The following is a 101,385-nucleotide window of genomic DNA, read 5'->3' as shown; positions in this document are numbered from 1 at the left end:
ATTATGACACGTATCGTTTTATTTCGTTTTTCGAGTACACTAAAAAAATCGTCGTGATTGATGTGAGCAACTGTGTCTTGTGGTTTGTACGTGGCAACCAACATCACCTGTTCAACGTTGATGCACCAACGCAACAACCCTCCACGTCTTCCAAAACCATCGAAGCGTTTTCGACGTCTTCTCTTCTCCTCTTCCTCCCACCTTCTGCAATGTCGTGGGTGTTGGGAATTAGGAAGTTCGAATACGTGTTGCCATCGTGATGCATGTTGATAACCTAGAAGGTTTTCTTTTACGGAATTTTTGTTGTTATTATTGTTGATTTTCGGTCCAATTACTAAATAAAAAGGCATTCCAAGTTCCAACCTAACTGTCCATTATACAATGAATTTAAGAGTATTCTTATTATTTTTAAGTGAAAATTTTAGGTTTGATTCATGTAAAGCATTTAATATTTGTGTTGAACTTAATATTTAACTGTGTCATTTTAATGATAAAGTATGATTAAATTGGTACTGCTACGATGAGTTTTTCATTGTCTAAAAGTCATTCGAACTAAAATTTAATATTTTTTCTCAATTAAAATTTAAACTTTCAATTTGACTATGAGCTTTTAGTTTTTTAGAACCTTAGGCCTCGATTGGTAAGGCCCCTCAAAACCAAAAGATGCAAATCAAAATGAAAGCTTTAAATTTAAACCATATTATTGCTAGTTTATTATGAAGTTTAAGCCCACTCTTTCTCTTTAATGTAGATAATATTATTTATTCAAAAAAAAATACAGAAAACTTAGTCTCACAATAAAATAATAATAATAATAATAATAATAAGATTTAATTTATTTTTTACGATAATCGAACTTTAGGCCTCTCATATATAAATGAAAATAAATTCCATTAAATCAGATAACTAAGTGACATCAAATAAGAACGTTGAGTTTCAATATCCAAATTTTGTAATTACGAGCAGCGAAGAAATAAAAAAGAAAAAGAAAAAAGGGAAAGGAGAGGAGACGACCCTTGGTGTTGGACCTAACCAGTAACCAAGATGGGTCAAGTGAACCGTGGTCAGAGGAGGATGTTGAGGTTGAGTCACTCAAGGACAGTGACTGACCCTTTATAACCATTGACGTGGCAATTCATCCAACTTGTGGGTCACGACATGTGGGGAACCGGAAACTCGTTGCTTGACAGCCCATACCCCTTACGTGGCAGGTAGTCACCGGTTGTTCCTACGTTATTACGTTTGGGCCACTATGCTGTCCTCGCCTTTTTTATACGGCCGAAAAACAAAATAATGTTTTACTAAGACTATTTCTAATGGTTGGACTAAAAGTCAAATATTTTAACTCGAAAAATTTAGCTTTTAACCCATAAACAGCTTTTCTGCTTCAACCGTTCTAGCCTAAAATTTTAGCCCGGAATTATTAAAGAATAAACTTAGGTTATTTTTTTTGTTAAATTAAAATTTTTTTTAAAAAATAAATATATAGATTATCGTAAATTAATTTTATGAACATTTTAATCTAAAAAAATTTAAATTCCTATAAATATTGGATGGAGTCTACTCTGATTTCTGGGCTAAATTTTGGAGGGAATTTGGCCCTGGTTTAGCATTTAGCCCCAATTTTCCCCTTGGGTTGGAGTGGGTTTGGAGGGGAAATTTTGGGGGGTAATTTAGTTTTTAGCCCACCATTGGAGTTGGTCTAAAGTGTAGAAACTCATTCTTAAAATTATTTAAGTTTAAATTATCGAGTTTTGTGTTTATAATTATAATAATTTATATTATAGATTTTGCTCTAAATATTATTTTTGTAAAAAATAAAGAATTAAAACTACATTCTTTTAATCAATTATTGTAGCTAATACATAGACGGTTCGTAATGTTTTTACTAATTTCATTCATTTGTTTGTGTACACTTCCATGACTAAACGAATTTAGTTTTAGTTGATTTTTTACAGAGACGATCTTTATAGCGAGACTTATAATATGAACAGTTTTAGTCATAAACACAAAGTTATATGAAGCAATAACGAACAATTTTGAATAAGAACTACGCCAATTATTATTAGAGAAAAATGACAAATCAACATTCAGTATGAAATAGAAACCAAACAATACAACTACGCCTAAATAGCTTAACAAATCTTGTAAAAAATTGCCAAATCTAGTTACAATAATGTGTTTTTCTTCTGCACCCATACATCGAATTATCATTTTTTGTGGTGTGAAATTAATATATTAAATTGAATACAAAAATCTCTTCCTAATTGGGAAAGTCCACAACAAAATGCTTTTATTAATTTTGTTCATTTGTTTGTGTACAGTTTGATGACTAAATGAAGTAAGTTTTAGTTATTTTTTACAGAGATAATCTTTATAGCAAGACTTATAATATTAACAGTTTTAGTCATAAACACAAAATTATATGAAGCAGTAACGAATAATTTTGAGTAGCAACTTCTGTCAAATATTATTAGAGAAAAATGATAAATCAACATTCAGTATGAAATAGAAGACAAACAATACAACTACGTCTAAACAGCTTAACAAGTCATGCAAAAAAATTTCAAATCCAATAACAATAATGTGTTTTTCCTCTTCACCCAAACACCGAATTATCTTTTTTGTGGTATGAAATTAATATATTAAATCGAATACAAAAATCTCTTCCCAATTGGGAAAGTCCACAACAAAAAAACTTTAGCTATTGGTGTTACTCGCATGTGGGAAAGAAAACCAATCTGGTATATCCACGATGACGCCACGTGGTGGTATATGGAGGCAGCGATTAAAATAAAATTTAGAAAAATATTTTAAAAAAGAGAGAGGGGTCGGTCGTGGACCACATGCGTGTCGAAGACAGGACACCGCCTATACCTAACGTGTTAACCCAAAAGGAGGCCACGTATACGTGTCGAGAAGGACGAAGCACGTGTTCAAAATCGAGGTATGGTGGAGATGAGATGGACGGCGGAGATGAGAGCGCTCTATTCAGTAGTTCGACGTCATACCAACTGGACAGTGTCGGATCCTGCCCGAGATGGTGACGGGCAAGCTGCCCGCGATTAGGCGCGGTGGCCCCCAGGTGAAATTGTTGCGGGTGATGAGGTGGCGCTCTCCTCCTTCGTTTAGAAAAAGCTCCATCCAAACCCGTTGTATTGAAATCCATTTTCTCTTCGTTATATACAGAGAACTCCAAGCATCCTCTAACGAGCAAGAGAAGAGTTTGTTAAATTTTTTTGTTGGCGTTGTTTGTTGATCGATTTTGGTATTGGTCTAATTGATTTGATTTGCGATGGCTGGAATGTGCTGCGGTGTTGTTGGAGAAAGCGAGGCGTCGGCGGCGACGACGACGACGACGACGACGATGGACTCGAGCTCCAGGACCTCGCGGCGGAGGAGATTGGACCTCTTGCCGCTTAAGTACATAGCTGAACTGGCCGTCCAGCCGACGGCGGAGAACGGGCGGAAGCGGCAGAAGATCGATATGTACCGGTCCTTATCGTCCGTACCACAAAACGCAGCCGAGAGCTCGAAAGAGGGACTCGAAGAGTCGAAGCCTAGTGCTACGGTGCGTGTTGTGGAAGATGATGCTGGTGTAAAGGATAGACGTGGTGATGAGGTGTCCGAGTCTGTTCGCGTGGAAAACAAAGCGGTTCAGGCGCCGGTCCAGGACAGTCCCCGGTTCGGTATGACTTCGGTGTGTGGGAGAAGACGAGACATGGAAGACGCCGTTTCGATTCACCCGTCTTTTTTGCAAAAGGAGAATCCGGAATCTAACCGAACTCACTTCTACGGCGTTTTCGACGGCCATGGCTGTTCTCATGTAAGCACACTAATCCTATTCAATTAGCCTAATTAATCTTCGTTGTTTACTTAGCCGCTTCGCTTTCGATTTTTCGTTTTTCGTTCGGAATTTAATTTTGTTCTTAATTCGATTTTCTTCTTCAGGTGGCCTTGAAGTGTAAGGACCGATTGCACGAGATCGTAAAGCAAGAGCTCGAAACCGAAGGCGAGACCGTACAGTGGAAGGACGCCATGGAGCGAAGCTTCTTGAAGATGGACGAGGAGGTCCAGGAAGGGAACCTCAAGGCACAGAGCTCGAACTGCCGGTGCGAACTCCAGACTCCGCAGTGCGACGCCGTCGGTTCTACGGCGGTTGTGGCCATCGTCACCCCGGAGAAGATTGTCGTCTCCAATTGCGGCGATTCCCGCGCTGTGCTTTGCCGAAGCGGCGCTGCGGTTCCTCTTTCCTCCGATCATAAGGTGTGCCTTTAGCTCCCTCGCTTTTTTTCCCGAGAAACAAACACAAATAGTGGATTAAAATTAAATAATCGGTACTTTTTGGATCTGATAAAGTCAAGACTACAAATTCATTGAACCGAATCTGTCGCTTTGGCGCGTGAACTAATTAGCACTTTGATTGCGCGTACACAACACGTTAGCTAACGTGCGATTACATTGATTGTGTTTGTGCAGCCGGATCGACCCGACGAGCTCGTTCGGATCGAAGCAGCGGGCGGGCGCGTGATCTACTGGGACGGCGCGCGAGTCCTCGGAGTTCTTGCCATGTCGAGGGCCATCGGCGACAACTACCTGAAGCCGTACGTGATATCGGAGCCGGATGTGACGGTCACGGATCGGACGGCGGAGGACGAGTGTCTCATCCTTGCCAGCGACGGCCTTTGGGACGTGGTATCCAACGACACCGCCTGCGGCGTCGTGCGCATGTGCCTGCGCGCGCAGACGGCGGCTTTGCAGTCGGGGTTGTGCTGTGATGCGGCGGCGAGCTCCGACAAGGCGTGCTCGGACGCATCCATTTTGTTGACGAAGTTGGCCTTGGCTAGGCAGAGCAGCGACAACGTCAGCGTCGTCGTCGTGGATTTGAGAAGACCGGGGAGGTCCTAAATCCGGTGTCGTTTGGTTACGCGATGATGATATAATTACCGATCTAGCCTCAGAGAAAGGGAAATTACAAGAGAGTAGCTTTCGATTTGTTAATTTTTAGTTGTGGGCTGCTCGTAATTTTCTTTTAATTTACAAGTTGAAGGAAAGAAAATTTAGATTTCTTTCTCTGAGTCGTTTGGTTTATTTTTTTTCTCTCTTAATTTTTAGTTTTTCTTTTTATTTTACAATATCCGCTTTGACTGCAGAACGTTGCAGAAATGTGCTATTATACGAACTAAATTGTTTTTTTCTTTTACTTTTGGATGTTTTGTTGCTTCTCAAAATCAATGAGTTTGCTTAAAGTGTTGTTATTGAATTTCAAATGTGATGAACTTGTTTTTATGTAAATTTTGTAAGGTAAGATTATGCGAGATTAGCTCTTGATCAATGTTGCAAGATAATAACCCTCTTTTGAAAAAGGAAGGACCGTCCCACCTAGAAAATCCTCCGCTACTAGATTTTATTAATAATACGATGAAAAGGGAAAAAGTAAAACAATGAGGGGACCAGGCCAGTATACCATAAACAGTTAAACGAAATTGATATGTTTGTTAACAATATGAAGAAAAAGGAAAAGTAAAACAATGAGGGGACCAGGCCAGCATACCATAAACAGTTAACGAAATTGATATGTTCTGGTTTAGACCATCTCCAATGGTTGGGCTAAAAGCCAAATTTTTTAGCCCGGAAAATTTAGCTTTTAGCCCAGAAACAACTTTTCTGCTCCAACCGTTCTGGCCTAAAATTTTAGCCCGGGATTATTAAAGAATGAACTTATGCTATTTTTTTTTGTTAAATTAATTTTTTTTAAAAAAATAAATATGTAGACTATCGTAAATTAATTTTATGAACATTTTAATCTAAAAACATTTAAATTCCGATAAATATTGAAAAATCACTAAATTTCCCACAAAGCAAGCCGTCAACTTTTACCAATCTTTCAACCCTGGGCTAACTTTCAATTCACCAAACTTTGAACACCAAATTTTCAATTCACCAACCGTTGAACACCACACTTTCAACTTTCACCAACTATATAAACACCAAACTTTCAACTTTCACCAACTATATAAACACCAAACTTTCAACCAACCATTCACCACCAAACTTTCAGAAATCATCCTCTATATAAACATATGTCCAATATTTGTTGATCACACAACCTTTCAACCTTCAATCATCCTTTATATTCACCCATTTTCAACTTTCAAAGAGTTTTTGTTTCCTAAAAATCCTCAATATCTCATCAATGGGTGATAGAAGAAGGCGTAGTATGGCAATGCAGATGGCACAATACCAAGCAAGGATGGAGATTGAGGATGCAGAATTGTTCAATGCTGAAGTTGAACTATTCAACTCGTTTATGCAATCTGAGCACAATGGCGAATCTAGCCATCGTGGTTCTGTCACGGGACGTTCATATGTGCAGCGTGATAGAGAAGAGTGTCATGATCGAATGATGAAAGATTATTTCATCGAGCGTCCGAGATTTCATGCTCATGATTTTCGGAGGCGGTTTCGGATGAGGAGAGAGCTTTTTGAAAGCATCTTGAATGCAGTTGTCAATCATGACCAATACTTTGAACGGAGGGTAGATGCCACCGGCCGACAAGGTCTATCACCTCATCAGAAGCTCACATCTGCTTTTCGCATGCTAGCTAATGGATGCTCTGCAGACTCAACTGACGAGTATTGCCGCCTTGCAGAAAGTACTGCTATTGAGAACCTGAAGCGCTTCTGTAAGGCAATTGAAGGCATATATGGAGCCACATACCTCCGCAACCCAAATCGTGCAGACTTGAAGAGGCTTCTACGCAAGGCAGAAAAAAGAGGCTTCCCTGGCATGATAGGAAGTCTCGATTGTATGCATTGGGAGTGGAAGAATTGTCCTACTGGTTGGGCTGGCCAATTCAAGGGCCGTCATGACAAGCCAACCATCGTGCTCGAGGCTGTGGCGTCTTACGACACATGGATTTGGCATGCTTTCTTCGGTGCTCCTGGATCAAACAACGATATCAACGTTCTTTGGTCTTCTCCTTTATTCGATAATGTTGTCAATGGATGGGCACCAGAATTTCGGTACAAGGTAAATGGTAATAGGTATGAGCTAGGTTACTACCTAACTGATGGTATTTATCCTAGTTGGTCTACTTTTGTCAAAAGTTTTTCTCATCCTGATAGTGCAAAGAAGAAATTATATTCGCAGAGGCAAGAGTCTTACAGGAAGGATGTGGAGAGAGCGTTTGGGATTCTACAAGCTCGATGGGCCATTGTTAGAGGGCCTGCACGATTTTGGCAGTCCGAAGACCTCCATTCAATCATGATGACGTGCATAATTTTGCACAATATGATTGTGGAAGATGAGTACATTGAAATTGAAGAAGATTCAGACGAAGATGTGGATGATGACCAACCAACACATGCAAGAGCTATTGCAAGAGATGTTGAATATCTCGCTCCAACCACATATGAGACCCGACAGGATAGGGTCACCTTGAGTGAGTATATGAGACGTTTAAATAGAATTCAAGCTCCTCAATGTCATGACACACTCCGTAAAGATTTGGTTGAGCATGTATGGCGCCGAGAGGATTTGTTTGAACAAATACATAGGTATTTATAGAGTTTTTGGGTGAATTTTGAGTTAAATATTTTTTTTTAATTATTTTAACCGTTAGATTTAAATTTGGGCCGTTAGATCTTTTTTTTTACCGTTAGATTTGATTATATTTGATCTCAGCCGTTGGATTCAATGTATTTTAAAATAACATATTTTAAAAAATCAAATTTGAATTTGGACCGTTGGATCAACCAACGGTCCTTGAAACACATCCGTTGGATTGCAAAAATAGCCGTTGGACTTCAGCTGGGTGGCCGACAACCCGCTGACAGCGGGGCCCACCCTGTCGGGCAACGTTTGCAAGCGCACCGCGTGGGGCGCGTACGCGAGTGAACGGGCCGAGACTGGCCTTTGGGCCAGCGAGTCCAGTCGCGCGGGGGGGGAATTTTGGGGGGAATTTGGCCCAACTTTAACATTTGGCATTTAGCCCAATGTTTTAGCATGGGTTGGAGATGGTTTGGGGGGGAAATTTGGGGGGAAATTTGGCATTTAGCCCATTGTTGGAGATGGTCTTAAGAATTCTTTAGCTTTTGTCATTTGAAATCGGGTTTTCATAATTTTGTTGCTCACGATTCACTGTCAATGTCCACGTCCTCAACATCAAATTGCTCCCCGTGACCTTGAACGGAAGAGTGAAAGCCCAACGCAATCTCTTTTTATCTAATGAGTTTTAACGAAAAGCTTATTCATTTTAACGAAAAATTATATTTTTACACTAAAAAGTCAATCATGATACTATTCACTTTACCCTTTATTTTGTCCTTATCATTAAAACTCAAAGTTTTCAAGCATTTTTTATTAGTTTTCTTTTTTATTAAACATCTCAGAAAAATTAGATATCAAGTAAAACAACTATTTATTGCACTAAAATTAGCAAAAGCATCCGTCAAACAATTTCTTTCCTTGAGAATATGCGAAAAACACAAGCACAAGCGCCCAAGAACTTTGAAAAACCATGAAACATCCATGGAGCGACTTGATAAAAGGTGGATGACATGCATAGAACATCAAACGTTCTGTCTCAATGCATGAAAAAATCTAAAATTTTCTCAATTTTACGGTGAGGGCAAACATGTCCCAAATACGTTACTTATTTAAATGTACGATTAACATTGAGATTATCTAGATATTGATCCTAACTATGAGCTCGATTGTATGTGCTTTTAAAATAACTGAAAACGTTTTTAGAGAAAATGTTTTGAGTTTCAAAAGCGTTTTAAATGTTTTTTTACATAAAGCATCGGTTTTTTGTTTCTTTCAATAAGTACTTTAAGTGTTTTTATAGGATTTACTAATATTTTTAGTAAGGATTGTTTCTAAAAATATTTCTACCAAAAACGCTTTCAATCATCTTAAAAGCACATCTAAACGAGTTCTATGTCAAATGAATAATTGAAGAACAAGTCAAGTATATTCTATAAAAATAGGGAAGCGACAGATTTCGAATGTGTTTAGTTCATGTAGACCTGGCATATAGGTCGTTCACGTGAATCGTTTGGGACCCCTTCTATCTCCGCCACCGCTGTCGCCGTGTGCAGATAACTGTGAGCTCTCTCTCAGTCTCAGCCACCCGAGTGGCTGGCCAAAGCTGGATAGATATAGTCCTACCGATCGGCAATTGAGGTGGGCTGAGTGGGCAGATTTCGGGGGCTCCACACCCGATTTTTATTCCTCAACAACAATGTTAGGGGAACACACACATTGTCCCGCTCAATGAGATCCCGACACGTAGCGTTTCGTATGTGTTGCTGGCCTTGCGGCATCAGCATCTCTTAACTGGCTTTGATTTGTTTAGATTCTGATGGTGATGGGCATGGACCCAAATGTTACCCTCAAAATTAAGGAAGAGGAGGAAGAGCTTTTTCTGCCACTTTAATAACGCCAACCCTTTTTCAAAAGGGTAAGAAATGAGGTGGTGGTATGATATGTTGGTGCATCCTTCCTCGATTGAGATGAGTAGGAGAACAAAAAATAACGTTGAATGATCGGCCGTTTTACATGCTTTGGGATAAATGTGCATAGAACCGGAAATATATGTTTGGGTAGTACTCGTTACGTGACAGTGTTGTGTGTAAAATTACGCACGTGAATATATTTCTTGGCGGCCGTCAAGACTTTTCCTTTTTTTCTTGGGTATGATATTTCTTGGATTAATGCTATATTTATTACATATTTGTACCACTTCTCTAATAGAGGTAGGGTCCACAAACACATGTGGATCACATCTTTATTGAAAAATGGTATAAATATATGATAAAAGTAATATTTTTGTATTTCTTGTGATACAAATTTAATTTTTCTTGAGTGCCTACATTCATTTAGTTTCAGCACGCATATATGATCGTCGAATTTAATTCAACAGATTTTTGTCAATTAGCTTAAGTTAAATATGTTTTAACATTAAATATATGTAAATTCGAGAAAAACCGATGCAACTAACAAATGCTCTTCTATGATCGGTTAATCCAATCAGATTTTGTCTCAAACTTTGTTGCAAAAAGTAATCGTGAATTCAAATATCATGCATGATAATTGTTGAATAACTAATCAAGTGATTGAAGCGTCAAATAATAAGTAAAAGTAGTACAAAAACGAATCACGTGATCACTAAAATTTTGATAGGTGACCAAATCTCGCACACGTGTATCATTATCAATTCTAAATTCTGATATTATATGATTCTAACTGCTCGTTGTTGTCAACTGCAAAATTATAAAAATTCCAGTTTCAATTGGTTGGTGTGATGAAAATTGAAATAGTACTCAAATTTTATGATACTATGTTCCTTCTGGCTTCCTTGCGAGTCGTCTGATCCAATTTTCTTTTTTGTTTGGATTTAGTTGTGTCCCACTCCTCAATCCTCTAACCCAATTGCACTCTTTTGAAGAGAGGGTGACAAACTTCATCGGATCCACTCTACAACATAAGACTTACATAAAATCAATGTTTGAGATTTTTTTTTTTATACGGTCAATATTTCCATGAAAATATATAAGAAATCAAATAAACACATGGAATGGGCGTTCGGAAAAACTCTTAAATTTCAGTTAAAATCAACAGATTTTGTCGATATTTTCGACACATTAATTAAATATCAGAGAAACTCTTATATTTTATTCAAACGACATTCTCTAAAGTGTCATTTTAAATTTTATTATTTTCATTTAAAAAAAACAACTGGTATCAATATATCTATCGATGATTCCACGATTTTGCATATCGATATTTTTGTTGATACCAATATTGTAAACGATGCATAAAACAAATTCACCATTACATAGTTTCTCAACTTATTACAATGACGGTGAACATATCCCGTGTAAATGGTTTTTTACAAGGAATCCGGATTCTCTCCGGATCCTCTTTGTGAATCTCGGGGATTTGCAAATTGTGTTTGTTCATCGTATATCGTACGGTTAGTTTTTACCAGATACTGTTTGTATTTAATTTTAAATAATAAAATTTAAATAATTTCTAACCGCACAATATACGATAAACAAATACAATAAACGAATTCTCATAATTCTTATAAAAATGACTCGAGGAGTGTCCTTTTTCTTTTACAGGCACGCACAAACGTTTACGCTTTTTTGTCAATCGTCTTTTTATCGGGTCAATTTTATTAGCTTGCCGTACATATATAATCACGTGGCACCCTTACTAGAAGAGAGGACACAAAATAATCCAACTATGTTATTATATTATATAATACCATGTGAGGTGGACCAATCAAATAATGAAAACGCATTACACAATGAAATAATTAAAAGAGAAGAAATAAAAAAAGAGATCACCCACCCACCCACACCTTAGGGATTTGACTTAATAAAACAATATCGAATTTAATACCATTTAATATCGAATTTAAGACCACGTCACTACTTGGGAAGCAATCAAAGTCAGAAGATCGATGATTCGTACACTTGGAAACTTCTATTCGGCCTGGTATTGCAAAACCATGTACGGTTTACTATATGATTATCATATCTTTACACCTAGTTCGTTTCTAGTCCCGTAAATTCTCATATTAGTTTCTTAGTCCTCGATAATCATGGAAAATTTAAGAACCATCCGTCATTTTCGCTAACACCATCTATTTATCCGTTAAATTAGGGGTACTTTAGGAATTTCATCTCTCAACACTAAAAGTTAATTTCTTTTTGTGTAAGAAAATTGAATACGTTGAATTTTTTTCCGTGGTTCATTATGTGATTTGTTAGTTGTTGAAGTTTAGCCACGGTTTGATTTCCTACCAACTTTGAAATCGCATTGTCTTAATTTACTAGTTGCTAAAGTTCAACCTCTTTCATTTGTATTTTTATAGTTCATATTTCATTTTGTTATAAGTTTTAGATTTTAATTTATACTTTTCATTTGTTTTTTAGCTTCTTTTATATTTTCTGAAAAGTTTTAAGTTGAAGTTCCTAATATACGCTTAAATTTAATGGAAAAAAAAAAGACGGCATTAGGGACAAATTCGAGAATTAAAGAACTAATATAATAGTTCAAAGACTAAAATTAAATTAGAAGTAAAGTTTAAGAATTATGGTTACGATTAAACCTTTTATACAAAAATATTATTCTTTATTTATTTATTATTTTTTTGTATAATATAATTCAATCTGGATCATTATGCATGGGGGATGTAAATTTGTAGACAGCGGTGCAGTGCGGTGGGGTTCGGTCGTGACTCAAATGTCTTCACATCACATGCTATGTTTGAAACTTCGAGCACCTGCAGATCTTTTTTTTTTTTTTTTTTCCTAGTTGCTGAGAGTAAAGGAACCCTTTTCGTTGTGTTCGCCGTTCGGATTAGGTTAGATTAAGAGTTCGATTGTTTTCTTTACAACCCGAGAAAACGCATTACCATCTTCCAACGTATAATTAAGCACATTCTTTGGTTTATCTTAGATGATTTAAAATTTGAGAAAAAGATTTAGGTTTGATTACAGAATTAGTAGACTAAGCATATGTTCTGGTAATTTTCTAATACAGTAGAAAAGATCATTTACATTAAATGTTAAGTTGGGTGTAGAGAGATGGAAGCAGGGTTCGGATAAAATTTTCCTCGTTCTAATCTATGTATGAATGATTTTGCAAGGATCGGATTAGAAACAAGGTTTCTGATTTTCATTTCAAAGGTTTTGGATCGAATCATAATTTTTAATTTACAAATGAAATCGAAGTTATCTCAAATTTTTTTTTAATATAATTTGGAATCTATATTGTTAATGCTGAAACTAGTAAGGTTAACAAAGGACATTGACGGTCAAATACAGGTGCAAGGGGTGAGATGAATCATAGTATAAACACGAGAAAATATAGTGGGTTACCCATAAACATAGCTAAATTCACTGTAATTTGTATATATATATGTGTGTGTGTGTGTGTGTGTGTGTAAGGTTCAAATATTACATCGAGGGGCTCAAGAGCCTTTACATGGTATGGTGAAGGAGAACAATCGGGCTTTGCGAGTCAAGTTGCCCCCTTTCCTATGTGAGAATGACTTATATGACACAGGTACACCGCGACAATGACATTCTGTACTAATGAAATAAAGATAGTGGTTTTACATAGCGGTGTACCAATGCTATGTAAGTTGTTCACGTCCTATGTAAATGGCTTGGTTTAGTTGGTTTGGTTTGGGTTCACCACCAAAAATCTCATCTTGCCAATCAAAGTTCAAAAATATCATCTCATCTCATATTGCACTCCGTTCGGATCTTCACACTTAGTTTGAGTATAGAACGAGATTTTTGAAGTGCTAATAATATTTTTCTATTTTATTTTATTGATCAAAAGATTATGTTGGACCAAAGATTCAGTCAGATTTAGGTTTAGGTTTTGGGTTTAGGGTTTAGATTTAGGGTTTATCAGTCATTCTCTCCTGCAAAAATGAATGTGCATAAGGGAATATTGAGGGTTTGGTTTAGAGTATGACTGAAAAGATGTCAATTTCTTTAGCAACCATTTTCAAAAATAAAATTTGGACTCAAGAAATGACTTTTGCGCACCTATTTTTTTCTTTTTGCACTTCCATATATATATATATATATATATGTGTGTGTGTGTGTATCAATTTTCATGTGATATAAATAAAAGTGTGTATAGAGAGAAGATGTGTGTGAAAATCACTTTTGACGGGCTTCGTCTACTTCCTTTCACTCTTTTATCAAAGCAATGAGCTCCATCTCCGTTGAATTGAGTTTCTTTGATCTCTGTAAAGGCGTCAATTAGAAATGAATTTTGCAAATCATGAGAAATTTATACCAAATAAACTGATAGCCTTCAATAAGAACGCAGCCTCAAATTTTTTGAGAAATCAAAAAATGGATATCGATATGACCAATATGTACATCGTACGCCTAAAAAATTCTTGAATAAATAAATCATGAAGAATTCTATCAATCTCTCTGAGTACCGGTCCATGGCACCGTCAAGCGATGGTGTTTGACAATCTGGTTTGCTCATTTTCCCTTTTAGAAGATTAGTAAGATACAATCTGGTCATCATGTCCCAATGCTTCAACCATGCAAGAGGCGTTTTTCGGCAATAAAGAGTCTATAACTTGCATGAGGCCCCTCAGATGTGTCTCTTATACTGACGCGCCAACCCATGGCATTTCCGATCGCCTGAAGTTCATCCATGATAGAAAGAGAGTCGCGGATGTATACACGACCACCAGGTCTTAGCATCCGGTCCATCTCAAGCATGATTGTAGAGATATCGCATCTGTTATAATGTTATGAATCAAATCAGGCTTTACAGAAAGAAAACAAAAACAAATGTGTAAAACCGCCACTTCACTCCCAATGCATCTCACTCCCACCCCAGGAACAAATCCAGATAATCCAAACGTCAAATTATGGAATGAAAACTTCAAATCAAACAGTCAAGCATCGACATGGTTATAAACCTCAACCTCAGCCAACGAACAAAAGAGAGAAGGCATGCAGGATGATCCCCACAAACCAAATATAATTCTGCATTGCTTTCCTTTTCCAGTCATGATTAACTACTACTCAACAAGAAAAAGCCTTTCCATTTTCCCAACCCTTAAATTAACAACTTATCAGAAGTTCCAACGCTGTTCTAAAGTAGCTCTGTTTCAAATTAATCATAACTACTAATATTTTGGTATTAGTTCTCAGTAAGTTGCTACTCCCCTCATAAGCAAAAATTCTTGTGCGGTATCATCTAAAGCACACAATGACAAGATAGTGATGCGAAATAAATAAAACTAAAAAAATAATGAAAATGTTTAGATTGGAGAGAGAGAGAGAGAGAGCACCTTTTTCTCTCAATAGAAAAAAGACCGCCTGCATGCAATAAATCGTAGGTTCGTGGGTATGTATCAAATGGTTCACACCTGATACATTTAATGCAAATGAGTAACTTTTAATCAACTTAACTTATTATAAGCAGCAATCATGCTATACAAAGAAAACCAGTAGGTAATGTACCAGTCATGCATTACTCCAATGAGTCCACGGTCATATATAACAGGTAAGGTGTTGGGGCCACTAACAGGAACCACATTCATAACCCAGCAATTCAAATCATGTTCAATTAGTGCCGCTGCAAATCTGCCAACCAATTAAGAGACCAGAAGTAATGAGAAAATTTTAGCAAAAAAAATAGAAATGGAAGACCAGTAGAGCACAAGATAAATACAATACCCTCCAAAGCCAGCTCTCATGTCCATTACGTTTCTTAATTTAAACTTCTTCCATTTTAAACCACGAACATAACCTCCAATTAACTCATCGTTATATCTGGATTCTGCTTTGAAGAGCTCCTTTCTGGATATATAGGCATCAAGTTGTATGCTCTGAAGCCGATCAGGGGGAGTTTGCAAACGCGCAGGCCATGCTGTGACATTTGCTCCATAACCATTTTCAGGGAGTCTTGTAATGCATGACTTCAGATCAACATACCTGAATCATCATACAAAGAATACCATTAACCTTCAGAGAACAAGAGGCAAGTGCTCTACATGCACATGGAAGCTCTTTTGGATCTGCAGAAATAAACTTTTAAACTCAAACTAGACCTCAAAAAAAAGGTCAATTCAGAACCAAAAACAAAAGATAAAAGGGAGCCCAACATTTTCAAAGAGTTCCTTGCAGGTTTATTCCAAATTATCTCCAATAAAAAATATGTATGGCTTTAATGCAAAGGAAAGTGGTAGGACGGAAAACAGTTGGTATGCTTTTAATTGATATCTGAATTTGATGAATAACCTATCTTCCTTTAAAAAATTATCAACTCATTATTAAGAGAGGAATCGCGGATGTACCAAACTTTGTCTGGGTCATCACTTGGATCACATAATGGAGGTTTGGTTCCTTCATCCCGATTCAGATAACAGCTGTTGTTAACCGGCTTTTTCCATATTGCAACGTAGCCTTGCTTCGACACCAATTCCCAGCAAAGCCGCTTGGTGAGGTTAAGCATCTCTGGAAAAGGAAAAATGAAAAACAGATTTTATTGTTTCCCAGGCCCAGACATGATTAGCAAAGCAGTGATGTCATCAAACAAGAAGTTAGTACACAATGTTTAGTTGTTTCCCAGGTCCAGATATGATTACTAAACCCTTGCAACCGCTTCTCTTCTCTTCTCGATCCTTCACATTCTCAAAACTAAAAACAGAGTCATACATGATGCCTAAAGGAAAGCTAGATTAGAAAGTTTCGTGTGCAACAAACAAAGTTGTTTTGCTGGCTTGTTGGTTAGTATAGGTCTTCAAGAAACAATTGAAATTGAATATTTGTGATTCACAGTCAAACAGAAATTATAGTTTGTGGGATGAAGTGATTAACTGGAGGCACAAAATGTTATTTTGCTCTCGATTCATCTGGGCCAGGAAACAAAAACTGCAGAACTTTCAAACACTAACTAGCAATCAATACACTATTAAAAATTTTCACCAAAGAAATTTTTCGTGGTAATACCTTGCCACTGCTCCTCTAGAACGTCTTTGTGCTTATAAACTGGCTGTGCTGCCCAAGCAAAGTATCCTCCTGCCCTGAGCATCCTATTAACCTCAAGCAGCAATATGCCATCTTCATAACAAAGAAGCGAAAGAGGTAAAGAAAACACAATCAGAAGACATCCACCGCGTGACCATCATGTAACTAAGGCAGTTCAGAGGAAATTAAAAAGTTTAATATAAGTTTTGCATACCATCACGAGTCCAGTTAATCCTACAACGTGAGCAATGTATCAAGTCAAATGCCTGACTCGGGTACAACAAACGGTGAGTTGCAAATGCTGCTACCATGGCAGGCACACCACGTTCAAGAGCAAATTGAATCTGGTTCTCATGGACATCTTTAGGTGCAACTGACATGGTAAGGACATCTCGCGACAGCAGATACGCACCAAAACTCGCAACGCCACATCCAACATCCAAAACAACTCGTATATGCCGTCCAAAGGTGATTTCAGGGACCGCCTGCACGATTAATACTTTGACCATCAGATGATCAGAAGAACAATAATCCAATGCTCAAATTACACATTTCCCAATTCCGTCGAATTTAAACAGTATTAACCTTAGAGATATCAGTCAAGTAACCATTTGCTCCATGTATAAACTGTGTACCGCCTCCCGGAAACTTAAACTTGTTCTTATGTCTGGTAATCCAGTTCTGACCCCCTTTATCTTCCACTAATTTTGTATGAGGTACGTTGAAGTACCAAACCTGCAATGAAGTGACAATTTCGGAAGTTTGAAAAGATTAATGCTTTAATCTTAAAAACAAATACTTACATACAGAAAGCTAAAAACTTTAAAGTCTCAGAAAATACCTCGTCCCGGCTTTTAGGCCATGGAATTGGGGTCTTGTAACTCTTGGGCGGAGGAACCAAGCAATTCAAACCCCGACCAGCCTCCGGGCAATGCCGCTCGAACCGCTCGCCTTTTGCCGTCGATTTCAGCCTCTTAATCGCCTCCACATTATCCAAACACGGTATGTACTCGCTCATACTCTTCGGGCAGAGCTCGAACCTCTTCACACTAACCCGACCCGACCTACTCGGTTCGCTCTCGGGCACAGTCCCGTTCTCGCTGCCCCAATTCTCCACCACCTCATCGGGATCAAAATCCCCCACCTCGAACTCGTTGGACATGGTGCCATTCTCGTCGACGATCCCGAACCTCCGGACCACATCGGGCGGCGGCGGAGGCGGCAAAGAAGGAGGAGGTGGAGGAGGCGGAGACGGAGGAGGCCGAGGCGGCGGAGACGGAGGAGGCGGAGGCGGAAGCAGTGGAGGTGGAGCTAGGGTTTCGTTTATGAGTGCGGAGAGATTGAAAGGCTTGTCTAGATTGGGCGAGACGGAGACGGCGGAGGGTGCTCGGCGCGTGGTGGTGAAGAAGAGGAGCTGCTGGGACCCATCGGACCAGTGCTTCCCAAGGTAAAAGCAGGTGACTGCTATCATCACAAATCCCCAAACTTTCAGGATCAATGGGATTCGCAGCCAATCGCCATTGCCCAAAATCGCCATGCTTTTGACTTTTCAGGCAATTAATTCAATTCAATTGGGTGGAATCCGAAAACGACGAACGCATCGAAACGAAACGAAACGCAACGCAACGCTGTGTTTTGGTGGGTTGAATCGGAACCGGGGTGGCCAAAGAGTGAGAGCAGTGAGGATCTGAAGGTTGAGTGTGGTTGTGGTGTGGCCGAAGAAGAAGACAGACGGTCACCGACGGAGGTGTGAAATTATTTTGTGGAGGGAGTGAGAGATGGTGACACGTGTGCAACTGGCAGAGGTGAATTAATCCGCAGTTGGCAGGGGTGAATGTTGCGCGTAAAATATCCAAATAAACTGTAAAAACTGATCACTTTGCAGTGTCAGACATATAAACGGATTTAGCGTTTTGAACAAATAAATAATCATCTAAATTTTCATACGTTAAATTATTTCAAATGTAAATTTTTTTTAGAGAATAGTTATTGAAAAAATGATGTTGTTTACATGTGAATGGCGTTCATTCTTTATTGTCGATAACATGTCAATACGTTTTGTTCGTTATAATGATATATTGTTTATATTGACAGTTTATTCTATGACTCAATAATAAGTGTATGCATATACTCATTATAAATTATAAACACGGTAATGTTCATGTTCATGGGATCTGTTGGAACCAATTACACAACTATAGTTTTAGAGAATGAGTGGTGTGACATCGTGAACCATACCTGACAAAAGAGCCTTAGGTTAGGCGTGTAAGAGATGAGTTCATGTAGAGAATTGTGTGTTTTATTATTCCTAAATTAGTGTGTTTATAGAAACCTTGAATCATTGTAAGGAAAGTAATCTTTATTTAATCGGAAAAGTATCTAGGAAGTAATCCAGAATAAGATATCAAATCTTTCTAAAATTATGATTACATTGCTTAATTCTCAAGAAATCCTAATTTGACATGAATTAAGATTTCCTTGTTTAGGAGCCAAGAAATATTTATATTCTATAACGAACTTAAAAGTTAAAAACTAATGGATCTGTGCCTAACTATCTTTGACAGAGATAATGTTGAGGGTTTCTCGATTATTTTGACGACCCAAAGTACCATGTGTCATGGGCCAAAATTTACGGTACCACATATTCTAAACCAAACATTTTTTCTAGCAAAATGAAAGCCGTCAACTGTAATCAATTTATATTGTTTTAATGGGAGTCGTAATAGTCATCAATGTATGCGATAGTAAGTAAAACCAGCCCATTCGCCCATGGTGTTGATGGTGTTCATGTATGACATACCCAAGTTTGATGTGCGATGCTCTTATTTTTCATTGTGTTAATAAACGCAAAATAGGTTTGTAATTTGATTGCATATCCATTTCTAGTAAATATGCTCTAAATTAGGTCATATAGAAATGATAACGATATTATCTCAAAAATGAGATTCTTTATAGATGTTCTGCCATTTAATGTTTTTAACATAATTTTTTATCATGTTGGCACGAAAAATGACTTTAAATTATAGAAAGACAGAGAGTCCATAGAAAAATATAAATTTTTCAGTGTGGGAGAACACAGTCAGTACACCAAGTGTTATAATGCCAGTAATTGAAAATTTATTTTTCAAATATTCAATCACTTGGTATATCGAATCGAGTTTCTGACCCACTGAAAAATCTCTTCATAGAAAATCCTACTTTGAAAGAGTCACGTTAACATTTCAAATTCCAAATCATAATAATTGATATGTTTTAATGAATGGACTTGGGCCTAAGTTTGCTAATTAACCAAATTAATAGTTAATTTACTTCCAAGTCCTAAAACTTAATAAAATAATCCTTTTAGACCAAATTTTCTCAAGTCCATCCGGACACGTCACCCGAACCGAAAAGAACTATAAATTCGAATCGAGCCCCAACCCATCTGGCCCGTCAGGAAGCAAAAACGACCCGCTTAACCCCAAAAAACCTCTTCCGTCTTCTCGAATCTTCATCTCTTCTCCGGCGACGCATCGTTTCTCCTCCCCAATTCGCCACCCAAAACCCAAAATTAGGTTTTTATTTTCCCAATTTGCGCAATTTACATGCCATGCCAAGGCCGCGCCTTGACCTCTTGGCTTTCTAGGGTTTCAGCCCGGACCCGACCGTCCGATGCCGCCGATTCGGAAACATTTCAGAGGGGCGAAATCGGGTGAATCCATGGGGAATTCGAAGCCTGGGTCTGACCATGAATCGTGCTCGAGATCGATCAGCGAGACTGTGAATGGCTCCCACCGGTTCACGATAAAGGGGTATTCGCTGGCCAAAGGTATGGGAGCTGGGAAGTACCTGACGAGCGATACGTTCACGGTGGGCGGATACGATTGGGCAATTTACTTTTACCCCGACGGTAAAAACCCCGAGGATAGCAACGCGTACGTCTCGGTTTTCATTGCTTTGGTTAGTGAGGGTACGGATGTGAGGGCTCTGTTCGAGCTGACGTTGGTGGATCAGACGGACAGTGGGAAGGACAAGGTGCACAGTCACTTTGATCGCGCTCTCGAGGGCGGGCCGTACACGCTGAAGTACAGAGGCAGCATGTGGTATGTGTTTAAATGGGTTAATTGGCGGATTTTCGTGCCTTAAAGTTTCAATTTTTATGATAAAAGCGAGTACATTCCCGGTGAATTGTGGGTTACGGATAGGTTTTAATATGTTTTATGTGAAATAATGGTGATTTAGCAGCTTGGTAATCAATTGGGTAATTGGGATTTGAATGTGATTGGTATGGGTGTTCTTTCAGTGGGTATGTATGTGATTATGCTAGATTGGCATTCTAGTTGTTATATTTGGGGCTTATAGCTTAAGTGGTTGAGCTCTCTGTGACATCGGTCTACCTATCTCCAGGCCTTAGGCTTTGCTTTCCAAAAAAAAAAACGAGAGAGAAAAAAATGCATAAAACCGTACCAAACTTCAAATGGATACTAATTTTTAAGATATATCATTGTTTAGTCTGATGTACTAATGTGTATGTTCATCCAAATCTTGAAATGAACCATTCCTCTTCTGTTTTCTTTTTCACATTGTTGTTAGGAAAACCTAGTTTGAATTGTACTTTTATTTAATAAATCACTTGGAAAATCAACACAACTAAAGAAAGAAAAGATGATTTTGGTTAGGATTTTTTTTTCTCCATAGCAAATGTAAAACAGACCCAGAAGTGATGGTGATAATAATATTAAAGGTCTGAATGAGTTATTTATGATATGCTTAGTTCAGACCCGAGATACATCTACTTTAGAAATGTTATATATAAAGAAATTATTTTGTCCGGTGAATATTAATCATATTAAAGATTATATTTTGGAAAATCCTAACGTTTCATTATCAATATCTACAATCTATACTATTGTTAAACAGAAGTCTACCTGTCAACTGTTTTTGCAAAGTTCTAATTTGAGAAGTTCATCGTTTATTGTTGATCAGACTGTTTATAGATTTCTTTCAGTTTATGTAACCTATTTTTCAATTTTGGTTAAGCTTACTGATTTCCGAATATTGGGAATTTATGTTCAGGTGGGAACTTTCTGCATGTTTCCGTAATGAGATTTACTTTTGTAATTTCAGGGGTTACAAGAAATTCTTCAGAAGATCAATCCTAGAAACTTCTGAGTTCCTTAAGGATGATTGCCTTGTATTGAACTGCACTGTTGGAGTTGTCAGAACTCGCCTTGAGCAACCAAAACAATTTACAATCACTGTTCCATCATCAGACATGGGACGAGACCTAAGGGACTTTCTAGATTCTGAAGCTGGTTGTGACATAGTTTTTCAGGTTGGCGATGAACAGTTTAAAGCTCACAAGTTGATACTTGCTGCTCGGTCTTGTGTATTTAGAGCGCAGTTTTATGGACTTGTTGGGGATTGTAATGTGGATAAAGTAGTTGTGAAGGATGTTGAGCCCTTCATCTTCAAGGTAATGCTTCATGATCTTGTTGCTTCCACTTGTTACCATATGAATAATAGAGTGCGTTAACATTTGTGCACTTCTGTGTCTCTCCATAATTGACATTCACCTTTTACACTTTTATTAGTAGTCAAAAGGTTCTTTTTGAGTTCAGTTATCAACTGAACAAATAAGAAATCTTAGGTTGATCAAAGTCAAATGCTAGTATTATTTTGTTAGATTAGGAGCTTTCAAGACAAAGTAATGATGATAATAATTACAAGTTATCATATAATGCATTGAGTTGTTAAATTCACTTAAATATAAAAACTTATCTACAGGTTAAAGATTATCTGGGAAAGTGATATTTGTTTCTTCTTATGTTCACATTAGCAAACTACAGTGCTTGTTGGGGTCTGCTTGGTTGGTGGTATAATTATTGCAGGAATCCCCTAATATGAATTAGAGAGAGTCATCTTAAGGTTTGAGTTTTTATACTGTTGTTGTTCGATTGTTTACAGATATAATCAAATGTGATAAATCAAAATTAGCTGATGGCATGTCTGGATTCAGATTCAACATGTAATTAAGGGTACATGTGGGAGTTGATTGCTTAGAACTGGCCTCTAATAAGTGAAAAGTTGAACCAGTTTGAGCTTGTTTCAGTAACATGTAACTGTGAATATTACGCTGGTCCATTTGTCTTTGTTTCATTAGTTGAGATTTAGACTAGAAGTTCGCTCTTTGCCTTGTGGCCAATATTCACAGTGATACCGACCTTTCCTTATAAGTTATATCCATATGGTTTTATTTATGTATGCTCTTATTTTGAACACGTTTAATGAATTTAATAGAGATCTTGGCCCTTTTTTCCAGGCAATGCTTCTCTTTATTTACACGGACAAACTTCCTGATACACACGAAGTTATGGGCTCACCACCTTTGTGCACATTCACTGTCATGGTGCAGCATCTGTTGGCAGCTGCAGACCTGTATAATCTAGATCGACTGAAATTGTTGTGTGAATCAAAGTTATGTGAAGAAATCACTACTGAGACAGTGGCGACTACACTTGCGCTAGCTGAACAGCATCAATGCCGACAGCTTAAGGATGTCTGTCTTAAATTTACAGCAAATCCGTCGAACTTGGGAGGTGGGTGTTACCCATAGATTCTGATGGTGCAAGCTTTCAGGTTATATCAGTTTTGAATTTTCTCTGTTTCTTAGTGTCTCAAGTATCCTTGATGTAGTATCATGCATGCCTGCGTCATCATGCATGTTGCAGATGTCCTTATCAATGTCTATGGTTTCAGGATGTCAATAAGGACGTTCCCTTAAAATTTATGATATTTCCATTTGGGACGGTGGGACCTCTGGTCAACCTTTCCGTCTGGGTCCTCTAGTCAGCCTATGGTGACACCTTGATATCTGGCTGATCGAGGGGCAGCATTCTGGGAATGGTATAGTAGGATTTCTATATTGGCTGATTGTATATAGGTTCTTCCCCTATACATTCTTTTTCCATTAAGTTATAGAAAGGAAAGAATTACGACGAATTTCACTGTTTCTCTCTCCAATGGTAGAAGAGTGATTCAAAAAGTTGGACCCTGCATGAAATTGTTACAATTTGCCATATTTTAGACCCTGGAAACTGGTTTAAACCAGAAGTGCTGTTAATTGGTCTTAACAAGGCACTGACCTCTTCACCCAACCACCGTTTGCTGTATTTAAACTCGAATACAGTTATCAGTTTGTTCCAAGTTTTTAGGGATTAACCGATGAATTCCATATTGGTTGGTTAATAATTGAATGACCATTTTGAATGGTCTGGAACATCTCAAGAGTTCCTATAATTCCATTAGCGTGCATTGATTTAACCGTAGTTCCTTATCCTCACCTGGTTGAATGTCATGGTTATTCTGCTGAAAATATTGGTTGACCTTATCATTGTGATGCATTTGATATGAATCTGGACGGTTTCCTGTTGCAACATGAATTTATGTTACTACCCGTGAACATAAATTTTCATGTGTTCTTTCTCAAAGCTTGTATTTTCCACATCCGTCCTCCTGCAACAATCACTTTCAACCTTTCATAGAGGAATTATTTTTTATTTTCTTTGCATGTAACTCCATTCATTTGGTAGTGTATGTTGTAAAACTGAATATAGGACTCATGAATGCTCGTGATTTTTGCAGCCGTAATGCAATCAGAAGGGTACAAGCATCTAGAAGAGAGCTGCCCATCAATGTTGGTAGAGCTGCTGGAGACATTTGCAGCGGTGGATGACAATTCTAGTCTTCTGTCAAGTCGGAAGAGGAGTGGCAGCAGCATATATGGACTAGATTTGCCAGCAGATGGGGGTGGGACTGTAGCAGAATCAGCAAATCCCAATGGTAGGCGCGTGAGGCGGCGGTTTTAGCATATGTAGGTTCCTGGAGGCCACAAGCCTGAAAGGAGTGGTAGTCATGCATGGCGGGCGTGTATTTGTCACTTATCGTCTTGCGTTATGTCAGGCACTCCTTGTATAAAGGTTCTGTGGGGGTCACTGTTGTTGGATGTAAAACTGAGAATTGTATGGTTACATTGTGTGTTATGTAGGAATTGTAGGTAGTCTCTCCTTTCCAATGGAATCTGAAATTTTTACTGAAAAGCATAGAGTTTTTAGGTGTTGAAATATACTTATTCAGTTTTAGCTTAATGTTTGCTCAAGTAACAAGCAACTCCGAGGCAATTTCGGACTCGCGGTCTAAGATCTTCGGGGTTTTTTAATAACATTTGATATGAAATGTTAAAGTTCTTTAATGTTGTACACCGTTTTGATGAAGAAGAAGAAGAGAAGGGGGGGGGGGGGGGGGGGGGGAGGGGCGGCGAGGGAGGGGGAGGGGGAGAGGGGAGCTATTATACCAACAGAAAGATGTATATGAACTCTTCTAAAGTTGAAGTTATAGGCTAACGTGCTAAAGAATTCAACAAATTGAATTCGTTTGGGGTTACATTGTTAGTGTAAAGGTATAACTCCATCGTTAGTTCAAGAGCTTGTAGGTTGAAGTAGTTAAAAGAGTATTAACCATTATGCTTGAGATTCTTTGTTCGATTTCCCTTAAAAATGGCTCCATGTCAAAGAAAAAACTATAAAATGAAGAATTTAGTTACAATACTTACATTTAATCGTTAAATGATGATTGTGTTAAAAAGATATAAGTATTTTAGTCAATCCCATTAATAAGATGATTGTGCACACTTCTTTTGGACTAGACTGCTAGTACATGGCCACACTCATGGTCATGGGCAGAGCCACTAAGGGACCAGAGTGGTTCTAGGCCTATATTGACAACTGTGTAAGAAATTTCTAATAGCCTCAAGCTTGCAATTGTAGAACCGTGAGACATGAGAAAGAAGATGAATTATCTTCATGAAGAAGTTGAGTTGAACGATGTTGTGTCTTATATTTTTTAGAAACTCATGGATGGGGTTTAAAATCGTTCTTAATATTATTTCTAAAGCAACCTAATCAACTATTATTTGCCTTCTTTTTCTGTCAAATGATTCAAATTAGATTTCTTTGTATTTTCTTCCTATAATTTCAAATTCATACACTTCTTCATCCTTTTGATTAAATTTAATGGGTCTTTCAGTTTTGTGAAGATTACTTCAGTTGCTCATGTTATGATTCGAAATTTTTCTCAATACATATATGAAAGGTCTCCTCACACAAAGAGTTTTAGCTCTACCACTGGCCACACTTTTTGAATATTGCAATGAAAATCATAATATTGTAATAGAAATCAAATTCATTACCAAACTTTAGGAGCATGATAGAAAGAAAAAATTACATAAAATATATTGATAGTCACATATAGTAGATGCTACTGCTGATAGGAAGGTAGCTATTTGAGCTTTTTGTCTCCAAGAGAACTTGAAGCGTCCTGAACTGTGGTATCAGGCCAGAGAAAGGCACCCATTGCAAACTCTCGCTTGTGCGCTAAGTCACCGTGCATGGGCAACCCATATTCGGCAAGAAGGCGGTCGAGCTTCCACTCAGCCATGCCCTCGTAGTCCTTTTTGGTGTATCTCGGGTAGTGAAGCGGCATCTTGAAGAAGCCCACACCGCTGCTTATTTTTCTGCTTTCCATCTGATTTTTCTGCTCTTACTAATCACTATGCTCGATCTAGAAATTCGGTTTTCTGTGTTTTAGTTTGGTGTTGTGAGCTTGATTTATAGAGATTTTATGAGAGTTAATCCTTGAAGGCTCCAGAGGCATGATTAGGGTTCACAAGAATCGGTTGGCATACCTTCTCATAGCATGGTATTTACGTGCATGTGTGCATCTGCATGTCTAGGGAGAGACTCTTAACGAGAACAGCATGACACTAACCCAATAAGAAGGCTAAACCAAGCATTGGTGGAGACAAGGAACACATACAACATGCATCTACACACCCATTATGTTATTACGGTTCGACTCTTTTTCCGGTTATGCTGGATGTATTCCAACTTTAGACCTCTCTTAAATTTTGTCAGCTGTATTAATGAACAAGTCATATTTGTATTGAGTAAGTTTACAAGGATCAATTATACTTGATAAGTGAGGATTGGTCAAGATTCAATACGACACTACTTTTATTTATTTATTTTTGTTTCGAATTGTTATACCATTCATCTTTTCGTTGAAGTAGCCCTTGAGTTAATCAAGCATCAACGCACTACTCTAACCAGACCTAATTTTGTCCGAGCTCTCGACAACTATGTGATGTTTTTGTTGTTCTTAAAACGAAAAGATTCACGAGAACCAAAACCCTAAAAACCCTAGCTGGTATTTGGCCCCTACCACAGAACTTCACCGACACAATCTCAACTCCCAAGTGACCCTATAAAATGATCCCAAACCAAAACTAAATTACAGGGTGCGAATAAGCAACTTGTACGTGTTGCCATATGGTGCCTATAAACCGAATAGTACGAGTCTGTATTCGATAATGTTATCCAAACCACTCAATTCTGTAGGCCGCTGCATGGGATCAGATGAACATCCAATCGTAGCCACACGATCAGTTCTGAGACCGACAGATGATTAAGTGAGACGCATATAATTGGAGGGCCCGGACTTGGTGCATTGGGGGGGGTATCACGTCGTGCGGGTGCATGAGGTTCAGACATGAAACGTATGTGTAATACAGTTAGATATTAGTCTAAATATGTGGTGTGTTTACGGATCCGTACGCATGATCACTTTAAAAATAGCGACCCATGCTCTTGATTGTGGGGACTTTGGGACCCTTAAACTCAATCATCAAACTATATTCCTAGCCTCGTGATTTGCTTCAACTAAATTGTGTGACTAAGTTAACCATACGATTGAGGGTGAGGGTCTACTCGTAATTGTCGGAGACAATGGCGGAGTCAGGATAACAAAGTAGGAGGTTTGATAGTGGATTAACAGGCGAAGTTTGGATTAAATTGAGGTTAAAATAGGTAAATCAATGTACATAATTTTTTATTGGATAACAAAATTTGAGCTGGACTAGAGCCGAATCTAATTGGACAAATGTTTAATCAGACATCGCTTGCTCTAAAGTTATGTGAAAATTTAAGCTTGTGTGCAGTGTAAAGTGCTCTACTAATAAAGACACTCAAATTGATGATGTGATAACTTTATAACGTATTATAAAATCGAGCAAATCTTAATAAATTTCTTGAATCCTAATGTACAATGTGGAAATTTTTAAGGACAATTACGCACGAATGACTAATCTAAGTATTGTTCGGTAATGGTAACATGGTAACTGAAGCAAATTATTTTTTGATGCGGAAATGATTTTCCTTCTTTTTCCCTTTTTTGCTATTCGAATTGAAGGGGGGCCAAATTGAGGGAAATAATGAGGCCAATTTTACCATGTAATAAGAAATTGAAAGATTTCGTTGAAATTGTTCGTTTGGAAATTTCCCGAAAAGCTAATTGTAGGTTCTTCTCTCCATTAGAACAATAGGGCCGTTATGCTCATTACCAAACTTGTTGAAGAGATAAAATATAACAAAGGTATATCTTTTTTATCAAAGGTTGATCCGATAATGAAAAGAAGAATTAGGCCAAAAATTAGGATACATTAATGGAAAATATAACTTGCATCGAAGAAAAGCAAATGAAATATGCATGAGGCCCATATATGGAGGGAATTGTGCCGTACACAAGGCTTAGGGAGTATAAGTGGCTATTCGGATCCGTTCTCAAATCACCACTCATAAGTGGTGCTATCAATACATCCGTTTTTATTTTTCATACATCCTTCTCAATTTTCGATTGTCAAATTAATTGAATTGAAGATGATTAAATAGTAGAAATTATCAGAGAATGTGCGGCAAGTAAAAGGAGTGTGTGGATGTGGATAGCAATACCCTTTGTGGGAATTAGATCATCTCCTAAGCAGAAGATCAGGATCCTCCTGACCCACTAACACGGGCCGTTGGATTTTGATCCAACGGCTACAATTATTATAACTTTAGAGGGACCATCTTTTTGTAACCTTTATATCAAAATCTAATGGTCCGTATTAGTGGATCAGGAGGATCTTGATCTCCTGCTCAAGAGAGGATCCAATTCTCCGTTTGTGGTTTGCAGTCTATCCAACGTTTCTTCAGGTGTTCAGTTCAGTTCAGGCGTTAACTGTTTTGGGTTGGGCCACTTGTGGAAAGCAGAGACCGGTCAATATCCAAGGGAAGGGACCGTACTAGGGCACACTTAATTGGTTTCCAAGTTAGGTTTTGTGGTGGACTCTCTCTCTCTCTCTCTCTCTCTCTCTCTCTCTCTCTCTCTCTCTAACTTGATTGGATTGCATGACGGGGGGACATGGTATTGTTGGCATGAATGAATGTACATATTTAGGAGAATTAGAAGGTTATCCATACACATTTATACCAAAAATGCTCTAGCATTATTAGTGGTGGGGAAATGTAGAGAAAAACAAATGGTCTTTCTCATTCATGCTTCACTTAATTTTAATAATCATTTTTTTTATGATCTTGTTTCGGATTGCAAAAGTTTGATCATAGAGAACTGGAGTTGTTATGTGCAGCATGTTCATAGACAACGTAATTTTGCAGTTGATGAGTTAGCCAAATTGGGTTTAAATAGCGAGATGGAGTTTCAAGAGCTTGTGGAGCCTCCTCCTTGTTTAGTTCAAACTTTTTTCGATGACTGTTCTAGAGTCACTACAGCTAGATTAGTTGTTCCTTAGTTTTTCTTTTTCTTCTTCCATGTTACCGAGAAAAAGAAAAACATATGACTTTAAGCAACATTAAGTATTCCATAGTAAAAAAAAATTAAAAGTAAAATGCACAATAACAATACTTAAAATTGTTGGTCTAAAAATTCGTTGAATGCAACTTGGTATGTCGAGCCACAGACGCACTGCTTATTTGGTTCACGCGTGAAATACTAAAGCTAGATGCAAACAACATCAAATAGCAGTCAATTTGCATGTTTCCAAGCCATTTGGTCTAGATACTCTAATAAATTGATATTTTATTTGGTTATATATGCATATGGAGTTGGTGGTCCTTCTATAACATATAAAAAACTTGTCATTTTATTTGGTTCATGTACAAATATGTTTGTATTGTTTCTAAATAAAGAATTTGTTGAAAATTATAGCTTCCAACTTGTAGCATGATGTGTATGCAAGTTGTCCTCTTTACTAAACAAATAAGGAAAAAGGAGTTAGAGTAATACTCAACCACGATAAGTGGCTCAATAAAAAACATGCATACAACAACTCTTTAAAAGAAAAAATAAAGGAGGTTTTAGTTTTGATACTTAATAAGCTGAGTTCGATACTTTGTAACTGTGGAGAGGTCCTAGCCTTCTTCGGTCCCAAGAGGTTTAGATAACTGCGAGGAGGTCCTAGCCTTCTTCGGCCCCAAAAGTTAAAATGGTAAAGTTTTGGAACTACCATGCCAAGTTGTTAGGATCTTTCTAATAATAGAACAAAATAGAAATTAATAACATATAATTCTAGTAAAATATCATGCCCTTCTTCAACTATTCGACCTGCTCCTCGAAATAAGTAAATTTATTTGGTTCAAAGTAAATAGAATCCACAATACAAAAATATAGCTACTAGCACAACAATCTAACAATATCTTCTTTTTTTTTTTACATAAAAATAAAATGTCTCAAAGTTATTTTATCAAGATGACGAGTGCGATACTTGTGCTATTTGCACAACTGTTTTTATTCTTTGCACATTCTTCTTAATTTTAGACAGTTGAATCAAATAAATTGAAGATCAAAGACATAAAATTAATAAAAGTGTATGAGAGGTACCTTAAAATTGGTTTGTGAAAAACACTATCATACTTAAATATGACTAAATAAAAAATCCTACTACATTTTTTGAGATAAATATAAAAAACAGAAATCATGGAAGGAAAGAATCGAAAAACATTTTCAGAGGTCCTAATCAAATATGCGGACACGTGGTAGCACATAATCATTGGGGGCTCGCATCAGGTTCCACCACGTGGTGTGATGGAGAGACGGCCACGCCAGCCCCGAACAATGCTCTCTGTAGTTAAGGGAGCCCGACCTTCCAGAAACTTCCGGGAACTACTGGCTTGCAGCGGCCGAGGCATCTTGGGGTCAAAAACGAGCCACGTGTCCACACAGCCACGCGGGAATCCAACGTGGCGTCCCCATTTTCCTGTATTTGATACGGCCCCATTTTTAGCAACCCAGCAAAATTAGGGCACTTCCCAAAAACGTACTCAAAAGTCCACCGAAGCTCAAAAAACTTAAAAGAAAATTCCGAAATTTCGGAAAACGAAAAACGAAATCTCGGATTAGGAATCCATTTCCGTTCCCTGTTTTTCGGATTTTATCGAGCGATGAATGCGGAGGGAATTACGGAGGGAGAGAAAGTGAAGATGGAAGAGGGGAAAGAGGAGGTGGTGTTCATGTGGGGATATCTTCCCGGAGCTCTGCCCCAGAGATCGCCGCTTTTGTCGCCGACGATCGTGCGGACGGCCGACGCCGAGTACGCGTGGAAGGATGTATGCGGTGGCGGCTGCGGCTTCGCCATGGCCATATCTGGTGCTTTCTTCGAACTCTGCCTCGGTTTTTTACTTTCTGATTGCAGTTTTACCCGCTGTTTGGACGCCGAGAAAATGTGGGAAAATAAAGCTTGAAATTTTATGCTTTCTGCTATTTTTTTTCCATATAAAAACATACAGCATAGTAAAGTTATACAGAGTTTTTATGTCTGAAAATTGCTGCTGTACTTTATGTATCTTTTTCTATTTTCATTTCCACATTCAAATTGGGGAAGAATTATAATTTTAGTCTACACACACACATACATATATATATATATATATATATGTATATTCTAAATTGCTCTAATCCACGGGGAGGGAATGTCAACTTGGTTGCAACAGGACGGGCACACTGTCTTGGCAAACTGGCTTTAACCCGCATTTGGCTTAATTTGAGGCAGATGATGGACTCTATTATTTTTCTCCCCAATGCTGTTTTACCATATCTTTGTGTATGTTTGTCTTTGATGGTTGTGCTGCAAAGTACGTTTCTGTTTGCTCATGGTTCTTTGTTGGTATGATTTCACCCAGAGCCTGGAAAGCTTATTACATGGGGCTCAACAGATGATCTAGGCCAAAGCTATGTGACATCTGGGATGCACGGGGTACTGAAGCGATACACGACACTTGGTTCGTTCATTGGTTTATTTTGTTAATTTGTTGGTGGAATTAATTGACATTGTTCTCGATTTTGCTTGTTAAGGAAAACCCGGAGCCTTTTCCACTTCCGAATGAAGCTTGTATAGTACAGGCGGCCGCGGGTTGGGCCCATTGTGTTGCAGTCACAGGTAATGCTGATTACTGCATTTTTCTCAAGGAGTAGATTTTTATTCAACGTAGTGAGTAAAGGTTTAGAAACATCTGAACCCTTTTCTGACAAATAATTTCTTCTGAAGATGCCAAGGGGGTTTGGAATTAAGCGCATGAAACTAGACCGACTGAAACAATTAGTTGGTAACTAATTGAATTGTGGAAACAATTTCAGTTTCCATGTTCCATCGTTATTAAGCTATTATGAGTATTGAGGCAGTCAATAAATTTTGGTTTTTAATGCAGATAATGGAGGAGTTTACACATGGGGATGGAAAGAGTGTGTCCCATCTGGGAAGGTCTTTGGGGAGCAATCTATGGGTCCAGACGGTGTAAAGGATGCCTATGAAAGGCAGAATTCTTTTATGACTGAGCAAGGTAATTCATGTTTGGCCTCTTTTCTTGACAATGACAAAAACTTGTTTTTCGTTCATTGCTGACTTATTTATGTTTATAATATAGTTAGCCCTCGCTCTCAAGGCTCACGATCCACTGCTGCAGCAGTTTCTGCTAGCGAAGAAAGTACAAAGCGAAGAAAATTGTCGTCAGCAAAACAAGCGGCTGAAAGTTCATCATCTGGTGATGAACCTCCGTCAGCATTGCCATGTCTTGTGGCATTGAACCCGGGAGTTAGAATAGCCAGTGTTGCCGCTGGAGGGCGCCATAGTCTGGCATTATCAGGTAATTTTACCCTGTTCTGATTTTTACCTGTATGCGATGCATAGTCTCTTTGCATTGTGGTCATGAAATAAGGTGCGGAATGAAGTTTCAGAGTTAGAAATTAGAATATTTATAATATCAAGCAAGACATAAGGTATCCTAATTTCCCAAAACTTCAGATATAGGACAAGTGTGGGGATGGGGCTATGGAGGTGAAGGGCAGCTTGGTCTGGGCTCCCGCATACGTATGGTATCCTCTCCTCATCCTGTACCTTGCATTGAGTCCTCTTATGGAAAAGATAGATCTGCAGCACTGTCTCGAGGAACCATGGGTTCAGACGGATTTGGTGTTAGGGTTCCTGGAAATTATGTGAAGGGGATTGCCTGTGGAGGGCGACATAGTGTAGTAATCACAGGTACAAATTTTAAGTTCTTTCTCCAATTATTTATAAGCATGGGCACCCGAGCTGGATAGTACTGTTACTGCCAACGTCTTTAATTAATCTTAGATACTCAATTGGTATTTCTTGCCGTTAATATGTTATATGTAAGAGATATTTGATTAAATACTGAAGAATCAGTCACTAGATTAGGTGAATGATCAATCATTGGAATCATGGGAGCCATTTTCAAAACTTCATAGTTATAGCTGTTTATAAGTGGGGAATTAGAATTGACTTATCACAGGAATGGCATTACTGTGGTTAGTGTATCATGTGGTACAACTGAGATGTTAAACGATTTTAGCACTTTAGCTTTTATGTTTTATTTTACATGTATGTTTGTGATTTCTTTCTTGCATTTCAGATGCTGGAGCAGTACTTGCTTTTGGTTGGGGGCTGTATGGACAGGTGAGTTTTCTGCAGTATTGCACTCTTTGCCTCACACTTTTGCTTCTTCAAGAAACCATAAGTGCTGTCTGCGTTAATTTTATTTCATCCGTATGCACAACATATTACTTCATAGTGAAAAATCATTGATCATAGTGCTTTTGGCTTGTTGGTGGTAAAACTGCTATTGATGACCAATATGAAAATCCATTATCTATAGTATTACTGGATTAGTACCTAAACAAGATGTTACCGGTGTACCAACCAGGCTGGAATGTCTAATTTTTAATTTTTGTATCCATCCATAACTCCATACAAAACAACTAGCAGGTGTTCCCCAAATCTTAACCATTCTACGGTATCATTATGTAGGTATAGGAATGATGGAGAAAAAGCACTGTAGGTGCTCAAGATGAGGTTCACTCAAATGGATTAATCTATTCTATTCCTTCCCAACATTACCAATAGTGCACTGTTGCTGACCGTTTTGGCTTATTAAAATAAGGCATAAAACTGATTTCCTTGTCATTTTTGTTTTTTCAAGTGTGGGCAAGGAAGCACAGATGACGAGTTAAGCCCGATTTGTGTATCTTCATTACTGGGTATCCGGATAGAGGGTGTTGCGGCAGGACTGTGGCACACTGTCTGCATTTCAGCGGATGGCGATGTTTATACATTTGGTGGGAATCAGTTTGGACAGCTGGGAACCGGAGCTGATCAAGCTGAGGTAAACCATGAAGTTTACCTAAATCTATCCTTTGTTTGGCTATAGAATTTGACATCCTCACTAATTGAGAAGTCATAAAGTTACTAGAATATGATATGATTGCTTTGATTCATAGGTTTGTCATTCAGGCAATGACGCAACGGGATGATAACCCTTAATTTTTCCCTTAACTCGGCCATAAAATGTTAATAGTATATAGGTAGGGTTACTAGGGTAACATAAATTAAATAATCGATAATATTTACGTGGCTACTTTTGCAGTATTTTCAAATCATCATTGCCAATATTCATTGAATGTTGCTTTCAGAGAAACTGTTGAACTGAATTTTCTTGAATTGTGGACCAGACGATACCAAGACTTTTGGATGCTCCAATTCTGGAAAATGAGAATGCAAAGATTGTTTCCTGCGGGGCGCGTCATAGTGCCATAATCACGGGTATGCTACTGTCTACTTTTACAAGCTCCCTAACTCTTTTATGATAAGCGACTTTATCTTTCTTTAAGCTAACTAGTCTTTCCTTTAAGCTAAAGAAGAGATGGTATCCAATCTTAATGTGGTTAAGCAAATATGATTACCTCGATTATATTTGGTTACATGTGGTCGTCTGCATTGGTCCAGAAAACAGGAAGTGATTTATAGAGAAAGAAACACGGAAATTTGGTCAGCTCATAAGAGCCTTCACAAGTCCTTGGAAAATTCCAAATATTGTGTTTAGGCTAGTAAACAAACGAAAAACAGTGAAAGTGTCTGAAGTTGTAGGTAGCATGGATAAAAATATCTATTTAGGTGGAGATATCAGTTGCTTGGGTTTACAGAAATATCGGTTTATGTCATAATTTTAGTTTAGAAGATGTTGAAGTTGAACTTGTGTGGATTAAAACCTAAAGAGATTCTTAATTTATTTGTGTTTCATGTAGATGATGGGAAAGTTTTCGGCTGGGGATGGAACAAGTATGGTCAGGTATTCCAGCTGTCATCAATAGTTCATGTCGATGCTATGAATGTATTTTGCGCTGCAATGCTCCTATTTCTCGTTTTGGCTTGCAAGTCTCATACTGTGGTTTTCTGTTGCAAATTCCAGCTTGGCCTGGGTGATGTGATCGACCGCAACATTCCGGCTCAAGTCACGATCGACGGATGTGTGCCGAAGACTGTGGCATGCGGCTGGTGGCATACCTTACTGCTTGCTGAACCTACTTGAGTTCTCCTAGTCCAAAGGCCACGGTACAATTTTGTTAGATAGCAGTGTTCATTGAAGTTGGTAACTTATTGGTTACATGTACATACACTAGTTTGGAATGTAATTGTATGTACATATACATATGTATTTATGTATGTATAATGTATATGCATGTACCTCATTCTTTCATGGCGGACGTCTTCCATGTCTGATACGGTTAGGATATCGTAATATGTATCAAATTCGACGATGTACAACTAAGGTTGTGTATAATTGGAAGTGGCTGTGATGTAACCAAACGCCTGGAAATGTTATGTAATTGTTATGTAATTGTTCTGTATTGTCTTAGGAAATTGGCAGCTATGTGGGGAATGCTATGGAAATTTCCTTGATTCATCTGTGTAATGCGATGTCTGGTGCAAACTTGCAAATCAAACGTTCTATTTTTTTTTTTTTTTTTATATTCTCGAAGTACATTTTCTAAGAGAGAGACTTACATGCATCTAGAACACTAGTGATGGTGTTCTAAACTATCATGCAATATTATGTGTTTTAACTCGTTCACTTGACATTGCTTTATTAATTCGGAACAGGCCTTCAATGAAACAAGTCACGGACGAGCTTGAGTACATTGCAAGCGTTGCCGCAACAAAGGGTTGTCGATGTCTATTTTTTGTTCGAGTTACCTGTCCTATTTGGATAATGCACGGTTGTGTTTTTGTTTAGCAGATGCATATGTATGTTAAGAGATTATATTCACACCCTAATTTACTTCTACCACACTTTTTTAATTTTTAATATTTTCTATACACCACTAACATTTGATAAAAAATATTAAAAAATTAAAAAGATGTGGGAGAAGTAATTTGGGATGTGTGAATATAATCTTTATTACCAGAGTTTTGCATGTACAGCTTGAGGTGAAGGTTTTGCTTGCTGAAATGTGAGTTTTTTTTTTTTTGTTTTTTGTTTTTTGTTTTTGAGATTAGGGTTAAGGGGCGTGCCTTAAAGAATTTTTTTGGAAGTATTGGATACGCCAATGGGCATACCGAAAAGGAGGAGAAAGTATGTTATTCGCTTACGTCTACAACACTCATGATCCATATGTACACAAAGCACATGATGAGTATTATACCATTGAGATTCTGTTTAGATTTCTGTGTCCAGAGCCTTAATGATTAAGAAATCCAGACTACTCATTCAAATCTTGCGACTCCCTTTAACCCACCTTACACAAATCAAAAGCCCAAACCTTTGTCTCCCTTGAACAGCTCGAATCGCCAAGTCTTTGGACGCCAGACACAGAGATTCTCTAATCCAAAGCATATTCTCTCTAGAAAGAAGCTCAATTATGAGTGGCAGGGGAATTATGTAGTTGGCCTTTTTGGGTGGACTTATAGGCTTGAAGAAAGATTAGCACTAATTATGTAGACGAGCCTTCATGGTCAAAGGGTTTTTGCTTGTTTTCTTTTTTATTCTGAAAGATGGCATTATCAATCATTGGCTTAGTTTCTAATAAGCGATTAGCTCGAGCAGAGCTGTTAATTGGTTGCAATCAACTCTTTCAAATGATTTCTTTGGCTGGTCTTCTGTTTTGAATCTTTTGATTCTTTCTTAAGTAGGTAATGAGTAGAAGTGAGACCTAAAAATAGGCTTTGAACGGACCAACTACCTGGATACTGTAAACACGTTTAGACTGCTTTTAACACACTTTGAGTTGTGCCTGAAACAAAAGGCAATAGAATAATCAGATCTTATAACTAATTTACTCATATTATAATATAGGTGGACGATTATTTTATATTTTAGAGTGTATTATTAATAACACGCGTTAGTGGTGAACTGGTCATGCTATGAGACAGCGTTCTAAGACCACATTATAATTTCTCCATGATAAGAATGCATATTCCATTGTTTTGGTTAAAGAAAGAATATAAGGATTACATTAATTTGTTAATCTTCTTGTTTTACCCTTGAATTTTTTTTGTTCCTGATTATTTCTGGCTTATACTAAAAATGGTAGCTTGATTAAGAAAGTTGGTGACCATATGAAGTAAAGCCTAAAGATTTTGAATAGTCAAATAAGACCAAATTCACAAATTATTTTTGCTTTTTCCAGAAGACAGATGAGTTGGGCTGACTTGTCCTTTACTATTTTAACTGGCATTGCACTTCTTGATTGTATTAAGGGAAGATGACATGCTCCTTAAGGCTTCATTAGTAATGGTGGGTATGAAATATCGAACACTTGATTTCGGGTGCAGTTCGTTAAGTCGTCCTTTACTTTTAAATTTTTAATTACTTAAGTTGCAGTTTGCTCGGAAAAGTTGATGACTTGCCATTTGACTCAAGTCATATCTTTTTTTTTAAAGATATTGTTGGAACCAAAGTTCTGCACCACCATGGATGGTAGGGAGTGTGAGAACATACGACCATAGACAAGAATAAACAACTGTGATTAACGTAAGGTACTGGTGTGGTACCAGGCCAAAGGCTTTTTAATAGTCAAGTTAGTATAAAGATCTTAGAACTCCTTTTATGATTGTGAATACTTGCAGTGCAAAACATTCCATAGATGGTGGGAATATCCAAGAATATAAGCAACCAATACGAACCCTAGTTGGACCAGGTTTCCATGTCTTGTGAAACATGTATGGTCTATCTCAGCAAGGTCTGTAGGGGTAGTAATCCAATGGTAGTAAAAGATGACACTTGTCAAAAGATAGAAAAGGTAGTTAGAGTTAGTTACATTGTGACTTAGGCAGTAAGATTTGTGCAAGGTAGTATATAACCTTGAGGCTGTAAGATTGTATGACATATAGAAAAATACCAGTTGAAGAATATTCATTCTCTCTCTCTCTCTCTCTCTTCTTTGAACAATACTGTGAATTTCTTCATCTTTCTTGGCGTCTGGTTTCTATGCATGCCAACTGTTTGACAAAAGTTCGCAATTACCATTATGCTACAAGTTTTCAGTTTTCTTGCAGCAATGGTTTCTACCTCTCAACTACAAATTGTTCAATCTCCCATTATCTCTCTCATTTCCATTGTTTCAACATCTGTCACAGTCAAGCTTGATGAGACAAACTACTTGGTTTGGCATTTTCAGATGCAGCTTTTGCTCTAAGGGCATGGAATCATGGGGTTTGTGGATGGTTCCACACCTTGTCCTGCTCGATTCACATGAATTACACCTAGTGGATTCGAGGTAGATTCGGACGAAATTGGTTCTTCCATAGAATCTGATGGCTACAAGATTTGGAAGATGCATGATCGAGCCTTGATGCAGCTAATTACTGCAACCCTTTCATCACCTGCAATTTCTTGTGCCATCGGGAGTACTAGTGCTCAAGATCTTTGGACACGGCTCAAGGAGCAATTTTAGATTGTTACAAGAACAAGTATCTTCCAAATGAAATCAGAATTGCAGAATATCAAAATGGTTAATGATTCCATTTCTCTTTACTTACAAATAATCAAGGAGACTAAAGATTATCTTTCTGCGGCTGAGGTTAAATTTGATGATGATGATATTGTAATCCTTACTCTTAGTGGTTTGTTTGGTTTAACAACACTTAAAGGTTAAAGGTTCTATTTCTAACTTGAGGTCGGCCACAAGGCCAATTACTTAGAAGTGGAGCATAACCATATATATGCATGCATGACGTGCTATTTTGTCAAGGGGCTCCAACACCAAAAGATCAACGAATTGTTTAGGTTGTTTGGATGAAGACGGCAATTTGGAACATGCTGACGTTGACCAACATAAGTAAGCCTTAGTTTTGGCGCAAGACAACTACGTTTCCTTAATTGTATGATTCGGGTGCATAAATAAACGCTCGTATTTGCTTCAGTTACAAATCTCTTGTTATGATGTAATCAATGTAAAGCTCCATTATAATTTCTCCATGATAAGAATGTATATTCCATTGTTTTTTGGGTTTTTTTATTTTTTTTATTTTATATATAAATATTTTAATATTTATTTAATTTTTAATTAATTATTTTTAAAATATTCAATTACTTTTTTAATAAAAAGTGGGTCCCGCCTCAAGCCACGTTAGCATTTAATGGAAGAATTGACAGACAGCTGATGAAAGGTATGACATTTTAACAAATTCGAAGATAAGGTATGACATTGAAACTTTTTAAAGACTAGGTATGAAAACGTTAATGACCCAATAGTTGAGGTAGTTTTATGTAATTTACCATTTTAGTTTAGAAGATGTAGAAGTTGAACCTGTGTGGATTAAAACCGAAAGAGATTCTTAATTTCTTTGTGTTTCATGTAAAGGATGGGAAAGTTTTCAGCTAGGGATGGAACAAGTATTGTTTGGGTTAATATTTGAACATTGGACTTAGATGAAGGAAAGCCCAAGGGTGCCAAATTAAAAGAGATTTGCCTGAAGTCCATCATCAAGCCCAAAAGCAAATTGAGGCCTTCTCAGCCAAGATACAAGCCACGTGCTTACCATTGAAGTGACAAGTGATGGAGACTAATCTACTACCAGCCAAAGAACACTTTTCAATGGTATTACAAGTAAAAGTTGATGACTCACTACCCTTCAAATGCTTTCGGGCAAGAACAAAGTTACAGCAGTCGGGCTAATCTGCCTATAAAAGGAGGAAGAGGCCCCAGAGATAAAGACACTCAACCAATCAACACAAACATACAAACTCTGCTCTCAAGCCAAATTTGCATCCAAAAGCTGTAATCAGCTCAGATCTCAGATCTTTTAGTGACAAGCTATCTCTTGTCCAGTTTAAAGCTCTGCTATTTCTCTTAGTGGCGTAGTATCGATTCCCTCGTGTAAACTTGTTTACCATCCATCCTTTTTTAGCATGTAAACCCTGTAATTACAAAGAGAAGTGACTGCAAGAAGTTCAACCTTGCCATACAAGGTGAAATCTTACTTGAAGCTCTTTGTTTGTTTTCCAAAGTTGTAGATCTATTACTTAATGCATTCTCCAGTACATATTCAAGTCATATCCACCTGTTTTCCTATTTTAAGAGTTCCATTTGCATTTGGATCTGGTTAGTTTAATGGATATGTTGTCATTAAAATCAATCAAAAACCAAGTAAATGGCTTAAAGGGCTCTGGACTCCCTTCATTTGAACATACAAGACTATGAACTAAAAGTCCTTGTTTACAAGGCAAGAAAAAGAACTTAATGTGGACTTAACCCATCCACGACAATCCTTTGATAACAAAAAGTCCGAGTAACTTGGGACGCAAGTAATCGACTAAAAACACTCTTATTCTACATATGCTATACTGAGATAGCAGTGGCACGCGTAGCACTCAGTTAGTTTTGATTGTGAGTCTCAAGGCCTACACCTAAGGCCCCACAAATGCATCTTTTAGAACTAACTTTGTCCTCTTCTTATAGCACATCAACAAGCAAGAGCCCGACTACACATCCAAAGTGCCAATCCCTAGGGGAGCTATGCTGAGGTCCGAGGATCCTTCTCCAGAGAAATCTTCGCCCGAACAAGTATGGTCAGGTATTCAGCCGTCATCAATAGTTCATGTCGATGCTATGAATGTAGTTTGCTCTGCAATGTTCCTATTTTTCGTATTGCCTTGCAAGTCTAATACTGTGCTTTTCTGTTGCAAATTCCAGCTTGGCCTGGGTGATGTGATCGACAGCAAGATCGACGGATGTGTGCCGAAAAATGTGGCATGCGGCTGGTGGCATACCTTACTGCTTGCTGAACCTACTTGAGTTCTCCTAGTCCAAAGGCCACGGTACAATTTTGTTAGATAGCAGTGTTCATTGAAGTTGGTTACTTATTGGTTACATGTACATACACTAGTTTGGAATGGAATTGTATATACGTATACATATGTATTTATGTATGTATATGCATGTACCCCATTCTTTCATGGCGGACGTCTTCCATGTCTAATACGGTTAGGATATCGTAATACGTATCAATTCGACGATGTACAACTAAGGTTGTGTATAATTGGAAGTGGCTGTGATGTAACCAAACGCCTGGAAATGTTATGTAATTGTTCTGTATTGTCTTCGGAAACATGCAGCTATGTGGGGAATGCTATGGAAATTTCGTTGATTCATCTGTGTAATGCAATGTCTGGTGCAAAATTGCAAATCAGCGTTCTATGTTTTTTTATACTCTCAAAGTTCATTTTCTAGGAGAGAAACTTACATGCAACTAAAATACTGGTTACGGTATTCTAAACTATCATGCACTTTTATGTGTTTTAACTCGCTCACATGACATTGCTTTATTAATTCGGAACAAACCTTCAATGAAAGAAGTCGCGGAGGAGATTGAGTACATTGCAAGCATTGCCACAGCAAAGGGTTATTGATGTCTAATTTTTGTTCCAGTTACCTGTCCTATTTGGATATTGCACGGTTGTGTTTTTGTTTAGCAGATGCATATGTATGTTATATATTACCAGAGTTCTGCTTGTACAGCTTGAGGTGGAGGTTTTGCTTGCTGAAATATGAGTTTTTATTTATTTATTTATTTATTTTTATTTTTTATGGTTTTTGAGTTCATTGGTTTAGGATTTAGGGTTTAGGGACGTGCCTTAAAGAAATTTTTTGGAAGTATTGGATATGCCAATGGGCATACCCAAAAAGATGAGAAAGTATGTTATTCGTTTGTGTCTACAACACTCGTGATCCATGTGTACACAAAGCACGTGATGATTATTATATCATCGAGATTCTCTCTGAATCTCTGGGTCTGGAGCCTAAAAATTATGAGATCTGGACTACTCATTCAAATTTGGCGACTCCTATTAACACACCTTAAACAAACCAATAGCCCAAACCTTTGTCTTCCTTCAACAGTCTAAATCTCCTGGTCTTTGGGCGCCAAACACAGAGATTCTCTAATCCAAAACATATTCTCTCTAGAAAGAAGCTCCATTATATGGGTGGGCATGCAAATTATGTAGTTGGGCTTTTTGGGTGCACTGGGCTTAAAGAAAGATTAGCACTAATTATGTAGATGGGCCTTCATGGTCAAAGGGTTTTTGCTTGTTTTCATTTTTATTCTGAAAGATGGCATTGATCAATCACTGGTTTAGTTTCTAATGAGCGATTAGCTCGAGCAGAGCTGTTAATTGGTTGCAATCAACTCTTTCAAATGATTTCTTTGGCTGGTCTTCAGTTTTGAATCTTTTGATTCTTTTTGTTAAAGTAGGTAATGAGTAGAAGTGAGACCTAAAAATAGGCTTTGAAACTATCTGGACACGTAAACACATTTAGACTGCTTTTAACACACTTTGAGTTGTGCCTGAAACAAAAGGCAATAAAACAATCAGATCTTATAACTAATTCACTCATATTATAATATAGGTGGACGATTATTTTATATTTTAGCATTTATTATTAATAACATGCGTTAGTGATAAACTGATCGTGCTATGAGGCAGCGTTCTAAGACCACATTATAATTTATCCATGATAAGAATGGTTAAAAAAAGAATATAATGATTAAATTAATTTGTTAATCTTCTTGTTTTACCCTCGAAATTTTTTTGTTCCTGATTATTTCTGGCTTATGCTAAAAAAGGTATCTTGTCGTGTCTATATTTTTTTATTTAATTAAGAAAGTTGGTGACGATATGAAGTAAAGCCTAAAGATTTTGAATAGTCAAATAAGACCAAATTCACACATTATTTTTGATTTTTCCAGAAGACAGACGTGTTGGCTGACTTGTCCTTTTACTATTTTAACTGGCATTGCACTTGATGATTGTATCAAGGAAAGATGACATGCTCCTTAAGGCTTCATTAGTAATGTTGGGTATGAAATATCGAACATATGATGTTGGGTGCAGTTCGCTAAGTTGTCCTTTACCGTTAATCACTTAGGTTGGAGTTTGCTGGTAAAAGTTCATGACTTGCCATTTTGACTCAAGTCATATCTTTTTTTAAAGATATAGTTGGAATCAAAATTCTGCACCATCATGGATGGTAGGGAATGTGAGAACGTACGGCCATAGACAAGAATAAACAACCGTGATTAATGTAAGGTACTGGTGTGGTACCAAGTTAGTATAAAGATCTTAGAACTCCTTTTATGATTGTGAATACTTGCAGCGCAAACCATTCCCTAGATGGTGGGAATATCCAAGAATATAAGCAACCAATATGAACCCCAGTTAGACCAGGTTTCCATGTCTTGCGAAACAAGCATGGTCGATCCTAGCAAGGTCTGTAGACCTTGCTTACCATATCAGAGCTCAACAAGATGTAGGGCATCATTGGTCTATTTAGTCGGCTTAGTTCAATCAGAACCATAATCAGATTTCTAAGGCATTTTTATTCTGATTTGCCTTACTCCGAACCAAAATATATATATATGGTTCCACATATAACAAAAAAAAAAAAGAAGCCAAATTGTTACTTCAATTGGAGACTTCAAATCTCATTCACACATACATACCCCCCTTTTGGTTTGTTTGGTTTAACAACACTAAAGGGTTAAAGGTTCTATTTCTAACTTGAGGTCGGCCACAAGGACAATTGCTTAGCAGTGGAGCATAACCAAATATATATGCATGCATGACTTGCTATTTTGTCAAGGGGATCCAACACCAAAAGGTCAACGAATTGTTTAGGTTGTTTGGATGAAGACGGCAAATTTAGAACATGCTGATATTGACCAACATAAGTAAGCCTTAGTTTTGGCGCAAGACAACTAAGTTTTCTTAATTGTATGATTCGGGTGCATAGATAATGCTTGTATTTGCTTCAATTACAAACCTCTTGTTATGATATAATCAATGTAAAATTCCTAAAAAAACTCGTTTTTATTTTGTTAAAAGTTGGAACCTTGCTTCGTGGTTGAATTTCTCATGGTTGTATTTGTACTTACTAGTATTCGAAGAGTGATGCTATTCATACCACATTTATTGATTACATTGTCGATGACCTCTCAAATATACACAAGTCTCACATATATAGATGAAGTTTTCACCTTGATTAGAAAACTAATAAGGTGATCGGTAAATGTGGTACAAATAACATCATTCGTATCAGAAACAGAGAGATTTTGTTTTGGTGCATATCAATGACAATTTTTTTTAAGAGGCAAGCAAAAGTTTAAAGCTGAAATTAGCTGGAGTTTGTGCTTATAGGCAAAGCGATTTGGGTTTAATTAACCTTTATGTGGATCTTGCATTAGAAGCAAAACCCATCAGGTATGGTGGTATAAGAGGATACGATCTGATACATCAAACATAATAATTATAATACAATTAGTTGAAAATTAAAAAAAAAATCAACTAATTATATTATTACACTTAATGTATCAAATTATGTTATTGACAGATTGAAAAATTGCTCTGATGTAAGCTGCATCTTTATTTGGAATATATTTTTTTCTGCCTTGTTGGCAAATTTGGCTGCAACTTGCAAGTTGATATAAAAATAATAGCGATCGGTGGATCTCAAATTAAATATGTCATATGTCCTCTAGGATCCCTACCCATTTATCTTTGGACTACAAACTTTTTATTTTTCTACAGTTGAGAAATCAAAGTCATGGCACATAGTTTTAGAAGTAGTACTACGATATTAACTCGATAAACTCTTTATTTGGGTTGTGTGAACCCTAATTATTTGCATTGTAAAAAAACATTTATCCATGTAGAATTATCTCTAAGGTGAAAGGGTGTCTCAAACTTTAAATCAAAAAAGTTTACTAAACACGACAAGTGGTTCAGGGGGAATTGTGGTTGAATTTTAGATCAAGTTTATTCTCTGCTCTTGAATTTGAGGTACAAAGTTAGCAAAAACACAAGTAATTCTCTCATTGAAACCTTAAAATCACTATTATAAATCTTTCTTGTGAGCTTACAAACCTTTCAAGAACATACAAATGATTTTAATTTTAATTTTAATTGCTTTTTTTTTTTTTTTTTTTTTGCAGAAGCGATTTTTTAATAAAAATTTTATAATATGAACGATTTTAATCATAAACACAATTTTTTATAACTCACAATGAACACTTTTGAATAAGAATTTCTACTTATTTTAGCAAAGTATTATTCTAAAAGGCAAACAAAAAGAGAAATTTATTTCAACGATGGTTGTGTTTGACTAGGACAGTATCATTATTATCTTCATTCCTCGATGTTGATTGGCCAACTCTGTCAATCGCAACCAAGATTAATGGTATTTCATGAAATAAAAAAAATACCACATATTAGGATTACTATAATTATTCACATCATCTTTTTTAATCTTTTCTATTTGTTAGAACAATTTGATCAAGTCGAGTTCATCTTACTGTAAGTTCTCGGTCTAGTAACACAACATCAAATATTTCCTTAACATTACACATTATGTTATTAAACAAAAGTGTTCCCGTAATTGTAATCAATCCATTTAACACCTCCCCCAATTAGACACCATCTTTTTTGTAATATATAGTAGCAGGGAGCACACACTTTATGTGTGTGAACAATTCTTAATATTACATAATTACTGTTTTTTTGTCATCCTTATGTAGATATTGTGTATCATAAATAAAAATAAATAAAAAAAAAGATAAAATAGGAAAAATAGGGATATGATTGTAATTTTGTCAAAAAAAAAGAGGGTAAAATAGGAAAAATAGGGATATGATTGTCATGTTGTCAAAAGGTACAAAATTACCATTTTACCCTCCTTATGTCAATATTGTATATGGAAAAGTAAGGGTAAAATTGGAAAAAAGAGAAAAAAAAAAGTTGACAAAGGCTCTTCTCTTAATACAATAGATTTTAAAATGAACCTTCTTTCGTAGGGAAAGGTCCTGTCCAGATTCATTTCCACCTAATTCAACTAGTCTGGGATCTAGGCTGTTAAAATTTGATCTAACGGTTACAAACATGGGGCTTCCTTAAAAGTGATAATAATTGTAACCATTTGATCAAATTTCAACGGCCTAGATCCCAAACTAGATGGATTAGGTGGAAAGAGATCTGGAGATGATCATTTTCCCTTTTTTTTAGAATCTATAATTTCACCCAAAACAAAAGAATCATACTTTGATCATTTAGTATTAGAATATAGTGATATTCTTCTTCACTTGTAAGTGAGAAGTCTTAAGTTTGATTATCATCAAATAACAATTTGAATCACATTATAACTGGCATATTTTAAGACGTAACCTACTTTCCAGTGTATATAATATGGTTGTTAAAAAAAAAAAGAAAAAAAAAAAAAAAAAAAAAGAAAAATCATACTTCGATACTTTACCGTACAAATTTATCCACAAACATAAACAGACGAAAGTACGAAACTACCCCGAAATTACGCGTAAACCATTAGCGCCAAGCGGACGTGAAGAAAGTTAGAATTAATATTTTAATTTGAGATCCGCCAGAAAACTAGGTTCGTTAATATCACCCTCCCCTCCGCGCGTATAAATACAAATCCGATGCGGAAGCATTCTCCTCAACCAAACGTCATTGCACAGCTCGGACCCTGACGGATAAACTGTTAGGGTGGAAAGGCAATACCACTAGCGCCAACTCGCTCCCGACGACCCGGTCCCCCCACTCGTCCGAGTCCCAACCCAAGCTGCTGCGGTGGACTCCCTTCGCGTTTTGATCTGTTGAGATCCGAGGTAATTCAGCGCTCTTTGGGCGTCGATTCGATCGGACTTTTTGGCAATGTGTTTCGTGTCGATTGGATTGAATTGTTCAAAAAGTTGATTGATTTGATTGCTTCGATTCGCATGTTTTGGCGAATTTGCTTGGGATTTTGAGCTTTGAATTCGTCGTCGAAGTATGTTTTAGATTAATTTCATGTATAATGACAGATCCGGTGGAGTTTCTGTGATTAATTGCGTTGGTAATGTCAGCACATAGAGTTTCTATGATTTCTGTTGGAATTTTTCCGGTTAAAGTTGCTCGAGCCATGAACTAAGGTGTAAGATTTTCTGACTGTACTAATATACCAGGGAAAGCAGAGGGCATATCAAAATGAAGGCACTTATTCTTGTTGGAGGTTTCGGGACGCGTCTGCGGCCGTTGACACTCAGTTTTCCCAAGCCACTTGTTGAGTTTGCTAACAAACCCATGATCCTGCATCAGGTACAATTGCTCTAGCAATTGAAAAATATTTTTTTTTATCCGTTTGTAGGAGTGGATTTCCTTTTGTTGATCTTGAGCCTAAACATTATTACTTTCTGTATAAGAGGAATTGTCAAAAACCTCAAAATATAGTGCTTACCTCAAATCCTCACAGTGTGTTTTATGTACGCATGCTTTTGTGATCGCATAAATCACGAGTTGATACAATTTTGTTGGTTTTTGCTTTCAGATAGAGGCTCTTAAGGCAATTGGCGTGACAGAAGTGGTTCTGGCTATCAATTACCAACCAGAGGTAAGCAAGGCCATCGTCTTGCGAAAAGTTTGATTTTATACTTGACGAGATTCATGCTACCGAAGGTTCTTTGAATGCTTATGCTCTTTATCATTTCTGCAGGTGATGATGACTTTCTTGAAGGAGTTTGAGGAAAAGGTTGGCATCAAGATCACATGCTCACAAGAGACTGAGCCCCTTGGCACTGCTGGACCTCTGGCTCTTGCTAGGGACAAACTGATTGACGATTCTGGTGAGCCCTTCTTTGTCCTTAACAGTGATGTTATCAGCGAGTACCCGTTTAAGGAAATGATTGAATTCCATAAAGCCCATGGAGGAGAAGCTTCCATAATGGTGACCAAGGTAACATTGAGTTGTAATTCTACCTGATACTTTGCACTCAGCTTCCTTCCAGCCTTGATATCACTGAAAATAACTTCTTTTTATATAGGTGGATGAGCCGTCGAAATATGGAGTGGTGGTTATGGAAGAGTCTACAGGGAAAGTTCAGAAATTTGTGGAGAAACCAAAGTTGTTTGTTGGCAACAAAATCAATGCTGGAATTTACTTGTTGAACCCCTCCGTTCTTGATAAAATTGAACTCAGACCAACCTCAATTGAGAAAGAAGTATTCCCAAAAATCGCAGCAGAGAATAAGCTCTTCGCAATGGTCCTTCCAGGGTTTTGGATGGACATTGGGCAACCAAGGGATTATATTACCGGCCTGAGACTATACCTGGATTCGTTGAGGAAGAACTCTTCATCCAAGTTGGCCAGAGGCGCCCACATTGTGGGAAACGTTCTGGTGGACGAGACAGCCAAAATTGGCGAGGGATGCCTGATTGGACCGGATGTTGCAATCGGTCCAGGCTGCATTATTGAGTCGGGAGTCAGGCTCTCTCGCTGTACAGTAATGCGTGGAGTCCGCATCAAGAACCACGCATGCATTTCCAGCAGTATAATCGGATGGCACTCCACCGTTGGACAATGGGCTCGTGTAGAGAACATGACCATCCTCGGAGAAGATGTGCATGTGAGCGATGAGATTTACAGCAACGGAGGTGTGGTTTTGCCCCACAAAGAAATCAAGTCGAGCATTTTGAAGCCGGAAATTGTAATGTAGGCTGTACGCTGTCGCTTATGTTCAAATTACAAAACAGAATTTGGTGTCAAGAGATGTAGTAAGTTATTTTGTTTGATATGTATTTGCTATTTTTATCCTTCCCGTTTATACAGTGCATAGGCTCTGCTGCTCCTTCATTTGTGATGTTTTTTGAAGTTTTGGGGCCGTTGGTTGTCCTCTGGGACTTGGAATTGTTGTGAATTGTGTATTGTTTTTGGTGTATATAGGAATAAATTTATCAGTCACTCTCTTGCTGTGTAACTTATTAATCAAGCTTGAATTCTTTTCTATTAATATTAATAATATTTTGTTTTTTGCATTTTTTAATTAAGTGGGTACTTTGCTTCCAGTGTTGGTATCTCTACTAGATCTGGGAAGATTCCAAGACCATTGATCGAAGTGTCGGCAGCATAGATTATGTGAATTATGTCAGTTGGTCCGAGTAATATGCAGCGTGCTTGTCTCTTAGTTTGAATTGTTCTTCCGGCTATTAGAGTAGTTTTGTTTTGATACTTGTCAGAATACAAAGACAGAGCATTTCATGGGTGTGTTCCCGACGTTTCTTCGTTAGTTGCAAACAATACTAAGAGAGGGGAAATTTAAACACACGATTTCGAATGCATGGGTCAGTGCTCTCAGTCTCTCGTTCCTTTGCGGATTTGAATATTTTGCATTTTCCGGTCCAAACAAAATTAGAAGGTGAAATCATGGACCCCTTGTCATCCATCCCTCTTTCCTGCCACACAAGGCAAATCCTATGACTCTTAGGCTTCGTCCAAAACAGCGTATTATTCTACTAAGTGAGTGAGACTGAGAGGGACATAAGAAGAAATATTAGCGATTTGTAGAACCAAATAAAAAGGGGTTGGGTGTTGTAATTATTGTCACACATTTTATGTGTGACGTGAGTGAGCACCTCAGCCATCTTTATCTCTCAGAATGACACTTTGACGGACAACAAGGCTTTGATTATGTATCACTAATTAGTGATAATTATGACACTTTGACGGACAAGAAGGTTTTAATTGATGTAATTTAGTATTACGGTTTAATAGTATTTGTCTTCATTTGTAAATGAAAAATTTTAAGTTCGATTATCACCAAAGGCGAATTTGAACCACATTATTGCTAACTCATTGTGAGGCTACGCCAACCCCTCTCTCCTTAGTGTAGATAATATCGTTTGCTCAAAACAAAAAATGCTTCATGCTAAAAACACAAGTTTAAGTGTTTCTTACCATAATCACTTTAAGTGCTTTTCAAAGATTCATTTGCATTTTTACTAAGAACTGGTTTCAAAAATAGTTTTACCAAAAACGCTTTCAGTCATTTTAAAAGTATTTCCAAACGAAACCTAATTGAAAGAAAATGAAATAAACAAGGATTAAATGGGAAATTAAAAAATGAAATGACAAAAGGAAAAGCAACTAATCAAGTGTGGTCTACCATGTGAAATTCCACCAGATAAAATACAGCAAAGCAAGAGAGACAATAGTACAGCAAAATGATTACACTCCAGAGACAGCAGACCTACTTTCATTACAAAAATTAACACACATGATGATTTTCAAGTCATGGACCCCACAACTCTTGTCCCAATCAAAGGTTGGAGCTGCTCAAGAATTGTGATTGACAAGTGGAAATCCATCCAGAAGATCAAAACCTTATGAACCTCCAAGACGGAGAAGGACTTCCATGCAACATGAATGCCATCATAACAGTATCTCAAGCTAACTACACCTCGTGCTGCCACGTGGAAAAGTTAGGATGTATGACACTGCGCGGCTGGCTCGGGATACTGCTCTAGTGGCATCCCCGTAGTTGTAGATTTCTCTCCATATAGGGACGACAGTTCTCAGATGTATTTACAGGGGAAAATTGAAGAATATGTAGAATTTTGTCAAGCTCATACTGCGCCTAACAACCGAAACATGACAATGGACGAAACAGCAAGGAGGAACCATGAGATGAAAGCAAAGGCAACGGCGATTTGGAACCTGCTGCATGGAAGATGCATTGGCGGCCTGCAGTAATTCAAATCCCTCGAGTACAGAACTGTCACCCCCGCTGATGAGCATGCAGCTGCTAATGACAGTGTAGACGTCACCTGCATTTTTCATTTTTGTTAAACATGAATTAGTTTATAACCTCTTCGGTTTTTATACACCGAACCATAGACAGAATCAAAACTCTGAAGTAAACAATCTGTTTAGTAGTGGTAGTGCAATAGCTACAAGAAACGGTTAAAGCACAATGAAACCTTTCATTTGGGAAGGTGATACTTTCTTTCCAGAAAATTTTAGTAAATATCGAAAAGCTTTATTCATTTCTAAGTTAATCAGTATCCTGAAGATCACACAACGGAATTGAAGTTATTTGACTGTCCATGTTTTCTCAAACATTTTTCCGCTACTTAGTTGTCCTGATGATCCAACATTTGTTCCGCGTGATCAGGATAAGTTTCAATTAATAAGTGCATAAATTATCTAAAAACTTCTCCCAACATCTCCAGTCCATCAGAAATCATGCATAACCCTTAAAATTAACGATGCCACACACACTTGTTTCTGAATACTAAATGCAAAAAACAATCCATAAATAAATGAAGAAACTTACCCAATCCCCGACAACAAATAGGCTCACTAAAATGGGATTCTGCAAGCTTCTCTTTGACCTCAAAGCATGTATATCAAGGCAAGCAAGTCCAAAACTCCAAACAACTTGAAGCCCCATTGATGCAATTAAATAGCTGCATCCAAATAAATGCAGGTAAGAATTATACAACTATTCAAACCTAGAAGCATGTAAACTTCAAACCATTTACGGGAAAGGATATAAAGAACAATCTTACTGCATGACAGGGGCAGCAACCAATAAATTAGCAGATTATAAGTCCTAACGCAAGTATGCACCAATGGACACATAGGGGACATACAGGCAAAGACATGCGACTCTATGCACCTTAAAAGTTAGGCTCACAAATAACACTTCCAAGTTCTATGAACACAACTGATCAATAAATTGAGGTGGGAAGGTGTTGCTACTTATCAGAACACATACAAACTAAGGAAAGGCTTTATGAACCGAAAATCAAGTAAACACACGTTAACACATGAAAACTACACGGTCACAATATCTCAAGAAACTTCTTCAAACCTCTCTATAAGTGGGAGAATTGAAATCATTTGTTCGTAGGAGAAGAAAATCATTAGCTACCAAGGAAGCAGAATGGTAGGAGTGACTTCATTGACTTCTGGTTATGTGATAGAGAGAGAGGGAGAGAGAGAGGTCATTGAGATGACTTTTCAGAATGCTGCAAAGAGAATTATAGCTTCAATTCGCCATTGTCACCGTACATAGACATCTTATGATGTTCAGGTTTCTGCAAACAAAATAAGGTGGAATAATGTACGATTTTTTATTCCTATGTGGAAGGTATAGGTTCAATAGGAGGAGATTCTTATCCTTAAAATGTACAGATTTAAGCTCAGAGATCAACAGACGAGGGTAGATGAATTAAACAAAGGCCCAGATCAACCATAGAAAAACTCAAGAACCAAGCATACATTAGTAAGTGATTAGTTTAACATTTTACGACAAACCTTGGTAAGTGAATAAATAAGAGCGAAAACAAGGGTAAGGGCAACAACATGAAATTTGCTTTTACCACTTTCAGAACCATTAACCACATTTCTAAATACTAAGAGACTTAAATTTGTTCTCTTTTACTTCCTCCTCATTAATTTCTATGTAATTGGTAAAGAGAAACGCTAAGAAGACTATCTTAAAAGTGGAACTCTCTGTACTCTCTCTCACCTCATGTTTTTCGCAGTGTTTCATAATTTTTTGGCACGGAAATTACGTTAAACTGTGAGGCGTCAGAGTCCGAGTCTCCTTAGCATTTTTCAATTGGTAAAACATAGCAAGGGAATCCGATCCACACCACTTTCCTTTCTAATTAAACCCCTTTTTTTTTTTCCATTAATGGAGAATCCCAGCTGGGTTAAATTTTGCTACAAATTGAACAAATCCGAAATCGATCGATAAAAACACAACCAGTTCAAAATACCCACCAGGGGAGAACAGAATCGACGAAAGTTTTCTTGTAAAAAATGTAAAAAAAACAGAAAGACATAATAAGAAGGGGAAAACAAAATACCAAAATGCAGTGGCATTGAAGAATCCATGAGCAGAGAGCATCACCCCAATAGCAGCAGCAGCAAAACAGCACTGCCCAATTCTCAGTGCCAGCCCACTCACCTTCCCTGGGCTCCCAAACAGCTTCTTCATCCCTTCCCTTCACTCTCTCTCTCTCTCTCTCTCTCTCTCTCTCTCTCTCTAGATTTTCTCTCTCTAAGCTCGAAGGAACCGTTTTCTGAGTCCTACAAATGAGCCCTAACTTTCATATAATTCCACCATTAACGCAATAAGAGCTAAAGAACTCAACTTTTGGAGGGGAGGCTTAAAATGTGGGATCTTCAGAGATAAAGTTGAGATTTTCGGTTGAAGAAGAAAAAAGATGTTTGACATGGAATGGGATGGCAGCAATGGGGAAAGGATCTTTCCAACCCGGACACACAATCGGACTTTTGAAATTTGATCTAACGGTTTTTAACATGAACTCACTTGAAAAGTTATAATAACATAAGCCGTTAGATCAAATTTCAAAGGTTCAGATTATGTGCCTTGATAGACTTGGTGAAAGGGATCCCATCCGATCATTTCCCGGCAGGAATGGAATGCTTTCATCATCTCTCTTACCGAGAGACTGCTTTATTTCTCTCTCTCTCGCATGGGTCTCTCTCTCATTGGTCCTCCATCAAATATAAAATATAGTTAGATTTGGGCCCTCAATGTGAAGAAAGTAGAAGAAAAGAATTGCATTTTATATGGGCCCTCAATATAAAATATAGTTAGATTTGGGCCCAATAGGTAGATTGCATTTTATATGAGCCCACTCAGTTTTTTTTTTTTTTTTTTGGATTTTGTTATTTGTATCTCTATTTTTACCTCTTACAAATCCTTATTAATTTTTAATCATTGATTTTTTTTCAATTCCTCTGATTTGACTTCCGAAAAATGAAAGAGACGTGTGAGAAGTAAAAATAGGTGTGTATATTGCATTATCTATTTTTTTATTTTTTTGGTGGAGAAGAAGGATTTAAATTTAAAACATCAAATAGCGACTTTACAGGAATATAATCAGAATTCAGAATCAAATTGCGGAATTAGATTCCGAACATGAGATATACTTTCGTTTATTAAACTTGGGAATTCAATTCCTCGTTTTGAAGGAATTGGACTCCATAAAACATTGGTCGCAAAAGTCTATACAATACATGAGACCGCAGAGAACCAACACCCACCTCGCCATAAAGGCCACCGACTTCAACGCATTTCAACCCTAAACCTCTCAAGGAGTCGAGAGAGAGAGAGAGAGAGGGAGAGAGAGTCCTGTTTCTAAAACCCTAGCTAAACCCTCGCCTCGCTTCTCCTCCAAACCAAATGGCTTTCACTTCAATTCTCCGCCGATCGGCCTCCTCCCTGGCCCCACTCGCCAGCCGCCTTGCTCGTGGCCAGCGGTCTTACCACGGCGCTGTTGCCACCACCGTCAACCACTTAAATTTCTCCCGAAAGCACACTCAGCCGACCCCTTTCGTTCCCACCCCTCGATACTACTCGAGCCACAGTTCGGACCAGTCTCTGATCAGGGTCATCGAGTCGGAGATCAAGTGCGCTGAGGAGACCGAGGATCTCGACAAGGTGAGGTTTTTTAGTTAATTTTCTCTTGCATTGTGGACTGTTTGGTTTCTGAGAAAATTTGGGGAAATGGGCAAGAAAATGAGGGTATGGTGGCTCTGTTGTGCTTGGCTTCGTGGATTAGGAAAACCCCATCTCAATTCAATTGAATAATCGTGCTTGGGAACTGCTATTTTGAAGTGAATTGCAGAAATTGAAGGATTCCTTGCGTTAGAGTTCATACTTCCTTAATTTAGTTCAATCATATTTCCCTTATGTTCGTTTCCTTGATTTTGATTTGCCCCTTGAGATGTATATATTTCGAAAAATTGTTTCTTGTAAAAGAACTACATGATCTTCGAATGTTAGTAATAGATGTTTGTGAGTGATGTTGGATAATTTGTTTATGTTGGTATTTGTTCATGGATTGTGTGAGTGTTTTCGCTCGTGGTTCGATTCAGCAGTAGATGTTTGAATGTGTGTGTTAGAGACTTTTAATAAATTATTGTTCAGTTTCTCTTCTGAAGCAGTTGGGAAGTGATGTGTTAGTGATGTTTGAATTATGTGAGATCACCATAATTATCGCTACTCGAGTGCTCAATTTGTAGGTTGAGGAGATTCCATCATCCTTCCCTTTTAAAATTGAAGATACTCCCGGAATCCAGACGGTGACGCTGAAAAGAACATATCAAGGTGAAGACATACAGGTTGAAGTTCACATGCCTGATCTAGTCACAGGTGAAGACGACAACGATGATAACCAAAATGATGACAATGATGAACACGCCAACCAATCCAGCATCCCGTTGGTCGTAACTGTCTCCAAGGGTAACGGACCAGTTCTCGAGTTTAGCATCACTGCTTACCCTGATGAGTTTCAAATTGACAGCTTGGCAGTGAAAAATCCCGAAGATTCCGAGGATCAAATTGCCTACGAGGGGCCTGATTTCCAGTAAGCATAAATGATTAATACTTCTGCAGCATTAATGGAAGATTATTGTATACGTAATTCTCTCGAATTCACGCAAATGTCTGCTGTATTGCAGTGATTTGGACGAGAACCTTCAGAAGGCATTCCACAAGTATTTGGAGGTGAGAGGAATCAAGCCCAGCACAACCAATTTCTTGCATGAGTACATGCTCAACAAGGACAGCAAAGAATATGCAAACTGGTTGCAGCAACTTAAGCGCTTCGTCGAAGCGTAAAACTTTTACCGTAAGATGTTACCTGGTAGAAAAGATGTGGTCTGTTGTTGAGAGGCTTTTATGCAAACAATAGTTGCATTTCATATGAAAATAACCATTTAGGCAATCTCTTGTGCACTCACTATTTCATCAGAAGTATCTCAAAATTTTGTTGTACAATACACCGGTGGATACTGGAAGGTACATTCAAGACGATGAAAAGAGCAAGTAATGAAATGATTTTATTATTTTTCTAAAAGAAAAAAAACAGAAAATTTTTATGAATTTGCTACGCTAATATGAGTGGGGATAAACTACGCATCATATTTTAAAGCAATAATACATGATAATTTATTCTCTGTCCATCTCTCTCACAAGTGACCACCTGGGAAGATGGAAACGGGAGATGGACGGCTGTGATTGATGACAAATTTAGGGCTCAATTGGGAGGTCCTTGTGTGTGTAAGTAATCCCCTTATCACCGTCCACAATCTGCCCATTTCCTCGCAGAATCCTGCACGTCCGATCAAAATAGTAAAAGTCAATATTTTTGTTTTGGACAAAGGGGGGAGTGCCTTCTTCAAGGTGCTTCTGTACTTCCAACCGAAAATGTACTGACATGAACTGAGGTTTCTTACCATCGAGTTGTTAACAATCCTTCTACTCCTACCGGACCCCGAGCGTGAATTCGACTTGTGCTTATCCCAACCTGTTGAGCAAGGGAAGATAGTTAGATACAGGACTCAAAACCTTGGCATATAACTGTCTTCAATAATTACTGCAAGATCATCTTTCTACCTCCGCACCAAGTCCAAATCGAGCACCATCGCAGAATCTTGGGCTTGCATTGTGGAAAATAGCAGCACTGCCAACGTTTATAACAATCAACGTTACTTGCCAACATCACTAAAGGGTGAACAAGTAGGACCTTTTTTTCTGTCCAACCATTTAGTTGGCCTGACTCTATGTAATTGCCTCTGATTACAGAATATTCTGATTGATATGGAAAGCATAGATCCTCTGAAAAAAGACCGGAATCATTCATACCTGTCGACTTGACCTAAAAACGCATCCACAACTTCTTGGTCTTCTGCAATGATGCAATCGGTATGTGCACTGCAAAATGGAGAAAAGATAAATGACAGCTTTATGCAAGTGATTGACATGTAATCCATTTAAAAAAGGAAACTTTGACATGCCTTCCGTGTTCATGTATATGATCAATCGCTGCATGCACATCGTCAACAAACTCAACAGTGCAAGCCATTGAACTGTACTCATGATGGAATGAATGCGCCTCTGGAATCATGAGCAAGGCACTTGCCCTTGGTCCACCATATAAAGTAACACCTGAAAATGATACCCGAGTTTAATTTCTTTAAATCCTTCTGATGGCATGTTTCACTGAAACAATTTTTGTTGGCTTCTCTTTAAAAGTGTGTCCCAAGCTTGGGTGGGGGGTAACAGAATATTGTTCTGTTACATGCCTGTGATTCGAAATTTTCAGTAATTCTCGTTCTCAACAGGTAAAAGGCATATGAACAGTATCAAGTCTCATCCACCTCAACGCCCTTGTTTAAAACAAAAGAAGTTTTATGCATGAAAATTGTACCTGCAATGCGAAGCTCAACAACAAGATCATAAAATGCAGTTGTACTCTTCAAATCGTTATGGACAAGAAGTGTTTCCTGAGAATAACACACACAACAACAAAGTGTTACTAATGATAAATTAGCAATTACAAAGTACGTTCTTAACTGCAGTAGAAAGATTGTAAGATGCCATCGAAACATATTATCATCCAGAAATTGTAAATTACGCATAAATTACCATTGCATTACATGCTGCTGGATAATCTATTTTTGCATCCAAAACAATTCTCTTTGCCATATCCATATTAGCAGACTTATCAATATACACATGGCATATTCCATCTGCATAGAAAACAACGCATTACTATGGCAGCCGCCATCATATTCTCTCACAAAACAAGAATACAGGAAAAATGGAGCACATAATGCAATTATTTATAAGTGAAGAATAAATTTAGTAGTTCTAACCGGCATGACCGAGAACTGGAATCTTGGTCGAATTCTTGACTTGAGAAACCAGTTTATTGCTGCCTCTTGGGATCACAAGATCAATCACGTCATCATGCTGGAAATAATTTTTTAGTTAGTACTAATAATCATCTGAAATCGACTGAGGAATCGGGATTATCAGTCTATGCTCTACTCACCTTAAGCAAATCTGGAATCTCTTCTCTTGAAGTCACAAGTCCAATTAGTTTTCCACCAACACTCTCTGGGATGGCTTCGGTGATAATCTACATATTTTTTATGAAAAATACTTTTAATAAAATGATTACTTCACTGACAATGCAAAAAGGGAATGCAAATACAAATTCTCTATGTATTTTGTACAGATCATTAGATTGAGAGAAACAAACCTTGTGCAAAATTGCATTTGATCTCTTAGCCTCCTTTCCCCCCTTCAAGAGAAGTCCATTCCCACTTCGGATTGCTAATGAAGCTATCTATTCAATCATAAAAAAAATACAAAAACCCTTAGGCGTATGATGAGGAAGAAATGCAAGTCTTCTCCAAAGCATAAAACTAATGACAGAGACTGAATATGAGATTCGTGAAACATTTAAAATAAAGAACCAAAAAATTTTTTCCTCAAAGTCCTTGTCTAAGTTTTTTTAATGAGATCTGATTTCCAAGCTGTTAAATTACAGAAGGTATTGAGCTGCATCTTTCCCACTATGCATCTCAATTGTCCACATTTATTTTACACTTTCCACACACGACAAACAAAATTTAAATGACATAAGATAAGATGCAGTTTGATATTCCAAAGTTTCACTGTACACCTGTACTAGTGCTTCAGGACGGGACTCGAACACAATCAGAAGAACACCCAGTGGGCTTGATGTTTTCTCCAAGACAAGACCATCTGCAAGCTGGAAGCAAGTGTTACCAACAGAAGCATCATTTATTAGTTATCAGCACAACAACAGATTATGGTGCCCCACTTGACAAAGATAAATGATTTCAGTTGCAGATTATAGACTATGTATTACAGAAATGTCAATAATCGCAAATATCTCTAAGTAAGAAATTGATAGTGGAGTTAATACTTTTGTATTTGATCTCTATCTATTGTTTTATTTGTTTGTCTTAAATCGTTGTCCACACTCTTGAGAGCATTGTTGTGTAAGAATATCATAAGCCAAAAATAATGATCCTTATATCGCATCCCATACCTCAGTTTTTTTCAAAACACGACCAATTGGATCTTCCATGTTTGCAAGCACACGTATAGACTTTGCAAGACTTGTAATCTGCAGTATGAGCACATTTCAGAAAAGAATCAGAAGGGGACCCCAGTTTTCAGAAACAAATACACAAAGTCTAGTGAGCAATTGTACAGATTGGCATCAAACATAAACCAAAAGGTAGTGATAAGTAACAATAATACAAAAACGAATGAAACTAAATGTTTATCTCAAATAGCAAAGAAGTTGGCTCTCTTGCCTTCCCAGGCTTCAGAGCCAGCCGAGATATAAGTGATTTTTCATATCCCGCTTGTTGTGCCTCTGAAACATCAGCTTCATTTTCAATGTTGATCAATTTTACATTTGTTTCAAGGGCATCAGCTACATCCAGAAGAATTTTTTTCCTTTCTTCTGAAGTCATGGCCTGCAGAGGAAGCGTTACCAAGTTACTTGTTTTGCTAAACTTAGTAGATATCCATTGCTAAATAATTATGGGAGTAAGATTGCCAACGACTGCAGAAGTATTTATGAGCAGCAGTCAACATACTAAACTATGTGATCAAAGCTACCTGAAGCCGTCTGGAACTTTCCCTAGCTGCAACTGCCATCCCTCTTGCATCAATTTCTTTAACTGGTGCCCATAAGTGTGCATCTTGATGAAAGAGGGTACCAATACGTTGCCCTTGAAGAACTTTAAAGATGTTTCCAGCAGCAAACCCACTTAACAAAGAAAGAGATTAGTACACAGTCAAGGGCAGCATATCGAATTTAGATTGCAATGCCATTAAAAACAAAAACTACAAGTATTAATTTAAAATTTTGGAGTATTTGGTACTCTAACTTGTAAGAAGGATGTGAACCACATATTTCTTATTTATCAGTGAATTTTCACCAACCAGAAAACTAACACTACCCTTGAGTTTTCATAAACCCTCCCATGTAACCTCATTATCATAGACAAGTTGAATAATGATTTTTCTTTTAAACTATAACGAAATGATATAAACATGACACTGAATTTTTATAGTTAAACTGATGCCACAGAATAGCGTAGTTTATCACTCTGATGACACAACCAAATATCAAAACACACCTGGTGATAACAACAGGGATGCCAGCATAAGCTGCATTGACAGCAGCTTTTACTTTAGCAGTCATACCTCCTCTTCCCACTCTAGATTTGTCTCCGAAAGTAATTTCAGTCTGATGCTTCTCCTTTATGTACGTATGGATAAGTTTTGAACGTGGGTCACTTGGAGGCCCACTATATAGACCATCCACATCACTCAAAAGAACAAGAAGATCAGCCTTTAGCTCCAAAGCCAGTAGAGCTGCCAAACTGTCATTATCCCAAAATATACCAGATGAATCCTGCAATGAGTGGAATATGTATCGCATGAATACACTTAAATTCCTTAGTGTTTAGAAAAGGAAAATAAGTATGAGATAGTGTAGGTAACGTATTGCGTTCTTAAGTGGTCCCAATATTTCGTTTCTTTCTTTGTAATCACTTTTTGATTCCCATATTTCCTTTTGTCCATATCCATAATAGCAAGACTAAGATTGTGATAGTCCTGCCCACAGAATATCAGTACCACAACAAAGTGATAAACACATCAACCATAGAAGAGTATTAAACCTCGTAAGGAGCTCTCCTCGTACTGACTGCGTCGTTTTCATTAAATATAGGAATAACCTTCAGAGATAACAACGATTTCATAGTTTCACTGAGTTGCTTTCTGAAATCTCTATCCCTAAAATCGCTGTCTGTTACAAGAAGTTGAGCTGATGACACATCCAACTGCAAGGGAGAACAAATGAGGCTTAGGAAAAGGAAAAAGATAAATTGAACTGAATTGGGCAATAATTAGAAAACTCATATATCTGATGATCCAGCTTTGCTTGTAAGAACTTAAATAACCAAGCGTCAAGTCCAATTCAAGGGTTCGATACAGCTTGAGAACAGATTTAACAGAGGATCAATGCGTTCACCTGACTAAACAAGGTATCGTAGAGAGCCATCAGACAGTTCTGTCCAACAGCGGCACACGCCTTCCCATCAAGTTCAACTTGTGGTTTCTGGAGATCAGCAAAGCTGCAGCAATTCAATAACTACCAATTAGAATCGAAATTTTTCAGACATAAGAGCCTCTAAAGAAAATATCTTTAAAGTTATCCAAACAAATGGCAGCAATGTCAATTAGGGACACGATACGAACCTGCTGTTAACTAATTTCCGGTATCTGAGCCGCTGTCTGCCGAGGCCCACAGCACCAGATGACACCAATATAATCTCATACCCTTGAGAGTTCAACTCCTTCAGCTGCATTTCATATCAAATTAACATTTTCAGACCCGAAAAAATGCTCAATTGCATTAGCAATCAATACAAGAGTAAATAAAAGTGTATTGTTCCTCAATTTGCATACCTGCTCACAAAGTGCGCCTAATCTTCCAAGAGCAATTCTTCCGTCGTTTCGAGTCACAACGGCAGTCCCGACCTTCATAATCCAACCAAAACATCACAAAATATTAATCTCATTACTAATCACACTACTAAAACTCTGAAGATATCAAATTTTCTGCTTCAAATCTTTTGGGGAACTAAAATTTCAATAAATATCTACCAAAAAGACTTCAAATTTGCCAAAAATAAGCTTCTTTCAAGATCCATTGAGTTCAAAAATGAAAATAAAACTATCAATTTTTCGAAAAATGACAAAAAAATTGAATTCAGAAATGAATGATTAATGCGGGAAAATATGTACCTTGATAACGAGGCGCTTAACGTCTTTGAGGAAAGCTCGAGAACGATCCACTTCCTCCATTTTTTACTGGTGGAGGTCGGCAGCGGCGAGTCAAAACTCAGTCGTCAGAACGAGGCAACTCGGAAGCGCGCGGGTACTTTTTTTTCGGTTATTGAGAGATTTTTTTGGAGATATTTATAAGAAAACTAATGAAAATCAGTAAAATAAAAGGTAAAATAAATAAATTATGGTTGATTTTTTAAATTAATTTTTCGTTAAAGTAAACACTACTGTGAATTTCGTACTGAGCAAGCAAATTGGAGAGACCCGCATGTGAGCAAGCAAATTGGAGAGACGTTGTCATGCGGGTTGGTGTTTTTCTTTTTGTCAACCATGAGGTTTGGTCGGGTCCGAGAGACGTTGTCAACTTTGCTACCATCGGTGAATAAAATTGTTCTAGTTCAAAGCATATTATCAACCCTAGAACGTATTAAAATATGTTTAAAAAAATAATTAACGTAACCCTAGATACATTCTTAATTTAGTATTACGGTGTACTTATTGTGTGGTTTAACTCAATTTCATTTTCATTATGATAACTTATTTCTTAATCTTTGTGTTCAATTTATTCTAATTTCGGATGTCCTTGTGACTGGGCATCATTGTGAACTTATTTCTAGATATCTAGATAAATCTAAGAGAATGACCAATCAATTAGATTTATTGGAACTAAGATTAACAAGAGTAGACAAACTAGTGAGGATCACCAATATCAAACTAGTCCTACTTGGTTGACATGATTCTTCAGTGCTTAATGGGTTTTTATGTGTTTAACTGTATGCCTAACCAATAGCATATAGTTGCCACGTTACACACGCGAGTTGATGCCTGACCATGGATTAATTCATATCTTAGAAAGAACAACCTTAAATATTGGCATGGTAATTGGATAGTAATCAACTTGAAGAAAAAGGAATATGATTGTTATTGGTGGATTCATAACCTTAGGCTATCATCATATTAATTTGTTTAAACCTTCATTTGTTGTGTTTTCGTTATTCATATTCCTAGTTTGATTATAAGTTGGAGTTTTAATTATTTTTCGTAATCAATTAATCAATCATTTGTTTCTTAATTAAGAAGTTTCGCGTAATCAGCTGGTTGAATTGGTATGAAAAGTAGTCTCTATGGGATCGACCTTGTATTTGCATATATTTCTACAATTGATTCATGTGCTTGCCAGTTTAATTTGGTTTAAATTAACCAATTATTTAGGCTAGTTTAAATATACATCACCTTTCATTGGAAGAGTTCAATTTTCGTGAATGTTAAAATACTGACGAAAACTAATCATGCTTATGCACCTTGTTACAGGTTCGATCTTCATCAATACTCTTTTCTCCTAATAAATAACTATTTAATCCACTAACGTTATTATTCTACTAAGAATATTAAAATGATTAAGAGTGACCTGATACAAAACAAAATAAAAATGAACTGTTCTAAAAGTACTCCGGAACTGACATCTAAGAGCATCGTTAGATGTTAGAATTTTAGATGAAATGTCACTATACATATTTCACATCAAAAGTCTACAAACTGAAGTGTTATTTGCTGAATGGATTTGAAGGCTTTGTGATTAGGAGTCAAATTTATTTTTAATTCGTTTTAATGGTGCGTCTTTTATTTTGCTAACATTTCAACCAATAAAAATTATGTTTCAACAATTTTTTAATAACTACAATAATTTAAAACTCTATTTAAATAGGAAATTAACATTTAACAATTTGGTTAGAGAAACACAAAATTAGACATAGAAATTTAAATTGTCACATAATCATCAATTGTAATTTAACTCTCATAATTTAGCATTTGTTTAAAGACGGTCTAAAACATGTATTGCCCACAGAGACACTTCCCTGGTTTTACTCACCAACTCAAAGTCATGAAAGTGGGTTCTTTCCACTGACATTTAAGAAAAGTTGTCTCCATCAAAATTTTAGAAACCAAAACACGAAACTCAACCCAACCATACGTAAGTAACTGTGTACTAATCAAACCATTAATTTCCTAACATGGCCGAGTTTCCACATCCCACCTCCACTCTATTCGGTGTTCCCATCCGAATAAACTAGTTTCCGTGATCGATTCGACCTGTAAACCATTTCTATTTATATTTATAACCAAACAAACACGTAACGACTTAAAAGGGGTTTAATATCTTTGCAGTGCGGACTCGACAGCCAACGCTCGACATCGACAGGTAAAGGTAGATAGCACGTTAGATGGTGGCACGTCTTAACAGACTCAAAGACAGCGGAGTTTACCCACCTCTCGAGTTCTTAACTTGAACGAATTGTAATGTGGGTTCATTTGGACGTGTGGCAATGTGGAAGTGTGACGGATATCCGTTTGGTTTTTTTTTTTTTTTTTTTTTTTTTGGAGAAAAACTAATGACAATGGTTGGAAAACTTTGAGTTTTAACGATAAGGACAAAATAAATGGTAAAGTGAATAGTAACAGAATTGACTTTTTAAGGTAACAATATGGTTTTTTGTTAAAGTAAACAGTATGAGAAACTTTTCGTTAAAATTCTCATTTTTTTTATTTATTTTTTATTTTTTATGGACGGCGACAATAATGACAAAATCTTATTTACTTAAGTGGAATTAGTTATATGAATTCTTGAACGCCACTGTGTTTAAGTTTGCGTTAAGTCTTCTGTTAGCTTTAAGTACTTCATGTCTTTTCCTAAACTCTCTTTTCAAATCTTCATGGGTCTTCCTTTATAGCTTTTGCCCTGAGTCTCTGTCTTATATTCACATTTTCTACCCGAAACATCTCTTGATCTTCGTTTCACATATTCAAATCATCTTAACCGGTTTTCTCTCATCTTATCTTCAATTGCGGCCACTCGTGCTTTATCTCGGATATCCTCGTTTTTAATCATGTTCTTTCTTGTGTACCCACACATCCAACAAAGCATTCTCATATTCGCTACACTCATCCTTTTTGCACGTGTTGATGCTTGACCGCCCGACATTCCATGGCGCAAAGCATGCGGGCTTTATTGTCATCCTACAAAATTTTCCCTTGAGCTTTAAAGGCATATGACAGTCGTGCAAACACCCAATACACTCTTCCAATTCATCTGTCCAACTTATATTATATGGTTGAGATCTTATCCAGTTTTCTATTTTTTTGCAAGATAGATCCAAAATAACGAAAGCATTCACTATTAGGTACTTCCTGATTTCGTTCGGCTTTCTCAATAAAAATAAATAAATAAATACTTGAGGAAATGATTTCCGCAATCCACCAATGGATAAGAAATCTACCTGTTGCAAAGATAGTATAATAACCTCTCTAAAGCAAAAGACATTTTTCAATATTTATTTACAAACTCAGGTTTGAAGGGGAAAGTTGGAAGATTAAGTAAGAAAAAGCGTGACATACAAATACAAGCTTAGTCCAACTCGTCAGGGCCAATGTTCTCTCTTCCTTGGACTACAATACAACCGAGTGAGTAATTGCGGAATTGAACACACACGAAAACCTCGACCCTAGAGAAGTACCACTCTGGCCAACATAAAAAATAAATACCCGAAATCAAGTAAACGCAGTTGGTTGAGGTTCGTAATTCAGAGACCGAGCGCGCTTGGTAACACTCATGGAAAGAAGTAGACCTTAAAGAAGATTGCCAGGGCCAGTTGCAAGAGAAATGCAGCAACCACCACAAGTGAAAAATCACTCCCCTCCATATTGGACCTGAGATTGAAGGCAACAAAGCAAGCAGAATACCCACCAACGAGAACTATAATGATCCACCGAAGAGCCTCAACTGGGATAAGCAGCAGAAACTGAAAATGTTCCCGGAAAATAAGTATCAGATGACGGAATAATAGATTGAATGATAATATTAATAATGTTCCGGCTAAAACACAACGTTCTGCCTGAAAATGAATACAAACATGTGGCCTGGCAGGAAAGAAAAGTCCCTGCCGAACATCATTTCCCTGAGTGTCAATTAACTAGCATTCAATAATCCCCAAGAACCGGGAACATGAAACATTTTACCCTAAACAGATATTTATTTCCCCTCAATTTGAGCTTAAAAGATGGTACTTGGATGAGTCCAGTTCAGCACATAAATATTTGAATGTATTGAGAGCAACTCATCCAAAAGAAGATTACTTATTTCTGCTTTTGGCCTTTCAATGATTATCAATATTCAAATGGAGAGTCAAGAAAGGGGGAAATGGCAAAACACAAAAACTGACATAAAGGCAGAGGAGGCAAGTACTTACAGAGGCTGCAACGAAAATGAAGAGAGAGTATCCCCACATACACCAATACCGAACTAGGCTGGCATTTGCGGTGCCCAGATACTGTATCAAGAAATAGAATGCCAATGGCACCAAAATTGCATAACCGTAGACTGAGTAGGCTGCCAAACTCATATAACTGACATTAAACACCCAAGAGGTACTGCTATCTGTGCGCTTGTCCATGAGGTAGGTGGCACAGTTACCAAGTGCAGCAAGCACAAACACCAACGTAGTGGAAATCCAGATTAGCCCATATCTACACATTACAGAAACTCACGCGAAGAAAGCCAAATGTTAGATGCTCACGTTTACATATAGCTGCGCACAGATAAAGAACATACTGCCTTAGTATTAGCCTTTTTCACAAGTAGCTAGATTTCCTTCTTGTGATTTAACATAAATTTTGCAGATGAGATGATGCAAACCTAAAAATCAAAATCCAACCTTACGATGTTACAGAAGAGGACATTGTGTATGTATTTCTCAATATTTTTTGACATAATCTTACCAGCTATTTAATCTGAATAAAGCATAAAGGTGAGAGCGAACTCTAGTCAAAAGCCCACATGAGAATATCAAACTCTTCAACTGAAACTGAGGATCATGATTCTTTCTTTTCTTTTTTTAGTAATGAAATAACATGTACATAAAAGAAACAAAAGGAAAAAAGGGAAATAAAGACCAGAAACTCACAGATCAGGGTTGGCATCAATTTTGCTGAAAAAATCTCCAGTATGGGGATATAAAGAACTAAGCAATCTGGTTAAGATAACGTCTGTATCCACATTGAAGTATTGTGTGTATGATGCGATATTAAATACTCCCCTCCAGTTGTTTGCTGGTTGTTGCTCAAATGTTTCTGCATGGATTGACAGAACGAGAGATCATCAGATACAAAGCAAATAAAGTAGCAGATTAAATAAACATAGAAAGAGAAGAAAATCCACCAATAATCCTTTCGAAATTTGATTTGATGTCCCAAAAAAGCAATAGGTTAACAATGCATTTAGCAAGCAGATAAGGTCAAAGACATTTCTTGATCCTAAATTCCTAATACATTAGTATACCAGGCTCCTACTACCACTCAATCCAAAAGAAAAGTGAAAAAGTATGACACTCATGAAAATCATTTCATAGGGGGAAGATAATATGCCAGCTACTTTATTTGGGGTAAGAAAGCATAAGAACCTTGATAATGTACATAAAAACTCATGTGCAAAGTTACAAAGACATTAATCTTAACATCAATCTGCATTATTCTGCAATGAAAAACTCAACTCGGGGTTGAAGGAGGTTCAAATCCTTCCGCACTCCCCAAAAACGAGTTACAGTTCAGGAAATAGAAAATAACTCCAGGATTTGTTCCACTGCTGATTAATTAGGTTTCATGCTTTTACAGCACTCAACTTTAACACTCAAAATACTAAATTCACCAGAAAATAAATGAGGATGATTGTTGACTAAGTTTTGCTGTTTTCTTAAAAGTAAATCTACATATAAAGCACATGAATGTAAATTATCCGTTTGAATGCCATACCACTTGTACTTCCAACAGTTTGATAACCGCCCCCTTTCCCTCCTCCATTACTATTTGGCGGGAAAATTTGCAAATTCGCGTTAGGTGCTGCATGAGTTCAAAGAAAATTCTTCAAAGCAGGAAACAAACAATGATTCCAGTGAACCTTCACCGGACTTTTACTTTGAAAAAGGAAATAAAGAATAATTTAAAACACAGTGAGCAAGTATAATACCTTCATAACTTGTGGTATTCTTTTCTTTATTTTCGGTAACAGCCTATCAAGCCCAAAAGGGGGAAAAAGGTAGAGTAAAGATAAGTGATTTATTCGACATTCCAAAGGGAAAACAACTTTCATAGCTTGGGTTCATATCGTTAATAATTCTTAGTAATATAATTAAAAATTGCAACTATTACTTAGAGAATGGTTGTTTAAATTGGAAAGTAGTTATATTTAAATGGAAATGCATCAAGAAATATAAATAATTGTAAAAATTACTAAGAAATTCCTCAAAATCTCAATTATAACTAACTGTAAGTAACACTTTGGCTGCTCCGAAAAGGGGCAAAAATTTAACCAAACACTGTCATTGACTTTCCCTCATTTTCTCGGAAAACAAAAAAACTCTAAGATCAGTCAGCTCACAAATTACATTCATGCAACGAAATTATACCTAATTGTAAGAAATTATTAAGAAAATCCACAAAATCTCAATTATATCAAACTCTAAGCTTCACATTGGCAGCTCAGAAAAGGGGCAGAAGATAATAAAAAAATGTCGAAACCACAGATTATCCAGAACTCCAAAATTTTCTTTTCCTTCACTTTCCCTCATTTTCCCGGGAAACAAACAAGCTCTAAGATCACTTAGCTCACAAATTACATTCATGTAAAGAGAATCTAGACGCACCCAATCAATCATGTACAACTCTACAAGTTCGATTCAACGATTCGCGAATTGGTGGAAAGAATTACATAAAAAAATCAAACTCAAAATCGATCAGAGAACTTACAGGGACTGAGCCGAGCAAATGGCTGGTGGCGAGGCCAGAGTAGGACTCATCCATTTGAGACGGAAACCAAAACGCTGCGTTTCGAAGCTCAGAGAGTCAATGGGTTGAGATTCCGAGTTCGAGGGATCCGAGTCGGGAGCTGGAACTGAGTCAGAGAGACCAGCCCCAGGAAAGACGTTGCTTTTCGTAATTTGGAAGGAAGACAGCGAAAAGACGACCGAACGGTTTTAATTTCACTGCACGCGCTTCTTCCGTGCGCGCGTTTACTTTGCTTTCCAACTGTTGCACGTGACTGGATCATGGATATCACGTGAGCTAAAAATATATGGTAAAATTAAAAAGTGTCTGAGCCCGGGTTCGAACCGGGGACCTCTAGTGTGTGAGACTAGCGTGATAACCGACTACACCACCCAGACGGATGCCTATTGATATTCCAAGCAAGTTATATGGAGAAATTGTAAGATCTTTGGGTTCAAGCATTTTAATATGATTAAAAGTCTTTTTAGAGAAAAAGTTATTAGGTTTCTAATGCACTTCAAGAGTCTTTTCTAGATTCACTTACATTTTCACTAAAAATTGATTTCAAAAACATTTTCACTGTTTCTTTAATAACACTTCCAAACAAGTTAATTAGTTTTTGATTTAAGTATAATTCATGTTGTTCATATTTGAGATGATTTTTAAAATAAGAGATGAAAGTTTTACTTTTCTCTTTATGCATAATTCAAATGCATTTAATTCAGATTGATTGTTTCATCCACCATTAAGTTAATAATATAGTGAGCTTGAGATCCTTATATGAATTAATATGTAAACCATTGCACCTCGTAGAGAAAAAAAAATCCCTATCAATTTATGGAGAAGATTGTTAGATACTTATGTTCTTATATGATGCTAGTGATTTTGTTCATTAATAGATCTAATGATTTCACCAACTACAACACCGCGGAAGGAGAATCATTTATGTGCAAAACACGCCACGCTGAGATGCGTATTGTGAGTGTTTCACATTAGAGATAAAAATCTAAATTAAGATGTTTAAAATATCTTTATCTATGCAGTATCGATCTCATTACAAATCCCGTTTTATGTAAAATATCACTTTGTTAGAAATTACAGGGAATTGTTATTAGCACTCTAAAAATCTCATTCTACACTCATCACAAGTGAAATTTCTTTTCTAATTATAGAAAGTTTAAAGTGCCAAATGAGATTTTTGGAGTGCTAATAACAATTCCCAAATTATAAGAATATTACTTTATAAATCTCTCAATTAACACTAACAACTACATTCTTAATCTAGTTTTATTATATTGGCACAGTGATTATCTCAGCATTGTATTAATCATCCGGTCATTGTCCGAAATCATAAACAAATAGACCACGCGTTGCCGCCTGGCGGGACGCAACCTTACCAACACCTTACCCCCGTTTCGTCGCCATTTCACAATTGACATCTCCTCTTCGTCTTCAATCTCCCGCTTTACCAGTGAGAAAGAGTGCGGTTTCACAGTCTAAGACCTTGTGTGGCTGTTCCAAAATGTCCACCACCTCCATATTCCGCCTCCTCCACCTCCTCCTCCTCCAATTCTCTCTTTCCTCCGTCCTCGCCGCCCACCCCAAACCCCTGACTTCCCCCTACCTTTCACCCGCCACGATCCACCCAAATTACCAAAACATGTTCAAATTCTTCAAGATCTTCATCTACAACCCAAACAGCACCTTCCCCTTCACCTCCCCATCCCAATCGCTCTTCTACACGCGCCTCCAGGACAGCCACTTCCCCACCGAAAACCCTGAAAAAGCCCACCTCTTCTTCGTCCCCTTCCCCTCCGACCTCCCCCCGCGCTCCGTCGCGCGCCTCATCAGATCCCTCCGCTCTGAGCTTCCCTACTGGAACCGCACCCTCGGCGCCGACCATTTCTACCTCTCATGCGCCGGCATCGGGTACGAATCGGATCGGAATCTCGTCGAGCTCAAGAAAAACTCAGTCCAGATCTCGTGCTTCCCGACGCCGGCCGGTAAGTTTATTCCCCACAAGGACATTTCGCTTCCGCCGGTCCCGAGCACTCCCGCGCCGACGAACAACACGGCGAGCATCTTGGGGTACGCCAGGTTCGATTGGGTCAAGGAGTCAACGTTGGTCAACCAATTGAGCAGCGACCCCGATTTTCTGATCGAATCCAAGCCGTCCGATCCCAATACCTTCGCGGACAGACTCGGCGGGAGTAAGTTCTGCTTGTTCGAGTACGGAGGAGGCGAAGTGTCGGGGATCGGGGAGGCGCTGCGTTTCGGTTGCGTGCCGGTGGTGATCACGGACCGTCCGATCCCGGACCTGCCGTTCTCGGACGTGCTGAGGTGGCAAGAGATCGCGGTGTTCGTGAGACGTAGTGGAGGGGTAGTGAGGGAGCTGAAGCGCGTGTTGGGGCGCGCGTGCTGGGAGCGGCACGAGAAGATGAGGGAGTTGGGTGTGGCTGCGAGTCGGCACTTTATGTGGAACGAGACACCGGAGCCGTTCGATGCGTTTTATACGTTGATGTATCAGCTGTGGCTGAGACGGCACACCGTTAGATACGTCAGGAGAGAATGAGCTTACGTACGATGGAAGGATTTTTGTGAACATACCATTTGATATGGTTGTTCGGTCTCACCTTGGGCCTAATGCAATTATATTTTATTTGGATGTTTGATTAATGTGTGCTTTGATTAGGGGGCGGCCCAATCAAGATAATATAATCATGGCTGTAAATGGGCCGAGCAGAACCGATTATTATTGTGCTTGAAGTTTGGTTTGTTTAATTTTTCTGAGCTCAAGCTAGGTTTGCTTGGTTCTTGCACACCTTAAAAAATTCTAGCCTGGTACCGAGCTCAAGCTGATTTAAGCTTTTTTTTTTGTAATAAGTTGGGTTTGATCGTGTAAAAACTTTGCAACGTAAGAGTGGAGTTGAGTATCATATCAAATCTTTTTAATAGGGAACAATATAGTTGATTAAACTCTACATACTTAATACACTCCACATTTACTTTTTCAATTAAAAATTATCTTAATATATATTGCATACTTTCTCATAATACCCTTACACTCCGCATTCTCATACACCTAATATTTTCCACATTCACCCCACATTCCTTAAATCTTATAATACTCATTTTCAATTTTTATAAATTAAATTGACTTAGGATTAAAACCCTAACATTATCTAAAAAGAGAAGTCTACAATCCGATCTGTTGAGCTTGAGTTTCACTGGGTCATCACGTTCAAATCTCCTTTTCCTTGTCTCTTAAGCCCTTTGCTAACAAAAAAGGAGTTCTACTAAAAAATGGCAACTGTGCGGAATTTAATAGTGCAAAAGTAAACCCCAGAAGATGAATAAGAACGGAAAAGGCGTTGCTGGGTTGGCCTTCTATAAAATTGGGTAGTATGGAAAGCAAAATCAAGCTTAAATAATTACCGATGTCGTTGAATAATTAAAACAATGACAGATATGAAATTTTACCCCATCTGAAGCTTCCAAAATATTGATATCGTGTTCCATTCGTTAATTTTTTTTTTCTCAATCAACGTGTTTATGGTTTCAATGGTTAGAATTTTATTCAACAATAGAGTGGCGGGTGAGAGGGGTTTTAATAGTTGAAGAAGATAAATAATACTTTAAAAGTAATTTGGGATGTATTTAGAAATTTCTTATTTTCTTTAAACCTCATAAGGTCGAAATTGTCATTGCATAGTAGGTTACATAAGCCACTTAATATTAAATTTTAATGTGGGATGCATTCAACATTATGTGGGGTGCTAATAAAAAAAACCATAGTGTAATGTAGTAATCACTAATTATGATATAGTGTTCAATGAAGATTGGGCATATTACGATAAAGAGTCCATTAAACTATATTAATGATATAGAGTTTAGAAGGTTTGGATTCCATCCGGATCCACGTGGTGGGATTTTAGAAATCTTTATATTTTAGTCATTCATCATATATTGTAGAGAGAAATTATTTAAATTTTTTTATTTAAAATTAAATTCAAATAATACCTGAGACAAACTAGCTATACCAACAATGAACGTGAGCATATTTAATGTCTTCACAAAAAAAATCCGAAAATGATCCCCATCCGTGTTTAGCAGCCTCAGCCACTACGTACAAAATAAAATAGATTAAAGAATCCGACGCAGTGGACTGAAGAAGTGGTTTAGTTTCAACCCCAATTCCTTGATCTCAGTCCAACTTTTCGTTCGATTCAGATCTAAACCACCAACTCCACTCGCCATGGCGGAATCAGGTAATACTACAAAGTTACGATACAACCCCGCCGCCGCCACCTCCTCCTCCTTCTATCTATTCATTTTGTTTTGGTTTGTTTGTAGGTGGCGATGGCTCCTCGGCACCGCCTCCGGCGACTCCGTACGAGAAGGCACTGGACGCTTTATCCTCCTTGATCACAAAACGCAGTCGTGCCGATAAGAGCAACAAGGGCGACCGCTTCGACCTCCTCTTCGACTACCTCAAAGTCAAAAACTACAGAGCTTTATTCACTAATTCAACGACGTCGTATTTGAGCTCATGTGTGCAAATTCAAGTAATTATTGATTAATGGTGTTTTACGTAATAATATGCAGATTCTGGAGTTGGAGGAGCCTATTGAACAGATGAAGATTATTCACGTTGCTGGCACCAAAGGCAAGGTATTTACACAATTTTACATTTTACTAATTGAACTTCAACATGTACATGCTCGATGAAATGTCCCAATGAAAAAAATTCTGGACCCGTCACTGCTTGCGAGTGCTTAAAAAATTATAAAATATTCGGTTTAGAGTGCAGACGGTTAAAGAAAAGTATTAAAATCGCTAACCTTTATTGTTAATATATTTGAAGTTACAAACTTTATTTTTAATAGTGTGATTCTGTATGTATACACTGGCTTTGGTTACTTGTTTCTGTATGATGAGGGACTGATTGCTGTTTTATTGTTTTTGGGTATTGGAAAGGGATCCACCTGCACCTTCACAGAGTCGATATTACGCCATTGCGGCTTTCGCACTGGACTTTTCACGTCTCCTCATCTCATTGATGTTCGAGAAAGATTTCGGTTGGATGGGTGAGTCTGTCTATTTTGTATAGGCTAAGTAGTTTTATGTCTAACTTCCATGTTAACAAGTAAGCTTCATGTAATGTTACCTTTTCTTGTTTTCATCGAATGATGCAGTTTGGACATCAGTGAAGAGAAATTTTTAGCATATTTCTGGTGGTGTTTCGAGAGACTTAAGGTAATCCATGTGTGATATTTTTAATCTTTTGTTTGCCGTATTTTTGAATTAGCACATTTTCGTTCTGCTGTATACTGATCAATGCAAAAGAGTGTCCATTCTTGTATCCTGAACTTTTTTAGTTCAATGCTTTTGTCTAATTTGTTTAATCATGATGGTTATGTCAAACATGAGCATGTATTTCAAATGCAGGAAAAATCTACTAACGATATACCAATGCCTACCTACTTTCGCTTCCTTGCCTTGCTTGCCTTTAAGATATTTGCAGCAGAACAGGTTTGATGCATATCTTCTTAGTTGCTTCCATATAACATCCTTCCTCTCCAGAAATGTTATTGATCTCGATGATGTGAATCAGTAATGTTGCTTTTATTTTGATCTACTATGCAGGTAGATGTTGCTATCTTGGAGGTAGGGTTAGGCGGAAAGTTTGATGCAACAAATGTGGTATGTGAAATGCATATTTGAGTACGAGATCCATTATTTTGATTGCTTTGGAAATAACCAAGTATAGATGCATTAACATTTCAGGTTCAGGCGCCTGTTGTCTGTGGTATATCTTCCCTTGGATATGACCACATGGAGATTCTTGGTTAGTGTTTTCTCAAACCTATGTAATTACATGTGAGTAATTGAGGCATTTAATTGAAAATACAAATATAAAGAACATATGCAAATGTTCTGTATTTGCAATGTGATACAATTACAATTTGGCATGTTATGGTGTCAAACTGTCAATTTGGGCCATTGATCAAGTGGAAAATTGTTTGAATGTGTGGTCCAGATTGTCAATCTGGCGCCACAACATGTGAACATTGATACCCATGCCCACAGGTGTCTAATACGCATGATTGCTTTTGTTTTCTTTGCTGGATACTATAAATAGGAAATACTTTGGGAGCAATTGCTGGGGAGAAGGCTGGAATCTTCAAGGTTTTCCTTAAAATTACATTTTCTAAATGCATATGATGATTGGCCATATGTCTAACAGAATTTACACTCACTTCCGTTACTGCCCATTTTTCTCTTCTTTCAATTCAGTCTAGGGTTCCTGCCTTGACTGTGCCTCAACCTGATGAAGCAATGCGTGTACTGGAAGAGAAGGCTTCTCAGTTGGATGTAAGTTGCAAGATGTTCCCTTCATTAATTTTTTCTCAGAACTTGAAAATGCATGATACAGAATGAAAGAAATTTGACGTCTCTCTAGAAAGTGTAATATACAAGCGGTCATCTAATAAGTAGATGAATTCCTAACAAACAGATAATTAAATCAAAGTTTTGAGACAGGTTCCATGCGCATATTTGTTTTAAGAACCCCTTTAAGTACTGACATGCTCTTAAATCTTCACTCGCATCCTTTGCTGCTTAAGCCTCAGCTTCCATTCTTCTGCAATCCTAGGATACTTTTGATTATTGGAGGTCCTGGGATTCTGAATTTAGGTTTGTTATGGACTACAAAGTTGCCAAGTCATAGCTGCCATGTTCGAAGGAACTTGAGGCCTTTTTGTAATTGAGGGATGCCGTTCTATTTGACCTACATGTATAAGGAGTTTGGCTATATTCTAGGGATATACCTTCCATCTATTAAGCAAATAATATTTCAACAATTTGAGGAGTTACACTATGCCAAGCCAAATTTAGCTATTTTGAATTCGGTATTGATGTTCTTATAAAGAAATATAAATAAAATCATTATTGATGCAGTTACTTTGTTTTGAGATAAATACAAAACAAAAAGAATGTCTTCAATGAACTGAGAAATTATGCTGGTTCCAGGTACCCCTTCAACTGGTACAACCGTTGGATCCCAATATGCTGAATGGCTCAAAACTTGGGCTTGCAGGCGAGCACCAATATGTTAATGCTGGTCTTGCTATTGCCCTGTCCTCTACATGGCTCCAGAGGACTGGTCACCTTGAAAACCCAGAACATACTGTAAGTTCTATGAACAATCAATTCTCCGTTGTATTCTTGATTTCTATGTTGATTGATTTATATACATATCCAAATGGAATAGACCCCTCTGCCAGAGCAGTTCATAAAAGGACTAACTGCTACAGTCAGTTTACAAGGACGGGCTCAAATAGTCCCTGATCGCTTTATTAACAGTGAAAGCCCTGAAGATCTTGTGTTTTATTTGGACGGTGCACATAGCCCAGAAAGCATGGAAATATGCGCAAGATGGTTTTCTCTTTCTGTTCAGCCACCCGGTACTTCTGGATCATCACATGATCCGGTACAGAGGCACCCTGTTGAAAAAGTCGGGAAGAATTCAGAACAGGTAGATGCTTTATTTTACAAGCCTTGGAGATCTTCATTTCCCTGGCTGTTACTGAGAAAAATTTGTTGATAAATACTTGCAGATACTGCTGTTTAATTGTATGTCAGTGAGGGATCCTCAGTTGCTGCTTCCGAATCTGATGAAAACATGTGCTAGTCATGGTGAGCATAAGCATTATTTTATGTAATCTTCTGAATTTACGTCCAGTAAGTTTTAAAGATCTAAAAGGAATTTATAGGTTAAAAATCATTATTGATTGAAAAATGGAAACGCATGGAATTTATATCTGCAATGAATTTTGTGAGAATCCGACATTGGAAAGTTAAGACGGACTTATAAGCAATTAGGCCACTCCCCTATTACCAAAGGGTTTTAGGGTGGAGCCTCAATTTCCTTCAAGTTTCATGGTGGTGATCCTAGAGTATTGATAATTTCACTCTTGAATGGTGTCAGAAACTTTCTCGAAGTATGTTTCAAAGAAACTTATGAGATTTTGGTTGATATTTTAGGTGTCTACTTCAAGAAGGCTCTGTTTGTACCAAACACATCAGTGTATTACAAGGTCGGTTCGCATTCCTTACCTCCGACTGATTCTCAAGTGGATTTGTCGTGGCAGTTTGCTCTTCAAAAAGTATGGGAAAATCTAATGCAGGGTAACAAAGGTATGTGACTTGTAACATAAAATTCCAATTAAGTTAACTTGTTCTTCAGACAACATATAATTCAGGGGTGCACTGTATTTCTCAGTTGGGAAGTGTTTCTATTTTTTTACTTTAATAGGAGGCGCTGACAATAGCGCAGCCACAGTTTGTGAAGAACTGACAGATGATAAGGAGATCGCTGTCAAAAGTTGTGAAAATAGTGCAGTTTTTCCCTCTCTCCCATCAGCGATACAATGGCTCAGGGACACTGTCCGACAAAGTAAATCTGTTCGTTTTCAGGTAATCTTGTTTTTTAATTTTTGGGAGATTTAATTTATTATCTTTCATTTTCATGGAACCAAGGTTTATATACCAGGTCCTTGTAACTGGTTCGTTACATCTTGTTGGCGACGTGTTGAGATTAATCAAGAAGTGAGGCGTAGTACGAAAGCTGAAACCCTAAATTTGCAAAGTCCTTCGAACTGCAAGATGTTCTGTATTCATGGAGTCATGAGAAGAGCCGTGAAACCGTTGTAATTTCCAACAACTCCGAGATGGTTCAGTGCCGACTGCCCTGACGTGCTTCTGCTACATGTTGCATGTTCTCAACTGCCACAGATTTCGGGTCGTCATTTCTTAGTGACTACAGTTCAATCAAGACAATGACACAAACTTTTGCCAGCATTTTGTTTTGGGGTGCGGATATTTCCACCCCCCGTATTGCTATAACCACACTTCTCAATTCTCTGTCTACAGATTTTCGTATGAAAGACAATAGGGCAAAATTACCCCCTCACTTTTCGTTCAATTTCAAATTCGTACGCCTTTCAATTTTTTTGCAGTTTCATACAGCGGTTCATGATTTCATATCAATGTCATACAACCGTTATCAGTCCGTCAAATTGGCCGTTATTGTGATGCGGTAAGCGCGGAGGCTACATTTAATTATTAATAATGTAAAAATTAGACGATTATCTCAATTTATTTAATATTTTGTTAAAAAGTTGGAAGAACAACAAAAAAGGAAGAAAAAAAAAAAATTAGAAAAGCAATTCAGTAAATTATCCCTTGAAGTTTCCTCATAACCTAACCGACTTAAGGCTCGTTTAGAAGTAATTGTGGAAGTGGCCATAACCACTTCCGCGGATGTGCTTCTCTCGAGAAGCGATTATGGCTCTATGATTCTTCACTTCCAAACGGACCCTTAACGCTTCAAAGCATGAATGCAAGTTCCCAGCTTCCGAGGCCAAGCTCTCCACAAGAAGCGATCTTTATCATCTGTTCCTCCCGAGTGCTATAGACTTCCAACATTAACACACTCGGGACTACGATGCTATACCTTCTTCGATACTCGATGCAAGGAAGGATGTTCTACCCCGAAAGCACGTCCAACGGATATTGTGGGCGAGCAAGAGCACCGTCGTATAACAGTAGGAGTGGAGCAGAAGAGACAGTCCAAGATGGGAACAGGTAAAAGGAAAAATGAACAAATAAAACCAGGTAAAAGCTGAAACATCGTAATGCTTGTAAATTTCACCCGAATCAAAGCCTTCGTTCATTAGCTGGAAATGATCATTCTGTACATATGCTCATAAACTCTACTTCCTATTGCACTTGCATTTCTACCTTTTCTTTAGTCCCCGCCCCCGGCCAAGAGAAGCAATTCTAGTCTACCTATATAACGAACACCGACTGATGGAGAGCAAATCATGACACTGAAACAACATGCATATTCCAAATCCACCAAAAAAAAAAAAAAAATTCAAAACAATAACAATCGTCACCAATGCTCAAAGCAATTGCCGGAGCTGCTGGTTTTCTTTCCGGAGAGACTTAACTTCCTTCATCAGCTCAGCTTGGTTTTCCAGCATTGTCCTCATCACATTTGACATTTCCATCTGCGTAATGATTCCAGAAAATGCATGAGGAACTAAACGAAAATGAAAACAACAAGAGAGAAGATTCATACCTCTTGCATATGAAATTGCCTTAAAATTTCTATATGAAGGTTCCTCATATCTTCGTGTATAGATTTCTGAAAAGAATCCAGAGTTTCTTCTAGAGTCCGTTGAAAAATCTGAAATGTAAAGGAGCTTCCCTGCTGTGCATCTTGTTGGGGCGCATTTTGGAGATGCAAGCTTCCTCCCTGTCACAATCATCATCGTCGAGTTAACTATAATAATCTAGTATGACAGAAAAGGGAAACATGATAAACATCTGTGGAGGCTTCTCCTAACAAATTTCATCACTGGTTTCCCATTCGAATAATAGCGTAAAATCAAGAGCAACCGCTTCAAATCGGACCCACTTGTTATATAATTCAAAAGGTGAAAGCATGTATATGAGCAAAATCATTAAAATAACAATTGATGCTCTAATGTTTTAATTTCCTTTTTTTTCTTCAGAAGGAGCATATTTAAATGGAAAGTCAGACCAAACCAAAGAAGACGACTTATCCAACAAATCTGTCACCCATACATTAATTGCTGGAAGAGCCCCTAATTCTGTGGCAGTTGATGCATCTGACTTTGACAAGAAGCTATTCAACAATTCTTCTCTTCCTTCGGCTCCTGTTTTCTTTGTTTTTGGTGAACTCACTGCTAGGGATGTTCGATCATTGAAGTTAGATGTAGTGCTTATCCTCTCTGCATAAGTAGAGAATCTCCGAGAAAAGGTCAAAGACATTGGTGCATCAAGGTTAGGCTGTCCCAAGAGGCCTTTGTTACCAGGGGACATAGGCATTGCACTCGAGGAAATATGTTCAGGATATCCAAACGAAGTCTCCTGAATGGAAGACAAACCTTTGGTGCGCAAACTTTGCAAGTTTTCTGTTAAAGACATATCGGGCAGTCCAGATAAAGTTGATCCTGATGTCTGAGCTGACATCCCAACGCGAGATAGAAAAGAGGTTGGCTGGCGAAACTTCTCAGAAAATCTCTCACCACCCCAAGCTTCTGGAGGGGTGATGGATGAGTTTTCACTCTTGGAAGATGGAGTAGGGGTTGATTCTAATAGTGCAAACGACGATTTTATGTCATCCTACACCAAGGAACAAACATGATCATTCAGAACAATTGAATACGCAATAAAGACATCAAGAAATTTAACACCCCCACCCCAACAAATAGCAAAATCACTTTACATAGCTTACAACTTACATACGAGCAACTACAATCTAGCATACATGGTTCCGTATTGATCTAACATTTCATTTGGTTTACCATTTACAGAACAATAAAGACTAAGGTGGTCCAGAAATCATAATGGTCAGAAAATTTGTTGGTCGAAAAAGAAAATGTGAAAAAGATTAAAATAGTTATACTTACAAAAACAGCATAAAGGATGAGAAATTCCAGGTTTGCATACAAGGTTGCTCTTTATAATTCAAAAGATGGAACATTTCACATTAAGCATTCATCCAAAAAAAAAATAAAGATATGGATAAGTGAGACCTGTTTAGATGTTGAACTGGTTTTCCAGTCAAAAATTGGATGATCAGTGGCCCCATCTTCTGCAAAAGAGAATCTCCCACCGGACGAAGGAAATAAAAGTGACGAAGGTTTCTTATCTGGAAACAAATTATCCTTCTTTGATTTGTCATCATCCCACAGCTTGTCAAGTGTAGGTGTGATTGGATGAACATCGACAAGAGGGGAGAACACCTCCATATCATCCTTGAAGTTATAAGTAGATCGAGGAGGATGCAACCTACGCAATGTTCTACCAGGCCACAAATGGTCTCGTTGTGGTGTATCCTCTGTCGTAGATACACAAAGTGTGCTTGATGTTAATCCATTGCCAGCTGCTGATGTCTCGGTAGATGAACTTGAATGGCCTGGATTTCGAGAACTAGATACCGCCATAGATGGAGGAAGACTTGATGAAGTCACAGAAGGAAGTTGGTCAGGCATAAGGATTGAATCTTCAACAGCATCTCCTAAAAGAGCAGTCTCAACAGTACAATTGCTTTCGTTTACAACGACAGGTTTTGACCTTTGCCAGCATAGACTTGTAACAGCCTGATGAATACTGAAAACGATTAGTACAAACAAAGTTAAACACCCAACCGTGTCATTCATGTAGACTGCTTGTTAAAAGCTAAACACCCCATTGTGTGTCCCCATGAGAACATCCTCGTGGTAAATCTACCTAACCAGGGATGATCAAAAGCTTGAGCCAGACCATAAGGAGGATATGTCTGACCATGTATAAGGTATCTTGATACTTAGTGATGGAAACGGCCCTATAGTGTTACATAATTTGGAATTTACAAAGGATAGGAAATTCAAAAATATTAGAGACAACACAAGTTTTTCCAAAATTCAAAGTTTCAAGGAACAGTGCAGAGAGAGAGAGAGAGAGAGAGAGAGAGAGAGAGAGAGAGAGAGAGCTACCTCTGAACTACTATAAGCACGAATACCAGTGAAAGGCTCTGGTTTACCACGGACATCGTAGAACACCACATCACCACTGCTTGTTCCAGCTGCCAATACCCAACCATCATCTCTAAATGCCAATGAAGAGAAAGGTGCTTTATAGGAAATACAATGTGAAGGTTGTCTCGACCCTGAGTCGTAAGTATACAACTTCTTATCAAGCCCAACGGTAGCTATCATCTATCAAGAGGAAAATATATTGAAAATCAGAAGGCTTAATTAATATCTATCTACATATTCTGACCCTAAAAAAATCTGCACAATTTAGTAGCACATGGTCAAATAGCCTTCTTGTCTTGTAAACATAATTAACTATAAAATGTAAAGTTACATGTACTTATGAGACCTTGTCATTAGATGGAGAGAAACTGATACCAGCAGCTGGTGCAGAATGCTGCTTCAGCCAAGAAACCTGCGTAAAAGAGTACGAAAAAGGGAAAAAAAAGAAGAAACAAACAAACCAATTCAATTACAAGTAAAACACAAACTAAGGGAAACAGGACTAAATGGGTAAGTGATAGAGTATTTTTCAACTTAACAACTCTGCCTAGATTAATAAGGTAAGTGATAAACAAGGAAGTTAGCAAAGGGATAATATTTGACCACTACCGCTATCAAGGGACAAGATCAATGCTCGCTTTGGATTTCGGGAGGTTGAAAGTTGTAAAAAATAAGGAAATGTAATTAATCTCTTTCAGATATGCCTGTTTTCCATCTATGAACTGGGAATAAAATTTAACATTGCCCAATGGGAATGCAAACACAATAGCCCAAGAAAACGCAGCACAGCGTCAATATTCGATTAAACATACTGCAAACCTTTGGGCTACGAGCGGTCGTGTCCCACAAATGTACAGACCCGTCATCACCTGCTGTCACAAGAAGGTGTCGACTAATCCGGGAATAATCAAGCACTCTTAGTACCTGGTCTTAAAAACCAGCAAACAACCAATTAGTTTGGAAACTTAGAACTCAAAGCCACAAAGACCAGCGTAATAATCAGCAGAAAGATGCAACGAGAAGACAACCTGTTGATTGGGGTCCTTGAGTTCAGTAGTCCTTGTACCAGATGCAAGGTTGTGAAGTATGAGGTTCCCATTAAGACTGATGGAAGCCAAGTGCTCATCTTTGCAATTGTACATTGCACCCGTAATTGTACTAGAGTGACCCCTCAACCATTTGATACACCGCTTCCTCTGCAAATCCCATATTCTTACAACCTGACCGGTTCCACCGGAACAAATGTATCTAGAAACCTTGTTACCGAAGCTGAGAGCCAATATATACTCCTGCATAAATAGTTCCACCAGCAGAATATCAACTACTAACCCAACACCTTCTCTCAAGCATTCATTCATTTCACATTACTGTCACACCAAATATACAAATACACTTCAACGATATAATTGTAACTGAATTACCTCAATGCCATCTCCGCTGTCGGTCCCGGCCACCGGAATGGTGCCTATGCTCTTCCCATTCTTATTCCACAACGATATCTTCTTATCATCTCCAGCACTAGCCACCACCATATCTGCAAAACACACCCCACATTGAATAAACTAAACCCACTATTTGGCAGCCAAGAAAATGCAGGAAAAAAGACCCAAAATGTTCTCATCTACAAAGATCAAATTTTGTTTCAATGCCTATAAACACAGACAGCAGAAAGCAAAACCCATCATCCAATTGAGAGGAGAGAGAGAGAGAGAGAGAGAGAGTGGTGACTGACTGGTGTGATTCCACTTGAGGGAATTGACATGGGAACCAGGAGAAGGAGTGTAGCTTAAAACCAAGGGATCGGCGGACTTGTCCGACACATCAAAGAGCTTCACGGTGTCGCCGCCGCTTGCTGCCAGCAACGTCATCGATGGATCCAACCCAGTATTCATTCCTCCCTCTTTCTTCCCAACTTCCCCGATTTGGTTTTTCTTTTTTCGAATCTACCAAACTCCAATTCCCGGAAAATTCAGTAATGAGTATTTCTGGGATTGCCTTTGAAATTGTGTAATGAAATTACGAAATGGAAGAGGTGGTTTTTTGAATTTTTATTTATTCGTTTGAATTTAAAAATGGTAAAATTAATGTAAAGGTTGAAAACTTTGAATTTGAACGAAAACAACAAAATAAAAGATGAAGTAAGTAGTAACATAATTGATATTTTAATGTAAAAATATAAAATTTCGTTAAAATAAATGGTATCCAAAATTTTTCATTAAAATTTCCTTAAAATTAGGTTTTGTTTTGTGGGATGGAAAAATAACCCTACTGAGAAATTTAAAAAAAGAGGGCGAAGATTTTAAATCTGTACGTCCCACGGCCCATAGGCCCACAACTTTAGCGCGTATTCCATTTTATTTTACAATTTCTCTCTTTTTTGATCAATATTAATTTTACATTTCTCCATTTTTGGGTGCATGGAAGCTTTTCGCTTTTTTTTTTTTTACATCTCAAATTTTCTGATATCAAAACCAAAATGAAAGTAGTTTTGCACATCCCTCCACTATTTGTTACTTAAATATGTATTGGAATTTTTCTGATTCACGATTTTTTTTGTGTGATTACTTATACATAATATCGATGCGGTAAAATAAAAATACAAACTAAAAAGTAACATAATTTTTAGTTTTTAGATTACAACTCGTAATCCGATACTTGAAAAATATGATTTAATTTAATTAGAAAAAAGAAACGGTACCTATTTCCAATCTGCGATAATCGATACTCTAGAATTCATTCTAAATAAAGAAACATGTCGCACAAGTAAAGCAGAATTGGCCACCAACGTTTCAAGTAGTAAGTTCTAAAACTACTAATATGTTTTCATTCAGGTGTAATAACCTTCGTAAGTAAGTAGGGGTTTACGATAAATGAAGTGAACAACTAGTGACGAACCACTATTATTCACCTCTTCGGGATGGGATAAGGCTAGTTGAATATTGCAATCTACCCCTGTGACCATGAACAAGCAAATTCATAGCTTAAAGAGTATCAAACCCATGACCTCTCATGGCCCCACTTTTTTTACTGAGCCACTTATGGTTACAACTAACTTAACTAAAACAATGTGAACTACCAGCAATTTTACGCTCAATGTAAAACTATCAACTAACATAAGTTCATCTTTCTTGGAGGATTTCGGCTGTTCGGGCCATTAATAAAAAGGGTCACTCTTTCTTATTCTTACTTGCAGTTGCAAATCACAGTCTGACACACGCAAAATTAATTTGACAATCACAATGGAAAACATTTAGGCAAACATGTCAAATTGCGGTCCGTTGGTCCTCCTTACATAAAAAGCGCCACATATAAATCAGTAAGTTTGGAAGAAAAAAAGTTCTTGATGTTTGGAAGAAAAAAAGTTCATGATGCCTTGACATATTAATAAGATGCCACACAGCCACTAATGACAATTGACCATCTCTCAACAAAAAAGTAAGCTTAAAGCGTCGTTAACAAACCGTTCAATCAATGAGTTATATTACCTAATAATCTATGAAAACTGGAGACTTCTTTGGGGGAGCGAAACGATGGGATTGCTGTTGGCCTCCATGGAAGGCACAGCATTCAGTTGACGGACCAAATTATATGTACACAAATGTTGCAGAATACGCATTACAGAGAAAGGTGAACGAGGAAATATCAAATTCTACTGCCTCAGGCGACTCCAGAGTTTCTCCCAAACCACCAACATCTATAGCTCCTCACCCCAGCTTACATACTTGGAGTCTACTAGAGGTGAATGAAAGTTTTCGAGGCTGGCCGACCTTCATTTTCCGCTAAGTTGCCCAAGAAAAAATGGGGGGAAAATGCCTGCAAGAGGAAAAATAAGTAAATAATGAGGGAAATGGGATAAAGTGAACACAAATTGATGTGTTGCGGTAGGCACAACTAGACTAGCACACTGTTCAGCACATGATAAACATTTCAGTGTCACAAAGTATATGCAAGCCACAAGCTTACTGCCGGAACTACAGGGTCTTTTTACGAGCGCACCATTCAGAATTGTTAAAAAGCACACGGGTATGAGATTAAGCTCATTAAGATGGGGCCAAAATGACTTGCATCAAAAAGCGCATCTTGAGATGCCTTATAAAAAAACCGGAAAAAACAACCAACTCATACCATGATATTATAAAACATATCTTCTTGTCTTTAAACCAATGATTGTTGAGTGCGTTTTTTTATTATCACCATGTGAAAAGTTCATTAAATTTTAAAAATCGAAAGGACATGAGTTGCAATATTACCGGTCCATATTATTGAGGGATTTGACTACAATACTTACATGTATTTATTACAATCACTATCTCGACAGTCAGACAGTAATTGTATCAAATACATATGTTCACATAAATTATATATCACCGCTAGATGGTGATTGTATTAAATACGTGCAAGTATTGTAGTCAGATCATTATTAAGGAAATTCGATCCTGACTTGCAAGACTCAGAGTATACTAATGACTTGTACCAGATTATGAGTCAACAAGCATGTAAGGTTATTCATAGTTTGACACTAGACAAACAATGATGAAGACATGATCCAATGATTTTGCAAAACAAAAAGTGCCTTAACAAATGATTTTGGTGTGCCACCAGAGAAATCCAAATCGTATTCATTGAAAGGCCAGTTATTTCCTTCCATTCTAAAAGAAATGCAGCAATGCATGTCAAATTATAAAATGTATCTCCTAAAGTTAAGAGAAAGGACCCTTACCTACATTATGGAAAAACATTAACTTCCAATGAAGTGGCATAAAAACTGCTGAAATATGTTAATTTCTAAAGTACAAATAAAACAACCCACCTTTTCAAAGTAGAAACTTATAAGTGCCTTTTCAACGTAAAAACTTACAAGTGCCTCTTCAATGTTTTCATTTTCAAATAAAAGTGGTCCAAAATGCTTGAAGACAACTAGCAAAAGGAAACATAACTGATTGAAGACCATATAGGAAATCAATGGAGCTTGAATTTATAATTAATAAACAAACTAACAGAGCTTGTGTACTACATAAGCCCTCCAAGGATGAGAAGATTAACATAAGAATAATAACAATCACATATAGGTGCACATGAACCTTCACACATCCAGAAAATTTGCAAAAGAATTACAGCAATAACATAGATGGCATATGGCATGGCACACGCACTCACACAGCTAGTGTAATAAGTAATAATATTCCCATATAGCTGCGCATTCAGTTGCACAAATACAAATAGAACTACAACAATAACGTAGACATGACGCGCACGCATGCACACACACACAAAGCTAGTGAATGCAACAATAATCGGCTGACCTGGTTCAAACTGGAGCAGTGGTAGTGCAATCGTCACACTTTTGTTGACATCATGAACTTAGCTTTTTTCTCAGCTGGCTTAAGAATCTGGAAAGAGCACATTAAGTTTTCATCTACACTCATCATCGCACCAGCATTGTCAAACTCACCACAGTAGTTGGGAGCTGAAAAAATTGTAACAAGTTGCCTGTCCGCAAAGAACTCATAACCATCTTCCACAACCTACAGAAAAAGACCTTGTTTCATTTCCAAGCCGAGTTAACTTGAGTAGAACAAAGGGGGAAGAAGGATAGTCACTAACCTGATGGGCACGACAAACAAGGTCCAAATCATGCTTCATTAAAAATTCTGCCACCTTATCAGGGCCGAATGTATATGAGACTCCTCTGTCATTCATTCCCCATCCCTTAACATCTCTACCAGGATCTGACCAGAGCAAATCGCAAAGCAATCCAGTATCAGGAACAGCAGTTGGACGAGGTAAGTTTCTGATCTGATCCAAGTTTGTCAAATCAGGGGAAAGACCACCGTGCATGCATAAAATTTTGTCATCTATAAGAGCTGCCACAGGAAGACAGTTAAAGCTGTCTGTGAAGGATTTCCATAGTCTCACGTTAAATCGCCTCTTGCACTCATCATAGAATCCATATATACGATTAATAGAAGCACATTCATGATTTCCTCTCAGCAGAAAGAAGTTCTCTGGATACTTAATTTTATAGGCAAGCAGGAGGCATATTGTTTCTAAACTCTGCTTGCCACGATCCACATAGTCGCCTAGGAACAGATAATTTGCAATAGGGGGAAAACCACCATATTCAAAGAGCCTTAAAAGGTCACTGTATTGCCCATGAATGTCACCTGTAAATAAAAAGGAAAACTCAGGTCAGAAACATAAAGCCTAGGACAAAGGGACGAGTACAATAGTGAACCACAAACCAATGAGCTGCAGTGAGCAAACTAGCCACTATATCTAGAGATATATACCTGGAAATTTTTAATATAAATAACTCCCAAAGCCTTGGACAGTCTACTCACTCACTAAACAGTCATAGTGCAATGCAGAATTTTTTATTCTTCAACCCTTACGCTGTCGTCATACAAGACATGACAAAAATTTCTGGTTCAGATTGCATGCACTGAATCACCTGTGTCAATGCTTTATCATGCTTACATGATAAACCCATGAATCCAGAGCCTATGAATGAAATTATTCAACTCTCTTCATACTTAATCATGCCCTCCTTACACCTCCCCACTAGATAGAGAATGGAAAAACATGTGTGACCCCCCATACCCCCATCCTAATTCCACCAAACTTTTTCAAACAAGTTATTCTCAATAATGTCCAAATTAATATAAATTACCTTATTTTCCCCAAATGAAAGTAGAAACCACCATTCCTTTCAATCTCAATGGCGTTCAATCAACTAAACTAACCCTATTTCCCCAAATGAAGGTAGAAAGCACCATTAGTTTCGATGAACACAATATACAACTATGCACATCAATGATTTCAGTATAAATGTACAAACGGTTATAAAGAGAAAACACACATGATAGTTCAACATTTCAAATTTTCAAGCTTTTACCTCTACACAACATGGGTTAACCAACTTACATAACACCATCAACAAGCCACAATCTTGTCACAACTACATTAAATACAGAAAAACTATCATATCATTGTACGACAAAAACGAGAACTTGTTTATCTGAACATCTATAAACAGAAAATAAAACGCACATTCACTGTATATATATTATTTCTAACGTAGCTTGCCACTGATATCTGTTAAGCTGAGCTGCTTCTGCAACATATTTTATGTTCAAATTAAAACTTTGACAATCGAAAGAAAAATACATATGGGTACCCTTAAACTATAATATCACCGCAGATAACATCAACCCCAATCTGCCACAATATTTCCACCAGTAATTTCATAGCAGACAAGTAATAAACGAAAACCCATCAGAAAAAATCAAACAAAAAACCCATCAAAATCACAAAAGGGGAAAAATAATAAGTCAATAGAATTTAGTGCCAGTTAAAATTCAGGATTAATAAACCCACATCAAAATGTATGTGGGTATGTAAAAACCCTACCGCAAATTTTGATTGGGGCCTCGAGCTCAAGCAAATTGGGCTGCTGAAGAAAGATTTCCCTGGAAGCGACACAGAGCTGTTTGATCTCCGACTCCGAGAGCTGAACCTGCTTCCCCGGCCTGGCCAGTCGGACCTCCGTGAGCCGCCTGATTATGTCGTCGAGCACGGCAGGGTCCATCGCTCCCTGCCCTTGCGATGCCATTCGATTGGGTTCTCAGATCCTCCCTCGAACGGCTCGGATTTCTCCTCGAAAGAAACCCTAGAAATCCCAACTGTGAAAAAGGGTTGGTCGAGCTGTTATGGAGGCTCTCTTGGAATTTTGGCTTTTGGGTTTGGTGGGTCTTTTTTTTAATTATTTTTATTTGTAAGGAGAATATATTTATATAGAAAATAAAAAGTGAAGTTTCTCGGGAAAAAAGAGGGGGAAAAAAATGGGAAGGGAAAGAGAAAAATGGGAATAAAAAATTAGGGTTTTTGATTGGGGAGAAGAAAGCGTCGAAAGATTGAGGATGCAGATGGCTACAACTCCAATGTGACAGAGGTTGGGGACGACGTCGTAGTCTTGTACCTCACACAGCTGTAAATAATTTAGAGTTTGTTTGAAAATGTTTTTAAACTCACTAAAAGTGTTAATAAAGAAAATATTTTGAATTTCAGAATTCATTTGTATTTTTACTAAGATTGGTTTCTAAAATATTTTCGTCAAAAACATTTTCAATCATTTTAAAAACATTTTAAAACAAACCTGATTAGAAAGAAAATAAGATTAAATTGTAAAGCCCGTCCAAAAGAGTAATTGGAATTTTTTTTTTTGAGGAACAGTGTAATTGGGTTGGTTGAGGACCTGATGTACTGAGATAAGGCCAAAACTGAAAAAACATTGTCGACACGTTTACATTTTTTGTTTGGTGAATTGTTGAAGAAAGATGTGTCCGCCCACTCGCTGGTGCTGGTGCGGATCATAAATGGAATGCCGATCTGCAGACGAAAAATGGAAAAGGGCCCTTACCAAATCCCATTATTTTCTTCATTCTTTTACCCTTTCTATTCATTCAGATTCAGGCAATAACAGGTCTGTAATGCCCTTAGATGTTATGGGCCGCATGTGCGCTGCACTGATGTATTCAACGAGTCTATAGCCTTGGCCGACAGGCCCGGATAATCTTTGAAATTTCATCGTGATGGGGATAGATCATTGCAATTGTTGGTCTTCAACAAGAAATTCCTAGTAAGCGCGAGTCATCAGCTCGTGTTGACTACATCCCTGCCCTTTGTACACACCATCCGTCGCTCCTACCGATTGAATGGTCCAGTGAAGTGTTCAGATCACGGCGGCGTGGGTGGTTCGCTGCCCACGACGTCGCGAGAAGTCCACTGAACCTTATCATTTAGAGGAAGGAGTAACAAGGGGGTTGGTGAGAATAGTTAATCACTTTGTGATGATTCATGATTGTGACCTTATTCTCAAATTTTAAACAAATACTGTTTAATTATCATTAAGAGGAACTATTAAGACTCATTAACCTTAATCCAACAACCAATGTAAATAACTTTAATAAAATAGGTCGAGTTTGATGTTTCGTGGTAATGATATGACGTTACGTATAGTGTTTTTTAGATTTTATTTTTAATGGCATGTAACACCAAGAGCGGGATCCACTTTTTGGGGAATATGAGTCGAAGCAATAACAAGAATATTTCTAGTGGAACATCTTTTACAATCCCTGGAAAGATAGTTCACTAATAGACCGAGGGATAAGTAAGAAACAGGGATTAAGTGGAACATAATTGATTGGGCGGTAGAGTCGTGGAAACACCTGTTTCTTCCATATTTTGGACCTTAGCTCCATGGAACAATATACTAACTACTGCTGAAAAATGGAAGAATTGAAATCTTAGATCAAAACATTATGTATGGATGGTATGAACTGCCTAAACAATAATTCTTGAACAGCGAACAACCAGAGCTATTTCCATGACTCCTCTTAACTGAGACAGAGATCCCATGCTTGAAGTAGGAATCAAATTGATTCCACCAAACTTAATATGTATGGTGGATCATGTCATATTTTAAAAGCATTCTTTCTTTTCAACTCATTTATATCTTCTAATCTTTTTTTTTTTCTGGCTCGGCTATCCCACTTAGCCGAGTAGTTCTTAAACTATCATATCTGTAAAAATTAGGTTTTTAAATTAATTTTTCAGTAAAATAAGTATCTAAATTCATAAAAATTACTAATTTCATTCCCAATATAATAATATTATATTGAAAGCTATTTTATCTAATTTTTCGTGAACTTAAGTCACTTGGCATATTTTAGAGGGTAATGTCATCATTTTCTTACCTATAAAACCTCAACATTGCATATAGATTGTAAATCTAGCGTCTTATTTGCCCTCAAAAGTTAAGTCCATATTCTATTTCTTCTTCTTCTTCAAAAAAAAAAAAAAAAAAAAGTCCTTAAACTATGCAAAACTACCAATTGACCTTCCAAATTGAATCACATGCAAGTTACGTGACTTAAATTGACGAAAAATTAAGTAAAGTAGTTTCGAATATAATATTAGGGATGTAATTGGAAGACTTTTATTAGTTTAATGACTGATTTTTTTCGAATAAATAGTTTAGGAATCTATTTTCACTCGGGTAGTAATATAGAGACTATATTGGCAGTTTCCTTTTTTTTTTTTTTTTTAATACAACGATATTGGAGAAAGAAGATTTGAAATAATTACACAATGAATTAGCTATAAATAAGTATCGAATTCATAATATATGCAAGTCAAACTTACAATTAACATATATATATATATATATATATGAAGCATTTAAGGGAAGGGATCTTTATTTTTCAGAAAAAATAGGGACATCCCCATCATCTTAACTGTTAGATTTGGTTTTAATGAAATCTTGTGGTTGAGATTCTGTGGCCTATGATTTAATCTCAGCCACAAAATTTCATTAAAGTCAAATCTAATGGTTAAGAGGGTGTTCCTATTTTTATTGAAAAATAAGAATCCCTTCCCTTAAAGGGTCTGTGTGTGTGTGTGTGTATCAGTAAATTGTAATCAGTAGAAGAAACTTCTTTTAACAATGACATTGTAACATTGGGGTTCATTTCTTTATGTATTCTAGTTGTTTGTTCATATATCTATTTTGGTTCTATTTAGTCAAATAACTAGTTTGTAAAGGCACCATTGATAACGACACATTGAATTGTTAACTTACTGATTCCAATTTAAAACAACTTCTAAAATTTATAATGACATTTCAAACTTATAGACTATACTTTGTTTTTCAATAAATTCATTTTGATTCTTGAGAGTTTTGTTCTTTAACACTATAAAATGCCCATACATTATGCGTGTGTAAAATTTTAAAGAGAGAGGGAAGTGGGGTGGATGATTTGATGACAAGTAGGTGAGCAAAGAAAAAAAAAAACAACAAAAAAAAATTTGTGCAAAATCTTCTTGATGTCCATACATTGTCATTGTGTGCGTGTAAAATTTTAAATTTTACGGAAGCAAATGAGGAGAGAAATGTTCTTTTATTGAATTAAAAAAAAAAATTCATTTTCGAGGGAGGAAAGGGTGGAATGATTTCATGGCTTATAGGTGAGGAAAGGGAAACAAAAAATTGTGCGAAATCATCTTAATGTTCATGATTTTTTTATTTTTTTTATAATACTTTCAATATGCAGTTGTGAATAGAGGATCCAATCGTTTTATCACCATCTTTTGGTTGATAAAAAGAGTTTTGTTAATAAATAACTAGAAAACTATACACATCTTGGGTGTGCTTCAAATAGGCTAGAATAAACATTTTTATTTAATTTTTAAAAAGACCTGCTATGTTTACTGTAACGACCCGTCCCCAAAAACTACGGTTTTTATAATTTTTAAAATGTGAAATTTCGAAAATGCCCTTCAAGGCAAATGCATTGACTTTTGTTGACCGCCTTGTTGAGTCACGTAAGATCCATTTTCTTGATGTATCCTCGTAGTACTCGTTGCTACAAACAAATGGGTGCAAACAGAACGTAATTTTGAGTTATAACGAAGGAGATATTAACGTTCAAAGTCGGGGGCATTTTAGTAAATTAGTTATTTTCTAGAAAGCTCCAGATTTTAGGGGCAAAATTTGGAAAGCCACGTGTGTGGCCCAGATTAATTTAAAGATAGATGGTCGGTATAGATGGAAAATAAAGGAGAGAAATGAGGGAGAGGTGAGGACGAATGGTGAGTGACCAATTAGAGAGGAGAGAAATAAGGGGAAAGAAGAGCAAGGGGATGCACCAGATCACCTTTGACCTCGTTACACCCAGCCAACTTGTGTGATCCAATTTTGACCCGGGTCTAATTCTAGTGGTTTTTTTCGATTTTCCAATAAAATGTAGTCAACCAACACCACCAATCAACATGGCATCATCCCAGCTTCCATTCCCACCTAAGTTTGATGGTTATTGGTCGTGATTTCACAGCGAATGCTCATGTCGACTTCGAGGGCACCTATAGCCGTGAATCTGCCATTCTTGCAATGATTCTGTTCAATTTTCACCACCAAACTACTTCCCTTGAGCTCAGGAACAATGCCCAACAATTGGTTGGAGCGTGGAATTCGATTTGAGGACGAATCAAGAAACACCCTTTATAGGGTTTCCGACGGGTTCATGGAGATTTGAGGCCTTTCCGGTTAAATTGGACTTGGCCACAGGTATGAAACTTGCTCTACTTATTGAGATCTTCATTATCGTGAAATTTGAGAATTTTTAGAAATAGTTGATTTTTAGGCGAGTTGGGGCGGCCGACAATCATATGCGATAGCGGGTGGGCTGAGACCCCACTTGACTTTCATAAGCTAAGTTTGATACTCCAATTGCTTAGGTGAAGTCCGATTAATGAAATTCCATTGTTTGGGTACAATTTCACTAAGGTTCGCCATTTGATCCTTATTTGAATCGACGATCCAACCGTTGGATCGTCACTAAACTTTAGTAGGTTATTATTCATAATAATTGAGGACAATAGAAACTAACAGATCGGGAATTCGACGTGCAGATCTTTCTGAATTGGGTTCGTAAGTTCGTAAAATAAAATGTTGACCGCCATTTGAATTTACAATTGGCAGAGATCCGACCGTTGGATCATAATGAAACTTTAGTATGATGTTTTAGAAGCATAATGTGGATCTTTGGAAGTTACGAATCAGAAATTTGTATGCAGATCTTCTGGATCGAGTTACGTAGGGTTGTGGACCCTACAGTCGATCTTTGACCGACGATTGACTTTTGGTCAATGGGTCTCAAATCATTTTAGAATGTCCTTGGAGATGTGTTTTATGTAAGTTACGTGTTCTATCGATAAGAATTTTGAGACGTGACTGAATATTTGTTCTAGATGATGATCGTTTGTGATGTCTCGATATTCGCGCTAGGGAGTTGTAGCGCCGACTTCAGGTGAGTGAGTCTTTTTCCTTTTTATAGAGAGTGTGTGTGTGTGTGTGTGTGTGTGTATTAACGGTTTCCAGAAATGTTTTAAATTGAGTATTGCATTTCATGCCATGTTTAGAAAATGTATTATTTTTAAATGTTGCATTGTTATGAAATGTGTTTGTGCTAAATGATCATACGGAGGCACAGGTAAGTTCAGGTGAGTTATTATGTGATTGAAATGGTTGCATTATATGAGCATGCATATATTCATTTAGAGTTCACTATGGCTGCACCTCGGTATTAGTGCTCCCGATCGGGGCTAGGGCCAGCCTTCACGTGATTGTTCATTTGCCACACTGCACACTCACCTTGGATCCAAGTCTAGTGTTAGCCTGTCGTACAGACCACAATAGGTGGTTGTGACTAGTAGGTGACTCGCGATTTATTGCATAGCCTTCACGTGATCGTAGCACTTGAGCGTACATATTTATACCCATCATGTTGTACAGGTCACACTAGGTGATTTCGACTCGTGTGCTAGCCTAGATTGATGAGCTATAAGTCCAGTCGTATAGGTCACGTTAGATGACTCCGACTGGCATACTATTTCATATTGGTTTCACACCTAGCTTACATTTATTATTGCTGAGATATTATGACATGACATACTTTAGTTTTCGCTGCTTTTGTGCATTGGTTGTCATACCTACGTAGTAGTATTTTCTGGAAACTATATGGATTTTATGACGAGGGGTTATAACGATTTCAAAAGGTTTTTATTAAAACTTTTTTTAGGCCTACTCACCCTTGTTTTTGGCCCCTCCATGTGTTAGTAGCAGAGTTTTTGTACCGACGAGGATTATTGGCAAATCTTAGTGTAGACAATTATCATCGATGGTATAATTCTCACCCTATTTTACTGTACTGTACTTATGCTCTGTTATCGTGTATGAATTGGGTTCATTCCCGCTCACATCGCACTCTTGTATTTAGGCAACTTTAGGTTTAAATTTATTGATATTTTCCACATCACTACACTTTATGGCTTCGTCACCTTCTTGGTGTCGGCCAGCACAGCTTAATTCGGAGTCCTAGTTGACATTTCCAGGTTAGGGTGCATGGCTGTGAGGGTAGTGTAAAAAACAACAAAATTCATGTTGCATGTAATTACTAAATTGCCCATAATTTTTATTTTTGTTCAGTTCTATAATTTTGATAGACAAAAAATGTTTTATTAATAAATAGTTTAGATATAGATTAGCAGTTGCCAAAGTGGGATACTAATTAACTGTAGTTGTAAAAAAAAAAACCCACCTAAGCTGCATTCAACTTTGCCTTTGCTCTTCAAAAGCACCTTGAATACAACAAAAGATCATGAAATAATTTGAAGAAGAAGAAGAATAAACCCTTTGCACATGATTATTATTCCATCATGTATTAAAAGTGTGTTCTTTTCTCCATATAGTTTGATTCTTCTAGTGTTTTTCGATAATGTTAATTTTTTTTAAGTGGTTACACAAATTAACTATAATTTTAGATGCCTCATCTACATATTTAATCTAGTCATCTGGAAACACTCTACAATGGGAAAATCGCACAAAATTTATAAATAAATTAAAACTGTATTCACCATTCAACTTTGTATTTGGTTCTTCGAAGGACCTTGAATGCAGATCGAGGGCAAATGGCAAAAAAAAAAAAAATAAATAAATAAAATAAAGGAAAACTAATGAAAAGGGCTTGAAAATTTTTAATTTTAATAAAAAAAAATCATATTATAAGTTTTGTTTAATGATTAGTACAAGGCTCATATTAAAGCAGTCCAATTAAAAATGGCCCAACTAAACATGGCCCAACTGTAATAAATTATAATTTGTTGATTTGACATTTAACTTTTTTTGGTTGAGTTCCAGATTTTCATCGTTAATGGAGTTCATCGTTGTTTTGCAGACCTTCTTTTTCTTTGAAACAAAAATATAGATCCTCATACTACTTAATTTATATTTTGTATTATTTCGTTGAAATATGATCGTCGTTATTATTCATAGTGGATTTGAGGTAGTTTTTTTCAATTTTTCTTTGTCAGTGGAGTTCCTTGTTTTTTTCTCCAGAAAATAAATTTGAGATCTGCATGCTATTCAATAACAACGATGGGTCACTGTTTTTGGACTGTAAAAATAAACTGTTTTTGGATTTTAAGTAATATTGTTTCTAGAATCTAAGTCACTGTTTCCATAGACATTGTTAGTTTTTCCAGAGACAATGTTAATTTTTCTAGAGACAGTGTTTTTCTAGAGACAGTTTTAGTTTTTTGTAGAGACAATGTTAGTTTTTCCAAAAACAGTTACGAATTCAAAATATAACGGGTCATCATTATTTTCTAAAAAAGTGGCAAAAAAAGCATACTATTTCCCAGAAATGTTTAACATTTACAATGTTATGAAAGTTCAACACCATGGTTGAAGTCACTTTTCTCTCTCTTTCTCGTCTGCTTTTTCTATTTTCTTTTTCTTTTCCAGATTTTGCAATTGGGGAAGGTGGTTCTATCACAGATGGAGATATATTTTTCTTTCTAGTTTTATGGAGAAATGGGTGCAAGGAATTCGAATTTTTGGTTTTTTTCCTACTCCATGGAAAATGGATTTAGTTTGAGTGTCCTCCTCCTTGATTCAATTGCACAGTTCTTTTCCTGTTCGTTTCTTTTTAATTGTACTTTTGGAGATTGGATTCAATAATTTGGGATTTTTTTTCTTCTCAAAGTCTGGTTATTCTCCAAATCTGAATCTAATTTGGACAAGGAAATTCAAAAACTGATATATGCACCAAAAATGAAGAAAACAAAATGCTGATTGACGCTCTGTTTGGAGCTGACGTGAGTTTTCTCTTTCATGAGAACAAACAAGTTTCAGACCTGCGCCTCCTTGTTGGGGTAATTTTGGAAACTTATTTTTGTTTTTGTTGGACTCTGTAATTTAGCCCATGTAGAATTGGAGACCTCTGTCTTTATAGTAAATTTTGAGGTGCTTTTGGTTAAAGAAAACTATAGGGTGGTTTTTTATTAAAATAATCTTGGTTCCCTTTTTATTAAAGCTCCCCCCCCCCCCCCCCCAAAAAAAAGGGAAAAAAAATTTGGACCATGCGTGTCAAGGAGAAATTTTTCGGTGTACCCTCACTCATTAGAATTTATTTATTGAAAAATAAGTGAGGGTACAAAAAGTGAGGGTACACCATTATGAGTGAAGGTACACCAAATTTTTTTGGTGTACCGGGTACACCTAAAAATTTTTCCGTGTCAAGAGCCATGCTAATCTCTTGTTCCAATTTTATCGAATGTCCCCGAAGGTATAAAGTACACCGCTAAGCAATATATAAAGGGCGTTTGAAACATATCCTGGTTGATGTGGGATTCGCTCTTTAATACTCAAATTGCTGCCCTCAATTATAATCCCAACGCATTACCGACTTAAAAGCCAGACAAGCTTTCATTTCAAACATTGCTTAGATTTCTTCATTTCAAACATTGTTTAAAAACGCTGTAGCTTCGCTCGAACACTTTTGCTAGTTATACATGATAGTTGAAACTTAAAGTCTTGGAACATAGAGTTCGATTTTCAAAACTAGGGAAATACTACACAAACATGTTTCTTTGTTGCAATGGATTCTTATCCGCACCATCAGCGGGTTGAAGAAAAACTTGTGTGGGAGCTATTTTTGGCACGTGGTAGTGCCAAGTAGCAGAACAATCCAGTTAGATTGTTTGCATCCAAATTCGACACTAACTTTTTATTTCTCGCATAAGTATCATCTTTTAATTGAGTTGTTGTGCCACTCTGCACTGTCACTTGGCAGGAACAACTGCACATAAGTCTTCGGCCCGTTTAGGACCCCGGGGCTCACTCAAATTGCTATTGACGATCTCGTTCTCATGCACAAGTTTTTCTTCGGCCGGTTTGGAACCCCGGGGTTCACTCAAACTGCTATCGACGATCTCGTTCTCATGCATTGTGTCAGCATCCAAAGTTGTGGAGCGTTTGACAGCGTACCTCTTCACGTTTGAGCGAAGCCCACCACCCATAGTGTCTACTTAAGAATTGTCAACAATTTCCACTGTCAAGAAACTGAAACCAACCCTCATCAGAAGCAATCACAAATCATTAGCAGTCTCAGAAACTTGTAACACAGCTCGAGATTTATCTAATTAATCACAAGAAAACTTTATTCTAATCCTTGACAAAAATGACTTTTAGACTAAAACTATGAGTAAGATCAAAATATAATTTTGGTCCATTGATACATTAATTACCTCGTTTATTAAATACATTTTGATTTTTTTAATTATTTCTCTTTTTCTTCCTAATTTTAATGTATTAATTTTATTTCATTATAATTATAATTTTCATTTCATTTATCATAATATATTTTATTGTAACATTTAGATAAACTAATTTTTGTTATACAATCTATTTCGATGTACTTTGTCTTCTTCATTTAGGTACATTAAATTCATTATAATACATTTCGGTGATACATTTAGGTACATATATTTCGGTACATACATTTTGATACAAATATTTAGGTTCATTAATTCAACATAATACATTTCGGTACATAATTTTCGGTACTAACATTTCAGTGCACATATTTAGGTGCATTAATTTAATATAATATATTTCGGTGCATATATTTCAGTACATACATTTTGATACTAACATTTAAATACATTAATTCACTATAATACATTTCGGTACGAACATTTAGGTACATTAATTGAGTCTTTCAAGTTTGAAGAATGTAAGATAAAATTAAAAAATTAAAAAAAATGTAGTAAAAAAATAAATTAAAATTTGTATATTAATAAATTTAAATATTTAATGGGAGACATTAAATAAAATGCACATTAATTATTTTGAATTAAGGATACATCAAGGGACTATAATCAATATGTAATCTAACACCAAATTTATTTAAATTTCAATCTTCTTAAAGGATAAAAGTTAAAAACCCCCCCCATTAATAAAAAGCCATGAATGGATGCAAATATGAATATAATTACCCGGTCATCTAATTTACCGGTTATTTATGAAAAAATAAAAAAGAAAAAAGAAAAGAAAAGAATTACCTCGTTTTCTCTTGGGGATCCCTAGTAGTTAGCAGTAGTGCTGAAGCTCGACGTCTTCAAACAAACGAAGGAGACCGTGAGTTCATGAATTAGGGAAACCAAAACCAAACGTGCAATTATTTACATAAAATCAAAATATTAAGACAATAATAACAAAGCCCAAAAAGAATAAACTGTAGATATGCATAATTCCTTAAAAAGATGAAAAATATATGTTTATATGTAGTCTAATAGATGGATCGTGGAATAAGAAGGAAAACTCACAGTCTATGATCAAGGATCAGAAATGCAGAAATAATGAGAGATCGAGAAAAGAGAAAACTAATGAAATGAGGAGGTAGAGAGAGAAAGAGGTAGACTTTCCCGTTGACCAATTGACATATTTTATCGGGTTTGTAATTAAAGGGTTCAATTTACTATCACCGGTGGTAAAAATTACCATTATTATATAAGTTAAAATTTTGAAATTTATGTCTATTTACTACATAATTTTGAGATTTACACTTAGTTAACAATGATCAATAGAGTGACGAGTATTAGGATGATGAGAAAAAATATTCTCCATAAATAGTTCCATGATCCAATAGTGAGAACTGACACATCCCGATCCAGAAAGTCCATTTGGACCTTGAATCAAGCTGTGCTGGCCGACACCTGGAAGGTGACGAAGCCATAAAATGTGATAGAGTGTAGAAAAATGTGAATAATTTGAACCTAAATTTTTTTAATACCAGAGTTCGTTGTGAGCGGGAACGAACCCATTTCACACACGATGTCAGAGCATAAATAAGGTACATGAGTGTGGGTAAGAATCATACCCTCAAAAATATCCATCAATACTAAGATTTGCCACAGATCCTTGTCGATACAAACTCAGCAGCTAAAACCTGGAGGGCACCAAACAGAGAGTGTGAGCAAGCAATAAAACCAAGCTTCCCAAAGTTATTACCTCTATAAAAGTAATGCCCCTACATGTAAAACTCGTATCGTTTTCCATAAGACAATACAACATATATGCATATATCCAAACCATACTCAGAAATGGCCAAAACCACGGTTTGCCATCAACTCCACCATGCAAAAATAAGTAGGCCAAATGAACTTAATCAATACAAAATGATATATAAGTCTGAGTCATATAATATGATATGTACAATTTATCCATATCTTATCAATCATGGTTAGCATATAAGTCGGAGTTACCTATAGTGAACTGTACGACTTATTCATATCTCATCAATCATGGCTAGCATATAAGTCGAAGTCACCTACAGTGACCTGTACGATTTATTCATATCTCATCAATCATGCTAGCCAATAGCTCAATAAGTATACCTGCACGTGAGTCAGAACCACCTAAAGTGATCTGTACGACAAGACTAGGTGTAAATAAATACGCTCAAGTGCTACGATCATGTGAAGACTGTGCGAATAATCGCGGGTCACCTACGAGTCGGAACGACCTAAAGTGGTTTGTACAACAAGACTGTGCACCTACCTTGGATCCAAGGTGAGCGTAAGGTGCGGGAGGTGAACATCACGTGAAGGACTGTGCCCTAGCCACGAGCGGGAGCACTAACACTGGGGTGCAGGTTTATGAGCTATATTATATCTCAACACAATCATACTTACTAACATCACTAACATCAACATGTACTCACCTGAGGCTTACTTAGGCGTCAACAGCGTCAATTATTTAATCTCATTTATTATATAGCTGCATCTAATGTCTTGTTAGACTGCCTACGTACCCTAAACAGGGATCAAGCCATTCGTAGTTCACAATGATTAATTGTAGGTAACAAGCATAGATCACTATAGAAGTGCTTGTGTAAATATCAATTATATGCCTATGAAAGAAAAAGACCCACTTACCTGGAGTCCACACTATGATTATCTTGCACGCATATCGAGACATCATGATTTATCGTCGCTTGTGACCAATTATCAAATCACGTATCAAAGTTCTTGCCGATAAAATACATAATTTACATAAAACATATCCTCAATGACCTTCAAGAATAATTTAAGACCCATTGACCAAAATTCAACCGTTGATCAAAGATCAACGTTAGGGTCTACAACATTGTATAACTCGATTCGGAAGATTCACATATCAGATTTCCAATCCGTAACTTTCAAAGATCCACATTATGCTTCTAGAATAACATATTAAAATTTTATTACGATCCAACGGTTGAATCCTAACCAATTCTCACAACTGATTAGCAGTTAACGTTTTATTTTATG

At 37.3% G+C, this 101,385-nt stretch overlaps 14 protein-coding genes, 1 long non-coding RNA gene and 1 other non-coding gene across 23 annotated transcripts; 8 read left to right on the top strand and 8 right to left on the bottom strand.

The window, feature by feature from the left end:
- Nucleotides 1-3,165: 3,165 nt before the first annotated feature.
- Nucleotides 3,166-5,203, top strand: LOC103942951 (protein phosphatase 2C 37). The gene is made up of 3 exons (XM_009353149.3): nucleotides 3,166-3,826; nucleotides 3,952-4,266; nucleotides 4,480-5,203. Exons 1-3 carry the CDS (start codon nucleotides 3,296-3,298, stop codon nucleotides 4,906-4,908), a joined length of 1,275 nt encoding a protein of 424 aa, XP_009351424.2. The 5' UTR covers nucleotides 3,166-3,295; the 3' UTR covers nucleotides 4,909-5,203.
- A 624-nt stretch (nucleotides 5,204-5,827) lies between these two features.
- LOC103955568 (protein ALP1-like) lies at nucleotides 5,828-9,369 on the top strand. The gene is made up of 2 exons (XM_048564976.1): nucleotides 5,828-7,560; nucleotides 9,363-9,369. Exons 1-2 carry the CDS (start codon nucleotides 6,197-6,199, stop codon nucleotides 9,367-9,369), a joined length of 1,371 nt encoding a protein of 456 aa, XP_048420933.1. The 5' UTR covers nucleotides 5,828-6,196.
- Nucleotides 9,370-13,940: 4,571 nt separating this feature from the next.
- LOC103942949 (probable methyltransferase PMT11) lies at nucleotides 13,941-18,087 on the bottom strand. Its single transcript, XM_009353147.3, has 9 exons — nucleotides 17,381-18,087; nucleotides 17,125-17,274; nucleotides 16,754-17,024; nucleotides 16,522-16,632; nucleotides 15,867-16,026; nucleotides 15,247-15,504; nucleotides 15,031-15,153; nucleotides 14,859-14,936; nucleotides 13,941-14,299 (listed from the first exon to the last, which is right to left on the bottom strand). Exons 1-9 carry the CDS (start codon nucleotides 18,074-18,076, stop codon nucleotides 14,092-14,094), a joined length of 2,055 nt encoding a protein of 684 aa, XP_009351422.2. The 5' UTR covers nucleotides 18,077-18,087; the 3' UTR covers nucleotides 13,941-14,091.
- A 1,996-nt stretch (nucleotides 18,088-20,083) lies between these two features.
- LOC103942935 (BTB/POZ and MATH domain-containing protein 3) lies at nucleotides 20,084-24,774 on the top strand. 4 transcript variants are annotated; one of them, XR_007251066.1, is made up of 5 exons: nucleotides 20,084-20,621; nucleotides 21,646-21,994; nucleotides 22,841-23,117; nucleotides 23,278-23,424; nucleotides 24,163-24,300. XR_007251066.1 is itself a non-coding variant. In XM_009353135.3 (4 exons), the coding sequence occupies exons 1-4, from the start codon at nucleotides 20,191-20,193 to the stop codon at nucleotides 24,384-24,386; spliced, it is 1,281 nt and encodes a 426-aa protein (XP_009351410.2). In that variant the 5' UTR covers nucleotides 20,084-20,190; the 3' UTR covers nucleotides 24,387-24,774. The 4 variants fall into 4 exon arrangements, 2 of the variants coding, with proteins under 2 accessions (XP_009351410.2, XP_009351416.2); XR_666702.3 differs by having other exon boundaries at nucleotides 22,841-23,157; XM_009353135.3 differs by lacking the exon at nucleotides 23,278-23,424 and having other exon boundaries at nucleotides 24,163-24,774.
- Nucleotides 24,775-30,690: 5,916 nt separating this feature from the next.
- On the top strand, nucleotides 30,691-41,095 carry LOC103942913 (ultraviolet-B receptor UVR8-like). Of its 4 annotated transcripts, none has more exons than XM_048565074.1 (12): nucleotides 30,691-31,053; nucleotides 31,587-31,660; nucleotides 31,759-31,843; nucleotides 32,112-32,243; nucleotides 32,328-32,546; nucleotides 32,705-32,941; nucleotides 33,333-33,376; nucleotides 33,900-34,082; nucleotides 34,429-34,519; nucleotides 35,002-35,045; nucleotides 35,166-35,213; nucleotides 40,921-41,095. In XM_048565074.1, the coding sequence occupies exons 1-12, from the start codon at nucleotides 30,849-30,851 to the stop codon at nucleotides 40,990-40,992; spliced, it is 1,434 nt and encodes a 477-aa protein (XP_048421031.1). In that variant the 5' UTR covers nucleotides 30,691-30,848; the 3' UTR covers nucleotides 40,993-41,095. The 4 variants fall into 4 exon arrangements, with proteins under 4 accessions (XP_048421031.1, XP_048421030.1, XP_009351386.2 ...); XM_048565073.1 differs by lacking the exon at nucleotides 40,921-41,095 and adding an exon at nucleotides 35,858-36,048 and having other exon boundaries at nucleotides 35,166-35,308; XM_009353111.2 differs by lacking the exon at nucleotides 40,921-41,095 and having other exon boundaries at nucleotides 35,166-35,588.
- Nucleotides 41,096-46,681: 5,586 nt separating this feature from the next.
- Nucleotides 46,682-48,978, top strand: LOC103942926 (mannose-1-phosphate guanylyltransferase 1). The gene is made up of 5 exons (XM_009353127.2): nucleotides 46,682-46,870; nucleotides 47,207-47,339; nucleotides 47,569-47,631; nucleotides 47,734-47,973; nucleotides 48,062-48,978. The coding sequence occupies exons 2-5, from the start codon at nucleotides 47,229-47,231 to the stop codon at nucleotides 48,731-48,733; spliced, it is 1,086 nt and encodes a 361-aa protein (XP_009351402.1). The 5' UTR covers nucleotides 46,682-46,870; nucleotides 47,207-47,228; the 3' UTR covers nucleotides 48,734-48,978.
- A 1,159-nt stretch (nucleotides 48,979-50,137) lies between these two features.
- LOC103942903 (CASP-like protein 5B2) lies at nucleotides 50,138-53,062 on the bottom strand. Its single transcript, XM_048565117.1, has 3 exons — nucleotides 52,893-53,062; nucleotides 51,350-51,482; nucleotides 50,138-50,840 (listed from the first exon to the last, which is right to left on the bottom strand). Exons 1-3 carry the CDS (start codon nucleotides 53,021-53,023, stop codon nucleotides 50,640-50,642), a joined length of 465 nt encoding a protein of 154 aa, XP_048421074.1. The 5' UTR covers nucleotides 53,024-53,062; the 3' UTR covers nucleotides 50,138-50,639.
- Nucleotides 53,063-54,167: 1,105 nt separating this feature from the next.
- Nucleotides 54,168-55,826, top strand: LOC103942892 (uncharacterized protein At2g39795, mitochondrial). The gene is made up of 3 exons (XM_009353092.3): nucleotides 54,168-54,496; nucleotides 55,081-55,424; nucleotides 55,519-55,826. The coding sequence occupies exons 1-3, from the start codon at nucleotides 54,239-54,241 to the stop codon at nucleotides 55,676-55,678; spliced, it is 762 nt and encodes a 253-aa protein (XP_009351367.2). The 5' UTR covers nucleotides 54,168-54,238; the 3' UTR covers nucleotides 55,679-55,826.
- A 53-nt stretch (nucleotides 55,827-55,879) lies between these two features.
- On the bottom strand, nucleotides 55,880-61,867 carry LOC103942882 (delta-1-pyrroline-5-carboxylate synthase). Its single transcript, XM_009353083.3, has 20 exons — nucleotides 61,706-61,867; nucleotides 61,367-61,438; nucleotides 61,157-61,260; nucleotides 60,930-61,032; nucleotides 60,577-60,738; nucleotides 60,031-60,308; nucleotides 59,507-59,657; nucleotides 59,197-59,361; nucleotides 58,926-59,003; nucleotides 58,533-58,622; nucleotides 58,107-58,193; nucleotides 57,897-57,983; nucleotides 57,718-57,814; nucleotides 57,488-57,591; nucleotides 57,270-57,345; nucleotides 56,857-57,007; nucleotides 56,705-56,773; nucleotides 56,456-56,522; nucleotides 56,296-56,366; nucleotides 55,880-56,171 (listed from the first exon to the last, which is right to left on the bottom strand). Exons 1-20 carry the CDS (start codon nucleotides 61,763-61,765, stop codon nucleotides 56,090-56,092), a joined length of 2,154 nt encoding a protein of 717 aa, XP_009351358.2. The 5' UTR covers nucleotides 61,766-61,867; the 3' UTR covers nucleotides 55,880-56,089.
- Nucleotides 61,868-65,332: 3,465 nt separating this feature from the next.
- On the bottom strand, nucleotides 65,333-68,750 carry LOC103942875 (protein YIPF1 homolog). Its single transcript, XM_009353075.3, has 6 exons — nucleotides 68,543-68,750; nucleotides 67,764-67,806; nucleotides 67,550-67,636; nucleotides 66,706-66,871; nucleotides 65,992-66,268; nucleotides 65,333-65,544 (listed from the first exon to the last, which is right to left on the bottom strand). The coding sequence occupies exons 1-6, from the start codon at nucleotides 68,594-68,596 to the stop codon at nucleotides 65,353-65,355; spliced, it is 819 nt and encodes a 272-aa protein (XP_009351350.2). The 5' UTR covers nucleotides 68,597-68,750; the 3' UTR covers nucleotides 65,333-65,352.
- Nucleotides 68,751-68,884: 134 nt separating this feature from the next.
- On the bottom strand, nucleotides 68,885-68,958 carry TRNAV-CAC. The gene has a single exon. It is a non-coding gene; the product is annotated as a tRNA-Val (tRNA).
- A 1,124-nt stretch (nucleotides 68,959-70,082) lies between these two features.
- Nucleotides 70,083-71,132, top strand: LOC103942868 (probable glycosyltransferase At5g03795). The gene has a single exon (XM_009353070.3). It carries the CDS (start codon nucleotides 70,083-70,085, stop codon nucleotides 71,130-71,132), a length of 1,050 nt encoding a protein of 349 aa, XP_009351345.2.
- A 1,507-nt stretch (nucleotides 71,133-72,639) lies between these two features.
- LOC103942842 (folylpolyglutamate synthase) lies at nucleotides 72,640-77,569 on the top strand. The gene is made up of 16 exons (XM_009353045.3): nucleotides 72,640-72,828; nucleotides 72,914-73,056; nucleotides 73,166-73,231; nucleotides 73,538-73,647; nucleotides 73,756-73,816; nucleotides 74,009-74,092; nucleotides 74,207-74,263; nucleotides 74,348-74,408; nucleotides 74,703-74,749; nucleotides 74,858-74,935; nucleotides 75,593-75,751; nucleotides 75,834-76,097; nucleotides 76,180-76,258; nucleotides 76,607-76,759; nucleotides 76,878-77,038; nucleotides 77,115-77,569. The coding sequence occupies exons 1-16, from the start codon at nucleotides 72,816-72,818 to the stop codon at nucleotides 77,172-77,174; spliced, it is 1,596 nt and encodes a 531-aa protein (XP_009351320.2). The 5' UTR covers nucleotides 72,640-72,815; the 3' UTR covers nucleotides 77,175-77,569.
- A 670-nt stretch (nucleotides 77,570-78,239) lies between these two features.
- LOC103942851 (protein NEDD1) lies at nucleotides 78,240-83,221 on the bottom strand. 2 transcript variants are annotated; one of them, XR_007251261.1, is made up of 10 exons: nucleotides 82,907-83,221; nucleotides 82,596-82,708; nucleotides 82,203-82,463; nucleotides 81,994-82,098; nucleotides 81,521-81,586; nucleotides 81,133-81,354; nucleotides 80,191-80,757; nucleotides 79,173-79,777; nucleotides 78,708-78,884; nucleotides 78,240-78,636 (listed from the first exon to the last, which is right to left on the bottom strand). XR_007251261.1 is itself a non-coding variant. In XM_009353054.3 (10 exons), the coding sequence occupies exons 1-10, from the start codon at nucleotides 83,064-83,066 to the stop codon at nucleotides 78,529-78,531; spliced, it is 2,340 nt and encodes a 779-aa protein (XP_009351329.2). In that variant the 5' UTR covers nucleotides 83,067-83,219; the 3' UTR covers nucleotides 78,240-78,528. The 2 variants fall into 2 exon arrangements, 1 of the variants encoding a protein (XP_009351329.2); XM_009353054.3 differs by having other exon boundaries at nucleotides 79,217-79,777; nucleotides 82,907-83,219.
- A 1,299-nt stretch (nucleotides 83,222-84,520) lies between these two features.
- On the bottom strand, nucleotides 84,521-88,801 carry LOC103942861 (serine/threonine-protein phosphatase PP1 isozyme 4). The gene is made up of 4 exons (XM_009353061.3): nucleotides 88,585-88,801; nucleotides 86,779-87,338; nucleotides 86,478-86,699; nucleotides 84,521-84,987 (listed from the first exon to the last, which is right to left on the bottom strand). The coding sequence occupies exons 1-3, from the start codon at nucleotides 88,784-88,786 to the stop codon at nucleotides 86,511-86,513; spliced, it is 951 nt and encodes a 316-aa protein (XP_009351336.1). The 5' UTR covers nucleotides 88,787-88,801; the 3' UTR covers nucleotides 84,521-84,987; nucleotides 86,478-86,510.
- An 8,695-nt stretch (nucleotides 88,802-97,496) lies between these two features.
- LOC125468927 lies at nucleotides 97,497-99,487 on the bottom strand. The gene is made up of 2 exons (XR_007251278.1): nucleotides 99,136-99,487; nucleotides 97,497-98,134 (listed from the first exon to the last, which is right to left on the bottom strand). It is a non-coding gene; the product is annotated as an uncharacterized LOC125468927 (long non-coding RNA).
- Nucleotides 99,488-101,385: the final 1,898 nt, after the last annotated feature.

Source organism: the organism of the source record quoted next, unplaced genomic scaffold (assembly GCF_019419815.1).
Source record: "Pyrus x bretschneideri cultivar Hongxiangsu unplaced genomic scaffold, Pyrus_bretschneideri_v1 Contig4, whole genome shotgun sequence".
Classification (NCBI taxonomy): domain Eukaryota; kingdom Viridiplantae; phylum Streptophyta; class Magnoliopsida; order Rosales; family Rosaceae; genus Pyrus; species Pyrus x bretschneideri.
The sequence above is the reverse complement of the archived record's forward strand: the minus strand, read 5'-3'. Positions and strand labels throughout refer to the sequence as shown.

Excerpts from the sequence above, each read along its gene's own strand:
- LOC103942951 (XM_009353149.3), top strand. The coding sequence starts at position 3,296 with ATGGCTGGAATGTGCTGCGGTGTTGTTGGAGAAAGCGAGGCGTCGGCG. Across the intron at positions 3,827-3,951 it reads ACGGCCATGGCTGTTCTCAT|GTGGCCTTGAAGTGTAAGGA; the intron begins GTAAGCACACTA and ends TTTCTTCTTCAG. Across the intron at positions 4,267-4,479 it reads CTCTTTCCTCCGATCATAAG|CCGGATCGACCCGACGAGCT; the intron begins GTGTGCCTTTAG and ends GTGTTTGTGCAG.
- LOC103955568 (XM_048564976.1), top strand. The coding sequence starts at position 6,197 with ATGGGTGATAGAAGAAGGCGTAGTATGGCAATGCAGATGGCACAATAC.
- LOC103942949 (XM_009353147.3), bottom strand. The coding sequence starts at position 18,076 with ATGGCGATTTTGGGCAATGGCGATTGGCTGCGAATCCCATTGATCCTG. Across the intron at positions 15,505-15,866 it reads GATGACCCAGACAAAGTTTG|GTATGTTGATCTGAAGTCAT; the intron begins GTACATCCGCGA and ends ATGATGATTCAG. Across the intron at positions 14,300-14,858 it reads TTTTCTATTGAGAGAAAAAG|ATGCGATATCTCTACAATCA; the intron begins GTGCTCTCTCTC and ends ACATTATAACAG.
- LOC103942935 (XM_009353135.3), top strand. The coding sequence starts at position 20,191 with ATGCCGCCGATTCGGAAACATTTCAGAGGGGCGAAATCGGGTGAATCC. Across the intron at positions 20,622-21,645 it reads AAGTACAGAGGCAGCATGTG|GGGTTACAAGAAATTCTTCA; the intron begins GTATGTGTTTAA and ends TTGTAATTTCAG. Across the intron at positions 23,118-24,162 it reads AAATCCGTCGAACTTGGGAG|CCGTAATGCAATCAGAAGGG; the intron begins GTGGGTGTTACC and ends TGATTTTTGCAG.
- LOC103942913 (XM_048565074.1), top strand. The coding sequence starts at position 30,849 with ATGAATGCGGAGGGAATTACGGAGGGAGAGAAAGTGAAGATGGAAGAG. Across the intron at positions 31,054-31,586 it reads CTTCGCCATGGCCATATCTG|AGCCTGGAAAGCTTATTACA; the intron begins GTGCTTTCTTCG and ends GATTTCACCCAG. Across the intron at positions 35,046-35,165 it reads GATGGAACAAGTATGGTCAG|CTTGGCCTGGGTGATGTGAT; the intron begins GTATTCCAGCTG and ends TGCAAATTCCAG.
- LOC103942926 (XM_009353127.2), top strand. The coding sequence starts at position 47,229 with ATGAAGGCACTTATTCTTGTTGGAGGTTTCGGGACGCGTCTGCGGCCG. Across the intron at positions 47,340-47,568 it reads AACCCATGATCCTGCATCAG|ATAGAGGCTCTTAAGGCAAT; the intron begins GTACAATTGCTC and ends TTTTGCTTTCAG. Across the intron at positions 47,974-48,061 it reads CTTCCATAATGGTGACCAAG|GTGGATGAGCCGTCGAAATA; the intron begins GTAACATTGAGT and ends CTTTTTATATAG.
- LOC103942903 (XM_048565117.1), bottom strand. The coding sequence starts at position 53,023 with ATGAAGAAGCTGTTTGGGAGCCCAGGGAAGGTGAGTGGGCTGGCACTG. Across the intron at positions 51,483-52,892 it reads TTCAATGCCACTGCATTTTG|CTATTTAATTGCATCAATGG; the intron begins GTATTTTGTTTT and ends ATTTGGATGCAG. Across the intron at positions 50,841-51,349 it reads TATTTGTTGTCGGGGATTGG|GTGACGTCTACACTGTCATT; the intron begins GTAAGTTTCTTC and ends TGAAAAATGCAG.
- LOC103942892 (XM_009353092.3), top strand. The coding sequence starts at position 54,239 with ATGGCTTTCACTTCAATTCTCCGCCGATCGGCCTCCTCCCTGGCCCCA. Across the intron at positions 54,497-55,080 it reads AGACCGAGGATCTCGACAAG|GTTGAGGAGATTCCATCATC; the intron begins GTGAGGTTTTTT and ends CTCAATTTGTAG. Across the intron at positions 55,425-55,518 it reads TACGAGGGGCCTGATTTCCA|TGATTTGGACGAGAACCTTC; the intron begins GTAAGCATAAAT and ends GCTGTATTGCAG.
- LOC103942882 (XM_009353083.3), bottom strand. The coding sequence starts at position 61,765 with ATGGAGGAAGTGGATCGTTCTCGAGCTTTCCTCAAAGACGTTAAGCGC. Across the intron at positions 57,592-57,717 it reads TCCAGTTCTCGGTCATGCCG|ATGGAATATGCCATGTGTAT; the intron begins GTTAGAACTACT and ends TTTTCTATGCAG. Across the intron at positions 56,367-56,455 it reads GATTTGGACTTGGTGCGGAG|GTTGGGATAAGCACAAGTCG; the intron begins GTAGAAAGATGA and ends CTTGCTCAACAG.
- LOC103942875 (XM_009353075.3), bottom strand. The coding sequence starts at position 68,596 with ATGGATGAGTCCTACTCTGGCCTCGCCACCAGCCATTTGCTCGGCTCA. Across the intron at positions 67,637-67,763 it reads GAATACCACAAGTTATGAAG|CACCTAACGCGAATTTGCAA; the intron begins GTATTATACTTG and ends GAACTCATGCAG. Across the intron at positions 66,872-67,549 it reads AACTGTTGGAAGTACAAGTG|AAACATTTGAGCAACAACCA; the intron begins GTATGGCATTCA and ends CAATCCATGCAG.
- LOC103942868 (XM_009353070.3), top strand. The coding sequence starts at position 70,083 with ATGTCCACCACCTCCATATTCCGCCTCCTCCACCTCCTCCTCCTCCAA.
- LOC103942842 (XM_009353045.3), top strand. Across the intron at positions 75,752-75,833 it reads TTGAAAACCCAGAACATACT|ACCCCTCTGCCAGAGCAGTT; the intron begins GTAAGTTCTATG and ends CAAATGGAATAG. Across the intron at positions 76,098-76,179 it reads TCGGGAAGAATTCAGAACAG|ATACTGCTGTTTAATTGTAT; the intron begins GTAGATGCTTTA and ends AAATACTTGCAG.
- LOC103942851 (XM_009353054.3), bottom strand. The coding sequence starts at position 83,066 with ATGAATACTGGGTTGGATCCATCGATGACGTTGCTGGCAGCAAGCGGC. Across the intron at positions 82,709-82,906 it reads CCTCAAGTGGAATCACACCA|ATATGGTGGTGGCTAGTGCT; the intron begins GTCAGTCACCAC and ends TGTGTTTTGCAG. Across the intron at positions 79,778-80,190 it reads CCAGTTCAACATCTAAACAG|GATGACATAAAATCGTCGTT; the intron begins GTCTCACTTATC and ends TCCTTGGTGTAG.
- LOC103942861 (XM_009353061.3), bottom strand. The coding sequence starts at position 88,786 with ATGGCATCGCAAGGGCAGGGAGCGATGGACCCTGCCGTGCTCGACGAC. Across the intron at positions 87,339-88,584 it reads GGCCCCAATCAAAATTTGCG|GTGACATTCATGGGCAATAC; the intron begins GTAGGGTTTTTA and ends TTTTATTTACAG. Across the intron at positions 86,700-86,778 it reads TTGTTTGTCGTGCCCATCAG|GTTGTGGAAGATGGTTATGA; the intron begins GTTAGTGACTAT and ends CTTTTTCTGTAG.